Below are 117,819 nucleotides of genomic sequence, written 5' to 3' on the forward strand. Positions count from 1 at the left end.
CACAGCTGGCAAGTGCCATTGAGAGTATCAAGATGAAAAGGAATCCAAGATTTTCCTCACAGGCAGAAAATCTCGTGTATAACTCCGCTTGTTTGTCCTCTTAGCCCCATTTACAACTTCACCAGGAACATCAGGGTGGATGATGATAGGGGTGGGAGACAGCACATGCTTGCAGGGGCTCTGAAAGCCCAAACCCATAGCCTGTGCAGAAGTCAGTTGAGAGAAGAGACTGAATCATCTCAGCAGGTGCGGCTCAGCACCATGTGCCAGAAGGGCCTCTGTGGTCCAGCTGGGAGCTCCAGGGGCTTCAGGGAGGCTTTCCCCCCACTTCCTGTTTCCTGTGCCATAGCCATGGTTTTTATTTTTCCCTACATATGGAAATCCCCCCACAAGAGCCAGTTACTTGGATATCTTGTTTAATTAAAAAGTGGGGAAAGGATAAGCTTACAAAGCACCACGGCAAACCAGAAGTCATTGTTGTAACAGTTTTATTCAAGTCTGTGTGTGCTCTGGTGGTGGGACCAGGCTGAATCGGCATTACACTGTAATACGATAAGAGGTTTAGCCATTGAACCAAGCCTGCTTGGCATCCCTAGTTAACAATTTACAGTACCTTGAAAAAAAAAAAAAAGCCAAAGAAAAGAACCTGGTAAGTTTCCTTCAGGACTTTTCTATTTTTAAATATTGTTGACAAATTACAATAACTTAAATCCCAAAGCAAAATGGGAATTCAAGGACACAGGGTTAGGACATATGAACAAGACACTGAAACAGGGAAGGCCTAGGGATGAAAACTAGTAGCTAATTACAGAGAAACAAAACGAACACATATGTGAACTTTCACTTTACCTAGACTCAAAGGCTCTAACAGGAAGGAAAATCCCAAAGAAAGCTTTTCTGCGAACTAAGTAAAACCCATCTCCAACTTCTTTCCTTAATCCTCTAGAAGATAGTCTAAATCTGTATGTGAGCATGTGAATATGTGAGTGTGTGAATGTGTGCGCGTGTGTGTTTAGGATGGATAGTGAGGAAAATCAGAGGAGAAAGTTGACAAGTTCATCTCCCTTCTTTGCTACAGCTGGGTACCAAGGGCATGTAGCTCAACACAATGGCTCTTCTCAATTTCTAGCTGCAGTCGTGAGCTAACAACCCAAAGCAAGGCTACAGGCGGGGGATGCAGGGAACCACAGGCAGTTAAGAATCAGGAAGACCAGTCCTACTGGCTTCTAGGTTAAGGAAAGAGCCTGACCTTCAGAACAACAAATGACCGGGCTCCCTGAGTTGTCTAGGGAGGCCAGGGTGCTGCCAGTGCCCAAGACCGGAAATGAACAAAGCGGGAGGGCTGTCAATATCTCATCAGGACAAATGGGAAATCGTCAGCAGTCTGAGAAGATGATGAGAGGTTCACCTGACCTGCACAGCCAACCAGAAGCCCAGAGCTGGGTCAGGCTGGCTAGGCACCTAAATCCTATTAATTAGCCATAATTAGCCGGGACTCCGGTTTCTGCCTCCTGCCTTCAAACACCAGTGCCTGAGATGCCAAGGGTCCAGTGGCAAGGCCCGGAAGGTGCCAGGGACCGAGAACTCCCAGAAGCAGCAGTGGGTTCTCCTTTCTGATGTGGATTTTTACTAATTTGAATTCCTGATCTAAGAAAGCAATGATTTGTCTGAAAGAAGAGAGCATTTAGGAATGTGTTCCTAGGACTAAATGTAGCTTGACAAGAAGCCATCCTCAGGCCTGAAGCCAAGGAGAGAGGCAAGTGGCCTAGTAGGCTGAACCACAGGAAATTGCCAATATTCGGCTGGTTTTGACCTACAACCACCCGCCACCCCACCCAACCCCCACACTTTTCTCCACAAAGGGAAATAAACTAGCAAGGTGAGGCTTATCAGTGCTGGACCCTGGGTTCCAGGACCATACATTTTAAAGTTAAAGGGCTTCGTGCTTCAGGTAGGGAAGATAGCATCATCCTCAGTTCGTTGTTGGGCTCACAGGTCCACAGAGGGGAGGAGACACTTGCAACTTCGCACACTGGCATGTGGGCAGCTCAGGTCACCGTGTTCCTGCCGTTCTTGCCACCATGGTCATTTATGATCACAACACACTGCGGTGCGGGCTGCTCTCACCCCTGACCCAGGGCCAGTCTCTGGCAGAGCTTTCAGGAAAGGCCCAGCACTACAGCAAGGGCAAAACCTGCCTCTTCTCCCAAATCCTCCAAGAGGCAATGGAGTGTATCCAACCAGCTTGAAGGCGGGTGGAGGGGGGGGGGGGGCTCACATACCTGAGCCAAAAGCACAGGCTTAATTAAACACATGAAGAAAAGATCAAGGCTCCCTGAAGTGTAACCATTCACAGCCATCCAGCCTTTCAGAACCCGCTGTTCTGTGCTTTTGTTAAAAGCAAGCTTGAAGAGTTAGCAATGCTCAGGAGGGGTCTCCCTCCTTGTGGGGGCCAGAGGGAGGAGGGGGCCTCCAATGTGGGGACTGAGGAATAGGAGTGTTGACAACAAGCCACACCTAGATGCCCTTGGGGTGTCCTGTTGTGTCCCTGAGCAACCCTGGTCTGAGGGGAAAGGGGCCTTGTAAAGAACCTCACACCAGGACATGCGTCCCAAGGGCCGGCAGACCTTATCGCAAAGATTCTTCCAGGAATTAAATTGGCCTCATTCCAGTCTCGAAAAAAACAAGACTCTGGGAATGACTCCTAAAAACTCCAAGACCCCAAACTGTCATTCTGATGCTGACTCCAGCCTCCCGGTCTCCTATTTTCCTCCTTCCTAAGACACTAATGCTGGGAAAGACCAGCCTGACAAGTTAAGTGGGGGGATCAGAAAGGAGGTCTGTAAACACCAGGTGCTGCATAAACGCAGAAGAAGATGTGCCTGACCATGGCCCCCGTTAGTCATTCTAAGCCAGCTCCAAACCACTACTCTTCCAGAAACCAAAGTAAGAAACACTAGGCAAGTCCCTTAGAGGCAAAAGTGGTGAGGACCACACTGTTAAGGTCAGCAATTTGTCCTAATGGCCGGCTGGGAGCTGCATGCTTCGCCGACCTGCTCTGAAACATGTTCTCATTGCCCTTGACCGGGAAACAGGTAATGGTTGCTTTTACAGGAAGGAAATGCGAGAGTGGCTAAAAGGGGAGCCAGACAGCAAAACAGATGGTGGAAGACAGACACCTTGTTCAAGTCCTAGAGCTTGGTGCCCGACTCAGCGACCAGTCCAGGCAGCTTTCAAATTTCCCTTCCCTTGAATTTCTTCCTCTTTAAGCATTTTCTTTTCTCTACCAGCAAGTGTATCAGAAGGAAAATGATGCAATTTTGTAAAGGCCAGGAGGAAAGGTTAGCACTATTCTGAGTTGACAAATAGAAGACATCATCATCATCACCTTCATCATTACTACCAGACCCCTGGGATACTAAAGGATGTGAAGTGAAGAGAGTAACCACCAAGCCTCTTAGAAATACTATGAGGATAATGGAGACATCCACTCAGCCCCTGGCAGGGACCTGGATCCCCAAGGGGGGGGGCGGGTAAACAGAGGATAATCCTGTTTAGAATCAGTGGAAGGAGATGAGGGATCTGAGGAGAAAGGGCAGAGAGCAGTATCTGTTTCCAATCACCATTACTGGTGGCCCCTGATGCTGGGGGCCACTGGATCCCAATCATCCAATCACTTTTGGGTAATGAACACCTGCCAACAACAGAGGGAGAGTGTCTCTGAGGAAAGAAACGGAAAAAGGGATTCCGGCTACTGCCAACGCAGGGGCTTAATCCCAGCTTCAAGGCCTGCTCCTGACCGTGACCATAGAGACAAGGGAGCCTAAGTGGACAACTCAAATTCTATAGGATCCTTATCCCGCCACGCCTCACCCTACAGAGAGAGAATGTGGCAGGCAGGGGCCCATCAGAGACGGGATATGGAGGAGCTGAGAGAACGCCTCCATCTTTGCGCCAGCTCACGAAGCAGCCTCAGACTAATCCTGCTTCTGCCTCCGACAGGTGCAATTCTACCAATAGCAGACCCAGTCTTTGTCTTTCCTCCAGCTGGAGGAGTAAGAAAGGGGTTCAGCCTCTTACTCAATGGCAAGTGGCCACCACTCCATGCCCATTACATCAGTTATACTACCACTTCCCCAAAAGATGGCTGCAACCTAACAAAACAACAAAAAGTAGAAAACGGTCAACTGCCTCACAGCACAGAGCACTGTCCAGAGCCAGCAAGGTGTGGATTATGCTGTGTGCTGCGCCCCGCCAAAGGGCCATTTAGTGGAGCCAAGGGCTTATAGACACATTAGAGACTTAGGAACTGGGGCTATGGAGAGTCCAGGGAAGGGCCCAGAACACACCATCTGTGGCCCCCTCCCCAATCAAGAATGAAGAGGAGTCCCTGGGTTGGCTGGAACTGTTAATAGGATTCACATTCCACAACCCCTCCCCCCCACCCCAGCCAAGGGGTGAGGGGACGGAGGCAAAAAAGAAAAAAAAACACCCTACAGTCTTCACTGCAAAAAGAGGAGACAGATGAGACAACATGGGCAACAAAACTGAGTGCCTCCCACCCAAGATGAGGGGGGGGGGCCCTTGAACCAAAGTGCCAGTGAGCTCATAAAACAGGGAGCCATTCGAAAACCAAGGTCACCCCTTTCCTCATTCCCGGGTTGGGACTTGATCATAGTGACAGAGAGACAGAGCGGTGACCAAACTCATCATCTGTGCCAGCTTCACTGCTTTCCTCCTTCTGGCAGGCGGGCAGCAAATGCAGGGAACCTGCAGGCGGTCCGCCAACGTCTCCAAGGAAATATTCCAATGATAAGAGACAGGGAAGCCACATTTGGAGAGTCTGGAGGGGAGAGGAGCATGACCCAAGGCTCTGCTCCCAATCAAGTTTACGTGTGTGTCCTGCACAAAGGCAACCGCTCACACTTGACACGGGAGGCCCCAGGGGAAGTGGAAATGGTGCAGGCACACAGGAGGAAGCTCCACAAGCAGCTCAACATTCCAGTTAAGGAAACAGATTCCAGAAAAGTCAGGGTTGGCCTCTGCTCTCCTTCCTACCCAGCTCAGGGTCCAGAGCCCAGCATCAGGGGCCACCTGTGCCCAGAGGCATGAGCCCTCGGTCTGCAGTGCCTGGGGCTCAAAGGTTCCTGTATATCAGTAAGGACCCCACGAACATCATCGCCTCACCATATCCGTGTGTGGAAGGTACCACTAATGGCTCCGTTTTACTTCAAGGGCATCCCGTAATGGATGGCGTGGCTGAGAAGAAATCCCCACAGTTCCAGCTCCCAGTGTCCGGGACCCTCCCAACCCCCCCCCCCCCCCCCCCCACCAATATGCTATTTTGGTGCAGTGCAGAGATATCTACCAGCCAAACACATAATCCACTGGCTCCAGGGATTGGAGGAAAGATCCAGAGAAGGGCATAACACATAACGACCAGAACAACATAACGGACCAACACAGGAACTTTGTCTCTGGCTTCAGAACTGGCACCAGTGAGTGAGTCTCCCAAGAAACTATCCCTGGGATGAGCATGTTTGTATCGGAAACTGGTCTGGCCACGTCCAGACCCCGGGTAGGAGATGGATGCCATCAACAGGTGCTGGTTTCTGCCTTTATTTGTGTGTTTCCGAAAGGAACAAGGGCAGACTCTGTTACCCTCTTTGCTGCCACTCGACTCTGTTTTTCCTAATTCCCTCTCCTCCCCCCAGGTCCCCTTACCCCTGTGGGGCTCAAATAAATAAGCGGGGCACCTGGAAGGGCAGGCGGGTAAGTACCAGGTCCCTCAACTCCTACGTCCCACACTGGGGCACCTTGCCTTCAGTCCTCCAGTGGGCACGTAAGGGCTTAGGGCACAGAAAAGCGTGTTATCTCACACCAGATGAGACTCTGATTCATGGGTGCTGGGGAAGAATGTGGAAGAGGAGCAAAATCAATCACAGATCATCCAATACTGGTGTTTGGGAAGGCTGAACTCAGGGCTAACAAGAGGACTCCGGGACAGGCTCCAGGCTTACCCAGGGGGCTGAGGAGAGGGGGCAGCAGACAGATTTGGCTGAGTGACCCTGCAGAGTCACCGTAAAGGCGAGGAAGACTGTGGAGGGTGGGGGACATGCACGCACCCCTCCCTCCCCTACACAGCCAGAGCTGATGGCCACAGCCCCTTCCAGTGGACATGGGTAGAAAGGCCCTACAGGGCAGGGGACCCTCTGAAGTGGCCCTGCTTCCATCCCTTCCACCTTCAAAGTGCATTATCAGTGCAAGAAGTAGGGCTGGATTTCAGGGGGTCCAACTCCGAGAAAGGGCTGTGCCAGCCAGCTCCCCCCATCTCCTCCTGCTTCCCCCTTGCCCGCCCCCAACCCTTTTCGTGTTAAGACCAGAACTCTTGCTGAATCTCATAAGGGGCGGGCCTGTGTGTGTTCAGTTCGGCTCTGCACAGCGGCACGGTGCTGTCCTGACTCTGGCCCTCTGCGTCCAGGTCCAGAAGCGTCCGCTCAGCAGGGGGCAGCGGCCCCGCTTGGAACGGGAGCAGGGCCGGGAGTCCGGGCCGCTCATCCACAGTGCTGCTGCTGCTAGCGAAGCAGGAGTCCAGGTTGCTGGGTGTCTCCGTGCTGGAGCTGTTGGCTGGGGAGGCGCTACGGGCATGGCTGGGGGACACAAACCACCAAGGGTCCAGCCGTTGCCGGTTGGCAGAAGGACGTGGCCGAGGCAGAAACTCCAGGGTCTTGGGTCTCTCCAGGGTAGAATCCTGCTGTGTGTTCCAGCGCCTTGGGGTCGGGGGAAAGACCACATTGGGGTCAGGGAGACGGGGGAATTCACCTGGGTCTCGGCTGGGGCTGGGGGTTTTCAACATTCCTGGGCAAAGAGACAGAGGGAGAGGCATCAGGTGATGGCACACATTTCTAGACCAGATAGACACTGCTCCCTCCCCATACCTGCCACATCCCTATTCACCTGGAATAACACGAGCAACAAATATTTAAGCAGCACCTACTATGTGCAGCGGAGTGTGCTGGGAGGCACTGGGGATACAACAGTGAACGAGAAGGCCATGATCACTGTCTCCGATAATAAAATAAGAAGAGGACATACGGGGGTCACATCTGTAATGAAAAACCTACGATCCATGGGCCACCCTGTGGTCTGCAAAACAAGTTTTATTGTAACACAGCCGCACCTACAGCTTGTTCTCCCACGACAGCAGCAGTGTTGAGTAATTACAACGGAGACCGTACGACCCCAAAAGCTTAAAATATTTATTATCTGGCCTTTAACGAGAAAGTTTGCTGACCCCTGACGTAAGGAAGTGTCTGTTTATTTCCAGTTCATCCATTTAATAAACATGTGAGGCCAGAACAAATCTAGGTCTCAAAAATCTGAAGATGAGTCATAAGGTCTCTTCCCAAAGAGGACACATACCTGAGTACAACAAAAAATCTAAAGCCGAAAGGGAAAATACAATTGTCATTTACACTCAAAATCTCCCTGAAATCCCAGTCGCCATCTCCTCTCCTACTGGGTGAGAGGGGTTGCAAAGTCAGGTTTCGGTCTTCTAGGGAGCAAGTGACAGTGGCAGGAAAAGACAGGGATGTGGACACCCAGGTGGCTCAGCGTCAGACAGGGAAGGCGAGCTCATGCACAGGCACAGGAATGTACCTGGATTCGGAGTCAGGCACAAACAAGGGATGAGCGATACAGGCAGGATGCCTGGGAGGAAGCTTGCCCACGAGTAGGTCTGTACTAAGCTGTAATCACAGGCAAGAGCCCAGCTACGTGGCACAAATACCCCTCCTGTATGAGTGTAGCATTCCTTCTGGTAACTTTTGTCTCCACTTCAGGGAACGAGCACAGCTCGGCTCCTGCCCCTCCGATGCCCTGAAGGCACTACACTGTGCCCTCCAAGACCCAGGACCTGAACATCCTACAGGAGCCCTGGGTCCGATTCTTCCCAGAACCTGCGGTCTGCCTTCACTCTTCAGGGAAGCCCCCTGCCGAGGCACAGGACACAGAGAAATCAGTCGGCCTGGCCATCTCTCCAACCCCAGGGCAGCACGTCCTGGTGGGCCGAATCAGAGGAGGAACTGTCATTCTAATTTTGCCATTCACTCCAATCTTGCCACACCCGGGAGGCCCAAGAGCAGGAAAGAGAAAAGGAGGACGGGACTCACCTGTTCCTGGGCTGGGGCTCAACCCATTGCTGGAGGGGCTCCTGCTGGCTAGGAGAGCCGCTGGCTTGAGGGCCCCGTCAGAAGGAGTCCGCCGGTGACCACTGGGCTGCGTGGGGGCCGTAAGGGTGACATGGGTAGGAGTCAGGGATTGGTTAGGGTCTCGCTTGAAGCGTTCCACTCGGACGTTGACCAGGGGGTTGTGGGTGCAAGGGGTCAGGGGTGGGGCTTCAACCGGACTGATGGGCATCTCGTACACCACGATCTCGTCACTGTCGGAACGCAGCAGGGAGCGGGTGGAGTTGCACTCGGAGATGGAGGAGAGAGAAAGCAGTGTGAGGGAGGCAGAGGGGTCTCCTAGCAACAGCATGGGCTCCTCCTTCTTGAAGAGCTTCCGGGATGGGGGGCTGGTGCTCCGACGAGGACGGCTGGCCCTCTGGAAAAGACCCTCACGCCTCTTCTTCTCCTCGCGGGCTGGTGGCTCAGGCTCCTCTGGGGGAAGCAGCTGGCACTTGCCAGCTTCAAGCAGGTCAAAGCCCAGGCCTGTGGCCGCGAGAACAGCCCCACAGCCAAGCAGAGCCACCTCACAACGGCGGTGGTGGGTGCCACCCCGCTTGAGGCTGTTAGTTGGCGTCAGCTGAGGGGTACTGGTGGCTGAATTGACTGGGGTGGGCTCCTCGTGGACTCCATCACTGGAGGGGCCCTCCCCATCCTCTCCGCGAGGGAACGGGATACAGAGGTAGGACTGGTTGGGTGAATGCTGTAGACGACTCTCCCCACTCCTGGGGCCTTCGCTGTCCTCATCCTCTGGAGATGACAAAAATGGCAGGGTGTGGGGGACAGGAAACGGGAATGAGGCAGCAAGAGTAAGAATCTCATCCTTCTCCCCAACCCTGGGCCTCCTGGGCCTCCTGGATTTTCAGGAGTGCAAGGGTCAAACAGTCTCACAGGCAGGATAAGGACCGGGCATTGAACCCACAGGGCTTTACCCCTCCACACTCAACCGTGGCCAATATGAGGCAATCGCTCTCCATTCCAGAGCCTATTTTCCTGTGTGCAGACAAATCTGCTCATTTCCTACTTCTTGCATTGGGATCCTCAACACAAGAGGTACAGTGTGTGAGTTTCCTAGAATAGTGGGTAGAACAGAAACATCCCTAATGTTTTTGCACCTTAAAACTGGAAGGGACCTTGAATTTCTACAACAATGGCCTAGAGGCCGGTCTCAAGACCAGTGTCCCGCAACAGACTGGAATCCTCTACATGGGTGAAGGCCCATCTATGCTGTAGACTGACCTACTAAGACTTGGAAATCTTCAGAGAGAAGAGGACATCCTATCTGAGAGAGAGGGGGAGCCTGGAGAAGACCTTACCCATTCAGCAATCACAGGCAACTGGAAAGCTTCCTTAGAGAAAGACCACAGTGTCTTCCGCCACCATCTCCTGTCTTGCAGACTCCCCACGTTAAAATACAAAGAGACCCAAGCAGATGGAAGCACCTGATTCAAGTCCTCACCCTCTGCACTGCCCTAAGGAGACTACAACCGGCGCCCTGGGATAGGAGGCCAAGGGCAGGCTCCATGGCAGCAGTGGGAACAAACTGATTTGGGAAGGTTTGATGCAATGGGAGTAGAGCCAATGAAGAGGGAATGGGGTGAGGGCCCAGGAGTTGGGTCAAAGAGGAGACAATCCCCATGAGGTGGTGCTAGGAGTCCTCAAACACTCCCAGAAGCTTGGCCAGAAGTGCCCTGAGGGAACAGGGACAGTCAGGACAAGGGCCATGCTTACCCATCTCCATAAGGCTGGTGAACCCTGGCAGGGCTGGGCTACTCCTCGGGCCCTTCCCCAGGTTGGGGGCACTGGACGACCACTGTTTATATCCATCTACCAGGGACTTGAGGCTAAATAGGAGGAAATGGGGGAACTGTTAGAACTGGTGACTTCCCTTACTCCACCCTCGCCTCCAGGGGCCCATGGAAACGTCTCTTTCTGTGTGCTTAATTCCACCAAAGCCCAGGAGCCTCGGGGTAACGAACATCACTGGGTCCCCTCGTGTCACAAACAGAAGTGCACATGCTCCAGGAAAAGAAAAGCAGGGCCATGAACCCACCCCTTCACATGCTGCTACGGAGCTGTGGAAAGATCTAGCAGGCAGGCCGGCAAGAAGACAGGAAGAATGAGGACTGCCCAGCACTGGCCAGGGTCTTGCCTGAGCCCACCTTAAGGCAGAGACGATCACTCCAGGACACTGTGTCCAGCACACTGCTGACATCAGAGACACTGCAATTCGAAGCCTTGTGATCCCAGGCGAGCCCTGGGCAGATGAGCTAGCAGGGATGGGCCATTTCTCAACTTCTCCTTCCAAGCTCACGGCATGCTTAGGCAACTTTCCAAGCCATCCACTTTTCAAAAACAAAAATCAGCCAACAAAGCTGCACCAAAGCAGTGCACTTTGGGACAGACCTATGTGGGTAGTACATAATGCTGCACTCGAGCCCCGGGTTTGTCTGGGAATGAAGAGGAAAAGGGCAGGAGCTTGCTTTCAAGTCCCTGTGATGAGCTCACACCTGCCAGCCAGTAACTCTGAGGATCCTGACTGGGCACCCCATCAACCCCCTTTACGATGGGGGGGGGGAATCAGAGGCCCAGAAGCACTGGTCTTTTCTCTAATGGACAACGAAGAGAGAAGGCTGAGGACTCCGTGGGTTATGGCTGCCTTGGACATACCAGGATTATAACCAGAGGTGGCTCTCATTTTAGGGCCAGGAAAAGCTGTTCAGCTACAGCCCACTCTTCCCGGTCCATCTCGAGGGAGAGAGAGGGACCAACTTTTCCCCTCACTTCAGATCTCTATTTCAAGTGCTGTCAGAAACACCAGTGAATTCAAGTATATTCCGGCCACCATTGGTTTCAACCAAAATACACAGCCAGGGATAAGCATGCTAACCAAACCCACAGCCTGGGACTTTTAGCTGATGATCTTATAACATCACCTCCAGCTCTGAGTTCAAGGGGAATCCAGATTAGCAAAGTCAAAGCCAGTGCTAAAGTTCAAAGCATAAATAGTCATGTACTGCCCCCTAAAACTAAGGGTGCCAGGAGAATCCCCACAACGGGAGTGGTCAGAGAAGTGAGGAGAGGGAAAGTCAGACCAACACAGGAATTTCCCAGGGTGCACGATGGTACTGCTTTAAAGGAAAAAAATCAGCGTAGCCTTGGCAATAATGAGGTTTGATTCTACCGGATGTGCTGTGAGGACAAGGAAATGGAAGGGGACTATTACGAACACATTTGATGAAAGGGTGAAGATTAGACTCACCCCAGGTGGAAATGTGGAGACTCTGATGGGGTACTTAAACCATTAGCTTTCTCACGTCTCTGAGGGGATCTTCAATGAATAAAGAAAATCAGTAGTAGGCGACAGTGGGTACATCCAATTCAGTATCTCCCACATGGGAGCCCTCAAGGCTTGACTCTAGCTACATTGGTAGCTGCCCTCCTCTGGCCCGGTAAGCAAAGCCCACGTGATGAAGGAATAATCCTAACAAGGAGACCCAGGACCTCCCAATCTGTGGGACAAAGGTCCTTGAGCAGCCACAGCATAACTGCAGAGGCCGTGTGAACCCACAGATACCCAAGCTATCTACAAGCAAGTGCATACGTTTCCTACAGATATGTACTCGTTTTTTAAAGGATGTATATTCACTTAACATTACTGAATTCAATATAGCTTTTTGTTGTTAGGGATTATTTTCTTCCGTTGATAGGGGCTAAAATTAGAAATATTATCACACAGAGGCTCCCAAAATTTCTGACGTTAAAGAAGCCTTTACTCGAGAATGAACAGAATATACTTTATTTCTTCAACAGGAATTGAGAATCATAAAAAATTCAAGTCATATTTTGGGGTGCCTGGGTGGCTCAGTCAGTTAAGCGTCTGACTCTTGATTTTGGCTCAGGTCATGATCTCACAGTTTTTGAGTTCGAGTCCCACACTGGGCTCTATGCTGACAGTGCAGAGCCTGCTTGGGATTCTGTCTCTCCTTCTCTCTGCCCCTCCCCTCCCCCACCTCTATGAACTGCTTCAATAGTTTTGAGGACAAATCTACGCAGGGAGGAAGAAAATTCAAAGTTAATATTTTGAAACATGAACCAAAGTTAATTTCCTAAACAAGACGAAAAACATCTATAAATGAAGCAGAACCAGAGAAGCTACTAAAATGTCAGAAACATCCAGGGATTCAGCGTGACTGACTTTCAGACCCATCCTAACCCTACTCTACCCCAGGGCTCGAAGGAATCCAAACTGAGGGAGATCCTGCCTCTACAGGACCTAGCACAGCAGAGCAATTCACCATTCCTAGAGGACCATCATCGAGCCCTCACAGAGCTCAGGCAGTTCACCCTATGTACCTAAATTTTCTATTCCAAGGTATTTGTGATTTCTAAAGCCTGGCTTTGGAGTCAATCCTTTTTGAATCAAATTGCTATTTTCGTTCTCAGCTCGGATCTGACATGAGAGAACAGATTTTGGACATGAAATCTTCTTAGTATTCGAAGGAATACCAAGGCCACTTACAGGTTCGGACACAAGTTCAGGAAAGTCTCTGAAAAGGGCAAAGGGGATTACTGCCTATTCTCACACTCAGAAAAGTCAAAAAACAGGATTCCAGCCTCTAACACCAAGAATAAGGTAGGAAATAGAAAATGCACCAGGAGCAGGGAAGAACCATCACAGCAGGTATTACAAATGCTTCCTATGAGCCAGCTAATCTTGTATGCGCTTCCCAAAATGGATTTATTTAATCCTCACATCAACCCCGGGAGATGGGTACTGGTATAACCTCCGATTTACAGATGAGGAAACACGAGGCCACACGGTGAGGCATGGCGGAGCCAGGATTCATGCCCAGGCAGCCTGGGGTCAGGGGTTATGCTCGCCACCACTACACCGCTACATGTAGCGACTGGCCTACGAAGAACCGGGACTTCAGGTGTTGGCAAACTACAACGAGGGGGCTAAATCCTGTCCACCACCCACCTTCGTAAAGTTTTACTGAATCAACATAGCCACGCTCATTCATTTACATAGTGCCCATGGTCTATGGCTGCCTTTGCACTACAACACAGGAGGTGAGTAATTGCAAAAGAGAGGATGTGACCCACAAAGCCTAAAATATTTATTATCTGACCCTTTACAGAAAACGTATGCTGAGCCCTGTCCTAGGAGGTTCAGGAAATGAGAACATTGGAAAACTGAAGCTTGTAATTTCTCAGAAAGCAATGAAACACAACAGAGAAGAAGGTATTTCATATCATAGTTTTAAAAGGGTATACCCATCTTTAAGTGGAAAGAATCTCTTACATTCTGGCTCTTACCCTTCGTCTCCCGAGGCAAGCTCCTTCTGACCAAGTGTACTTGGCCCCCACGTCCGTCCTTTCTTCTTGGGGGCCCTCTTCTCCTCCTCCTCCCCTTCTTCTTTGGGGACGACTGAGTTCCGGCCCCAGGTTTTGCTGCTTTCACCTGGTGTCACTGTGAAGAACAAAAGTTGGATGGGATCTGGAAAGAAAGATAGACAGTCCCCCCCCCCCCCCCCCAAACTAGCCTCTACCTCACCAGATAGACACAGACACATGCGCACGTGGACACACACGCATGGAGTTACAGGGAAGAAGTCACACCTCCTCAAAAACTCTGTGCCCAAGTGGAGCCTTCAAGTCCTCAGCCACCAATCACTGAGCACTCGCAAAGTACCAAACATGGAAAAACTGCCCAGATTCTCGTAAGTCCAATGCAAAGCTGGAGCTCAGGCCAGCCAGACGGCAGAGTTCCAAACAGATCTGACTTAAAGAACTTGGTTTTGTTGGGTGGAACTGGGCGGGGAGGGGCAGTGGGTGAGGAGTTAGGAAGGAGAGAAAAAATATAAGGGGGTAAGGAAGACTTGGAAGTGCAGAAAGGAATTGTAGGTAAGAAAGAAAGATAATGAGGAACTCAAGACTATGGAGAAGGAAGTCAGGAGTAGGAGAAGGGGAGGGAACAGGCCTAGAGAAATATACTAGATAAGAGAGGAGGAACATTCTTCTGACATTGCTACCTTATAACAAGGGCTGAAACCCAAATGCTCCAGAGGCTTACATCATAAATGAGTGAATGATTCCAGACACCAAAAAATAGGGAGCTGAGGGGACTGAGGCAAAATACGGTGCATATGGACACTGCCATTGGTTCTAGCCAACTGTGGCCACGTGAAAAAGGGAATCCACTGATACAAATTGATTTTCAAGGATAGCCAGAAATCTAGGGCTTTTAAAAAAGTGAAATCTCTATCTTTAAGTTAGGGGAACTACTTTGTTCATGTACACACACACACACACACACACACACGTGTATGTGTAAATTCTTTTCAGTAAACACGGTGGTGAAAATAAAATCAGTCCCAATTTGGCCTATCACAAAGTCTTTGGTGAGTTTTCTTAGGAACTACACTTTGAAAACACCCTTCCCTGGGAAGCATGAACAAAAGAAAAACAGTGACGCCCCAAACATGGCGGAGAGTGCACAAGGTCCCTAGGCCAGGGTACCAACCAACCCAGGCCAGGTACCAGGGTATCTATATCACACACCAGTTTCCAAATTGCTTTGTAGTTCACTAAGGATCCCGTCGATACCCACAACCCCCTTTGCTGGGATCTAAGAGTAAAAGGTAGAGGAGGCGGTAGTAAAGCTAATGGAGAGAGACAAGAAGGAGGGCTACGGGTTTGCGTACATATGTGCATGTATATACACATTGTCGAGGAGAGGTGGCAGAAGTTATGGATGGAGCAAGCCTGGGCCAGTCGGTGGCTGGACAGAGCAGGGGACGGGTGCCCCCGGTGTGTTCTGGCCCCAGCTAATTTGGGAAACAGTCTCACACTGGATGGCTCGAAGGCGAGGAATGATGGTGGGGCTCGCAGGAGGACTGGAGCGGCTGTTGGTGAGACTCTTCCTTTTATCCATGGTGGGGGAGGCCTGAACCGTGAACTTGTGCTGGAAATCTGCTTGGGGAAACACAGACATGTGTGTGCATTAGCATTTTCCCATACTCTAGTTCCTATGAGAAAAGTGAATGCATCCCCGCTAGACGCATTTTCCCATAATCTAGTTCCTATGAGAAAAGTGACATGTCCTGGGCTTGAGGGACAGGCCCCAGTTTCCCAAGAAGCAACTTGTTCACCTAGGAAATGTTCTCTTTCTCCCCAAAGAAGGCAGGGCAGCAGGACCAACATATGAGGAGAAGGAAAATTCACTGTCTAAGCGGATCTTATATATACAGATTTACAATAGTTGTTTAAGACATGAGACTTGTTGCGTATTCTAGGAAATCTAACTTAAAATTCTTTTTCTTGGGGTGCCCGGGTGGCTCAGTCGATTGTGTCCCATTCTTGATTTCAGCTCAAAATAAATAAAAACAATTCTTTCAAAATTCTCTCTCAAAATAAATAAAAACAATTCTGTTTCTTACAATCTATTAGTACATGCCCCCTTTTCTTAGGGACCAAAGCAGGGAGACTGATGTTTCTCATTAAGTGCAGGCAGGGCAGAGTAATTAGGACTAATCCTTGGTGGGAACCTAGGAAAGTGAGGGCAATGGGGCTAATGGTCCAGACTGTGACGTCTTCCAGAGGCAGTTATGGCAGAGCATGAAGAACGTAAAACTCGCAGCTCTGGATTTCTAAGTTCCAGTGTCCTCATGTATCGAGAAGTGTGAACAGCTGAGTGTTCACACCTAGGTCTCCCCACTAGATGCAGTGTCCCGGAAGGTGGGAGCTACTGTTTTCCTATGAGCCTTCCCCAGCACACGGCAGCAGCGTGGCACCACACGCAACACGTTCGAGAGGAACTCAAAGACTCCCTGTTGCCTGGCCAGAAAAAATGTGCAACATGGACACCAGTAAACATGTCCCACAAACAAAGTCACGGAATTTCACTGAATGGATTCCCTTGTCTGTACTGAAGCCACCAGTGCTTACAATCATTGGCTATTGTTCCTATTCCGCCCTTTTCCCTTGGTTCCTTACACTTCTGTAGGTTTGCTTCCCAGACCTGATAAACTTAGACTACAACGAAGTTTTTTTCATCTACATAAACACACACTCACCTCCCTCCATGGGCACACTACACCCCACAAAGATTCTAATTCACAGATTCCTTTTACTTTGCATTTCCCCAAGCCTGGACGTACTCCAGATGTGCCTTTATTCACCCAATGTGCTTCTGAAAGGTTGTGCATAAATCAAATTCTTACACATTAATCCTGATCTCCACTGCTCGCACACAACTAATTATTTAAAGAAAGCCAGAGATAAGTTATTCTGCAGAGCATGGCGTTCTCTCGTCTCTGGCATACGCATGCCCCGGAATCTGCCCCTGCAGCTCTGGGCCTCCTCACCGGGCTTGCCTCACGTGAGACGTGTCTATGTGAGCCACCACGCGACTGTCAGTCCGGACCGTGCCCGCCTGTCAGGTCCACCAGCCACCAGTCGGTCTTCCTTCACACCCTGTGATCAGTCACCCTCAAAAACTCCCCTGGAGCCGGGTAGCTTTTCCGCAGGCCAGTCTTTCCGGTGAGCGGAACGGGCCACGTCCAACCTGCTCCGTTCTGAGCCCCAGAGCCCCGTCCCTGGCCGCCCCCCGGGGTCCCCTGCAGCAGGCTGCCCTGCTCCCTAACCCCCCAGCCGCCCCCAGCCCGGCCGCTGACCGGAAGGAAGGCTGATGCGGTTCCCATCCTTGAGCTTCAGCCGGCTCTTCCTGAACTTGCCCTTGCGTTTCTTCACCCGGGGCTTCTCCTGGCACAGCTGGTGGATGATGATGTTGAGCTCCCGCTCTAGGATGTCGATCTCCCGCTCGGCCAGCTCCTGCTCGCGGCGCCGCAGCAGCTCCTCCTGTGTCTTCTGCTGGAGCGCGGCCCGCGTCAGCTCCTCCTCCCAGGTCCGGAGCTCCTGCAGCGGCAGACGCAGCGGGGAGAAGACGGGGCGTTCAGTGCAGGGGTGGAGGCCGAGGGCCCCCGAGGGCCAGTGCTTCCCGGAAACCTGGACAGCGCTCCTGTGATGCCCACACCCCCGGTCCCAGGAGGAGATGCAGGCCTCACAGGTAGCTGGCAAACGGACACCTGACCACGCTGGACGCTGGGGACAGGCAGGCTGGGCACGGCCACACTGAGGACACGGCTACCGCAGCCCTGGAGACAGGGGCTGGTAGTTCCCAGGTGCTCCCTGATTACTGATAAAAATTGCCTGTGATTGGAAAAAAATGGGGGGGGGGGGTTGGGTAGAAAATATAATCCTGTCCTTAAATTTTACAGACTTGGGGAGCGCCTGGGTGGCTCCGTCGGTTAAGCGTCCGACTTCGGCTCAGGTCATGATCTCACAGTCGGTGAGTTCGAGCCCCGCGTCAGGCTCTGTGCTGATAGCTTGGAGCCTGCTTCAGATTCTGTGTCTCCCTCTCTCTCTGCCCCTCCCTCCCCTGCTCATGCTCTCTCTCTCTCTGTCTCAAAAATAAATAAAAACATTAAAAAAAAATACACAGACTTGGTTCTATTTTAATTTTTTTCCCCATTATATAAGGGACGTTTCTTAAACCGGAGCCAACTAAATGTGATCTAGCTTAAAACGTGCCCCCCCTAGAAATGAATCACCCTCCAGGCATCACCTAACACTCAAATAAAAATGTATTTCCAGAGTGATTGTTCAAAAAAGGGAGTCTTCTAAACCTCTGTTCAGTTGGTGAGTGACTCTACTGAGGCATGTGGTTTGAACTCTCCCCTTATCTCAAAGGACAACCACTTGCTCTGGAAGGACCACGACAGCACAGCAAAGAGAAGAGAAAACATTTCCGAAAGTCTTTGCCAGGCGCTTGCTCTAGTACCACTGCCCTAGTAGATGGGCAAGCCCTCTTGCCTGCTTCCCCTTTTTCCTTCTGCATGAATTTATGAAGTTCCTGAGATGGGGGGGGGGGGGGAGGGGAGGGGAGGTGGTATTAGGTATTAGGAGAGGAAACAGGAATGAGAACAGAACATGTACATACAATTGTCAAATCTGGCATCTAAACTGTTAGCACTGGTTACCCAGGGCGTAAGACTGAAGTGAGGGGGCATGATGTAGTCAAACCTAAAAAAAAAATGGGCATTTCTTCAATAAAGTAGTCAGAGCAACACTTCTGTGGTCGAAAGCTACAATTTCTCCATGGAATGCTCCACTATAAGAAGTCACTCTGGACTGTAGAAAGGGAGCCTAGAGCTAGGAAAAAAGTCTGTGAACACATATTGGCAAAGCTGAGCAGTGGGTAGAGAACAAAGAGAGAACAGAGACCTGAGGGGAATAAAATATTCTGACATTTAGGAACTTTCACTCAACTTGCCCTCTACTCTCAAGAGAGTATCAAAATTGATAATAAATATTATAGAAAAGGCAGAAGTGAGAAAAGGATTAGCACCTTGAAAACTGTCTTGTACATGATAGGTGCTCAGTGTCAACGCGTGAATGAGAAAGGAGGGGAGACAGAATTCAATTTTATAAATACACGCCTTTACGGGAACCCAGATTCATCCAAAGTGTCTGAGAGATGAGCCTGAACTTTTGGACTTCTCCTTCTTTAATGAAATAAGCAACTGTTGTATGCTTCCCCCAAAACCTTGGCTCTCCTTATCCCAGTACTTTGTTTTCACCATCAGGAGAACACACACACACGGAAGATTGAGAAAAATCATTCCTGGTTGGTTGATTTTGCTGCTAGATGGGAAAGTTAAAAAGTTCAAGCTGGGGGCGCCTGGGTGGCTCAGTCGGTTAAGCGTCCGACTTCGGCTCAGGTCATGATCTCACGGTCCGTGAGTTCAAGCCCCGCGTCGGGCTCTGTGCTGACAGCTCAGGGCCTGGAGCCTGCTTCAGATTCTGTGTCTCCCTCTCTCTCTGACCCTCCCCTGTTCATGCTCTGTCTCTCTCTGTCTCAAAAATAAACATTAAAAAAAAAAAAAAAAAAAAGTTCAAGCTGATTTCAGCTTCCCTAAGTCATCTTCTCCTGTGCCCTCTTGTCTAGGGGATGGTTTGTGTTGTAGCCCCCTCTTTTGTGGGAAGTCAGACCCCAGTCCAGAGACAAATCCATCGTCACTATATGTGGAAGCTGTCAAGTTGAGACACGCTGAGAATGAGCTGAATCATATGGGAAACCAGGACATTTGTGGAGTACTTGCCAATGGCACCATATATCTGGAAGACTCAAACATGTGAGTCTCCTGCTTGTGAAACGCCTATTTGGGGATCAGTCTCCTAGTATGCAAATCACATTATCTGCATACAATGATTTAGTAGGAATCTCTCCAGAGAGAAAGCTCATTATCCATCTCGCCCTCACTTGCCCAACTACAAGCCTTATAATGGACAGGCATCATAGCAAGGGCTCTGGGGGCACCTGAGTGGCTCAGTCGGTTAAGCATCTGACTCTTGACTTGGGCTCCGGTCATGTTCTCACGGTTCTTAAGTTGGAGCCCCGCGTCGGGCTCTGCACTGACAGTGAGGAGCCTACTTGGGATTCTCTCTCCCCCTCTCTCTCTGCCCCTTCCCCACTTGTGGACATGCTCTCTCTCTCTCTCAAAATAAACTTAAAAAAGAAAAAGAAAAAAGAGCAAGGGCTCTGGAACAAACTGGCTGAATAGTGGCCTGGAGTGAATTACCATGGGCATCATATGCAATATGGAATTAACAGCACTGACAGCACATGGTATGTAAGACAATTATTATCTTATTGTGTAAGATTACATAAGAATTCATATTAATTACTTAGAGCATGGCACAGGGAACATGCTCTACGAATGTTAGCTGTTATGAGAATGGGTTTGGCTTTTCCTAGCAACTATTTACTGACAAAATCCAAGTTTCATTCTTCTTAGTGGCTAGTACCCTTATAATTTCATCAATCAAAAGAAAGAAAACCAAGAGTCAAATGATTCAACAGTCTAAAAAGAACCAGCAACTCTAGGTTTCTTCTAGTTGGAATAGCATTAGTAACAGGAACAAACTCGATTAATTACTCTGCTCCAAGGTCAGTGTCGGATTCCCCCCACCCCCCAGGTCACAAAAGATGTCATAGACTCACTCCATTCCCCTGCAGAATCCTCACTGACTTGCCAAATACTACCAGGTTTAGGACTGCTATATGGCATTAAAAAAAAAAAATTAAAAAAAAAAAAAGAGTTTAATTTCTTCACATCAGCTCCAGAAATGATTTTTAAGTCATTTGTTTAGGGAAACAACAATGATATTGGAGAGAAAAAGTTTGGAATCAGAAGATCCAGGTTCAAGATTCTGCCTCTCACTATCCTGGCTGTGTGACTTTAGACAAGTCACTGACCCTCAGCCTTGAGATGAAAAAGATAATACCTGCCCTACATGCCGGGGCAAGGGCCATAACCCCCCCCCCCCCCCAAGATAAAAATGATACAAGGTTCTTTTATCATCAGACATTTCAAGTGAAAGAACTTGAAAGACATACACAATTTTAGCTACTGTCATTATATTAAATTGCTTCCCAAATGCCCATAATGGGGAATGAGAAGGGAAAACAGAAATTAACCGAGACACATGGACGCCGCTTATGCCCGCAGCTATAGCCCTTAGGTCCAGCCTGGCCCCTGTCGTAGAAGCAACATAGGTGCTGGTGTGAAGCTTCACCTCTGTGGATACTGGCTGCTAACCAGGCATGAAGGGCAAAGAGAGGAGCCACATAGGGAATGGACACCAAAACAAAAAGGTAGATCTTTAGTAAGCTAAGAATATCTGAACTCCTCAGTCAGTTTGGGCTTGAGCCCTTTTCATAAAAACACGCAGAATACCAAATAGTTTCAGAACCATAGTATTTTTAGCCCATCGCTATTTCTGATTCTGATACCTGTGCTCAGTGTTGAAGTATCCCTGTAACAAGTTAACCCCCCACCCCCAGAAGTCCACTACAGAACCAAGAAACATTTCTAGAACTTTCTCATACTTTCTGCTGGTACTTACCCAGTGGTGCTCTTCCTCTGGTTTGGACAATGAAATAGATACTCTGTAAGAAGAGCTTTGGATCATGACTCCCCTACTTGTTCCTGCCATATCCCAGAAAGAAAGAAAACGTCTATACTATTTCAGGGCATACCTAAGGCCTGGAGAACTCTCTCCATGTAAAGCCGGGAAGAAAAAAGCTGCTCTGTTACCACAGACCAAGCAGGAAGGTGGTTGTGTCGGAATTTGTCCAGAGGCCCCAGTGGGGAAGGTCCACTGATTCAATGCATGGCTTTTTCTTGTTTTATTTACCTTTTCTTTGGCCCTGAGTTGGTCAAACATCTCCTGAATCTCATGTTTCCAGTCATCCTGCAGGCAGTGGAAGGAGTCCTTGGGCATTTCAAAGAAACCAGACTCCTCTATGGTAGTTAGCTGGTCCAGGATATTTGTGAAAGATGGTCGTGAGTGAGGGTCGGGATTCCAGCAGTCTGCACGGAACACGTGAGCGGACAGAAAGCATGAATGGACAGAGACAAGCGTTAAGACTTAGAATATTACGGGCCCTCACTTACCAGAAATAGTTTTCCCTCCAGAAACTGAAACACTGGGTAGGTAACCACAAATAGGGCTGGGGAAATAAAACAAGCTGCCCACCCTCAATATTATAAAGACTGAATGGGGAAATATAATGCGGCCGCCCCCATCTGACTCTGTTGAGTTAGCATAAGAAAAGCAAGTCCAGAGACTCTGCCTGCGTGAAGTTCAACAGCCATGACTTCTCATGTTCCTACACGATTCCAGTCTTGACAGTGGGTAATGAGACTCGGGGCCTCAATCTCCCACAAATAAATGAGCCAGCCTTGCCCACCTCTATGGGATGATGATAAGGCAAGGATAAAAGGCACCAGGCTGGGCAGCAGGAAAAGTGAACTCTACCTACTCTCAGCTCAGACACTAGCTAATGGAGTGCACCTCGCCTCTCTCAGCTTTGGGTTTCTCACTTAGGGACCAGATGACTTCTAGAGTTCCTTTCTTCTCCGATGTTCTTTGCTTCTATATGTGTAATACGCTCATTTTTTATTAAGTAATAAAATGCTAAAGCCATGGATAGCAGGCTTTAGTTACTGAGCCAAGCTCTACAGTCACTGTAGATGGACAGAAGGGACATCTGTAACATCAGCGAGGCAGGGTGTTGACATATCTTCAAGCAGGTCTTCCAACCACCCACAGGATTCCTCCGTGAGTGACCAATGCTTCACCTCCTCTTTCAGTAACCGACCCTGCAGGATTGTCCGCAACGTACCCAAGGGCTGCCGAAAGGTAAACTTTCTCCAGTTTTGTTCCAGCCAGGGGTCACTTACCTTCCATGAGTTTGGCAAAAGGTTCTGGGCACGTAGAAGGAATGGGAAGAGCGAGCTTGTTCATGGCCACTCCATAAGCTACGGCTAAGCCATCGATTCCTCGGAAGGGCACCTCGCCAGTCAGGAGCTCCCAAAGCAGCACCCCGTAGCTGAGCAGGGGAAGAAGACAGAAGCCACAAGGCAGTCTCACCGACAGGGCTCATGAGATCTTTCTGAGCTGCCCATACTCTTTCTGGGACGGAGGGACACCAACAAAGCAGATGCACCAATGGAATACAGACCGGAAGACCACGAGGCCGACCCACTAAAAGCAAGAGCTCTGGAGTCAGGCACACTTGATTTCGAAGGCTTGTTCCTCAGATTCCTCATCTGTAAAGTGCAAACAACACGGCCAGTCTCACAAGGCTGCCGTGAGATTCACTGAGCCACTCTAAGGGTTTAAATCCGTGCCAGCCAGCCACAGCTATTCTGCTGTTATCCATAACGTAACACTCTAGAAGAAGAGGCAGCCTCCCAAGAATACATTTTTTTGTCTGTTTTAAGAAAACTTCAGCGTTAGCCACAGATCTATTTCTTTGGCTTTAGAAAAGCAGAGACCTGACCACCTAGAACAGATTTTGCTCCTGTAACAGATTTCTTTAAATGCCCATTAGGTTGGATGGATTCCTGCCACTGATCACTTAACAGAGACTCTGTCTAATTCCAAGGGGAAAGTTGCACAAGCGTGGCCGACATGGGGACAACAGAGCAGTGTGTCAGCTGTGAGGACTTCAGTTTCCTCTCCACCTTTCAAAGCCACATGAAGAATTTCTTTTCACATGTCCTGTGAGTCAGAGAATGGGGAGCACAGAATTTAGCGGAATAATTATTCTATGAATTCAGTCAGAAAGAGGCAAAATCATGTAGGGTTCAATCCTTCCAGGAATAACAATCCTTTCAGGACAAGCACCATAAGGCCACGAACAGTAAAGAGTGGCTCTCCTCATATTTTTAACACAAGCCTCAAATTTTTAAAAAATACTCATCGGTAGTTTATAACCAACAAAGTCATGTTATTTTCAAACAAAACATAGCTCAGGTGGGAAAGTGTGTGACTCTTGATCTCGGAGTCGTGAGTTCGAGCCCCACGCTGGGCATAGAGATTAATTGGAAAACAGCCTAATATTTCATCATGGTACTTTGTATGCACAAGATGCTAAGACCTTTATGAACATCATCTTAAATCCTTACCATGAACCTGCAAGATAAATATTATCCCCATTTTGCAGATGAGGAAAGCGAGGTTCAGGTAAGTTTAGCAGCATATATTAAGGGCATATGTGGAATAAGTCATGGTGGGCCCTGGACCAACTCTCAATTTCTTCTCTCTAGAATCTCCTTGTACCATTTCTCTGCTTGGTGAACTATAATCGTCTTTCAAATTCAAATGCTCCACCCTTTATTCATTCGTTTTAAACATCTACTAAAGATTTATTGTGCATCAAGCTCACTGCAGGCCAATGGGATACAAGACACAGATCTTATCTACAAAGAGACTACCGACAGGAACAGAAAAGAGGTCAATTAGCACACAGAGTGGGTCACAACAGACATATTATGAGTGCACAAAGAGACAATGATGGGCCCCTGGCCACCTAAACCAGACCAGAATGGGGTCAGGAGACAGCTAAGCCCGGACTGCTGGGTAAAAGAACACAGGGATCAGCATATACAAAGCCAAGGCTTGCCCTCAAAGAATCCCAGGTGACCTGGCATGGCTCCAAAGGAGAGCAATGTGCCAACCAATGCACCAGGGCATCCCAGAAGATCCCCGCAGACGGTCCTCCAGAGTGGCCTGGCCAGTCTCCTTGGACAACGGCGTTCCCCCAGTGCGCCCTCCAAATACATCACTTTCTTTATGTATCTCAACAACCACGAAAAGCCTGGTAGACAGTTACAGGTCTTGTCTTGACAGGGACTTGGCTTTTAGTCTGAGGTTGATGGCAACAATGGACACTTTAGGAAGCCTTCCCTGATGCTGCCAGTGTTACTTCACCCTTGTGTGGGCTGCCGTGGACTGTGGTTGTTTGTCTGCCAGCCAATGGGCCCTGCGAGAGCAGGGATGGTCGTTTAACCTTTGCTTTCTCAGGGCCTCGTACACAGTAGGCCTCGTCTAGTGAGTGAGCTGGTGGGAAGCACTGTATGGATAGACAGTCCCGCAGGCTGCACTGGGCGCCCTGGAGTAAGCCCTGAATTCCCAGAATAGCACTGTTATTCTTCCTGCCAAATCTTTACTGTGACTCATCCAGACAGCAGTCGTGCTGGGCAGCTGCTACCAAGTGACCTCTAAGAACTGTCCGCACTGCGGACTAGACTCCTAGGCTACGGTGACCCTCAGCTTCAGTTGTCTGTTCCTGGCATCACTGCCAACCTCCACTCTGGGGAACAAAAACCCAAGGTCCCAAAGAACCCCTCTCCTGGTGTCTGAGCCCTAACTACCTGGAAAGACAGTAGAGGATTTCAAAGATCTAAACATGGGTCCTATTTGTGTCCTCACATCTACTCTGTGACGCTTTTAGTGCTGAGTCCTAGGTGACCCATGGAGATGCCTCGGGCCACCTCGAAGAGGGTGGAGCCAGGGACTCCGTCTCTTTCAGTTTCGACGAGGGCAGCCCTGCTCTCACCTGGCTTGTTTCTTTGTTCCACTGCCATTTTGTTCCATGTGAAATGCCCCACAACTAGGAGAAACGGGTCGAATGCTGCCCAAGGAAGATTCAGACAGACTTGAGTCAAATGTGTCTGCTTCACCACTTACAGTGGTGGGGCCGTGGCAAAGGAAGCTTACCTGTCCAAACCTCAGTTTCCTCACTTGTGCAACAAAGACAGCCAATTCCCACCGCACAGAGTAACTGCAAAGAATAAATAACAGTAACTACTGCTTCTCTGGAAGCTACACTCTACAGCTAGTGAACACTGTGTGCTTCCCCTTGGGAAGGTCCTGAAACAAGAAAGCCTCTGGTGGGATTTAGGGAGAGACTGCAGTGTCGGCCAAGAGCCTTGCTGAGGGACGACAGCAATCAGGGAAGAAGCATTCCTGGGGACGACTGAACCAGTTAGTTCTCCTCTGCCAATGTTCCTCTTTATTTCTGTAACAGAAGGTGGTGATGTAAATGAAGACTTGGCATTCCTTTGGCAGGAATAGAGTCCAAGAAAGGAACTAAAGAATGACACATTAGATGTGTCTGAGCCCCCGGGAGAGGTGGGCAGGAGAAGCCCACATGGTTTACCTCAGGTTTGACCCACTCTGATGCCCTCCCAAGGTTGAGAGAAGGTCAACAGGCCCTTTCAAGACCTTGTACAAGCGGCCTGGAGGTACCAGCTCAGCTAAAACTCTGCCTCAGTCCCTCCCCCAACGGGGAGCCACCCATTCCCATAGTGCTGTCAGTGATTTCCCAGGCGTCCTTGCAAACCTTGGGGAATGCACCCTGTGTCAATGATTAACCACCTCCAGAGGTATGGTAATGCCTTCCACCATTTGGTGGGGTCACAGGTCAGGGAGGGGCGCTCTGTGTTCTCAAAGTGAGGAAAAGCATCAGAGTAGATAGCAACCCAACCAAAGGCACAGCAAATCCACACCTGAGCTGGACCAGGACTATTTTTCTTATTAACCTATGTTGTCTCTAAGACACACATCCTGAAAGGAGAGGGTGTCCCTTGAATGGGCTTCTGCACTTGGTAATTGGCTGTGACCCCACATTCCAGAAACCATGCTATTTAATAATTGTTGGTGAAGATAGTTGAACTACCACATATGAAAGCACTCTGTAAATTGTGAAGTAACACAAAACTGTTCTTGTTGTTGTTGTTAACCAGACCTCATTCAAAACGATGATTTATTTGTTACTATATATGTAATATATACATGAATACATAGACATGGTAAATATTTACTAATATGGTAATATGCGCATGCTATATTACATTATTGTTTTTTTTTTTAAGAGAGAGAGAGACAGACAAGCAGGAGAGGGGCAAAGAGAGAGAAGGAGACACAGAATCTGAAGCTGAGCTGTCAGCACAGAGCCCGATGCAGAACTCGAACCCACAAACTGTAAGACCATGACCCGAGCCGAAGTCAGACACCCAACAGAGGTGCCCCTGTATTATATTCAAAAGCAGCTTACAAAACAGAATGATCTCATTTTAAGGGACGAGTAGATGAGCACAGGAACAGAAATAAACGCACCAAAATATTATCAGAAGTTATCTTTAGAAGTGAGTAATGGGTGATTTCTTTTTCCCTTTTTTTTTTCTTTTTGTTTACCCATATTTTCTAATTTTTTTTCCTATGGTGAACACATTTTACTTCTATAATTTTATTTTAATGTTTATTTATTTATTTATTTTGAGAGAGAGCCAGGTAGGGGCAGAGAGAGAGGGAGACAGAGAATTCCAAGCAGGCTCCATGCTGTCAGCACAGAGCCCGACGCAGGGCTCGAAACCACACACGATGAGATCGTGACCTGAGCTGAAACCAAGCATCAGACGCTTAACCCACTGAGCCACCCAGGCGCTCCAAGTTCTATAATTCTGAAAACTTAAAATGCCTCCATTCCATCCCCCCCACACCAGGCAAGAAGTCATTATAGGAGACCACTAACCACTGCACTCTGTGCACACACAACCAAAGGGAAAGGTTTTGTCAATTACTCCTCCTGAGGCGGTCTAATCCAAGCACATCAGGAAACACATTTAGTCGAGGATCTGGGCCGTGATCATCATACCCTCCATCACAGCATGTGGAAGAGACCCAGAGACCTACACTCGAAAAGCAGTAAGACAAACTCAGCTGGCCTTCAGCACACAGCAATAGAAGAGGCCCAGAGGCCCCAGACCTTGAGGAGTTCCAGGAGGGGTGGAGGACGGACACAGGCTCTGCCCAGTACCTGGCACACAGTAAATATTCCACAAACATTTCCTGAATGAGTAAATGAGTTACAAGTCGATTTGTGAACAAACGTTGTCCAAGCTCCTGGGCATGTGTGGGCCCTCTCTGGGATATCCTGCTGAGCCCCAGGCCTAGTGGGCCAATCATCCCAGAGGAAGCTGCCCGAAATGCAGGCACAAGGGTATACAGATGGCAATATGGCTAAACCACAAAGTTTTAAGAGACACATATTTAGTTCCTTTTTTTTTTTTTTTAACTAGGCTTCACATCCAGTGCAGAGCCCAGCATGGGGCTTGAACTCACAACCTTGAGATCAAGAGTTGGACACTTAACTGAGTCACCCAGGCACTGCTCTGATTCTAACCACAGCTTTGTCTCTACCACCTGGATGAACTTAGACAAATGACTTAAACCATCTAAGCCTCGGTTACCTTATCTGTCAAATGGAAATAAATCCTCTACTTTTGGGGATTCTTGTGAGGAATAAAACGAGATAAAATAGAGGTATAGTGGAGTGCCTGGGTGGCTCAGTAGGTTGAATGTCCAGCTTTGGTTCAGGTCATGATCTCATGGTTCGTGAGTTCAAGCCCCATGTCCGGCTCCGTGCTGACAGCTCAGAGCCTGGAGCCTGCTTCGGATTCTGTGTCTCCCCTTCCCTCTGCCCCTCCCCTACTTGCACTCTGTCTTTCTCTCAAAGAAAGAATAAAACATTAAAAGTTTTTTTTAATGGGGTACAGTATTTAGCATAGAGCCTAGCTCATAAGCATTTGTGTGGGTAGCAAATACTGTCACCAGTGTATGCATATTGTACATACAGCAATGGGCACAAGTTTTCCTCGGACAAAGGTTTGAGATCATTTGGAGCCACTTAGGTAAGTAGCCTCAAGGAGTAAAGGCCCATCTAAGGGGTTCCAATACATTGTTCCTTGCAGGGAATACTGCAGTGCGGAAGCTAAGATAGCTGGAGGGAGCACAGTGAATTATGTCTTCAAACCATATTCCTCGACCGAGATGAGTCAGGAAGCTGAAGTCCTGGGAACAACTCTAAACTGAAGACCTAGTGGCAGAGCAGACCACATGACCATTTCCAAGCCACCTCATCCAAAGTGCTACTGATTTGGAGTTTACCTCCAAGCCATTCCCTTCAGAGAGCAGAATAACTTCATCAGATGATTCACCAAAGGCTCCTCAAGCCTGCTTTCAGGATCTGTGGTTGAAAGGCAAGACCTGGAGGTTAGCCTTAGAACAAGGACACTTTGGGTAAAAGATGAATGGTCCTGCCCTGTTCCTTCCATGATGGAAAAACTCCTACAATGGCCTTGCTCTTCCTTGCTGGCCACTTCTGTCACCATGAAAAGACCTTACATTAGATATTGGGGCTTTCGCTTCCCACTAAGAATGTGCCTGCATACCTGCAGCAACTCTGTCCAAATCAGTATAGCGACAGAAACTTTTGGCGTCTGTGGCAATAAAATCTGTACAATTTCAGGGCCAGGCTGGAGAAGAAGCCTAGCAGGAATACAGGAAGTAGAAAACAGTAATGTTACTGAGAAGTCATGGTTTCCTAGGAAGAAAGGTAAGATCAAGTTGAGTGTGGCAAGTAGCTGATTGTCCCCCATATCCACTCTCCCCTTCTTCCATCATAAGAGTTTTAGCTGGACACACAGTTACCCAGCTAGAGCCTACATCTGTCTCCCACTTTTGGAGCCGGGTGCGCGCATATAACAAAAGAGCAGGAGATGTACACAACTTCCGGGTTGTCTCCAAATTAAAGACAACCTGCTTGTCATGGATAAGCTCTCTTTCTCTGTTTCTGCAAAATACAACGTGGAAGCAACAGTCACTTAGATGTAACCATTTAGATAAGAACAATGCACTGAGGGACCCGGAAAGAACCTGGGTTTCTGAAGGCTCTCACGGGGCGCAGCTACCCCACAGCCTGGACTGGCTGAACTACTCTTTGAGTACTACTTTATTTAAGCCACTGCATCTATAGGTCTCTTTGTAATAGTAGCTTAGCCTAATTAATATATTAGCTATTCTCATTTAGCCTATAGTCAAGTAATGAAAGCGTTAGATTGAAGCCTATGAAATTGCTGTTTTTATATGTCAAAAACATTGGAATATCACTACACCGTTCACACTGATGAAATCTGGCCAGATATTTTAAGGGAAGAAAACGCTTTTCTGCATGATAGTCACTTCACCCTATAATTAATGCTTGGGGATATACGATGCAATATACAGAAGCTACAAAACATCACTCAAAGAAATTAGACAAGATCTACGTAAATAGGAATATATCTCATGTTCATGGATTGGAAGACTTAATGTTGTTAAGCTGACAACAGTTCCCAAAGTGACCTACAGGTTTAACACAATTCCCATCAAAATTTCAGCTGCCTTGGGGCGCCTGGGTGGCGCAGTCGGTTAAGCGTCCGACTTCAGCCAGGTCACGATCTCGCGGTCCGTGAGTTCGAGCCCCGCGTCAGGCTCTGGGCTGATGGCTCGGAGCCTGGAGCCTGTTTCCGATTCTGTGTCTCCCTCTCTCTCTGCCCCTCCCCCGTTCATGCTCTGTCTCTCTCTGTCCCAAAAATAAATAAAAAACGTTGAAAAAAAAAATTAAAAAAAAAAAAAAAATCTCAGCTGCCTATTTTGGAGAAATTGATAAAGTGCTCCTAAAATTCATTTGGAAACGCAAGGCACACAGAATGGCCAAAATAATCTTGAAGAACGGCAAAGCTGGAAGACTCACATGTCCTAATTTCAAAACTTAGTACAAAGCTACAGTAATTAAAACAGAATGGTACTGGGGTGCTTGGGTGGCTCAGTTGGTTAAGCATCCAACTTTGGCTCAGGTCATGAAATCATGGTTTGTAAGTTCAAGCCGTTCATTTGTCAGGCTCTGTGCTGACAGCTCAGAGCCTGCCTTGGATTCTGTCTCCTCCCCTGCCTCCCTCTGCTCGTCCCTGCTTATGTTGAAAGAAAGAAAGAAAGAAAGAAAGAAAGAAAGAAAGAAAGGGAGAGAGAAAGGAAGAAAGACTGATTAAAACAAAAGAGTCATACTGGCATAAGGATACGCACATAGACCAATGAAGTATAATTGACAGTCTAGAAATAAACCCTTCCATCTGTGATAAATTACTTTTTGACAAGGGTGACAATTAGGAAAGAACAGCCTTTTCAACAAATGGGGCTGGGTACAGTAGTCCCCCCTTTATCCATGGGAGACATGTTCCAAGACCCCCAGGGGATGCCTGAAATTGCAGGTGGTACAGAACCCTATAGATGTTTATTCCTATACACACATAAATATGATAAAGTTTAATTTATAAACTAAGCATAGTAAGAGATGAACAATAAAATGGAATAATTATAATATATTATAATAAAAGTTATACAAATATGCTCTTTCTTTCAAAATCTTATCATTCTATACTCACCCTTGTGACGATGTGAGATGATAAAAAGCCTATGTGATGAGATGAAGCGAGATGAATGATGTAGGCATTGTGACCCAGCGTTAGGTAATACTGACCTTCTGATGATAGGTCTGACCTTCCAGACTATGGTTGACCATGGGTAAATGAAACCATAAAAAAGCGAAACCACTGATAAGGAGGGACTACTGTAGTCACAGGCAAAAGAATGAAGTTAAACCCCTTACCTCACACCACATACAAAAATTAAGTCAAAATGGAACACAGACCTAAATGTAAAAGCTACGAGTTTTATAACTCTTAGAACATGGGTATAGATATTCATAAAACTTGGGGATGGTTTCTTAACTATGACACCAAAAGCCTAAGCATAAGCACTCAAAGCACAAGCAATCAAATAAAAAAAATAGATAAATTGGACCTCATCAAAATTAAAAATGTTTCTGTTTCAAAGAATACCATCAAGAAAGTAAAAAGAGGGCAGCTGGGTAGCTCAGTCATTAAGCATCTGACTTCAGCTCAGGTCATGATCCCATGGTTTGTCAGTTTGAATCCCACACTGGGTGAGCTCAAGTCCTGCTTCTGGTGAGCACGAGCCCCACTTTGGGTGAGCGTTGCCTCTCTCTCTCTCTACCTCTACTTCTGCCCCTCCTAGGATTCTCTCTCTCTCTTTGCCCCTCACTCAAAAAAAAAAAAAAAATAAGAAAAAGAAAAAGAAAAAAACAAGAAAAAAGAAACCCATAGAATGGGAGAAAATATTTGCAAATCATGTACCTGATAAAGGACTTATATTAAAAATATATAAAGAACTCTTTCAACTTAAAAATAAGACAGATAACCAAACCAGTTTCAAAACTAGTAAAGGATTTGAATAGGCATTTATCCAGAAAAGATATACAAATGGCCAATAAACACACGAAAAGATGCTCAACATCAGGAGTCATTAGAGAATAAAATCCAAATTACAATGAGATACCACTTCATATCTAACTGGATAGCAATAATTAAGAAGACATATAATAACAAGTATTGAGACAATGTAGAGAAATTGGAACCCTCCTACATTGCTAATGGAAATGGAAAATGGTGCAGCTATGGTAAAAAAAAAAATAGTTCGGTCGTTCCTCAAAAAATTAAACACAGAATAACCATATAACTTAGCAAATCCACTTCCAGGTATATACTTAGGGGAACTGAAAATCTATGTTAATCTATATTCACACAAAAGCTTGCACAAAAATGTCCACAACAGTATTATTCACAACTGCCAAAAAGTGGAAACAACTCAAATGTTCATCAACTTATAAATGGATAAATAAATTTCCATAGGATGGAATATTATTCAGGTATAAAGAGGAATGAAGTTCTGACTCATGCATGCTACATGGATGAACCTTGAAAACATGATAAATGAAAGCAGCCAGTCAAAAAGACCACATGTTGTATTGATTCCATATATAAGAAATGCCTGGAATAGGCAAATCCATAGAGACAGAAAGTAAATTAGTAGTTGCTGGGGACAGGGGGAGGCAGGATTGGGGAATGACTACCAACAGGTATTGGGTTTCTTTTTGGGATGAGAAAAATAATTCTGGAAACAGATAGCAGTCGTAGTGGTTTGAATGGTAGCCCTAAAAAGATACATCCATGTCCTAATATCCAAAACCCTTATGTGGAACAGAATCTCCCCCAAAGTCTCAGAGGGGGCATAGCCCTGTTAGTACTGATTTCAGACTTCTGGCCTCCACACTACAAAGGTCTATTGTTTAAAGCTACCAGGCCTGCGGTAGTTTGTTACAGCAGCCTTAGCAAGCTGGTAACAATGCCGATTGGTACAAAGTTGGTAAATTTACCATAAACCATCGACTTCTACATTTTGAAGGGTGAACTTCGTAATACGTGTATATCTCAATAAAGCTGTTTTTTTTTTAAAACACACATTCGTCATATACACACACAAGCTCACTTTACAACTCACCAGGAAGAAACAACTTCATAGACTGAAGTCCGATGATAACCATGGCCCTTTCTTTTGGTGTACCAAGGTGATGCTACTTCTCACAGCCAGGAGGATGCACCCTCTGCACAAGCTCTTCCTCCCATCAGTGGGGATTAGATTTTTAGATCCATGTGCCTATGACCTCTTAGGCTGACATTTACTAGGGGAACGGCTAGTCTAATCTGTGACTCTGCAGTTCTCAGTACAGGCTTGAGACCCATCTTTTCCCATTTCTGTATCAATGTTCAACAGACAGTGCCCTGACTAAAAGGTTAACCATATAACTAGAAAGCATAACTTCCAACCCACCAAAACAACAGAGATAGCACAAAGAATACTCATCAGTGGAAGAGCTTAGAGTGAGAACAAGTCCAGCAATAACAGCCGCGGTTGCTAAGGAAGCCAGGGGGACCCCGTGGAAGGTCAGTCCCCAGGAATGCCTGGGTGCCCTCACCACCCTACAGTCAGAGATGGGAGTACACACTGCCCCTGGGATCTACTGGTCTTTCCTACGGAGCAATCACTAACACATAGAGGCGGTACCTGCCACAGCACTAAAGGAATTTTGGATAGATGAAGGCGTTAGAAACTGTCCCATGGCAACCTGGGAGTTACTACAGATTGCTGTGAAGGGGTCACTTAGACCTACTTGGGGTGTCTGGGAGTCTATGCATCCTCAGTTCTCCAAGTCCTGAAACACGTGTGCAGCCAAAATAGACCAGGGCGGCACTGCCCCTGACCCTTTGGACCTTACCTCCACACATCACTGCCTTTGGAAAACATGGAGGCACGGATGACTTCGGGTGCCATCCAAGCGTATGTCCCTGCTGCACTCATCTTTGTGGTTCGGTGCCATTCTCGAGCCAGGCCAAAATCAGTGATCTTCAGAATCTTGTTGCTCAGGTCTCCATTCTCCACCTTCTGGAGGATCAATACTGGGAAGAAAAGGAACATAGAAGAAACCAGAAAGTCTGCGTTAATCACAGGGAAACCACCACCTACAGAGCCCTCCTGCCAGATTCTTACCCTCTCCTCTAGGCTCCACTGTGCAGCTACCATGGACTGATGGTAGGAGCCATCATTTTTGGGAAGATGTACCTACGATGCATCCATTTTCGTGGCAAGTCCTTTATCGGCATTATCATTAACTCACAACAACCTTATGAGGTAGGTACCATTGCCATATCCTTTTTACAAGATGAGGAAACTGACATAAAAAATCAACTAATAAGCCAGGACTGACACAGGCAGCCTGACTCAAAAGCCTTCCCTCTTAACCTTCACAGCACACAGCCCATTCACGCCCTATGGAGGGACCCGTGATGTCACAGCTGACCCTTCTGAGGAGAGGCTCCTTGGGCTTCCTATCTGGCCAGGCACCCCTGGGCCATAACCACTCTCAAACCACAAGGAATGGGGTGCATTTTGGAGGTGCAAGGAATCGATTTTCAAGGTTCCAGACAGTGCCTGCACAGTTTCCATGAACCTCTCCCAAGTTAAGTTTGTAAGAAAGCTGTCTCTCGGGCATAGAGATTTTCCTTTGATCCAGGAATTCCCTCCCCCACCCCCAGCCACTGAGAACTGCCTGACAAATTGAAGAAGTCAGAGGATACATGTATGTTCACAACCATGAATCTCTGTGTGTATGACCCAGGAGGAAAGAACTAGTTCACTGAATCAGTAATACTCTGGGCCTGTCTCCCAAGTTCTAACACCAAAGCACCACAGTGTGGAGCCATCTGGGCTCTCCTAGGACAGTAGCTGAGGCGGCTGCCTCACCTACATGACAGCTTCAGCTGTCTGCATCCCCTTGCAGGAGTCAATCTTCCTAAAAAGGGCAAACACGCTAAGGGGCACCTGGGTGGCTCAGGTGGGTAAGGGGCTCAGGTCACGATCTCGCGGTTCGTGAGTTCGAGCTCCCCATCGGGCTCTGTGCTGACAGCTGGGAGCCTGGAGCCTGGTTCCAATTCTGTGTGTCTCTCTCTCTGCCCCTCCCTCACTTGCAATTTCTCTCTCTGTCTCTCAAAAATAAATTAAAAAACAAAAAAAGAGCAAACACGCTAAGTGACTGAAGTGCTATATGCCAAGCCGAGAAGCTCTGAGCGGGCAGAGGGTACGTGCGAGCCAGGCCTCCATTTCCACAAGCAGGAAGGTTCTGAAGGCCTCATGAAAGCACAACCTCTCCCGGGCCGGGAGGTTCAGCCGGACGCTGAACACCTGGGATTCAGAGCTTTATACTCAGGACTTCAGAGAAGGTAGGAAGAGTCTCTCCCCATCCCTGCTCTTCAAGTCCAAATGGGAAGGGGAGGGAAAGGAATCCACTGAAGACAGAGTAACAAAAAAGTTGACTCGGTTCCTCCAACCACTCTGTCTAGGTAAACAATGAAAAAAATCAGTTCTGAGCCCTACTGTGCTGGGTCACACCCTCCCAGGGTTGACTTTCCAGTGACCCTCCTGAGGGCCTCTTCAGAAGGCTTTACCTTTACCTCTGAGAGGCAAACTCCTTCAATAAAGGGATGTGTGATGGTGGTACTCTGGGTACCATGGAGGGGTTTAGGGGTGCTTTTTAGGGCACAAGAGCCTTAGGCAGTTCCTTCAAGTCACACAGCTATACTTTTCTCATCCTGCCCCCAGCCTGCAAATGCCCACTGGATTGTTACCTACTGGAAGGATGGTTACCTATTGCTACCTATTGGAAGGACAAAGATCTTTCTGTCCTAAGTGCTTCTCAGAAAATCAGCAGTGAAGAGGGGATTACAAGCAGCTATAGAGCTGGAAGCACAAAAGAAAACAGTGCTGGCCCCTCCCTAGATCTAATGGACTAGGTCTCCTTCCTCCACACCCTCTCCTGGACTCCCCTGACACACCCCTCCCCACTCTGAGCTGAATGGATCCAAGTCTCTAAATGCTTGGACAGATTTTAAAAAAACTTTCTCCATCTCCTCGAATAACAAACATCTTTCCAGATTCTTCTGTGCCCCTCTCCCTGCTGGCAGATAAAACAAATATGCCCTCAAATTGCTGGCCAGTGGCACTAAAGAAACCTACCATTCCCCGATTAGAGGCAGCCACCAGCTGCTGACCCTCTCTCTCTAAGCCACCCTTAAACCAAAGATTCAGAGCGAGCCCATCCCCTTACATAGCCAATGGGATTTAGTCTTATCACCCAAACCCCAGGTGCTGGGACAGGGTGAGTGGGAGGAGGGTAACAGTTTGATGATGCATCTAGAACCAGCTGACCTTCCGCAGATCCTAGGCTGGAAGGGGGAACAAAGAAGTTTAGGTTCTGTTACAGGACATGGGTTTAGAGAGAATGAATGGTACGGCAAAGATGTTTAAATACATTAGCCTGCCAGACGGCTGGAGAGGGATGGCAGAATGATGGAGATGGGGCGAGAATCCACCCAGGGAAGGTCTCCCTGAATACGAATGCCTTTAGACAGTGCAGGTCCAGCCTAGTTCCACCTAATCCCCACCACTCCCTGCTGACTTCTATCCGGCTGGCCTCAGACACAGATCCCCATAGATCGGACCCGTGAAGGCATCAGAGTTAGAAATCGCCGGCCATGGGGTCCTGACCTCAGCAAAGAAGAGACTGTCACCAGAAGCCAGCTAGTGATCCTGGCTACATCTATCTCTGCCTAGATCCAAAATATTTTTCATCACCTCCAAAAGGAAATCCATATTCATCAAGCAATCATTCCCCATTCTCCCCTCCACCCAACTCCTAGCAGCCACCAACCTGTGCTCTCTCTATGCATTTACCTATTGTGGATATGTTACATAAACGGAACCATGCAATATATGACACACTTAGCACAATGTCCTCAAAGTCCATCCATATTATACCTTGTATCTGCACTGTATTCCTTTTTATGGTTGAATAATATTCCACGGTATAGACGCCACCATTTGTTTCTCTCTCCACAACAGACATTTCGGCCGTTTCCACCTTTTGATTATTGTGATTTAGTGCTGCTATACACACATATGTACATAAATATATTCATTTGAGGACTCGTTTTCGGTGGAATAATGGCTATAATGGTAATTCTATGTTTGCTGTTTCCCACGCCAGCTGTGCGTGGGAAATTTTTTTTTTTTTTTTAATTTTTCTTAAATTTTTTATTTTTAATTTTGGGGAGAGAGAGCGTGCATGAGCAGGGGAGAGTGGCAGAGGGATAAAGAAAGAGAATCTGGGGCAGGATCCATGCTCAGCGTGGGGCCTGGTGCGGGGCTCAATCCCATGACCCTGAGATCGTGACCTGGGCCTAAATCAAGAGTCAGACACTCAAACAACTGGGCCACCCAGGTGGCCCTTTCCAAAAAAATGTTTTAGTTGTGCCATTTTACACCCCCACCAGCAGTGTATGAGGGTTCCAATGTCTCCACATCCTCAACGCACTTATTTTCCTTTAATTTTTTTAGATAGCCATCCTAGTGGATGTAAAGTGGCAGCTCATTGTGGTTTTGACTTGCATTTCTCTAACGACTAATGATGCTGAGCATCTATTCACGTGCTTGTTTGCTGTCTGTATATCTTCTTTCAAGAAATGTCTTTTTGGGGCACCTGGGTGGCTCAGCTGGTTAAGTGTCCAACTCTTGATTTCAGCTCAGGCCATGATCTCATGGTTCGTGAGCTCGAGCCCCGTGTTGGGATGTGTGCTGACGGTGCAGAGCCTGCTTGGGATTTTCTCTCTCCCTCTCTCTCTGCCCCTCCCTGCTCATGTGCTCACTCTCTTTCACTCACTCTTATTTAAAATAAATATATTTTTTAAAAGTAATGTCTTTTTGTTTTGAGTTATAAGACTTCTTTCTATATTCTGGATACTAAACCCTTACCAAATATATGATTTGCAAACATTTTCTCCCTTTCTGTAGGCTGTCTTTTTCCTTCCTTGACAATGTCCATGGATGCACAAAAGCTTTTACTTTAGATGAAGTCCACTTTATCTGTTTATTTTGTTGGTCATGCTTCTGGTGTAAGATGAATTCCATGGCCAAATCGAAGTTTATAAAGATTTACTTGTATGTTTTAAGAGTTTTTCAAGTTCAGCTCTTGTATTTAGGTCATTGATCCATTCTCAGTTCATTTTTGTATCTCATATAAGGGTGTCCAACTTCATTTGTTTGCATGTGGATACCCAACTGTCCCGTTTGTTAAAGAAAATGGCTTTACTTTTAAAAACAGAACAGAGTAGCTGTCTCCCAACACACTTTCCCCAGGGAGAAAAAGGTTTAATCACAGCAACTCACTTATCTGTACCGTTGCAGTTAGACCATTCTGAGTTTCTACCACTGACAAACAGCCACAGAACTAACGAATGATTATGCTTTACTTCTTTAAAAACTTAAGAATGGTTTATCAAAATCTAATGAAGTCCATCCAAGCGTGTTGTGTGGCCCTCACCTCTCATGACTAGGGCAGTGGAACAAATCCTGAAATCAATAAGTCCAGGCCTAAGTCAGTGGAGGTGCCGGCCAGGGTAAGGGGAACAGGGGGAAAAGGTGCATCTGAACCAAAAACCTACTGACTAACCAGATACAGAGGCTTGATGGAGAAGGGGGGGGTTTCCCGTCTTTCAGACATGCGGGACAAGTAGAATAGAGGTGTCGCAGACTGAAGTTGAGAGGCACAGCCCTTTCAGGAAGCCAAGTACAGTTTGGGAAACATCATGGGTATACGGTGACAGTAACAAGAGTCAGTGTGGATCAAACAAACTAACAAACCAACACCCAAAAAGCAGACAATTTAAATCCCAGGCTCGACACTCCACATAGGACCCTGCACAAATTTCATAAACTCTGCATTTCTGTTCTCGTTTCTGTAAAATGGGGATAAAGATTAAAGGTGATATAGTAACAAATCACGTGGCAGAGGGTCTGACACATACACAGCCACTCAGGACACTATAGCTATCATGATTACTATCATGATTAAGTGTCTCATGCATAAGTGGAAGCCATGGGACTCGGCGTTAAAGGTACTGAGGACAGGGGCGCCTGGGTGGCTTGGTCGGTTAAGCGTCCGACTTCGGCTCAGGTCACGATCTCACGGTCTGTGAGTTCGAGCCCCGCGTTGGGCTCTGGGCTGATGGCTCAGAGCCTGGAGCCTGCTTCCGATTCTGTGTCTCCCTCTCTCTCTGCCCCTCCCCTGTTCATGCTCTGTCTCTCTGTCTCAAAAATAAATAAAAACGTTAGAAAATTAAAAAAAAAAAAAAAAAAGGTACTGAGGACACTGGTGGGGAGCCTGGGAGTCCCTGACAGATGATAGCCATGCAATAAATTTTCACTGTATAAATAAATGGAATGGTTGATAAATTAATACTGATAGCTACCCATTATTGATCACTTGCTATGTAGAGGCATGATGCTCTTTACATAACGTATGTGAAGAGCTTTACATAAATCACCTTAGTTAATTCTTAAATCAACCCTGTGAGGTAGGTGCAAACATTCTCCCAATTCTACCCATGCTAAAACAGATACAGCAAGGCTAAGTGAGGGATGGAGATGGGACCAAAGCCACATCTCTCTTCATGTGCTGTGCCATTCAGAGGACAGTAAGGAATCCTATGTGTCTTTAAGGCTTATCTCAAGTTCTGCCTGATCCCTAAACTGTCACTGGTTAACTAGTCTTCACTGCTCTCCCTTTTCCTGAATTATTCCTTCGGCACCCAAAATCAGTATCACAATTGAACTTTATATACTTCTTTTAAATCCTTCCCAACTGCTGCACGTAGGTGTGTCTCATCATCCCTGGAATGTGATGGATAGGACTCCTCGAGGACAAAAACCCCATTCTCTTTCTTCTGGAATCCACACCATTCCGTCTCCAGGAACCAGAACAGAGCCAGACTCTGAAAGAACTGACCCTTCACTTATTTCACTGAAGAAGTATCTTGTACATCTTCTCAGGCAGTCCACTTCCCCACCCTATGGGCACCGGGGGTGACACCCTCCAGTGTCATCCGTCCTGAGGCACAAAGGGGAGCCGATAAGGACCAGGCAAAATAACGAGACTGAAGAAAGAGGAATGCTGCAGCCAAGGTTTACTGATGAATAACGCATCCACATCTGGCTGCTTCCAGGTCGGGTGGGGGTTTACAAGGAAAGAGAAGCTAGAGACTCTGCCCTTAAGGGCCTTCTACGTACTGAATGGAAAGATACAAGACAGGGGCACCTGGGTGGTTCCGTCGGTTAAGCATCCAACTCTTGATTTCGGCTCAGGTCATGATCTCATGGTTTGTGGGATCAAGCCCCGCATCGAGCTCTGCACTGACAGCACAGAGCCTGCTTGGGATTCTCTCTCTCCCTCTCTCTGTGCTCCTCCTATGCTTTCTCACATGCATGTGTGCGTACTCTCTAAAAATAAACAAACAACAACAACAACAAAAAGAAAGATACCAGACAAAATTGACTATCAGGTCAAGACAAAGGGAACATCAATAATAAGGGCCTACATTTTGCTACAAGGATAAGCAGGAGAAGCAGTCTTCTGAACCTGAGTAACCCATGGACATTATTCTTGATTATTTCTAGATCAGGATACCACTTATATACCATTAACTTAATAGTTTTCTTTACAGTGACTTTTTAAAAATTACTAAAAGAAATTTTATATTGTTATAAATGAAAAACAAAAATATTCTCCTAATAGCAGTTAACCTGTACAAATAAAACAAACGAAAACAAAAATCACTGTTATTAAGTTTCAGTAGACCCTGTTACAGGTCAAACTCCTTTTTTAAGGCCTTCTATCTCCATTAGAAAGAAGTGATTAGAGGTGTTGGAGAGTGGGGTGCCTGGGTGGCTCAGTCATTTGGGTGTCCGACTCTTGATTTTGGCTCAGGTCATGAACCAGAGTCATGGGATCAAGCCCTACACTGGGCTCCATGCTGTGCATGGAGACTGCTTGGGATTCTCTCTCCCTCTCTCTCTCTCTCTCTCTCTCTCTCTCTCTCTCCCCCCCCCCCGCCCCAACCCCGTTCCTCCCCTGCTTGTGTGTACACTCTCTCTTTTTCTCTAAAATTAAAAACAAACAAACAAACAAAAGGTGTTGGAGAGGAATCAAGAAAGGTAACTATTGCCAAAGTGAATCTTAATCCTCCATGAATATAAAGAGCTTGAGTGACTTTCTATGGAGCTCAGTGGTATTTCAAACTGACCACCTAAAAGGCTAGCTCCGGTCAGGTTATCAGAGGGAGAAATGAGTCAGGCAGGGGAGGCCACAGAGGGCTCGGAGTCTGACCTAATATCCTTTAGCTGGAAGCCAGGCTCTCAAAACTTGGCACAACTGAGGAGACACTCCCATATGTCGTAATGGCAAATTTAGCTTTGGTGGATGATTTATCATTTTGAGATTTCTTATTTATTATTCATCGCCATTAGCACAAGGGGCTCTGACTTGCTAAATGGTCACCTTGGCGCCAAGGCTCCGTCCCCAGGCCTTCATTCGCTACGAATGATTCAGCACCAGATTAAGCAGCTGGTCTAACTCTGTTCTGAGTGTTGTTGTGTTTTGCTTGGTCTAGTCTTTTTTTTTTTCTCAATTTATTGTCAAATGTGTAGACACATAGGAGAGTGTACAGAACACGTATGTAGCTTAAAGAAAATGAGAGGACAACTCCTATATCCCCATCTAATCTCCTAGAAGCTCTGTGTGTCCCTCCTAGTCACATCCCTTTCCTAGCTTCTGTCATTCATTCTCTTACTTTTATTTTTTTAAGATTATTTTTTTTTTAATTTTAAAGAATTTACTTTTTTAAACTTTACTTGTTTTTTTTTTTAAGTTTGTTCATTTTTGAGAGAGAGAGAGAGAGAGTCAAAGCACGAGCAGGGAGGAGCAGAGGGAGGAGACACAGAATCTGAAGCAGGCTCCAGGCTCTGAGCTGTCTGTGCAGAGCCCGATGAGGGGCTTGAACTCACCAGCCATGAGATTATGACCTGAGCTGAAGTTGGACGTTTAACCAACTGAGCCATCCAGGGATCCCTAATTTTTTAAAAAATGTTTATTTATTTTTGAGAGAGAGAGAAAAAGAGCGTGAGTGGGGAAGGGACAGAGAGAGAGAGGGGAGACACAGAACCGGAAGCAGGCTCCAGGCTCCGAGCTGTCAGCACAGAGCTCGACACGGGGCTCGAACTCACAAACCGCGAGATCATGACCTGAGCCGAAATCAAGAGTTGGGCCGCTTAACCGACGGAGCCACCCAGGCGGCCCTCATTCCCCTACTTTTTATAACGTTACCGCCTGTGTATACATCCCTGCAGGAGATGTTTTGCAAAGGCGAGTCGCCGGCACAAATGCAGCTGTGTGCACTAGTTTCCCAGGGCTGCTGTAAAACGGTCACGACAAATTTGGTGGCTTAAAACAGTAGGAATTTTTTCTGAATTCTGGAGGCCAGAATTCAAGTCTAAAACCAAGGTGTCAGCAGGGCTATGCTCCCTCTGAAGACTCCAGGGAAGGAAGAGTGTCTCCCTGCCGCGTCGAGCTTCTGGTGACTGCTAGCAATTGTAGGTGCTCCGTGGCTTTGGGCAGCGGTAACTCCAGTGTCTTCATCTGGCTGTGTGCCCTGTGCGTGTGTCTGTGTCTTCCCACGGCCTTCTCGTCTCTGTGTGTCTCTATCCAAGTTTCCCTCTTCTTACAAAGACACCGGTCGCTGGATTAGAGCCAGACTTCATCCGTGTGGCCTCATCTTAACTTGATCACATCCGCAAAGACTCCACTTCCAAATAAGGTCACAGACACAGGTGTGAACTCCTCTGGGTTTTCTATTTCTAAATTCACTTTGACCTACCTCTGCTTCTCCGGTTGGGCAAAGAAAACACTTGTCTATCCGGTAAGCAGGGCAAGGAGGAGCGCCCAGGAGCTTCATCGACACATGAGCAAGACAGCTGAGTGTAGATAAGACTCTGGACCAGGCTTCCCGCAGGCAGGCAGGCCTCAGGTTAAATCAATGTAACACCAGCAGCAGCCGAGTTGGCGATGACAGTCCCGACTCACACTGCAGGATGTCAACTGCCCAACCTCTAGGTCTGGGGCACAGCCGTTCTCCTGGGCTCTTTCTTCACAGTCTGCGGGGTTTTTCCTGCTGTGTTAATCCCTGGGTCCTGCAGGGACAGGACACTCTCTCTCTCTGCTGGTTTCTTCTCTGGCTTGAGTGGTGTGCATTCTCCAGTAGCTCCTTAGAAAGAATGCACGGAAGGTACTTTGTTGTTGTTGTTTGAAAATGTCTATATTCCATCCCCATACTTGGTATAAAATTGGAGATTTCCGTTCACAATTTTGAAGGCATTATGCACCATTTTCTTGCTTCCAAGACTGTTAAGAAGCCCAGGCCATTGAGCCTCGTGATGCCTGTAAGTGATGGCTTTTTCCTTTGGGAAATTTCTCCTCTCTTCTTCGTCCCCTGTGGTCTGAAATCTTAGAGGGATGTGGCTTGAGGTGGGAACTTAGTACTTTGAAATCTGAGCACTCATGTCTTTCAGTTACAGAGAATTTTCTTGAAGTGTTTTACTGTTAATTTCCTTGCCTGTATTTCTGTTTTCCCACTCTAGAACCTCTATTATTCAGATATCGGGCTTTCTAGACTGGTCCTCCAGTTTCCTTTTCTCCTCTATTTTCCCCATCTGTTTTTTCTTTTTGCTCTTTAGGAAATGTCATCACTTTACCTTCGAACTCTTCTATTGGGTTTTTCATTTCCCTATCATGGTTTTAATTGCTAAAGGAGCTCTTTTTCCTTCTCTGATTTTTTTTTTTTTTTTTTTTTTTTTTTGGTGCTTGGCATCAGGTAGCTGTTTTTTTTTTAATACGGGCACAATATCTTTTCTTCTACCCCCGTGTATCACCAATGGTTCTTTTTTTACTTCTTTGTTTTCTCCAGTGCCTTTTGCCTCAGCTGCTTTTCCTATCTGTGTTTTGGCCTCTAATGCACTTTCACTCAGAGTTATAGCAACTCTTGGTTGTCTGTTTGCGGTTAAGAACCAAACGGTGCTTAGGTTTAAAACAAATTTTTTTTTAATGTTTATTTATTTTTGAGAGAGAGAGAGACAGAGTGCGAGCAGGGGAGGGGCAGAGACAGAAGGAGACACAGCATCCGAAGCAGGCTCCAGGCTCTGAGCTGTCAGCACAGAGCCCGATGTGGGGCTTGAACTCACAAACTGTGAGATCGTGACCTGGGGCAAGGTCAGATGCTTAACCGACTGAGCCACCCAGGCGTCTGTGCTTAGGTTTTAATCCTGGGGCACCTAGCTAGCTCAGTTGGTGGAGCGTGCGACTCTGGATCTTGGGGTTGCGAGTTCCAGCCCCACGTTGGGTGTAAAGATTACTTAACAATAAAATCTTTAAAAATAAATAAAAGTAAAAAGTCCTCATATTTTGAAGGAAGTACTGAAATAGTTATTGAAAATATGAAATGATGCTACAGATTTCCTTCAAAATAATCAAGGCTGGGGAATGAGCGGGGTAACAAAGGAAGATTACCTTCGAGCTGGCCAGTGTTGAAACTGGTGAGTACATGGGTGTTCGTTATGCAATCTCCCTTACTTGTAAGTTTTCCATAGTAAGTAGGCAGGAAAAGGTGTGAGGAACCATAAGCTGACTAGAACCTCTAAGCACATAGGAGGAATCTGTCAACTTTGAGCTTCACTGTGGGGAAATCCAGATAAGCCTAGAAAGGAATATCAGAGGTCACTCCTCTTGAGCTGGTCAGCTCTCAGGGAGCAGTTCTCTTCCAAATGGCTGGGAAAGGAAAGGCCTGGCTACCAAATGTGCTGGGAAGCCAGTCGTGAGGGCCAAGGGGGTCTCAGAATGCACACTGCAGTCTGTAAACGCTTACTTCGTCCCTCCTTTTTTTTAATGTTTATTTATTTTTGAGAGAGAGAGAGAGAAAGAGACAGAGCATGAGCGGAGGAGGGGCAGAGAGAGAGGGAAGCACAGAATCCGAAGCAGGCTCCAGGCTCTGAGCTGTCAGCACAGAGCCTGACATGGGGCTCAAACTCATGGACTGCAAGTTCACGACCTGAGCCGAAGTCGGATGCTTAACCGACTGAGCCACCCAGCTGCCCCATCCCTCCTTTTTTTTTTTTTTTTTTAATTTTTTTTTTTTCAACGTTTTTTATTTATTTTTGGGACAGAGAGAGACAGAGCATGAACGGGGGAGGGGCAGAGAGAGAGGGAGACACAGAATCAGAAACAGGCTCCAGGCTCCAAGCCATCAGCCCAGAGCCTGACGCGGGGCTCGAACTCACGGACCGCGAGATCGTGACCTGGCTGAAGTCGGACGCTTAACCGACTGCGCCACCCAGGCGCCCCTCCTTTTTTTAAATAAAACACCCATACCCTCCACTGTGCTTAGTCCCCCTGTCTAGAAACTGTTAACCTCTTCCAAATGGAAAGGCGGTCGGTGGAGGAGTGGAGGAGAAAGATCCATGGGACTCAAATGCATTGCACAGCACTGCTACCCAATCTTGCTCACTTTAGGACCTCACTTGGCCCCAGCTCCAGAGGCGCCTGGGGCTGCCAGTTGCTAGACTTTTTAGGAGTCTGTGATATAAACTGACTGGTTCTTTGCTTTCCTGTCAGTTTAAAACGATCTTTTTCAAATGTCCTACGTCACCTAGTTACCATTCACCCCCTTGTTTTCCAGTTTCCAAAACTTGGTTGTTGCGGCCTCCTCTCCTGCCGGCCTCGTGAGTTCCTGCAGTTTTAGCTGGGTTTTAAGAGTGAGCACCAGGAGATGCAGTACGTGTACGTGTTCAATCTGCCATCCCAGCCCGGGATCCTGCCTTCAGTTTTGCTTGTTTTCTTGGTGTAGGGAGAAGGAGCTGGTATAGTCTGTACCCAAAGGTACCTGCAGGGGCTTCCCCTTCGCTTGGCTTAGTTCTTCCACCTCTCCAGTTACGGAGGTTCTCCTGCATCTTCCCGCCAAAGCCCAGACCTACGTCACAGCTTCCCCTCTCTCCCACCTTAGCAAAAACAACCTCTGAGCTGCAAAAAGGCAGAAAGAAAAAAAGGAACAGTTGAAGAGCCAGAACGTCTGGGTTCTGGCTCCACCACTGCCGATCTGCAACCAGGCCCCCGTTCCCCCTGCTTCTGACATTCCGAGTCTGTAACTCCCTGAAAGCAGTGTCGGTCTTTCCTGGGGCCAGCCAGGCCCCACCACCCATCCGAGTGGAATAACAGCTAAACCAAAGGGCAAAGAGGAGTCAGGCAAGATGACTCTACCCCAGAGAAAAGTCCCATTCACTAGACGCAGCCAGGCCTTAGGGCACCTGAGTCAGTGCGTGAGACATTTGCTTCCTGCGGCCCGTTGTCTCCAGCGGAGGAAGGAAGAACTCGAGCTCTAGCCCCACCCAGCAGCCCAGAGTGCCAACAGGTCCGTGGCTAACATGGAGCCACCTCCCTGCCAGGCTAACTCAGCAAGAACCACGCGGAAAAGCTTGCCTCACGGACCGCTACCGTGAATGCATCCCCTGGCCTCTCCCGGCCCCTGCTGACCCTCAGCCCACTCTGTCCCTCCAGGCAGGGCCAAGAGAGGCCAAACTCGCTTACTGAGGCAAATGATTCACCACCTAGACTCCCCGACTCTCCGCCTCAGCAGGTGCGGCGCTGCCTGGAGACGGCCAGGAGATGCAGCCTCGGAGGCCCCAGCCAGTTCAGCAAGGTCAGCAGAGCTCCGCTGGGTTCCACTGGCACGACCGGCAAAGCTGTGCTTCCCGGCAACACTCAGCGCGGGCAGCCGAAGGCCCCATCAGAAGTGCAGAGAGGTGAGAGAACCGGGTCCTCGAGAACTTAGGATCCGCCCTCTCTTGGTACAGAAGAGGCAACCGAAGGAAACAGAAGAGGAAGCCCGTGGATGTGTGAAAGCCCTGCTGGAGCAGCCAAAGAGCACTCAGCACAGTGACCTTTGCCTGTCCTAGAGCTACAGCAAAGCTGAACCACGATGGCTCCCTTTCTATGCCTGCAGCGTGAGGAGGCATAATAGGTGCTCAATAAGGACTTTTCTCGGTTGAATCAATAAATGGATACAGGGGCACCTGGGTGGCTCAGTCGGTTAACCATCTGACTCTTGATTTAAGCTCAGGTCACGACCTCCCGGTTTTCTGAGTTTGAGCCCCACGTCCGCTCTGCATGCTGACTGTGCAGAGCCTGCTTGGGATTCTCTCTCTCTCCCTCTCTCTCTGCCCCCCCCCCCCCAATAAATAAATACATTTTAAAAACTTAAATAAATATATAAATACATACATGCAAATCATCCCAAAAGGTTTCTGACTGAATCAGTTTACATGGTGGTCCCCAAACTTGTTTGAGGGCTGGCTACGTCAGAATCACCAAAGAAGCTACAGCAATGGCTCCCAACCTCTTGAAATATGTCCTTTCACCCTTGGAAAAAATGCTATTATGATGACAGATGTACCTTTAATGTTGATTAAGAAGAAAATACGACTCAGAGCTAATGTTCATGGGAGCTTCAGTGTGCCGTGCACTGGGCTAAGTGACTTACATCCATAATCTTACTTCGTTCTCCCAGTAATTCAGGAAGGCACTTTCAGATGTGGAGACTGAAATCCAGAGAGGCTAGTCCACAGGCGATAAGAGGCAGAGCCTGGACCTAACCCAGGTTTGAATGAAATCACATTCAGTGCCCCGACCACCCTGCCATATTAAAATATTCACTGAGAAAAACACTTTTAATCGAATTTGCATTCTATCAACACAACAGTACCTACACACATTTGAAAAACAGACATGAATGTTGACACTCTCTGCAAACACACTTAGATTCAAAAAGGCCTTGCAGTAGCCCCCTCCCCAGAGGGCTACAGCCCATCACTGGGAACCACTGATCTCAATGATGTCACTGGAAGCCCACCACGCACAAAACAGAAGGCTACTGCCCTTGAGGAAAAGATCTACCTGCCAGCCACCAACTCATATCCAAGCAGGTGTCTCAAGGCCTCTGACTCCAGAGGAGGCGATGGGAGAGAAATCTCCAAGGAAGGGTTAAAACAGAAGGACAGAGTCAGCAGCGTTCCATGAGAAACAGAAAACAAACTGAAAACACAGCAGAAAAGAATTGCTACATTAGCAATCCTGGCAACTTATCATGGAAGGACTAACGAGGGATTAATGATAGGAACAGAGCCTGAAAGCTGTGACCCAGACTGCTAGTCGCCCTTCAATGGTTATTCTCCCCTCATCCCATAGTAACAGAACCCTCAAGTGCATGATGGGCACCCAGCCACATATAACATTAACTATGTTTCCCAGTCTCCCAGTTCGAAAGCATAGCCAGGTGGCTCGGAAGTATCATGTGGCTGCCTTCTGTAACTGGTCTTAAAGGTCGTCAGCTCAAGGCCTTTGGCTGTTCTTCATCCCTTCCCACATCGTGCTGCCTGGAACACAGACGTGATACCTGGAGATCTAGCCGCTACCTTGGACTCTGAGGATAAGATTCTGCCTGAAAGTTGGCAGAACTGTGAAATGGAAGGAGTCTAGCGCTTGTGGAACAGACATGTCATGCTAACCGCGGGCCGTCTCCTGCCAGACTTTTACATTTAAGACAAAAAGATTTCTTAGTTCAGCCACTGTTACCTTGGGTGTCTGTCTCGCATCAGCTAACCTAATCTAACAGGTACGAAGTTCAATTCCACTGCTACAAAATCTCTTTTAGCAAATAGACACATTAAAATCGAAAATCTAAACCCAAAGCAACAATTCCAGTCAATAAAATCTCTGTACAATACAGCCAAAGATTTGGAAAACCTCTCCAAGCTTCTATAAAATGAATCCACTTGACACGTTTCAGCTGCATGTTTTTCAAGTAGTATGTCATGTTCTATAATAAGTGTTGACTTAAATTTTTTTTTTAAAGAGCCCCCTGTAGGGAGAGCCCATATGTACTGTGCTAAGTACAATGTGTTCAACTATAAATTAAACTAGTACTTCCTCTCAAGATCACTAGCCAGGGGGAAGATTCAGGGAGTAAGAAAGGCTAGAGCAGGAGATCTTTGTTTCTTATTATTAACCCTGTGATACAATTTAGCTTTTTAATAGATACTGTATATGCACTTTAAAATACATGTAGAAAGGGGCGCTCGGGTGGCTCAGTGGGTTAAGTGTCTGACTTCAGCTCAGGTCACGATCTCATGGCTCATGGGTTTGAGCCCCGCCTCAGGCTCTGTGCTGACAGCTCGGAGCCTGGAGCCTGCTTTGGATTCTGTGTCTCCCTCTCTCTCTCTGCCCCTCCCCAGCTCATGCTCTCTCCTTCTCTCAAAAATAAATAAACATTAAAAAATTTTTTAAATACATACACAAAAAAGATGTAGCAAGCAATAATATATATGACTATACTTTCATAAAACATTAGTATACAAAAATACATGGTTTGATCAGATTTCTTTTTGTTAAGAATATGCTGTCTGGGGGCGCCTGGGTGGCTCAGTCGGTTAAGCGTCCGACTTCGGCTCAGGTCACGATCTCGCGGTCCGTGAGTTCGAGCCCCGCATTGGGCTCTGTGCTGACAGCTCAGAGCCTGGAGCCTGTTTCAGATTCTGTGTCTCCCTCTCTCTCTGACTCTCCCCTGTTCATGCTCTGTCTCTCTCTGTCTCAAAAATAAATAAATGTTAAAAAAAAAAAAAATTAAAAAAAAAGAATATGCTGTCTGTTTACCAGACAGAAAAACACCTGAAGGATATATACCTAAATGTTAACCATAGTTACCTCTGAGTACCGGGTTTTGGGGCAATAAGTTTTTCTTATATTCATCTAAAAATTTTTTTAAATGTTTTATTTATTTTTGAGACAGAGACAGAGCATGAGCAGGGGAGGGGCAGAGAGAGAGGGAGATACAGAATCCAAAGCAGGCTCCAGGCTCTGAGCTGTCAGCACAGGGCCCGATGCGGGGCTCAAACTCACAAACCGCGAGATCATGACCTGAGCCAAAGTTGGACGCTCAACTGACCTCACCACCCAGGCGCCCCTCTTATATTCATCTTTATTATAAAAAATTGTCTACATTAAACGGGTGTTCTTTGTTAATATTTTACAAATTAAGTCGTTAGGGGTGCCTGGGTAGCTCAGTTGGTTAAGCGTCCAACTCTTGATTTCAACTCAGGTCATGATCAGGTCATGGGTATAAGCCCCATGTTGGGCTCTGTGCTGACAGCTCGGAGCCTGGAGCCTGCTTCAGATTCTGTGTCCCCCTCTCTCTCCACCCCTCTCTTGCTTGCACTGGCTCTCTCTCTCTCTCTCAAAAATAAACATTAAAAGCCATTTTTTTTTAATTACAAAAAAAAGAAAAAGAGTGGTTTTCCCATAACACTGTCAAGTTGACGGCTATGTCTTAGTGGTAGGGAGGGACAAGGAGGAAAACCTGCATTTAGAACAGGAGAGAACTGGCAGAGAAGCCACCAAAGTAGGAGTCAAACCTAATTCTACCTGTGTGCACACTGCCCTTTTCACCAGAACTCCGGGGTCTCAGACTAAAGCCAAACCACCTGAGTAGTGCTCTGTATCCTTGTAGGGAAGGGAACCAGCTTTTTATGTTTAAATAAGAGTATATTAGAAATAAAGACTATATTTCCAGGAAGCTCACAGAAACCCACACCAGGATAGCTTTGGCAAGGAGTGGTGGCAAAAGCCTGCTGGTGGGCAACATCTCACCAGGCATTATTTAGGGCAAACGTGTGCTAAAAGCACCACGGCTGAGACAGTACATCAGCTTGGGGGCACGGGGAAAGGTGTTGATGGGGGCAAGACAAGTAACTGTCCTACACCAGGTCTGAAACTGTTTTAGAAGTCGTGAGTCTTGCGGTGAGTGGTGCAGGCTGGACCCTGAAAACTCAGTAGCACTGGTCACCTTCCAGTCACACCCCCCAGATGGTAACTCAGTGAAGCCAGTGGGAGGGCTGACTTCACATTAAATGTTCAAATGTATGAGGATAGGAACTAACAAAGCAGGGGAATCCTGGGACCTTAAGTCCTATTCTCTCCACTGGACCTTCACTCTCAAAATAGATATGTATTTGGTGCTGAGCAGTGGTAGGAAGGTCCAATACAGCTGTTCAGCGACACCCAACACAGAATGTTGTTGTTGTTGTTTTTAATGCTTTATTTATTTATTTTTGAGGGGCAGGGGAGAGAGAGAGGGAGAGAGAGAGGATCCCAAGCAGGCTCCTGGCTGTCAGCACAGAGCCCAATGTGGGCCTCGAACTCACAAACCATGAGATCATGACCTGAGCTGAAGTTGGACACTCAACTGAGCCACCCAGGTGCCCCCCCCCCCCAACACAGGATGTTCTTAACCCAGGATCTCTGCTTTGACTTACAGAATCCTCTCCCACTGACCCTGCAGACACTAGGCCGTAAGAGCTATGAAACACCCTTGACTGACGAGCCTCCAATTTCCCATCCATCACCAGGGTCCTGTTAGTTGGTCCAGTGCCTAGGTCACTATCCCTTTCACAGTGGGACCTTCTGTTCCTGTCCCCACCCATGTCTCTCTTTTCCCTTTTTCTAAAATGTGTGTCTTACCAGGTTAGCATAAAAGGCCTCCAGAGAGGGGGAAAAGAGGTTGAGGTTATATATCAGAAGTGCAAAGAATATGGGTCAACTCCAAAAGCTCTGTACCTCAGCTCCCCTGTTCACCAACAGCCACAATCCACCATGGGAGAAACATTCATTGCTCACTGCTCATTCACCCCAGGAACGAACGACCATTCTCTACATCCCCAAATGGAGAAAGGTTATTTTAGAGAGGAAGATTCTCCTTGCTCCATCACAGTCCAGGGGCCAGAAAGTCTCCCCTGTAAGACTAGCCTGGTGTTATTATAAGTGGGCAAGGTACGGGGCGGAGTTTGGAAGCACAAGGGTCAGCCCTTCACTGGAGGAGCCCAGGCCCCAGCAGGTCAACTCTTAGGGTGCTGGGCGTGGCCCACAGACCATGAGGCCCCACCCTGCCTAAGTGCAGCACCCACCCTCCTCTCTGGGAAGAAGGCACCACACCATGGGTGAAAAGGGATTCGGGGTTAACTAAAGCCTCTACAATACAACCAACATCCAGGATCAGAGAAGCCAGGATGTTACTCAAGAGAGCAAAACTCCTCCCTGGTAACCCTCCTGCCTAAGAATCTGTGGACTTTGGTTAAAGATACTAGCTGTGCTGCTTAGGCCGGCAGTCCCCTACACAGGGGAGAGGGGGAGAGAGGAACGAGGAAGAGTTGGTCCTATAAAGGAAAACAGGAATGGAACCTCCTTCCCCCTCCCATCCCCCCTCCCATTCGTTCTGGCCATAAGTCGCCCCTTATAAGCACGGCCATCAGCGCTGGGAGTATTTATGGAGCGCTAACTACATACCAGTCACCGTGCTAAGCAGCCTACGTGCACTACCTCCATCAATCACCTCAGGAAACGGGTACTGTTTCATTTCTGTTTACAGGTGAAGACGCTGCGGCCGAGCGAAGTGAGCACATTGGTCAGTTACACAGCCAGGACGTGGTAAATCTGGGACGATTGGCTACCACTCCCACGCTCTTGATGATGACCTTAGTGTACCCCACAAGCCCATCTTGCTTTAAGCATCTACTGTGGAGAAACATGGACACGAGAGACGAGAGACGGAAAGAAAGTCCTCGGAAGGAAGTCACAGAACACACAGGTGCCGGGGCTCCTGGGTGGCCCAGTAGGTTAAATGTCTGACTTCGGCTCAGGTCATGATCTCACAGTTCATGAGTTCGAGCTCCGTATCAGGCTTGCTGCTGTCGGCGCAGAGCCCGCTTCAGATCCTCTGTCCCCCTCCCTCTGCTCCTCCCCTGCTCACGCTCTCTCTCTCTCTCTCTCTCTCTCTCTCTCAAAAATAAAATAAACTGAAAAAAATTTTTTAAGAATACACAGCTGCTGAGCTGTGAAGAAAGGACAGGGCTTCATCCAAGGGAAAGAGGCAGGAGGCCACTCTCAGCAAGGGGAATAGTGTGGTTTCAGGCCAAAGGGAAGAAACCCTGACACATGTAGGGAAGAGGAAATAGTCCCCGGTAGCTGGAGCAGGACGCAGCGGCAGCGAAGGGCTGGGGCCGGACCGGAAGACTGCAGGCCACGCAGACACGCTGGGAATCTGTCCGGAGTGACAGGCAGTTTGTGAGCAGGGAAGTGGTGTGGTTGCAGCGAGACAAACAGAACTGAAAGAGCAAGAGACAGGCAGCGAGGACACAACAGTGACCTTTACAGTTACCCAGGGGAGGTGGCGAAGAAGGAACCATGGTACTGGGGATGGAGATGACGGGCCAGTGAGATGGAGCGATTAATCACACGAACAGGGAGAAGGAGCGGCCAGTGAGTCCTGGGAAATCTCTCCGGCTTCACAGCACCCACGTGCTCCGGCTGGGTACCTGTAGGTCATCGATCTTTCGGGAAGGTATGCGCATTCAGCGAGGACGGGGGCTTTGGGAGGTTTCACTGCCCCGACCTCTGTGCCAACACACGCCCACCATCTCACGACTTCCGATAGAGACTGAAGCTTCCCATCCCCTCCCAGCTCTCCATAATCACCTGGGAACACGGTGCCTTCACTTCCAGGCACAGTCACAAACTCACACATTATGAACTGCCACGGTCTGGACCACATGCAGTTCCACGGCCCTGACATGCTGGGACCAGACACTATTTGCCAACGCAGCTCAGTCCCGCGTTCATCTGGGACAACGGGCAAGCCCCAGATACCAGTGCTCTGTGCTTCACGATGTCAGCCAAGGGCAGGCAGCAGAGAGCTCGGAGAATGGCACGGGCTGAGAATGAGGCCAGAATTGATAGATGGGCTTCCCGGGGCTGCCTGTTGAGAGCCAGTCCTCCGGCACCTGGGCCGTAAGCACAGTGTTCAGACAGGATAGTTAAGAGGACTGTGATACTGGGGCCTCGGTTCAAACCTGGAGGGCGTCCAGGGCTCCAGGCCACTCCCAACTCTGGCTGGTTTTCTCGCGAATACGTGCAAGGGGGACAAGGGAAAAGATGTATACGTGTAAGCCAGCACTTGAAAGACAACTCCAAGCACCAGCCTTCCTGACGTGCCCACATCTGTGCCTGCTACATGATTCAACAGCATGAGGGGTGGATTTCTGCTGCTTTGTAGGGCTGGAGGATAGAGGGGACATGAGAGAGAACTCATATATTTATAGACTAACAATGGCTGGTCTCAAGAGACACAGCACAATTCATCAGCCTTTTTCAAGCTATTTTTCAATGACCCCTTTAACCAGCCCCAGCTTTCCATGGGAACTTCACTTTTATCTCTTCTCTCGACGCAGTGGCCCCTTCCCACCTCTCTCACGCTGCCGAGTGAAGGTTCTCTCACAGCCAAGCTTCTTGTGATTAAAACACAAATGGCCGCCGCCACCTTGCTGGCCAAACTTCCCAGCGTGTGTTTGCAGGACACCTTGCCCCCTGCCACATCCTAAAATAGGACTATTTCAACTCGGGCACCTACAGCCATTGCCACCTTGTGCAAATTAAGCTCAGATAACACAGCTGGGACTCTAGCCCTGAGCTCGTCCAGACACAGATGTCACCAGCAGGAAACGGAAAGGCAGAGGCAGAGCTTCTGTGCGCCACTTTCCTTATTAAAGAACATCTCCACAAACACCTGCCAGCTCTGACCATTCCCACCACGCCGTCTCACCCTGACCGTGAAGAGCTGCCAGGTCTCAGTCATGCCTCAGCTACAAACTGGATAAAAATGATCAAGAAAGAGGCAGCACATCAAACCTTTGATGATTCTGTCAACAAAAAGCCATTCTTCTTCCTTGGCATGTGGACATGGGGCGTTGCTCCCAGGCTCCCCACGAACCTGTGTCCCCAGGCTCCGCCACCAGAGTCCCCTTGGCAGGCAGGGCAGGTGGCATTTTCAAAATGGCACAACGTCTCCCACCTTCTATGCTTTTCTCCGATGTGATCTGGACACTCCTCCCGCAGACAGGTGGGTCTCTGTCCCCTCTGAATCGCAGCGGGCCTGAGACTCCCGTTAACCACCAGAACGCAGCGTAAGTGACACTGCATGACTTCTGAGCCAGATCAGGAAAGACGACACAGCTTCTGCCTTGTTCACTGCAACACTTGTGCTTGAAGCCTTGAGCCACCGTGTCAGAAGGCCACCAGCCCCGAGCCAGCCACACTCGGAGGGCTCACACGTGGGCACCATCACCAGCAGCCCCAGCCTTCGAGTCCTCTCAGCCCAGGCACCAGACATGTGTGAACAAACCTTTCTGAAGAGTTCCGCCTCCAGCTGCGGCCTCAACCAGACCCTCCAAATTGTTCCAGTTGAGGTTCCAGACATGGAGAAGCAGGAACAAGCCATTCCTCCTGAGCCCTTTCTAAATTCCCAGCCTGGTTTTCATCAGATAATGAAATGATTCTTGTTTGGGGCGGTTTGTTCTGAAGCAACAGTAATGGAAACAGTTGGTGACACGCTTGTGAGTCTATTGTCATATTGGCTGCTACCAGAGAAGCAGCTGCTCTCAGAGACAGTATTCTTAAAAAAGAATGAAAAGCTCCCTTTTATTGTGCATTTACTTTGTGCCAAGCATTATTCTAAGGGCTTGTGTGCATAATTTCATGTAGCATTACAATGCTATGAGTAAATACTAGGATTATCCTCATTTTACAGAAGAGGAAATGGACTCAGAGGTTGAGGACCTTGCCCAAGCCCGATCTGCCTGACTCAGAGCCTAGAACACTGTATCATACTCTGCTCCCCAGCCGCTTTGAGACAGGAGTGGTTTCTATATGGGAGACTTAAGTACTTGGGGACATGGCTTCCCTGTTCAGTACTCCAGGTGTGGGAATTTACTAAAGAATCTAGTGACAGAGGCACAACATTGACCAACACTTGGCCATGGCTGAACTGGGGCAGCCCCCTCCTCTGGAAAGTCACTGCTGTGGCCCACCATCCTTTTATCAACACCCTCTCCGTCCCCCGAACTGCTTTAAGACCTAACTCCTCCATCAGTGCCTGCCAAAGAGTTCTCCCTTCTGTAGACACCATCTCATGTACCCTTGGCACACTATTCCATCCCGCATCATACTGTTCTGGTTGTCCGGGTGTGTTTATGCCATATGGCTCCTGAGGACGGAAAGAATGTGGTCGAAGTGACGTCTACATCGCATACATAATAAAGGGATGTGTCGTATTTCCTACAGCACCTATGCAATCACAGGCATGTCAGTTTCTCACGAGGACCTGCTGGTTGAGAATCATAACCCACGCAAAATGCAAACACCCCAGGCATCACCCAAGGCATCACAGAGGAGAAAAGATTTTATTGTGGAGGAAGAAACAGCACGACACACCACAGCTGCCCATCACCATCACCATCACCATCACCTTGTAGCCAAGGAAGCCCGACCGCAAAGGCTCAAAACAATGGGAGTCGCCATTTTGAACCACAAATCCTTAATAGTCCTGGAAAGCTAAGAAAACACAGTAAAATTTCCTATGAGTCATTTCCCAACTTCTCATCTAAGAGTAGGGAGAGGCCAACCTCAAGTAACACCTCAGGCTAAGACTAGCTTTGTTCTGACTCACTGTCTTCCTGTCTATGCTACGGATGCCTTTCTGAGTACCCACCTTCCACCTCCATGCCCACTGGGATGGGTGAGATGAGGTTTGTACCTGTACCTTCCTGGCCTATCTCCAAAGATGACTCTTGAAATCCAAGCGATAGAGTTGAGGATCTTACTATGGTTGTGTAAAATCACAACCACACAGGTTCTCAAGGTGGTACATCTCTGTTTCCAGAGGGAGACCAGTCTGTTGCTTCCTTCCCTGATACCTAGAAAGGTGGCCATAATGGGCATACCCTGAAATTGTCAGGAAAATGTTCAAATGTCTTCTTTCCTGCCCTCAGGGAACCTCCTAGTGAGGAAAGGTCATAGAATATGTCCCTTTTCCTGAGCAGGGACATTCTTACTCTTCCTATAAGGTCATTATCAGTGACCTTCTCATTCCCAGCCTCTCCTTCAGTGTACTACATATCAAATCAAACACCAAAAAACTTATGAGGAGCCTAAAATTGGCTGGATTCATGGTCCATATGACCTAGAAAGATGCACACGAAGCCAGCCTTATGGGGCATCTGGGTGGCTCAGTTGGTTAAGCATCTGACTTCAGCTCAGGTCATGATCTCGTGGTTCGTGAGTTTGAGCCCCGCGTCAGGCTCTGTGCTGACAGCTCAGAGCCTGGAGCCTGCTTTGAGTTCTGTGTCTCCCTCTCTCTCTGTCCCTCCCCCACTGGGGCTCTGTCTATCTCTGTCTCTGTGTGTGTCTCTCTCTCTCTGTCCCTCCCCCACTGGAGCTCTGTCTGTCTCTGTCTCTGTGTCTCTCAAAAATAAATAAACATTTAAAGAAAAATTAAAGCCAGCCTTATATGCAGTGATCACGGGTGGAAAGGTGTCCAATGGCAGGGGCGGGTGGGGTGGTGGTGGCAACATCCAAAAGTAAATCAAAATTACATAGACTTTCTACTTATTTTGCCAGGCATTAGAGGATTCATGTGCTCCACAGAAGCACTTCTGCAGATCCCCCTTTTTTCTCCTATTTGTTGTCCTCACATAAAGAAACTCATGAATTTCCTGCTTAAAATTCCTTTTTAAAAAGTGTTTCTAACATGGGGCAGCCTGGGTGGGTTCGTTGGTTAAGTGTCCGATTTTGGCTCACGTCATGCTCTCATGGTTCATGGGTTCGAGCCCCGCATCGGGCTCTCTGCACTGACAGTGCACAGCCTGCTTGGGATTCTGTCTCTCCCCCTCTCTCTCTGCCCTTCCCCCGCTCCAAAATAAATAAACTTAAAAAAAAAAAAAAAGTGTTTCTGTCAGGGTGAATTTGCTGGATTCCAGTCCTTGTCCCCTCTGCCTGCCTTCCATCACCATAGCTTAAAAATACCGGTGGGGGGGGCGCCTGGGTGGCTCAGTCAGTTGAGCGTCTGACTTCGGCTCAGGTCACGATCTCGCGGTCCGTGAGTTCGAGCCCCGCGTCGGGCTCTGTGCTGACGGCTCAGAGCCTGGAGCCTGTTTCGGATTCTGTGTCTCCCTCTCTCTGACCCTCCCCCATTCATGCTCTGTCTCTCTCTGTCTCAAAAATAAATAAACGTTAAAAAAAAAAAATTAAAAAAAAAAAAATACCGGTGGCAACAAACTCAAAATTCTCTTGGTGAGGCAGGAGAAGGGAAGAGCTGGGAGGCTTCACTCATAGTGGTTGGGTGTTATTTCACCAGCAGTCAAGTCAACTCGGAGCATTAAGGAATGAAGGCTGGAAAGCCCAATTTCTCTTTCATGATATTAATCTATGAATGTAAGTCAGCACTACAAAGCCTGCCCACCCGTCCTCCATAGGGAATGGAACTGCCACATGGGCCCAACGCGATCCATCTGGTTACAAACTCAGTTTGCAGGGCGCTTGGGTGGCTCAGTCAGTTGAGCATCCGACTTCAGCTCAGATCATATCTCACAGCTCATGGGTTCAAGCCCTGCATGAGGCTCTGTGCTGACAGCAGGGAGCCTGCTTGATATTCGCAAGAGTCAAATGATGTGGAAGCTTCTGTTATGGTCCAACTTTTGGATAGCTTTATATAAGCATAACTTTGATTCACCCTGAACCCTAACAAGAAGCAAAGCTGAGGCTACAGAATGATGGCTAAGATTCATACTGTGCTCCTGGAGGGGCCCTGGGGAAAGGGCAAAGGAGAAAGTAGCCCTCCGCTCCTATGCATTTTAGGACCACCAGGTCTAGGGCTGTCAGGTCCCTGGGTTAGAACAGTGAAGGATCCCCTCCCTGCAATTCCAGATGTGGGGATGATCTGCCCCACAAGGACCCCAAGACCAGGTTTAAAGCCACAGCTAGCCCCAGCGCACCCAGAGTCTGGTGAGTCACAGGGTCAATCCTACAGAACAAGCTGCTAGTATGGGGTCTCCCACTGCAATCTGCTCCCAGAGGACAGAGAAGAAAGACCACCACACGAGTGCTGGAGGGCCCTGGACTCGAGTTCAGGCCCCACCATTCTCTAGCTATGTGTTCTTGGGCAACGCATTAAACCTCTCTGAGCCTCAGTTTCCTCTACTGCAAAATGGGGTTACCACCACCTCCGCCTTGAGCATCTGAGACAGATACTGCTCCAAATTAAATTCTATAGCACCAAATACAAAATATGATTATTCTTCATCTCATCTCTAGGAATACTGGGGGGCGAAATGGAGGGCATTTATCTCTGTCACCATGAATAATAAGCTAAGGAAAGAAATCAGATAATGTCACTAATAATCTTAAATCATCGGGCTTATGTGGGAAAGGCTTATGAGAGGCTTATGTGGGAAAAATTTAAGTTGCTTTTCTATTACCATCCATGGGACTGGATGGGCCACCCTTCCTTGTCACCAGCTGCCATGCACTTGGAAAGGACAAGCTAATTTATGATGAATTTTATGATTTTGAGGGAGAGGGGAGAACTGACAATTACAGAGAGATTGTTAATGACCCATCATGGGATTCCTATCCCTAAACACAGATAGCTAGGAGCTGACTACTTAAAAATGTTTTTCAATCTGATCAGAACATGGGCGGAGGCCCCTCTTTTCCAAAGAAGACAAACAAATGCCCAACAGATACATGAAAAGATGCTCAACATCACTAATCATCAGGAAGATGCAAATCAAAACCACAATGAGATATCATGTCACATCTGCTAGGATGCCTATTACCAAAAAGCAAGAGATAATAAGTGTTGGGGAGGATGTTTAAAAAAAAAAAAAAGGGAATCAGTGCCTGGGTGGCTCAGTCGGTTAAACGGCCGACTTCGGCTCAGGTCATGATTTCACGGTCCGTGAGTTCGAGCCCCGAGTCGGGCTCTGTGCTGACAGCTCAGAGCCTGGAGCCTGTTTCAGATTCTGTGTCTCCCTCTCTCTGACCCTCCCCCGTTCATGCTCTGTCTCTCTCTGTCTCAAAAATAAATAAACGTTAAAAAAAAAAAATTAAAAAAAAAAAGGGAATCTCTGTGCACTGCTGGTAGAAATGTAAATTGCTGCAGGCACGGTGGGAAACAATATGGATACTCCTCAAAAAATTTAAAAGTAGAACCACCATATGATCCAGCAATTCTACTTCTGGGTATATATCCAAAGGAAATGAAATCATTGTCTCCAAGAGATATCTGCACCCCCATGCTCACTGCAGCATTATAGCCACGGTATAGTAAGAATCAAGTGTCTATCCACAGACGAATGGATAAAGACGACGTGCTGTACATACATATACGATCAAGTATTATTTGGTCCATAAAAAAAGAAAATTCTGCCATTTGTGACAACGCGGATGGACCATGAGAGCATTATGCAAAGTGAAGTAAGTCAGACAGAGAAAGATACGTACTGACTCTAAAAAAGAGGCAAACTCAGAAACAAAGCAGAATGGTGTTTGCTAGGGGTTGAAGGGTAGAGGAAATGGAGACACGCAGGCCAGAGAGCGCAAACTTCCTGTTAGAGGATGAGTAAGTTCTGGGGGTCTAACATACAGCATGGTGACTATAGCTAACAATACCGTATTGGGGCGCCTGGCTGGCTCAGTCGGTAGACCATGCTACTCTTTGTCTCAGGGTTGTGCGCTCAAGCCCCGCGTTGAGTGTAGAGATTACTTAAAAATAAAATCTCTTAAAGAAAAACGCAAAACCTATTATATATTTGAAAATTGCTAAGAAGAGTAAATCTTAAATGTTGTCACCACACCAAAAAATAATTATGTGAGGTGACAGATGTGTTAACTAAGCCTGCTGCGGTAACCATTTCGCAATATATATGCATATCAAAACATCACATTGTACACCTTAAACTTACGCAATGTTACCTGTCAATTATATCTCAATACAGCTGGCAGGGGTGGGGGTGGGGGGGGAGAGGAGAAGTCTACTGTTTTTACTTCCTGAACACTAAAATACATGGCAGAGCTTGAACAGTGGTCTCTTTTATATAACCCAGTGAAGACATGATTGTTAGTGGGCAGGAAAGATGCAGACTTTGCTGCTCAGCTTTAAAAAAAATTTTTTTTTAACGTTTATTTATTTTTGAGACAGAGAGAGACAGAGGATGAATGGGGGAGGGTCAGAGAGAGGGAGACACAGAATCTGAAACAGGCTCCAGGCTCTGAGCTGTCAGCACAGAGCCCGACGCGGGGCTCAAACTCATGGACTGCGGGATCGTGACCTGAGCCGAGGTCGGCCGCTCAACCAACTGAGCCACCCAGGCGCCCCTGCTCAGCTTTGACCTCTGGGGCTATAAGCAAGGCATCCCTGATCCCTTGGATGGTGCAGATGCCTCAGATGCTGTCGCCCACGATACTTGGGACCTATCTGGGAAACATGGCAGAGTGACAGGCCCCACTGTCAGGGGCTGGGAGTGCCTGGAATAAAAGACCTGTCACTGGACCCAGGCAACCCAAAAGCCTGACTTTAGGCAAATTACTCAACGTCTTGTGGTCACAGCTCTAAGATTCCATTAAGCTCTAGTCTAATCCATAAACACAAAAGGGAGTTATGAATGACTGGAAACTGGAGACTATCACTGTTTCCCCCAACTACAGCTTTCACCTTCCTCTTGGATTCTGAAGGTTAACAGAATGCAGAAACAAACAAAAATAAAATGTATCCAGATGGCATGCACTCCACGGAGGGAAGTGGCAGGAGATGAGGTACACAGACAGGAATAGGCAAATCACACAGAAAGAAAACACAGTCGCATCTGCACTGTGCAATCTGGGATACCTCTTTTTCTTTTTTCAAGAATACCTTTTCCTGTTACCTTGCCTTATCGGGCATATCAAGTTGCAAGCAGTCACAAGGATCTGCAGAGAAAGGTCTGAGTTACTAGATCAGTCGCTGCCAGGGCCCCACGATCCACTGTGAAGGCTCAACCCCCAAGGTAGACAGATGGGTAGAGAGTCAGAGCCTCCACGGCTGGGCAATTCCAGAGACAAACATTCTAAGCTTTCTAAGCTCCAAGAAACACCCTCTTCTAGAGTCCTAAGCTCCTGAAAAGTTTATGAAACAGAAATGGACATACAAAAGCAAAGCTTGATGACCTCAATTCAGTTTGTTCAGTAGAGGAGTTTGAGTCCATCCAGAAAGGAACTAGGGGTAGAAAAGGCAAGGCTATATGCAAAGTCCTATACTGGGGGTGATTTGTGGGAAAGGGGAGGTAGGGAGCAGGATAAAATGGAAGAAAGAAAAACATTACCTCTGCCATCAATAATTCTACTGGGATTCCTGTGTTTTCACAGAAAAAAATTATCGAAGGAGACAACAGCAACAACAAACCCCACACATTAATTACATTTGCTTCTAAGAAGTAAACTTAGCGTTTCGGGTAGGAATAAGATGGACTTTTCTTTGTACTTCAGTTTTGAACTATTCTTACCTTCTGTACGTATCACTGTGCCTATAACTATAAATATCTACACTGCAATTGGAGAACAGGACTAAAACACTTAACAGGCAAGTACAAGACAATTTATACTTAAAAGTAGAAGATCACAAATTACGGCTCTAAAGACTGAGGAAATAAACATAGCCTCTGGAATTACAATAATAATGATCGATATGTGGAGCACTTACCGTGTGCCAGACGGTGCTAAGCGCTTCATCTAGATTATTTCACTGAATCCTCACCTCTACCCTATAAAATGAGATGGGTGCAATTATCATTATTCCTATTTAACATTAACAAAAACTAAAGCACAAAGAGTTTATCATTTGTGCAAGGTCCCAGCTATCAAGTAATAGAGCCAAGGCACCAACCACACCTCACCCAGAGCTCACGTGAGCTCATCTCCAATGAAAGAGGGGGTTCACATCCTAAACGCGGACTCTAAAGGAGAGTGGGGGCATTGTTGAGATAATATCCTGGGCTGGAGGGAGACGTTAATGCATGGGAACAGGCACAGTGCTGGAATCTGTGATGACCAAACCCACAAACATTTCCTGAGGACCTACTAAGTGCTGGGCCCAGCCAGATGTGCAATAGCTATAGGCAATAAAGCTGCTGCACAGAGATGGGCAAGGGGCAGTGACGCGCCATCCTCCTACCAAAAGAAGACCGCAGCATTCAAAAGAAAATCTCTTCAGCCCGCCCTGAATATTCCAGTCTTAAAAAAGGCCGTGCAATAATCACGCTAAGTTGACTTGGGGAAGAAGCCAGGAAGAGGTGTGAAAACGGCCTTCCCTTTGACCTTGGCCGTGGACTGGTGCAGCAGAGGAGAGAGAGATATACTGCCTTCCTCCTGGGGCAAAATCATTTTAATTATCAACTGAGAGGCCAGCAGAGCCATAAAACCGGCCAGCTGACCCATTCATTCAGGCCAAAGGCCGTAACAAGACAAGGCAGCATTTCTCAGGGGGGTAAGCACTGTGAGTTAAGATAGGTCTGGAGACAGTGAGAGAGACACCGCCTTCTCTACAAGAAGCCCAGACATGGCTGGAAGCGGCTGGGGGGGGGGGGGGGGGGGTGGGTACCGGTCCCCTTCTGCGGCTTCAGCTGAAATAAATCTGCCTTTTAAAGTAAAACTACCCCTGGCCGACTTGGGAAAAGTCAGCTCAAGGCTGCCTAAAATCCTCAGGCTACTTTTTTGTTTTGTTTTAAGTAGCCTCCATGCTCAACGTGGAGCCCAGCGCAGGGCTTGAACTCACAACACTGAGATCAAGACCTGAGTTGAGATCAAGAGGTGGATGCTTAACCGACTGAACCCCCCAGGCCCCTGTCCTCATGCTACTTTAAAAAGGGAAAGTGAACTATATCCTGTGTACATCTAAAATAACAAGGAATAGAAAGAAGTTTCTCCTACTCCTTGGAAAGAGGAAAAGAGCACAGCTTCGTTACTGAATGTGGTCCCTATGGGGCACATGGCACACAGTTTCATACCACCTCTTTTTTTTTTTTTTTTAAGTTTATTTTGAGAGAGAGAGAGAGAAAGTGAGAGTAGGGGAGGGGTAGAGAGCGATGAAGAGAGAGACAGAATCTGACAGTGCAGAGCCCTATGCGGGGCTCAAATCCATGAACCGCACAATCATGACCTGAGCCAAAGTCGGATGCTTAACCGACTGAGCCACCCAGGCGCCCGTTTCATACCATCTTAAAACAACACTGCTCTCTTCTGTAATGCCTACATTTTGCAGATAAGGATCCTGGCCCCAAGAAGCTACCCAAATGTCCCATGTCAGGGCTCAAGAAGTAGCTTTAATCCAAGTCTCTCTGACTCCCAAGCCAGCGTTCCTTCCATGTGTGGAAGGACCAATGGGATTCCCAAAACCAAGCATAGGGGGAAATGCTTTCTTCTCAGATCAAAACCTCCAAGTTTCCTACAGAGAGCAAAAATCCCGGGGACGAGCAACCCTCAGCTTTAATATGTCTCATTTCTAGACCTCTCTGTCATGCTCCAGCATCTGCATGAGCACAATCTTCCTGCAACTCTGTTGGGGAGGGGGACGGAGGCACACAAACACCTGAGTGGTCTTGAGCCCCATCTGTAAAAGCCTAACGTCAATTCAGAGAAGTGGGGTTGGGAAGCTGAGAGCAAAGTTCTGAGACACCAGGATGCCCCTCATTCAGTCCCAAGGACAGAAATGGCATTTGACGAACTGCGTCCTGCCTCCAGGATGAAGGCTGCCCTTGGTTTATTGTGAATCCCCATCATGATTCATGTGACCGGAGCATCTTCTCTCGGCAAGGCCATCTGTCACGCCCTGGGCAGCAAAGGGGCAGGGAGTTCCTGTGAGCTCCAGTCAACTGTGTTCTCGCTAAACCACTTGGAGAATATTCCCCATCAGGAGCTCTGGCCCCTGCAACAAAAAGCCAGAAAGCAGGGAACCCGGGCCTGTGGCAGACCACGTAATCACCACCTTCTCCCAAACACCCATTCACACTTTAAGTCACACGATGTCAGTCCTGGAAGGGACCTCAGGGACCATCTCGTCCAAACCTTTCATTTCACACTCGTGGAACCTGAGGCTCAAGAGAGCACAAGATGTGCCCAAAGGCAACCCAGCCAATCAGTGCCGAGGGTGGCACGTGGGTCTATGCTCCTCCACTGCACCCATTCATTCTTCCCTTACTCACAGGCCCAGTTTAAGAAGTTCGCTGTAACAGGGGCACATGGGTGGCTCAGTCGGTTAAGTGTTCGACTTCGGCTCAGGTCATGATCTCACGGTTTGTGAGTTCGAGCTCTGCGTCGGGCTCTGTGCTGACAGCTCGGAGCCTGGAGTCTACTTTGGATTCTCTGTCTCTTTCTCTCTCTGCACCCCCCCCCTCAAAAATAAACGTCAAAAAAAAAAAAAAGAATAAGAAATCCTCTCTAACAGTGTTGATTCATAACCTTCTCAGAGTCTTGGATTAGTCAAAGTAGTACACCCCAAATGAACCTATACACAATTCTGCGTAGATTCCAAGAGATTCAAGGGTGCTGTGTTAACAACCTGTCCCTAATAAGAGCAACAAATATGGCTCTACAAGAAGCTGATGGGGGACTGAAGGGGATTCTAAGGTAAAGAGATGGGTGGCCCGGGGAAGAAGCTACATTTGTCTCTCGACTCAACAAGACCACGCGCATCACACCTCGAGTCTCACTTTCCCTATCCATAAGTAACCCTGAGCTACCTCACAGAAATGAGGTAAAACACCGGGTCAGGAATGGAAATTCTTCCAAGAGGCGTGGAGGAAGGTAGAGCCAGGCAGGCTCTGGTCTCCTTAGAGCCCCTGAAGCACAAATCTTGACCCTGAGTGGTGACAGTGCCACAGACCAGCTCCAAAAGGTTCAGGTCACTACTTAGCTGTTACCAGGCTTGCCTGGGGAAAGGTGTAGGGAAGAGAAGACACAGTAATTTGGCTTTCAAGGCAACAGCAGCTCAAATCAGAGGAAACAGAGATAAAAGGGAAAACACTAAGGAATCTGGAAATCAGAGCCCGCACACGACTAGAAGCCCTGCTTGTCCTGCAACTGCACCCTCAGTGAGGCTGTTTCCCCAAGATAACAACTCAGGGTCCAGGATACCTACCAAGATCCTTCGCACAACACCATCTTCTGCTCCGACAGCAACGCAGGCTTTAGAGGTGCCTAAACATTGCCCAGGGCCCCACACTACCTCCTACACCACTGAGTAAGCTGCAGAGAAGCCCCAGAGCCACCAAAGGTGAAGGAAGGCACTCCAGAGCAAGCTTGGGGAAAGGGTGGCAAAGAGACCAGTTTCCCTCCTGATCCTTCTCAGCAGCCCCTCAGCCCCACCATCCACAGGAAAGGACCCAGGGGATGTCAAGGGCACTTGCCTCTTGTGGGGGGTGGGGGGGGGGGGCATGCTCTCACTGGACATTTGTGCCTGCTGGTCTCCTTGCCTGGACCGTCCTGGCCTTACCTACCCTCACTGCTTTGTCTCATGAACTCCTCCCTACTCCCTCGGGAGATTCTCAGGCATGTCCCTTTATTATCATTCTCATGGTACCAACATCTGCCCTGAACAGTATGCCCAGAGTCATGACTTTACATTTTAGGTCTTTCCCCCATGACTCCCCGGGGGGCTCTGTGAGGGCAGGGCAGGTGTCTGTTTTCGTTTACTGTTATATTCTCAACACCAAGCACTCCAGTTGACACACAAAGAAGAAGCGTCTTTGTGCGAAGACAGCCACGCCCAGGGGAAAATGGACAAGCAAGGTTCCCAGGCAAAGTTAAAGAACTGAGGTCTGCAACCCAGACCTTCTGGCCTCACCCGCTTCTTCTGCTGAGTCGTGTTCACCTGGCTGGTTGGTTGCTTCGTCTCAGCCTCATCCACGTATGTCTTCATTTTGACTCACAGAACATGTCTCTGTGTTCATCCAAAATGCTACCCATCAGCTGAACAGAATACTCTGGTACATGCCTGGTGGCTGCTAGCTAACCTTAGCTATTGCCTCCTACAACCAAAATGACCCAATTCATTAAGCACTGATATGCTTTTGCCAGGAAAAAAAATCCTCAAAACATGTCCATCACCCTCCAGTTCCAAAAGAAGGAGCTTGAGGAAAGAACCACAAAGAACAAAAATGGGAAGAAAAATGGAGAGAGAGCCAGCAGCACCCGAGCCAGGTACTGTTGGAAGTATCTCACTGGGGATGCATTCCTGAGGCATAAAAAAAGGCATTTATGCACCTCTTATAAAGGACTGGGAACTGGGCTCTCTAGCCCATACTTTGCTGCCGCCCAGACCCATCCTGGGGATGTTTTATAGTTTATTTTATGCTCTTATAGGAAAAACTGCTGTTATGGCCACTCTTCATCCTTTTCTAGGCAAGTCCTTCCTGCCACATTGCTCTTGGCCAGGATCTCTGTGCCCTACTTGCTTCTTCCATTCCTTCTTTCTTGCGCATAGGAACGCGCTCTATCTCAGTGTACAGGAGGAAGGGCACCAGAGAGTGGAATCCAGTGGGTCAGACCGTTCCACAAGCCTTGCAGCTGGCATGCTGTCAGTCTGGAGAAAACCTCCCCAGGAAACACAGTCGGGGCTGTGGCCAGTGTCCAGTCCAGGTGTAAACCAGGGCTTAGATGTTACAGCCTGCCTGAGGTCAAGGGCAAGACGGAAGCTCTGTCCCCCTGACTCTTCCAAAGAAAGCAAGTCTTCGGCTTCCTTATCTTGTCAACTCCGGAGAGAAGGCTGAAGAAGGGCACCAAGTGCAACTGAGCAGAGACACCAGAGGGAGAGGTGCTACTCAGGCCTTGAGTCGCAAGAGGAGCAGCCAATCAAACTCAACAAAACTAGAACTGAGACTGTAAGGAGCACAAAAGGGGATTCACAAGTTGGGAACACAAGGATCACTGAGGTTGGATGGAACGGACTGGCAGTGGATGCAGGCAGCACAGGGGTGGGGGGAGGGGGGGCGGCCTGCTCCAGCAGTATCCGGCAGCCCGCAACTGGCTGCAGTGGAGACACTGGCCAGTGGATTATTCAGGGCTGGCATCCAGGAAGGGTGCAGGGAAAGAAGAGGGCAGAGGCACTGGAGGACGGCAACAAATACACGGCGAGAATACCACCCTCGGCACCGGAAACGATGGCGAACTCGGACATTAGGAAGGGGGTGAGGGCCTGGAGATCACACGGAGGATGAAAAGCGACATCTGTACCAGGGAGGCAGGAGGGGCGTCCTTTGACAAGAGAAGCGGAAGCTTTACATTTTGAGATCCTGTAAGCAGGCCAGTTCAAGTGATACTGCGCTCGCTCATTTATTCACTCATTCATGTACCTGGGAAGCTAAAGACACAAAATCCGTTTGGAGGCAGAGCGGATGCTCCTGAAATCATCGCCAACATAAAGAGGCCAGGGGATGCAGGCTGGCAGCCGGCTACAGGCCAGCAGTGCTTTGTTCTATTTTTCAACGGCCCGCGCTGGATGGAGCACGCACTCCCTTCATCATTCCCACCAAGCCCTATAGCTTCACACCAGCGGCTTCACAGACGTACTGACCCTGGAAGACATCTGAGCTTGCCACGCTAATATCCTCTACGTGCTCTCAGGTAGCGTGTGTTCAGCACGAGGCGACTACTTAGCAATGACCACAGTGATGGACTGTCGGGAGGAAGCGGCCAGGTTTGCGCTGAGCACAGGAAAATGGGTAAGGTTTGGACCGGCAGAGACACGAGGCAAGGCCACCCCGGGAAGCAAGGTTATTCCCATGGCAAGGGTGTAATGAGGCCTCAGTGGCCCGGAAGCACAGAGTGTATTCCAGGGGAAAGAGGAAACCAGCTTGGCTTAAGGGGAAAGTGCCTTTAGAGGAAGAGAGAGATAAAGGCAGCAAAGACCTCATGAGAAGTTTCGGGTGACATCCAAACCAAAGAAGGCGGGTGTGGTTAGTCCCAACCAAATGCAGTCCACCACTCACCCCTGGTTTTCAGCTATGAAGCTAAGAGTAAATTGATCAGCTCTTAATGAAATGTGGCTGCTATGGCTCTATGAGTAGGACAGCAATAGCATTCCTAATTCTATAAAACCAAAGCACTATAGGGCCACGTGAAGCAATTCAGCGAGACGCCCCAGCCGCCCAAAAGCAGTGTGCCAGCAACGGCGTGGTGACTGGGAACACAAGCTGAGGGGTCAGGCCTGGGTACTAAGTCTGCTCTCAGGACTGGAGGTGAGATCCTAGAGAAATGGATGACTCCTTGGAGTCTCAGTTTCCTCATCTGTAAAATAAAGACATTCATAGTCTTTACTCTGCAGGGTTGCTGTAAGAATTAAAACAGAATCTACATGAAATGCTCAGACAGTGCCTGACCTAAAGAGAGCACTCATTTTATATATATTATATATATATATATATATATATATATATATTTTTTTTTTTTTTTTTTTTTTTTTTTTTTTTGAGAGAGAGAGAGCGAGTGCATGCACTTGTGGGGGAGGGACACAGAGAGACAGAATCCCAAGCACGCTCCACGCTGTCTGCGCAGAACCCGGCAAGGGGCTCAAACTCACAAAACCATGAGATCATGACCTGAACCCAAATCAAGAGTCAGACACTTAACCAACTGAGCCACCCAGGTGCCCCAATCGCATCAGTTGTATTATTATTGTTACTGTTATTATTAAGGGTTTGGTTTAGTTAATATAGCATATCTAAGTAGCAGAAGACTGTGCAACCTTTAAATACCTCGTGGTGGAAGAATATTTATTTACGTAACAAGTCACGACCCGCTGACAAGGAGGGCAGCATGAAAGCATGCTACACGGTTATTAGGATTTCCTGTGTATGATTCTGGGTAAAAAACACACATAAATGCAAAAACTGGAAAAACTGCTTTACCTCTATGTTTTTCTGTCTTTTCTAAGAGGAGAAAAGAACTGATTTAATAATAAAAGTAATAACACAACCTTCACTTTGGGCAAGGCTTTTCAATGTCCAAAGCTTTTTCCTATGATCTCATTTTTACACTAATGTAAGCTTGAATGACCGCTATTAAACTGCTATTCTGCCAAATGCCTGTAAGCCAAAATCCAGAAATCCATCTCCTTACCCCCAAAAGGGCAATCTTTCCACTAAAAGACCATCTTTCACTGACACCTTTGCTAACCATCAAGTCTCTGGTTTTCCCCAGTGGATGGAGCAGAGACACAAATCCAATTATATAGCCAAGGTTTTCTGCAAGTAGTTTAAGAAGGGATGTTTAAGTTAACGATGCAATATGGTAAAGTAGTAAAAACCATTAGTTAAATCGGGGGACTGAGCCACACGTCCCAAGGCCTGGCTAACCTTGTTTGGCTCTATGATGCTTAATATCTGAAGTAATAGTTCTTCCCAATGCATGTCCCACATTAAGATGCCATGGTAAGACCGCCAGCTGCTTCCACCACCGGCCTCCCCTGGCAGCAGACCCTGATTACTAGCTGGGCTCGCTGCCACCCAGATTAAAGCCCTGCCTCTCCCAGCCTCCTCTGCGCCAGCCATGGCTATATGATTACATTCTGGCCAATTAATGCAAGCAGATGTGTCTTGCTGGACTTCTGGGAGGTTCATGGGAGCCAACTCAGTGTCAGGAGCACCTTTTTCTGTGCTTCTGCTTTTTGTCCCCCTTCAGGCCTGTTACTTGGACCAAATAACTGGCATTTCAGCAGCCATCTTAGACCATAAGGCAAGCCTAAGGATGCAACCCACGTACTGGGCTGCTGTGAAAAATAGGAGCCTGGGTCCCTGACGACACTGTGGTGTTCTTAACCCTGCAGACCTCTTTTCAAAGACAAATGAATGTATACTTTGTTTTAGCCACTGATATTTTGGTTTTTAGGTGATGCGCAGCCAACCCTAAACTTATTGAGGATTATGGACCAATATAGGACGCTACACATGTTCCACTGCCAGTTAACAGCACGTGACTTTTAAAAGTAGGTGACTAGGATAATAAAGCATTTTAATAAATCACCTTTTTCCTGAATCTTTTGTAACATATGTTTATCACCAACTACTTTCCTTTTTCCACAAAGACAGCCCCAATATATACATTCTCTTTTCTCTAGTGGTTCTAAGTCAACTAACACGTAGGATTCATAGCATTCTGCCCTCACATGACAGCGACCAAAATCCAACTCTCTGGAACCAAGAAAAAAACAGGCCAGTGTACCCAGGTCTGCAAAAACACTAAGTTCTGACTCTCCAACTGGTGGGTAAAAACTAGCACAACATTATTTTAAATGATTAAAATGATTTTCAAGTCACGCCCACAGAGCAATGGAGTAAAAACAACAACGCCATCAAGGCTCATATTGGATTTATACAGTCCTGGCAAACAGCCACCACAGACAAATTTCAAGAAGCTACCCCAGCTCCCATGAGAGATACACAGCAGACATCAATATCAGCACCAACCACACAGCCCAATGGACTATGCACGTTTCTGGGCATCTGTTACCGTGAGGAGGTCAAGGGTCATACTGCCCCATGTAAGTCCAACTCTCGTCACGGCATAGTACACCTGAGGGCTCCACCTTGGCAATCCTAAAGCCCCCTAAAGACAAAGAAAGACCAGGGTTTTGTCTCTCAGATGACAGAATGGCATTGAGGTCTCTTGCCATCTCCTGCAACAAGTAAACTTTTCCTTCACAAGAACCTAGACTTCCATACATAATCTCACAAAAGGCAAATCCTTGTGTTTAGCTTAAATTACACCCAAGTTTGAAACTTCTTGGAGGAAATGATTGACTTTTACAGTTCCATCATCCTAGCCCAAGTTTTTAAGATTAGAGCACTTTGCCTACTTCTCCCAGCATGATAAGAAAAAATAAAGTTCACTTTCTACATTACATTTTCTACCAACTCATCTGCTTATTCTTACCCCATCATCCAAAGCAAAGTCTAGGCAGAAATGTGAAAAGGGTCACCAAAAGTTTTAGCTTATTTAAACATTTACAGAACAGAATTTGAGAGGAGGGATGAGAATAATCGTATTTTATTTTATGGAACTTAAATCCCTTACATGCATTATATCTAATGTTCCATGCTTTTGCAAGGATGAATTTTTCTATTGTTAAGGGTGAAGAAGGCGCAGGTAGAAGAGATAAGGGTAAGAAAGGCTATCTTAAAGTAAATTAGAAAATATATATTGGGGTGTGTGTGTATTTACTTTAAGGGTAAGAAAGTCTATTTTAAAGTAAATTGGAAAATATATATTTGTGTGTGTGTGTATTTACTTTAAAAACATTTAGAAGGATAGGTCAAATGTAATACTTATGCTTCCTGAAGGAAAACATTATGGGTTACCTTTCTCTCTCTCTCTTTCTTTTTTATCTACACTTACTAACTTTTGTACAACAAAAACATGCATTACTTGTATAATTTTACTTATTATTTTAAAAAATTTAAAAAGTATTTTTAAAAAAAAATTTTTTTAACGTTTATTTATTTTTGAGACAGAGAGAGACAGAGCATGAATGGGGGAGGGGCAGAGAGAGAGGGAGACACAGAATCGGAAGCAGGCTCCAGGCTCTGAGCCATCAGCCCAGAGCCCGATGCGGGGCTCGAACTCACAGACCGCGAGATCGTGACCTGAGCCGAAGTCGGACGTTCAACCGACTGAGCCACCCAGGCGCCCCAAAAAGTATTTTTTAAAGTAAACAGATTCACAATAGTATTAACAGAAAAATAAACCACATCTGGAACAGCTCGGAACAAAGTCTGAAGGATTTCTGGGCTCAATGCTGAAGAAGACAGAGAGCAAAGTTCCAGGGACCCACACCAGTCTCCAAAACCCTAACTCCTTCCTCTCTGGACAGGATGCTCAAAGTGATTTCTATACCATTTAACAAATTTTATCCTCTACACCACACAGTTCAGGCAAGAGAGAGCACGAATCACCACACAAAAGCAGCATAGTCCCAGCACCTGCCGATTCTGCCAAGGAGACTGGTTTCTACCAACTTACCATGTAATTATGTCTAACACTTGCTTTACAATCCAGTTTATGGATTCTGGATGTTTAATAAACAGTTACTACTCAGTTCCCTGCTATTAAACACTAGGTAGTTACAACAATTAATTAATAATACCCGTAGGCTATCAGGAGTCCATAATACTACCAGCTGGTCAAGCTCTCCCGGTTGACATTATCATCTGGATCGGCCTCGCAGCTCAAAGAACATGCTTCTTTTTCCTTATGGCCCCTTCCCTAGTGGGTACCTCAAATTGGGGTGCTCAGGCAGAATGCATGCAGGCAATATATATTTGCATTACCTGCTGTTCCTCCAAAGGGGAAAACCCCTTTTGTAATTACAGACACACTTCCCTCAAGTGGAAAAATAAAGCTATGTACATATGTGGATTTTTGCACAGCATATCAGGATTATACACTGCCAACCTTGCCTGCTAGTATGAGCTCAAAATTATCCCAACCCCCTGAGCTGCCTCATTCTTCTTTTCCTATACCAATTTTTCCTGGCACTCATTGTACCCCTACATCTCAACTCAAGGATGGGATGGTTTTAAGCAAGGAATTTCACTGCCCACTGAGATTCCATTAGGAATCCACTCCCACCAAGCCATGGACTGAGTATAAAAAGTGTTCTTGAGCCCTCCAGCCCCACCTCTTCATACTCACTGTTACTGGACTTAAGGTCGCGGTGGATGATGGGGACAATTGCCTCATCATGTAAGTAGTTCATCCCTCTGGCAATCTGCACAGCCCAGTTCACCAGGATGTCCGGGGGAATCCTTTTCCCAGATAACACTCTATTCAAAGGCCCTCCACGTGCAAACTCCATGACCAAGCAGAGGTTGGGTTCCTTCAGACACACACCCCTAAGGGCAATGATGTTGGGGTGCTTCAGCATGGCAAAGAGCTTGGCCTCCTGGCGAACATTCTCTATGGTTTGGCTGATGTCCTCATCGGGGTCGTGGCGAGCTGCTTTCACGGCAACCTCATCCCCTATCCAGAAAGCACGATAGACCTTCCCAAAGCCCCCGATGCCAATAATCTCTTCCAGGGTTAGCTCCGCAAAATCAATCTCTAACACTGAGAAAGAAAAGAAAAAAAGAAGTCAAAAACATTCTGAAAACACCCTTGAATCACCCATTTACCTGGAGGGTTAACAGCAAGTTGTCTGTTCACTTGGCTTTTTTGTCTCCCCACTGTAAGGAAAACTCCAAAAGGGCAGGAAATGTTAACCTCTTGCATTATTCTTAATGACTAGCACATAGCAGGCATTCAACAAATATTCATGTAATAATTTCTATTTGGGACATCATACAGAATGTCATACCAAGACAAGCCATTTTAACTAAAGGGAACACAGACGGAGATCGTTTTACTGTGTACTAGATGAGGAGAAGCGTACAACCCAGTGACAAGGCAGCCACACAACAACCAAACCACGGTGTGAAAAGAACCTTTAGAACAGTATAATCAGATCAGGAAAAACACCAACTCCCACTGCAGGACAAGGATTAAGAGGGTGAGTGGGAAAGGATTCTCAGGGAAAGCAACATTGGGAATGCACCCTAAAGAATGAGTCTGCTAGAGGGGAGCACCTGGCTGGCTCGGTCAGTAGAACATGCAACTCGTGACCTCGGGGTTATGAGTTTGAGCCCCATACTGGGTGTAGAGATCACTTAAAAATAAAATCTTAGAAAATGAGTGGGAGGGATCCCATCAGGCAGTGAAGATCAGGGGTGGGAGAAGGGCAATCCAAGCAAAGGGAAGGTCACGAGCAAGAACATGGGGCATGAGAGTATATGGCATATTAAGAACTGTAGGGAGTCCAGTATGGCTGCATTAGATGCATTAGGATACAAAATGAGGCTCAAAGTGTTGTTGGGGTCACCTAGGCTGTGAAATGTTTTAAAAGTCATTCTGAGAGGCTTGAACTTCACACTGTGAATGATAGGACTAGTGCATTTTTAAGTAGAGGAGTGCTTTTAGACTGGGACTTAGAAAGGACATCGACTCTGGCAGCCATGGGGACTATAACCTGGCGGATGGGGAGCCTACTGCAAAAAGGTACCACTAAGGAGGCCACTGAAGTAACCCAGGCATGCAAACACCAAGGTCTGAATAGCAGCAACAGTGAAGACAGAGAGTGTGCAGTAAACTGGGAGGATATTTTCAAAACGCGGTTCTACCAGGACCTGGTGACTAGGATATGTGGGAAAGGAGCCTCCCAGGAGACATCTTACTCCAGAAGTCACCTGCTCCACAGCTCTATCCTGATTCTCCCAGTACCACACCCAACCACTCATCTTCTTTCCAATGCAGAGTTTGAATCTAGGGTACCTGATTATATCTTCTGCTCTGTTTGGAAAGGCTTCCATGGATAGATAATAATAGCTATCAGTGATTATAAATCTTGAGCTAGATAAGGTGTTGCTATATGAGTAAAGTGCTATTTTATGTTTCTCTCATGAAAACCCTGTGCTGTGTCTTCTCAGTTTGTCTTTACCTGGCTGACTCCTATTCAACCCTCAGGTCTCAGCTTAAACAAAATCTCCTAAGGGAACTTTTCCTAACCCTTGTCTCAATGAGGTCAGGCCCCCATCAAACATATCCATAACAGTCTCTGTTTGGCAAGACTCAGCAAGGTTTAATTACTTGTTCAGTGCCTGCTGTCCTGCTAGATTGTGAGATTCACAAGGGCAGATTCTGTCTGCTTTACTCACCACTGTACTCATCCTGCTGAACACTCGGCAGGTAAGTGATAGTCAAGTAAAATGGGGGCAAAATCTAACTCAGTAGGGACTAAACCAAACTCAGACAGACCTGAAAAGTTAAAAAAAAAAAAAAATGCATTGGACCTCCTGAAACAGATAGAGACAATAAGGTTGCTAAAAAACAAAACAAAAAAAAAAAAGAAGAAAACAAAGATACATTTCTGAACTTTTGGCAAGATCAGAAGAGGAAATGCCCACTGCTGTTCTCTTCCTTCCTCAGCCAGCTCCAGGATGCCCCCATCTTCCACTCAGATGTTGGCAGTCCTCAAACCTCTATTCTCCCTGAATTAGAGTATTCCTAGCCTATCTAGGGCTAACATTCATTTGTAGTTTACAATGCAACTGGCAGTCTGCACAAAGGAATACAAAAAGTTATACAGAAGGTATAGCCCATCTTGACCCAAAAGTTTCAGCTGTTCGAGCTTTTCATCTCAATCTGGCACTCTTCTTGAAGAATCAATGGTGTGGCTGGTCCTGCAGACAAACAATCAACATCTGTTCTACAATTCTCTACATGATCTTTCAGAGGCCCGAAAGTTAAGAACTACATTTCCCAGACTCCCTTACCGCTACTGTTCTGCTTCTGCCAATTAGATGCACAAGATAAGGAAGGTAGAAGTGAGATGGACACCATATTCTTGCTTTTCTCCTGACAAGCATGGCTGTGGAGAAGGAGGATTTTCCTGCATGTCAGCCATTAGCTCTGGGCAGATGGAGAAAGGAATGTCGTAAGGTCAAGTGGTTGCCTAATCTCTGGACAGTAACTACAAGAGGGCGTTCCTAAGATTGACAGCTTCAATGTCACCCCCTGATTCTGTACGTTTCTAATTAGAGAAGTGGTGGCTTGCCGGGTGGGCCAGGTCTGCAATGTTCTGAGAGTTGTTCCCACAGATCCAGCTAAGAGCCCCTTCTCCCTGCCCTCCCAACATTTCTGTAAGCACTCATTTTCCTGTGCTAACTCACTTTCTGCTTAAAATAGCTTAAATGTTGCTGGGTCCTAAAATGAATCCTGATTACTAATTCTTGTCTTATCTCATTTATATGAATGAGAAAAACATGGGTATATTAAGGGGCTGTTAGAAACTCTCTTGGAAAGGAGCGCCTGGGTGGCTCTGTGGGTCCGACTCTTGATTTCGGCTCAGGTCACGATCCTAGGGTCATGGGATTGAGCTCTGCACAGAGTTCTATGCTGAGCGTGGAGCCTGCTTAAGATTCTTTCCCCACCCCACCCCCGTGCACCTCTCCCTGACTTGTGTTCTCACTCATACACACACTCTCTTTCTCTCTCCATCTCAAATAAAAGAAAAAAAGAAAAAAGAAAAAGGAAACCCTCTTGGAGAAATATGTAAGTTATGTCAGGACTCTCCTTGGTCATGGAGGGAAGGAACATTCACTTTTCTTTTCTTTTTTTTTTTTTTTTAAGATTTTATTCTTAAGTAATCTCTACGCCCAATGTGGGGCTTGAATTCATGACCCTGAGATTGAGTCGCAGGCTCTAATGAGCCAGCCAGGTACCTCAAACATTCACTTTTTCTAACAGCTTCTACACTGATGAAAAGATAGGTCTCTGCAACAAGTTGGCATTTACACATCTTATTTCCTCAACTGAATATCTGAATTTTCCTTAAGGGAATAAACTGTTCAGTATTTTGTTTTATACCCTCCCTTCTTTCCTCTGTTCTGAGGCATAGTTGTAAACACACAGGACGTGTTAAGTACTTATTTAAACGTACAAGGATTTAAAAGAAGGGATTCTGAATCAGGGTGCTGAAAGGACAGCTCCTCAAATGGCATTTCACAGAAGACGGAAAACCTCTGTGGGGAAGGGAAAGTGATAATGTCTCTCTGGTAGAACATAAACTCTCAGGTTCTTGCTAACTAGCTAAGGAAATAGTATGACCAGCCTTCAAGAAAAGTATAGAGCACAGCTTGCAAGCAGATAGAAGACAGAACAGTGAGGACTGGGGGGAGGGTACTTTCTTTTCTCCTCCCTGTGAAGATTCCTTTGGGTAGGAACTAGACCTTCACTGCAGCTGAGAGAATGTGGGGCTCTCCTTTCCCCCTCCAGTCAAGACCTGGTTTTAAGTAAAAATCAGGTCAAGTCACATTCAGTACATTTTTCAGTTTCTGTGGATGGATATTTTCAGGAATATCAAGAACAAAACCTTATTTCTTTCGTTTTTGCAGTCAAGATGTTATTCTCTCTCAATTGTATTCTTGGAAACTAAATGTATAGGCACATTCTGGTGGGTTTGGGCGAGTGAATGGTACACACGTGACTCATTTAAAAATCCCAAGTATGCCTGAAAATACGTTCTTATGTTTCTAGTAGATGTAAGAAAAAAATGTAAATTAGTAATAACCTTAATTTATACCCTGCTTGAAAACAGACACAATCCTCCTATAAAGAAACTGTTTTTTTTTTTTTAAATAACCTAGGGCTATTTATCTCTCATGATGATAAATTTGGAACTGTACATTTTTCCTCTTTCGCTAAAAAAAAAAAAAGATGAATGAGTTCCTAGGTTATTTGTATTTGTCAGCTCCATGGAAAGCTAAACTTTCATATCTACATTGGTGGGGATAACTGCACTATGAAAATATTAGATGATTTCTAGTATCACTATTTTTTTAAAATTTGTCACAAGGTTTGGTAACTTCCCCTCTTTTGTTTTGAATGAAGTTTGAAACAAAATTTTCAGTTTGAAAAGCAATATTTGAAACTAAAACTGAACATTATTACTTAACTGAGTGTCTGCTGTTCTTAATCTAATGTCACAATTCATGCCTCAAAGGAGAAATTCAAAAGGGTAACTGGGGAAAAGCTGTCAGTGGCTCAATTTTATTCCAAGTCTTTGGAGACAAGGTTGCCAATCACCTTTATTTTCTGAGTGACACTAACTGAACTGGTGGACGCAGGAGACCCATCAGAGCACCTGTTAGCAACTTCCCATGTTCACTTTACCAAAGCACTGCACTGAAATGATGTATTTACATCACCAATCTCCCTCAGGCATGACTTACAAGCACCTCCTTATCTTATTATTTCTTTATCTCTTGGTATTTAACACAGTATCCATCTTTCACAAGGCACTCTAATTGGTTTTTGGATGAAATTAAACTTTCTGAATTATCAAGAATTAATCCCATTCAAGTTCAGAACTCGTGGTGAGACTAAATAAGTTACCAGGACCTTCAAAAATCATGTTCTTCAAGTCAGTTCTTTTAAGAAGCACAAAGTACTCCCTACTTTCTCATCATCTGAATTCTACATACAGGAATCTAGTCTACCCAAGGTAACTTTTGTTACATTAAAGATTAAGTCCTGGCTCTGTGCTGTCAGTTCAGAGCCTGGAGCTTGCTTAGGATTCTGTCTCTCTCTCTCTCTCTCTCTCTCTGCCCCTCCCCCACTCACGCTCTGTCTCTATCAAAAAATGAAGAAAGGATAAAAAAAATTTTTTTTAAGATTAAGTCCTGGGCACCTAATGGAGGAGCTGCTAATGTAGCACACTGTGGACACATCTGGTGTTCTGCAGATGAGTTCTTCCAGCCCAAGTCATATTCACTCTTGACTGCTCGACAGCTGGAAGTACAGACATTAAAGAAACGGAGTCCCTGCTCAGGAGCCTCACATAGCTCTCCTACTCTGACATTAGCTGTAAAAAAAAAAAAAAAAAAAAATCACAAGAAGTCACCCACAAAGAAACTCACAATTTGACTTCTGTTTAAAACTACACTGTGTCTAATATGCCAGGCCATTCTTCCAATATCTCTTCCAATATGTGACCATGTTCACCTTCAACACTATTTCAGACCCGTATGCTAGGACCCTTAGCCTACACCTTCCCAGTACTACAGGCAAAAAGATTTAACAGTCAGAAACAATTTAAAGTCATTTGTCCCCTCCAGGCTTTCTATAGATCAAATTGTAGAAACACGAAGTTTTAAATTGAATGAGAGGGAGATAAAAACAAAGGGAACTAAGGATTTGAACATCAATTTGATAGTCAAAACACCAATAAAAAAGGAGAACAGAAAAATAAGGAAAGAGGTTGTGACTTTCATATTAAGTGATGTTATTTTATAAACATCTTAAATAAAGTAACACAATTCTTCAGGTGAAAATAAGTTATAGCACCAGAAAGATAAATGGTTTGTTTGTTTCAGAAAGATAAATGTTACGAATGAAATTTAAAAATTCGATGCCTGAAGTTGGCCCTTGGAATGATTTTTTTAATTGACTAAAATGCAAAGTATACAAAATCTGGAATAAACAATAATAAATATGTGTTAACAAAACCTGTATTAGCAAGAAAGAAATTATGAGAACCCTCAAATATAAAACAGTGTAAACTGCACAGAAGATATTTACATCTTTCTTCTAAAACCACCTAGCAGAACTGATTAAGGGATTCTAATGGCAATTTAAGTCCTTTAAAACAAAACAAAACAAAACAAAACAAAACAGGGAATTTTATTGCAGGGTGTGGAACAGGGGGCTCCTGGGAAACTGATGAAAACCAGGACACTGGAAGAAAGGCCCTGGGAGGGACCCGTGGGCATGGTCCGCTTGAGATTTGGCAAATACCAAATATAGGCAAGGATCTAGGATGAGAAGAAAGGAGAAACGTATTATGTGAACAGCCTGGGTGTCAAGAGACTGGGATTTAGCCACTCTCACGGGGGAAGATCTTTTTCCCTCTCTAATCATTTCTCACCCCATCACCTGCTTCTCCACACACTAGACCCTTCTCAGTGAGACTCCTAAAGGTACAACTTCTGAGATTCATGATTGCGATCCAAGAAATAGGCAAGACGTTTCAAAGACACTTCCGACCCGAGTTCACACAGGCTTCCGGGACTTGAGAGCCGGCCCAGCCAGCCCTGCGGGAGACACCCCCATCTGCTCCCTAGCAAATGCCTTGAAGGGGCGGGGACAGGCGGCAGAAGAGGTCAGGAAGGTCCCTGATTTGGGGACTAAGGTTAGGACAGAAACTACCAGCTGGCCTGAAATCCTTCCACAGTTGCGGGGACCGGGGAGTGGGAAATGGGGAGATTCTCACGCTGGGGCTTCAGGATGTGGAAAGCAGACGCTGCCGCTGAGGTGGTCAGATGAAGGTTAAGGAACCCGAGCGCCTGAGGTTCCAGGCAAGGCCTGCGGCATCTCTACCTTACCCATCGCACCCACCAAAGCCCCTACAGCGCGAGCGCGCGCGCACACACCCACCCGCGGGTCAATCATTCCCCACCCGTTACGAGACCACCCCTAGGCCTCCAGCCCCCCCTCCCCGCCCGGCCCCGCGGCCCCGCCTTCGCCTTACACTGAATGGGCGGGTAGCAACTGGGGTCCTCGCCGCCGTGCTGGCAACGACTGGAGAAGGCGCTGCGCGGGGTCACGTAGTTGCTGGGGAAGATGCCCACCCGCTGGTTCAGCTGCCCGGTCCACCAGCCCTCGTCGCCGGACACCTGCGAGTCCTTGGACAGCACCTCCACCACGTCGCCCAGCCGCAGGGTCAGCTCGTCCTCGCCTGCAGCCTCGTACTCGAACACCGCCGTCCAGTAGGGCAGCGGTGCTTCGGGACCCAGCTCCCCGGGGGCCGCCGCCGCCTCCTCCTCCTCTTCCTCCTCCTCCTCGGCCGCGGCCCCCGCTCCATCCTCCCCCGGCGGGGCGGCAGCGGCGGCGCTCGCCAGGCAGCCGAGAAGCGCTCTGGAGGGCTCCATGGAGCGGCCGATCCATAGGGTGCGGGGCTGCCGCCGCCCGCAGGAACCGCCGCCGCCTATTGTTCATGCGGCTCCGCAGAGCTGGGGGGACCCCCCTCCCCCGACGGCGGCCGCAGGTAGGGCCCGGGCTGGCGGGGCGGGGAGAGCCGGCTCGCTGGGGCTGGCGCGGAGCGGCGACAAGTGCGCCGAGCGCGAGTGCTCACCGCGGCATGGGGGCGCGGCGGGCCCGAGCCCCCGCCTTCGCGCTCGCCCCCCCGGGGCGGCCTGGCCACCTCCGCCGCGGGTACCTGCTCGCGCAGCCGGTGCCCGCAGCCGCCCGCTGGCCGCCGCTCCCCTTTCCGCGCCGCGCCCCGCCCCCAGCGCCGCCCGCACGCCCGGGACCACCTGACGCGGACCTGGCTCCGCCCCAGCCCTGCGGACCCGAAGGGGCGGGGCCGCCCGGCACCGGGCCCACCCCCCCCACGCCAGCCCGCCCTCCCATTGGCCGCGGCCGACCGTCCGCAGGTTCCTCCCGCCTGCCACCCGCCCGCCCCTCTCCACCCCCGGCGCCTACGTGTCCCTCCCCCGAGGCCCCGCCCCCTTTTGCGGGCTCTCATTCTCAACCCCAGGTCGACCCATTTCCCTCTCCCATTGGCCCGCGGCGGCTCCAACCATTGGTCCGCGCTACCTGTCCATTTCTTGCGAGAGTTCAACACCTCCTGGCTGGAGGAGGCTGCGGCCTCATTGGGTGCATGCGGAGGGATGGGTGGACCCAGAAAGGTAAGGCCGAGCCTCCATTCAGACCAAAAAGGCTGTAGGAGGCTGCGCCCTTTGTTTGCTGGCGTAGGGCAGGGGCCCCGTTGGCCAGCACCTGTGCTCTTGATCCTAAAGTGAGCTTTTGAGAGGGGGCAGAGGAAGAGAGCTGGGTTGTACCTCCCCGCCCAGAGCCCTTTCTTCTCTAGCTCCCTCCTGCAGTTGGGTTCTCCCCGCTCTTGGATGTGCGTCTGCCCCTGTCCAACCAGGTGGATCAGCTTCCGCTCCCAGCCCCACTCCCACCCAGGAAACCTTTAATCTCTATAAGGCCTTTAGGCCCATTGGAACGTTCTTTAGAAGCACTCTTAAAACTACAGTTCCCGCCCTTTTCACACAGTTCCCGCCTTTGTAAGAGATTCCAATCTTTTTAGAATTGGCACTTTTTAGAATTCAGAGAGAATGAATGAGAGACCACCTTACTGGGGCTTCAAACCGAGGCCGGAAAGCTCAGTTTGAAAACTATCCGTGAAGAGAGGGCTTGGCCTCTCTGAAGAGACTCGGTTTTTCTACTTTTGCTCGAATGAATTGCACCTCAGATCATGCTGATCTCTAGAAATCAGATTAAGAACCAAAGTAGAATATACACACGGGCCAATGCTACAGTTCATGATCAAGGACCAACCTTTTCCTACATGTTTTTATTATCCTCCATTTCTCAAACATTAGGAAAGTGAGGTAAGTGGCCCCGAATACTTCCTCTTTGTTGTAATCCTATCATAGTAATGTAGATTTCCAAGGAGAAAGTTTTCTGACATTTCAAAACAAGTCAGCGCTAAAAGGTCCAGCTCAATCTCTACCAAACCGTGAACCCCTTTTCCCTGATCAGTGGCACGAGTAAATACAATTTGCTTGGCAAGAGTTGGTGCTTCACTGCGTATTTTCCGTTTAGTTTTAGCTGGAGGTTGATTGTTAGACGAGCTGGAGACAGTGGAACAATCTGTAAAGGTAATCAGGGCCGGCATCTTCAGCCCTGTCCCAACTAGCTGCATGATCGTGGGCAAGTACTTAACACTGTAGTTCAGCCTGCTCATCCTTTAAGTGAGGGGGACCAACTTGAAGATCTGTGTTCTTGTAGGCCCCACATTCTGTGGTTTTCATAAAAGTATGGCTACACTGTATACCTAGGCATCCCACACATTGGAAGTCTTGGAACTTCTGAAGAGCATCCAGGGTAGGTCTTGAGGAAGGACTTCTGAGGAAACACCATAAAACAATGTTCAGCTTCTTATCTGAACATCGGACTGGAAAAGATATGGATGAGTCCTTGAGTAAATTTGCTGGGTTTTGTTCAACCTCAAACAAACTATTCCACCTTCAAGCAGAAGAGCAGGAAAGTGGGGGCGGGGGGGGGGGTAGATGTATTCGGTTTTAAAAAAAAAAGACCATAAGAAAAAAGATTTTTCTTGATAATCTTGGAGGGAAAATAAATTTTTCCTAGACACACACACAGAGAAATAGAAACAGAAACAACTAGGAAGATAGAAAGCTGTCAGTGGTAGATCTCTTTCAAGTAGTAGGATTTTTTTTTAATTTTTTTTTTAATGTTTATTCATTTTAGAGACAGAGAGAGACAGAGCATGAATGGGGGAAGGTCAGAGAGAGAGGGAGACACAGAATCCGAAACAGGCTCCAGGCTCCGAGCTGTCAGCACAGAGCCCGACGCGGGGCTCGACCGCGAGATCATGACCTGAGCCGAAGTCAGTCGCCCAACTGACTGAGCCACCCAGGTGCCCCTCAAGTAGTAGGATTTTTGACGTGGTTTTAGAGTGGTGGGCATCCAGAGCTGACGGCCAAGAAAGAATTCTTGAGACATCTTTGGTGCAAAAAGGTGATTTCATTAAAGCACGGGGACAGGACCCGTGGGCAGAAAGAGCTGCACTGGGGTTCTGATGGGTGACTGGTTATATATCTTCAGGCTGGGAGGGGGTTAGGGATAGTGAAAGTCTAAGGAATTTTGGATGCAAGGTTTCCAGGACTTTGAGGGGGCTAGCTGTTGTTAGGAAAATGTTATTTATCATTGTCTAATAAAACTTTAGTCATGAGACCCTTAAGATATATATCAGTGAGGCATATGCTTGGAGGATGATTGCCAACATATATCTTGAGGGCGGCAGTAAAGATAAAGGAAGTTTCCAAAGGAATTTTTATATGTCAAAGTAGACTTACAGGATTCTGGGGGATCAGGATCACGTTAAGCTAAGATTCCCTTTTGCCTTTAGCAAAGTGTCATCATCGAGGCAGCTGAGCTCCTAGAGAGAGATCACTCTGCCTGTCTCAAGGACTTGTCAATGGGCTGTAGGCCGTAAGGGAATTTAATTTTTCATTTGCCTGTTTCCTACATCATTATGAGTGATTGGGAAATTTTTATTGTCATTTTGTTGATTGGTAATTTTATATGTTTTACTGTAGCTTTTTTGATCTCCACTCTTCTCCCCCACCCCCACCCAGAGAAGAGGAAAAAAAAAAGATCCTTGATCCCTCTCAGTAGGAAGAGTCTAACTCCTTATATAATTTAAATCTTTAATACGTAGCATGTGTTTAGGACTTCATGAAGAGTCATTCATCAAACATTTCAAGAAGTCATTCAGTAAATATTTGTCCAATGGATAAGTGCTAGAAATTCAAATGAGGGAAGATCCTTTGGGTTAAAGTTGTGGAGCAGGGTTTCAAGGAAGACGTGGAACTAAAGCCAGTCCTGGAGGGGTAGAGGGTGGAGCAGGGAAGAACCCACACCCAGGAAAAACAGGAGAGTAAGGGCACAGCCACAGAGGCGGGAATGGAATGAGTAGGCTCGTCTGAATGGAATAAAGGATGAGAAGGAACTGAAAATAGGTTGAGACCAGATTCTAGAGAACCTTGTAATTGCTTGAATCATACTAATAATTATTTAGTTGATTATTTGTAATTATTTAATGTCCAGTTTGTTCACCATCAGGATAGAAACCCGTCTGTCTGGTTCTCTACAGTTCGCCCAGCACCTCAAGAGTGCCTAGCACATAACTGGCTCTCAGTACCTATTTGTGACTGAATGGCTACCTTGAATACCAAGCTAAGAAGCCTGGCTTCTGTTTAGCAATTAAAAGGCTATCACTGAAAGCTTTTGCACAGAGCTGTGAGGTGATGAAATGTCTCTGTCACCTAGGACCAAGAGATGAGGAATGCGTAAGGAGGTGCTTAAGGTGGGCACTGAAGGATGTATGCAGCTTGATAACGGAGACTAGAAAGTGTGGACGAGGAAATCAATGTAATAGACAGCAGTGGCACAAAATACCAGCCTGCAAAGAGGAGAGAGTGCAGAAAGGGAGTTGTGGGAAGTGAAATTGACCAACTAAAAAACGGGCAGATGGCAAAAGACTTTGAAAGCCGGGTGGAATTACCAAGATTTTACCATTGTTAAGTTCTTGAGGAGAGGTTGACAAATATCACCCAGAAAAGGACCATTTGCTCCACCATACTGAAAAGTATAGCATAAAGCGGGGAGAGAATAATAGCGATCAGCGATGCAAGTTGGCACCAGACTTCTGTCAGATCATGATTTATCCTGGCTCTGTTCATTAAAAACTGTGCGACTTTGCGCAAGGTGCCTGTCTGAGCCTCAGTTTCCTCATTGTTAAATAGGTATAACAATAGAAACTCCTTTTTCTAGAAGCTTATAGGATTAAATGAGACCAGTCATACAAAAGCTCTCAGCATGCTGCTTAGCGCCCACTAAATATTCAGCACGTTTACTTCCTTCTTTGCTCCACTCATCACCCTCAGAAACAGCCTTTCATCACACCCAAGGAAACTGCAGAGGCTTCCTGACTGGGAGTTCAACTATGGTTTTTCTGTCTAAAAAAGAGAAGGGAGGCAAAAGGAAGGAGAAGAGAGAAGGGAGGAAGGATGGGAGAAAAGAAGGAAGGGAGGACAGATGGAGGTAGGGAGTAAACAGAAGGGGAAAAAAAGCAGACTGATGGTTAAGTCTGGGGCCTTGGACTCTGACAGAATCGGAATCCATACTCACTGTTTGCCATTAGGCAAGTTAATCTCCCAGTGTTGCAGATCCCTCTTTAGGAAAGTGGGGATGATAATACTTCTCTCGGGGCACCTGGGTGGCTCTATACATTGAGCGTCTGACTCTTGATTTCAGCTCAGGTCATGATTTCACAGTTTGTGGGACTGAGCCCCACAATCTGTGCTGTCTGTGGTGACAGCGCAGAGCCTGCTTGGGATTCTCTCTCTTCCTCTCTCTTTCTGCCCCTCCACCCGCACTCTCTTCTCTCTCAAAAAAAAAAAAAAAAAAAAAAAAAAAAAAAAAAAAATTAAAAAATGTAAGATGTACTTATTTGCTGATCAAAGAAGTATGCTATTATAAATGATTATGAAAACATTTAATGATGTGGAAATGTGCTTAATATAATGATAAATGAAAAATGAGTGAAAAAAAAACCCTTTATACTGTTAAAAACATGACAGCAGACCCCAAATGGAGTCACTTATGCTAAGCCCTGTGTCACCAAGTTGAGACTTATTTACAGTTTCGGTCTCTCCCAGAAATGGAGTCTTAATCTGGTCAATGCGAATCACCCAGTCAGCACTCGTGAGGTCTTCTGCCTGATAGACACTGGCCATGCCCTAAAGGAAAGTGATTTTGCTATAACCAATCCACTTGTTGTCCAATTAACTTCCTTGTTCCTGCTTCTTCCACCTGTAAAAGTCTTCCATTTTGCGCAGCTCCCGAGAGCTCCTTTCTGTCTGCGAGGTGGGATGCTACCCAATTCATGAATCATTGGATAAAGCCAATAAGATCTGTAAAACCTACTCGGGTTGAATTTTGTTTTTTAACAATACAGCGTGATCACAAATGTGTGTGTGCACGTGCATTTGCATAGTATCAACATCTTTAGTTATTTCTGAGCTGCGTGGTGGGATGTGGGTAACTTGTATTGCCTTCACTTTGCTTTTCTTTATTTTCCAGGCAGCCAAAATAACCATGTAACACTTTTGTAATTAGAATAAAGACCCACAAAATTTTTTTTTTTTTTTTTTTTGTAATCTGAAGTAAATTTTAAGCCAAAAGCACTATTGTTAGTTGGAGAGAGGGTAGAGGAGGGAAGAAACTAGAACCCAAGGATGACTGTAATAATGATGTTAATAACAACAGTGACAATGGCTACTATGAATTTAGGGCTGTGTGCCATGCACTGTTCACAATCTGTTTTATTTGTCAGAGTCTTTAACGGCTGTTTCAAGCAAACAAAAAGGTCCTAGAATATAAACAGTCCAGTACTTCCCTAGCCTTCCTACCTCCTGGAGGGAACATTCTTGGTTATGTGCAGACAGGTACGTGGCTACTTACTTTTAGAACTAATTTAGGATAGCTATGGCCTCACCTAACACTGGCATAGACTTCTTTTGTTTTACAGCTTTTCAGCTTGTTCTTTAAATCACACTGGTGACAAAGATTTAGCTGAAATTTCCACTCTCCGCTTTGCTTTTGAGATTTATGCCGTCTTATCTAAAAAAAAAAATCCATTTAATGATTTCTGTTATTTGTTATTGAAACAAACCAGAGAGACGTGATGAATGAGCAGCTCTCACAATTGTCCATGAAAAATGTATTTTACGACAGGCGGGCTATTTAGTCACAGGCTTGGCACAGCAACACCCTCTTAGAGACGGTGGTAGACAACTGTGCCACCGTGTGGTATTGAGGGGTATGGAGGCAAATTTTTTCTTTTTCTTTTTTTTAATGACTTTAATACTTTTACACTTTAAGTGCGGAAAGTAACCTTACTGGCCACTGGGTGGAGCTCTCTCTATTTGTTGTGGAAACTAAGACCCAGACAAGTGTTCTCCACCTGGGCTTGAAGGCTTGAACCCAAATCTTCAGACCCTTTGTTGCCAAACAGCTACTTCCAGCTCTAGATGTTCACCCAAGGATGTCTTCATGTCAACTTCGGGGAAGTTCAGAGCCATCTAGTGCCGACTCAGTCTTACATCCAAGGAAACCAAAGCCTAGAGAGGCTAAATGACTTGCTAAAGGATCCACAGCTAATGTTGTGTCCCTTGTTTATTATTCCATTCGCTCATTTACTCACCAAATATTTAGACATGTGCCTACTATGTGTCAGGTGCTGTTCAAGGCACTGGAGATACAATAGTGAGCAAAATAGACAAAAATCCCTTCATACATCTTATCTTCTAACGGGGGAAACAGACAAACAAGATAAACAATCAAAATAATATGTAGTATTAAAGAGGAATCAATGCTAAGAAGAAGAAAAGGTGGGGTGGGGAGTGGGGGGAGAGGGGTCACATTTCAGAGTGACCAGACTAGGTCGCTTTCACAAGGTGCCTTTTGAAATAAAGATCTGAAGGAACTGAGAAAAACAGCCATACTGATATGGGAGGAGAACATTCAGGCAGAGGAAACAACCTAGCAGGAGGGAGAATTTCAGGCTAGGAGGAGGTAGGAGATAGAGGTCATGGGGGAGCCAGATCATGTGGGACTTTCAGGTCAAAGAAGGACCTGGGCTTTTACTTTGAGTGACATGGGAGCCACTTGGGGGTTTTCAGCAGAGGAGTGGTGTGGTCTGACTCAGGACAGAAGCACCAGGGCTTCCAGGCTCACAGTGGGCTGCAGAAAACAAGGGCAGAGACAGACAAGGAGGCTCTTCAGTGATCCTGGCAAGTGATTACGGCAGGTTGGGACAAGGGAGGTGACAGTGGTATGGTAAAAGGTGGCCCCACACTAACCAAAGAGGCAGCGTCCCCAACCCCTGACCCTCTCCTTTTCCTGCCACACGAGATTATTTTATTAAAAAGCTCAAAGGAGGGGTGCCTGGGTGGCTCAGTCGATTAAGCGTCCAACTTCGGCTCAGGTCATGATCTCGCAGTTTGTGAGTTCAAGCCCCATGTCAGGCTCTGTGCTGACAGCTCGGACAGAGCCTGGAGCCTGCTTTTGATTCTGTGTCTCCCCCTCTCTCTGCCCTGCCCCAGCTCATTCTCTGTCTCTCTCTGTCTCTCAAAAATGAATAAATGTGGAAAAATTTAAAAAAAAAACCTCAAAGGAAATAAAAAAGAAGGTGGCCCCAATTTTAAAATCAATCTAGCTTTGCTGATGGGTCAGAACGGGTATGAAAGAGGAATCAAGGATGACACCAAGGGGTCTTTGGCCTGAGCAGATAGGAGCATAGCATTGTCATTACTGGAGATTGGGAGCAGCACCTCAGCAGTGTGCTGTTAGACCTACCGAGTGTGAGGTCACTCCTCCATACCCCAGGGGATAGGTCAGGTGGGCAGTCCATTACATATGTCTGGAGTTCAGCCAAGGATCATTAAATGGTAACAGTCACTCAATAAAAACATCACTTCCATAAGGTGACTAGGGAAAAAAAAACAAAAAACGGGGTGCCTGGGTGGCTCAGTCGGTTAAATGTCTAACTCTTGATTTTGACTCATGTCATGATCTCAGGGTCTTGGGATCGAGCCCTATGTCAGGGCTCTGCACTGAGAATGCAGCCTGCTTGAGATTCTCTCTCCCTGTCTTTCTGCCCCTCTCCCTTGCATGCTAAATAAAATAGAATAGAATAGAATAAAATAATAAAACAAAACAAAATAAGTGTACCATAATGACTAGAAAACCTCCAGGCCCAAATTATACAATACTTCCTATTTTAGCATTGGGCTTTCCAGATCTCTACCCAAAGAAACTTCTTAAAATGGCTCTGCTTTGCGTAGTTGACAGCTGTTAACCTTTTGCTCACAGACATGAGACACGAGTCTCCTGACACCTGTTAGGCCTTTAGGAGGATGGTTGCGTGTTTCCTGGGTTAAGGGATGAAGCCTGCGTGAGGTCAGCAGGAGCCCCAGAGGGTGGCCCCGCCAGGCCTGTGAAACATGAGGAAAGCTATCCTGTGCTTCCTGTTTTACTAAAGGTAGAGGAGATCCCAGTGTCAGGACTTCCCTTCCTTTGCTTCCTTGGGTTTCATTGTGCACCGGTCAGGTGCGGTTGCTTGCAGCTGTGTGGTCTGTTTCTTTGCTATTGTATTACCTGCCCTTGACACGCCCACAATAGCTCTGTACAAGGGAGGACTGACATTCCTTATTTTGCGTCGTCTCCTCTCTTGGAGACAAGGGCAAGGGTGGCAGAGTGACTGAGCGCTTCTTGAGTACCAGGCAGTAGTTTAGGAGCTGATCCATATGCCCTCACTTAGTATACAAAGACCAGATGTGCCACTGATTGTGATAACAACTGACCTTCAAACAGTGGTTTGCAGTTCCAAAGACACTTCTATGGAGGCACCTGGGTGGCTCAGTCGGTGAGCATCGGTCATGAGCTCATGGTTTGTGAGTTCGAGCCCCGCGTCAGGCTCTGTGCTGACAGCTCAGAGCCTGGAGACTCCTTCGGGTTTTGTCTCTCTCTCTGCCCTTCCCCCGCTTGTGCTCTGTCTGAATCCCACTTCTGCTATGACTTGCTGTGTGGTCTGGGACAATTTACTTAAATTCTCTGTTAAGCCTCTTTCTTCAACTGCAAAATGGGGATAAAAAAATCATACCTATTTCCTAAAGTGGTTTTTTTTTTAAAGTTTATTTATTTTGAGGGGAGGAGGGGCAGAGAGAGGGAGAGAAAGAATCTGAAGCAGGCTTTGCACTGTGAGCACAGAGCCTGACGTGGGGCTCGATTCCACAAACTGTGAGATCATAACCTGAGCCGAGATATAGGGTCGGATGCTTAACCAACTGAGCCACCCAGGTGCCCCCTTAAAGTGTTTTCTTAAGAGCTTCGCTGAGGTATAATCAATACAAAAAGAACTACACACATTCAATGTGTACAGTTTAAAAAAATTTTTTTAATGTTTATTCATTTTTTGAGAGGCAGAGAGAGAGACAAAGCATGAGTGGGGGAGGAACAGAGACAGAGAGAGACACAGAATCCGAAGCAGGCTCCAGGCTCTGAACTGAGAGCACAGAGCCCGACGGGGGACTCGAACTCACAAACCGTGAGATCATGACCTGAGCCGAAGTCGGACGCTCCACCGACTGAGCCACCCAGGTGCCCCTCAATGTATACAGTTTTATGATTTCAGATACATGCAAACATCCGAGGCCTAAAGTGGTTTCAAGGATTAAGTGAGGTGATACACGGGTAGCACTAAAAACAATGCCTGGAACATAATGATCCCTCAATTAAGGCGGAAATGATTACATTACCTCTTTGGGCCCTCAAAAACTTCCTGTCAGTTGGAAAGTCTTTTTAGCCAAGGCTCAAGAGGCTCAGAGAGGCTATTCAATGTGATAATGCGGTAGTAAGGAGCAGCACTGGACCCCCTTCGATTCCCAGGCTTTTTCCCCACTCGGAATCGATTCCTCCAAGAGTGTTGGTTCTGTGTTACACAAACCAAACTTTCCCACCACATCTCCTGGTGTCCACCGGCTTTGTCCTTGTGAAAGGACACACGGGGGTTGCAGGGGGGTGATGGCAAAATGAACTCACCTTCTCAGGCCCATCAGCCTGTCAGGCCTGTGCCAAGCACTTCTTGGGCATTTTCCGCTTCATCTTCACCAAAAAAACCATACCCTGCGTACTTTCAATAACCCCTTTGTATAAAAAGTGGGCCCCACAGCCATTAAGTGACAGGAGCGGTACCAGTTGGAGCAGAACCCAAGATCTGCCCAGGTTTACCCACAGGAAGCCTTCCATCAGGAGTTTATCTCCGTGCAAAATTCACTGCACTGGAGAGACTCCCTTTTAGGACTCAGAAGGGACTGGGGTGGGGAGGCAGATGGGACGTGCCCAACGTTGACCCCTGGGGCAGCCCACTCAGCCTTCATCGCTGCTTCTCTTTCTTCCTCCCAAACACAGAGGGCTGGGGCCAGGTTGACCACCTCCCCCCTCCACTTCAGAGGCAACGTAGCCTCTCCCTCAGAGAATTCCCAGTTCTGACCCAGTGTGGACTTAATCCCATGCCCTGTTACCATTTCTGACGGGGCACTTGCAGCCCTCTCTCCGGCCCCCCAGCCGCCTGCCTAAGGGTTAGGCGTCTGCAGTTACCTCTTGCCTCTTGACACGGAAGTTCCCATGCTCCACTTCTGGGCCTCTGGCATGTTATGAGTAGAAGTTTTCTCTCATGCTGAAATGGAACCATTTCCCCATTCATATGCAGGCTGGATGTGGAAGAATAGAAAACCTCTGAAGAGGACACCGGGGTGGTTCAGTCGGCGTCCCACTTGATCTCACGGTTGGTGAGTTTGAGCCCCGCATCGGGCTCTCTGCTGTCAGCACGAAGCCAGCTTCAGATCCTCTGTCCCCCTCTGTGTGCCCCTCCCCTGCTTGCACTTTCTCAAAAGACAACCTCTGAGGGCTTGGCCTGAGCTTTGGTTTTGACGTGAGGAGCCTGGTGTCTTTTTTTCCCTCCCTTTCTCCAGCCTCCCTTCCTTCCAACGTACTTACATTCCTCCCTCTCTCCCCTCCGTCCCCTCTTCCTTCCCTCTTCCCCGGCTCCCTCCCTTCCTCCCTTTAAAGAGAATGGTGCTCTCCATGCTGGGCTGCAGGTGCGCCAGGGGCAGAATTGCAACAGACAGCTTGAGCAAGCACTGAAGATCTTGCTACTCCTACCTGAAGCAGCCTCCTTGCTAAACTGGGCGAGCTAGGTTCCCAAAGAGCACTTTGCACACTTCAGGTGTCTTTGGTTTAGGGCGTGGATTTGGCTAGGTGTGACTGGTCTGCTCCTAATTTAAGCCGCTGGTTGTAAATATAGGTCTTAGTGCCTATTAATAACCCACAGTCAGCACACTTGTCTCCTGTTACTCCAATTACTGCAACCATGACCCCCTGTCTTCCCTGCCTCCCCCCTGCCCCACAGCTCAACATGCACAGGCTGAGCCATCCGGGTACCTCGTGAGCTGTAGCTGGGCCTGCCGTGTGGCCGGCCGTTCAGTATATCTCCCTTTCTCTCTTCGGAGCCATGACACTAAGTCACTAATAGGGGTAGGTGAGAAGGAAAGAGGAAAATAAAATAATATCGATTTATTCCAATAAATCTTGAAACCCTTAAACTTATACCCCTGGGCTCCTTCCCATCATTAGCTAGGACAACAGTGGTCCTGGTTCTCAGAGCTCCCAAGGTCTGTGGTTTGGATAAGGAGCCTTTCCACTGGGTAGGATTGCCACAGGTGCTGAATCCACTAAAAGCCACGGAAGTTTCTCTTTTTGTCTGTGAAGTCTCCAGCGCCCCCATTCTGTTTGCTCCCTCCTGTCGGCTTCTCTCCTTTTTATAACTTGTTGCCAAAAAAGAACTTGAAACTTGAGGTATAAATAAATAGTTCCACAAGTATTACCTGAAATGGGGATTTGAAACTTAAGAGGAACCAAAAGAAGCATCTTGATAGAGGAAAACAAGAACTCTAGGAGAGGGGCACCTGGGTGGCTCAGTCAGTTGAGTGTCCAGCTCTTGATTTCAGCTCAGGTCATGATCCCAGGGTTGTGGGATCGAGCCTTGCGTCGGGATCTGCGCTGCGCATGGAGCTTGCTTAAGATCCCCTCTCTTTCTCCCTCTGCCCTTTGCACTTGCCCTCTCTCCCAAAAAATAAAAATAAAAAAGAACTCTAGGAGAAACTGTCCTGTGTTCTATATCCTTAGTTACCAACTGGCCCTCTCTTGCCCACAGCTTCCTCTTCCATAAAACGGGGATGCCAATCCATACCTACCTTGGTGTAGAGGACGACACCAGATTGTTTCTCAAGATCTCTTCCAGCTCGGGAGAAACAGAGCTTAACAGATGAATGGCTGCTACCAGCAAGCTGGGGAAAAGGAATCCAGAGCCTGTGATTTCCAAGAGCCTTTGTGGTTGGTGCCCCTGAAACCAGACTGCCAAGTGTGGCCTGTGCAGCATGAATATGAGGCCCTGACAGTATCTGACAATACTAATATCATCCTCAGGCCCTTTTGTAATTCAATCACCTCATAATTAACCTGTTATAATTCCACTGCTTCCTGTAGACATCGCTTCCTCTGCCTAGAGAATTCCTTTAAGACCTAGCTCCAAAGCTCTGCACGCTGGGAACCCTTTCCTGACTATCCTAAAGACACACAGGTGGCTTCCTCTCTGGGAAGGACTGACCCGTAGGACTGACCCACACTCAGAGCCCCCAGCACTTTGCACTACCATCTGCTCCCCATCCTGGATCATCAGGCCTTTGAGAGAAAGGACTTGGCCTCTTCATCTTTGTGGGCACAGTTCTTATATGTCTTCCTTGAAGGGAGAGAGATAATAGTGCTTATATAACTATCTCCTATCTATAAAGAGGTGGGACGATGGGCACAAAGGGGTGAAGTGACTTGCCCAGGTCAGTTGGATAATTGGCGTAACAGGAAGATCCAACCCAGTTCGGAGACCATAAAACCCTCGTAGGTATCCCTTACTGCTTCCTGTCATGTAGTAGAAAGCTTCCCAACATGGTACTGTCCTCCTCAGCTTCTTTCTCCTTTTTCTCCCATCAAGTTCAAGTTCAAATGTCAGACAGCTAAAATAGCTGAGTCAAGGGGCACCTGGGTGGCTCAGTCAGGTAAGCGACAGACTCTTGGTTTCCACTCAAATCATGATCTCATAGTTCATGAGATCAAGCCCCACACTGGGCTCTGCGTAGTGCGGAGCCTGCTTGGGATTCTCTCTCTCTCCCTCTCTCTCTCTCTGCCCTTCTCGTGTTCTTTCTCTCTCTTTCAAAATAAAGAAATAAACTTTAAAAATAAAATACAATAGCCGAGTCAAGTCCCAAGGAAATGATAGTTTTAATAACCTTCCTTCTTTTCTTGTTTGTCTACCTCCTCTGACAAAGACCCTTTCTGGAGAGCTGAGGCTGTTCTGGAGGCCTCTAACGTCAGAGTCTTGGCCCTTTGCCTTAAGGTATGATCTTTCTAAGCTGCTACATGACCCTCTTGCCCAGTTGGCAACCTAGTGTAAGCCACAGCATAACTGGGGACTCTTGAGGGCTCATCTGCATTATAATACTCTGCACCTCAATTTTCTTATCTGTAAAAATAGACATTCAACTGGTTGAGCATCAATTAGATGCCACCATGTATGGAGCCCAGAGCTAGGCATTACAGATATAGATGCAAAGATAAAGAGGATATGGTCTCTGCCTTCAATAAATATAAAGTCAAGTGGGAAAGGCAAGAATTGAAAAACAGATACCATGGCAGAGTCAAAAAAAGTAGATATGAAAGAAATACTCTTACCTGATTATGCCTACCTCATACAGTTAGGCGAAGAATTAAGTATTCTTCAAGTATTCTTAAAGCGCTCTAGAAATAATAAGCAAATATTACACTATTTGGCTTCTGTACGAGACACCAGTTGGGTTGTCTGCTCACATCCCCCTTCCTTTCCAAGAACTGCTCTCATAGCCAAATTCATCATGTAATGGTACTCCCTCCCCCCACCCCACCTCCACCAAGAATCATTGGCCATCTTGGTTGATTGAGTCAGGGGCAGACCCCTGGCCCAATCTGGGCCACGTAGAGTCAGTCCCTGCTCTGGGTTTGGAATGGAAATGAAAGTCACGTTTCTGTCACCCTGGGCTTTGAGAGGAAAAGATACAAATCCTGGAGGCATGGAGAGCTATTTACTGGCAAGGTAGACTGAAAATTAAAGAATGCCAAACTTCTGGAAGAGTGGAGCAGAGGCTTAGAGAGGAGGGAAGACAGGGCTGGAGGCTTCCTGATATTCAGGACTAGGTTCATCTCTGACCCTGCCTGCCTGAAATGATACCCCAGCAAGGACCATCTTTTGCTGAAGATAACTCTGATGGGCTTTAGTCACTTGCAATGGAAAGATACATAATTAAGCAGTTTCTAAACGAATTCAACTCAGCTAATGTTGAATAGAAGTCCCCCCTTAGCCTGTGTAAGAGTTGTATCATTCATTTATTCAGTCAGTTAATGAATATGATTGAATGTCAACTATAACAAGCCTCATAATGAGAAGAAAGAGGGGCACCTGGGTGGCCCAGTTGGTTAAATGTCTGACTTCTGATTTCTGCTCAAGTCATGATCTCACAGTTTGTTGAGTTCAAGCCCCACATCAGGCTCTGTGCTGACAATGTGGAGCCTGCTTTGGATTCTCTTTCGTTCCCTCTCTGCCCCTCCCCTGCTCTCTGTCTCTGTCTCTCTCTCTTTTTCTCTCAAAATAAATAAACTTTAACGAAGGAGAAGGAAGGGGGAGGGGGAGGAGGAGGAGAAGAGGAGGAAGAAGAAAGAGTTGGGTGTATCCTCTATGATATAAACTACCACTGGGTGTCAGCCAGCCCTCAGAGCTCCTGAAATTATCCAGTTGTGCCCTGGGAACATGTAGTGTTGCCTGAACTTGCTGTCACTTGCAGATATCCCTGAGTTTTGGAGCCTTGGACACTATGATGTTTGTCTGCCCCTCCCCTTCCCCTTCTGGTAGCATCCACTAGACCCCACTCCTACCACACACATACACACACTTTTGAGGGACTTTTCCACCCCTGTCCATGCTCTTCTGGTGCAGTTGTTAATCACAGGACCCGTCCCTTGATCATAGGGTAGACATAGGACCAAAGCTGGGCAATCAGAATCCCTTCCCGGGAAATCTGAATTTTGAGCTGGGACAAATCCAGAGGGTCATTCACAGTGGTATTCCATAGAAAAGATCCCCAGGTGCCTTGCTGAGCTCAGGAAGCTCACTCCCTGAACTCAGTTGTTCAGTGTGTTCCTTTAAAGCTCTAGCCACTCCAGTATCCTTCACTCAGAACATATCTTTTGAACTAAATTAGCCAATCAGTTATTTATAACCAGAGTCTTGGCACATTTCCTTTTAAGATAAAAGCTCATGGATGAGTGAAGAAAAGACAAGGAAAGGGAAGGTGAGAGAGGAATGTTGCATTGTATCCCATACCCAAGGCTACAGCCCAAGCTTAGATCCTATTTTTAAGACCGTTTAATGAATCTATATTTACCATGAGGTTTTTTTTTTATTTATGGAAATCTACACATGTCATTTGGCTGAAGGCTCAAGCTTATTTCAGGAAAGCAAGTCTGTCATTTCTCCAAAACCCCTGTTAGCTCCTTCCACACCTGTTTTCCATTCTGCCAAGCCTCCTAGTGCTCATTTCCAAAGCAAAGAATAAGGATTAGGACCCAGATTCCAGAGCAGGTTACCAGTGATGCTTGAAGAAACAGGCCTGTGTTTTTTGTCATAAATGTTCTGTTTTTTTTTTTTTTTTAAGTTTGTTTATTTAGTTAATAATCTCCACACCCAATGTGAGGCTTGAATTCACGACCCCCAGATCAAGAGTCGCATGCTCTTTCCACTGAGCAAGCCAGGTGCCCTGTCGTAAATGTTCTTATTGGACATTCTGTATTCTCGTTAGTCAACATAGATCCCTCATGAAAATGCATTCCTTATCTCACAAAAGTTGTCTTCCAAAGTAAGACTCATAGAATCCCTAATTGACCATTAACCCAACTCCTTTATTTTACAGACTGGGAAACTCAGAAACAGGGAAAGTAAATGGCATGCTCCAATAACATGGTGCTAACCAACAGCAGATCTAAGAAAGAACTCAGGTCTTACAGAGTGGTACAGATCCTTTTCACTACTTGATGCCTCCTTCCATGGTACAATTCCTTTTCTTTAAGAATAAGTATTTTCTTAATCTCTCTATATAAATGTTTCATTGGGCAATAAATAATTAACAAAGAATCTGGATACAGAAACCCTGAAGTGTTCGCCTCCACTACTATGTGAGACCTATAAATTATGCAGATTATGTCACTAAGGATATAGAATCCAAACAGCACGATCTGAACACGTCCAACTCTTAAATATAATGTAAACAAAGTAAGTTACCTGGTATGTACGTATGTATGTATTTTAACTCCTCCAAGTGACTTAATTACACGGTAGACTTAGAACCAAGGACAGAGGGGGCACCTAGGTGGCTCAGTCGGTTAAGCATCTGACTTAGTCTCAGGTCATGACCTCATGGCTCATGAGTTCTAGCCCCGCATCAGGCTCTCAGCTGTCAGCGCAGAGCCTGCTTTAGATCCTCTGTCCCCCCCTCTCTCTCCCCCTTCCCTGCTCATTCACTCTCTCTCTCAAAAATAAATAAATAAATAAATAAATAAATAAATAATTTTTAAAGAGAAAGAACTAAGGAAAGAAAACTACAAGTTTGATTTGGCCAGGAGGTGTTTGGGGGGACTGCTCAGAGGTGGTGAGTTCCCCATCACAAGAGGTCAAGCAGGGTCTGGGCAAACAACCGTTGGTCAGGGATAGAGCATCCCGACTATTTCATAAGCAATAGAACCTCCCCAGGGGGTTCTCAAAACAGACCTTGCTGGGCCCCACCGCAGAGTTTCCGATTCAGGAAGTCTGGGAGGGGGCTTGAAGCTTTGCATTTCTAACCGGTACCCGGTTACTGCCAATCCCGCTCATCCAGGACCACGCTTTGAGACCCACTGTGGGAAATGGGAATTCAAAAGTCACTGACATGAGCCACTTCGCTCCATTTAAGCTTCACAAAGCAAGGTCACATTTCTCTTGAATGTCCTATCAGACAGCTTGAGTCCGGTTTTGCCATGTGAGACTGGGGCTACCTTTGGTGATAGCCCTAAATCCTACGCAGGCTTCTCTGCGCTCACCTTGAAGCTGGGACATAGCTGCAGAGCACCTCAAGTACCCCTAGTTCTTTAGGATCAGCTGCCAGAGATGCGGCATCAGACTCACGCCTGGGACACGATATCCAATGGGACAAGCTACGATAGTCTCAAGACAAAGCACCAGTTCTCACTCATTCCGAGTGCCTCAGGAGGGAAAGCCAGACAACCTGCCATGGCTGCCTACGTGACCACGATTGAAAAGGGACATCTTGCACAGCCCTGTGCCATCCTTGTCTCCACCTGTGAATGCACATAACCAACATTTATTGACCTTTCACCCTGTGTCAAGTATTGTTCGAAGCAAGTTACATGCATCTTCTGCGTAATCCTTGTAAGGACCCTCTAGGTAATATTGGTAGGACTGGGGCTTGAACCTGGAGACTTGAGCTCTGCACCCCACACTCTTCATCAGAGAGACAATAGTTGTCAGAGTATAAGGGATAGAGGAAGAGGTTGTCTCTTCTCGCACCGGTACACTAGGCCAGAGCTTTAACCTCTGGCTGTTGGCACGGTCTTGCCACACCTCTAAGGGCCCAGCCTCCTGAAGTTTCATCTGTGTGTTTCACACGTACTCACAGTTATTGTTTCCAAAGCTCAGAGTGCCAGGTGACTGGTTCAGGAAAGGTTTCCAGGCTTACACACATTCTGCCCACCACCAGCCTTTCCAACATTACAATCTCAGTGCCGGTGTTGAGCCCAAATTACCATTCCAGATTCCCCTCACTATTGACTTAAGTTGCCCTTTGGGGAGCGTTGGTATCCCTTCCTGCCCATTGACCTTAGCTGGAACCATCTGAGGAATCAGAAGCGTTGACTAATACTAAACCCCGAAGAAATGTAGTCTTTCATTCAAGTAGGGTCCCTGGCCTCTAATGCATATTTCTCCAACTTTTCCCCAATAGTCGTCCACATACAAGGGATTAGACCAAGCCCTAACTGGGAAGCTAACTCTATTTGCTTCCTTCCTCGAGGACAATGGGTCACCACTGACTTCGTCTTAGGAAGCCAAAAAGCCAACTCAGACTATTCTTGCAAAACAGGGTCTGCCCCAAGGTCCTTTGTTGTACCCATCCTAGACCTGGATTTCAGCAGGTGCCTCTTTTATTTTTGTTTTTTATTTATTTTGAGAAAGAAGGAGCAAGTAGGGGAGGGGCAGAGAGAGGGGGAGAGAATCCTAGGCAGGCTCTGTGCTGAGGGCTCAAACTCACAACCCTGAGATCATGACCTGATCCAAGATCAAGAGTCAGATGCTTAACTAACTGAGCCACCCAGGCGTCCTTTAGCAGGTGCCTCTTTTATTTTTATTTGTTTACTTTTTTTTAGTGTTTATTTATTTTTGAGAGAGAAAGAAAGAGCATGAGTGGGGAAGAGGCACAGAGAGACGGAGACAGAATATGAAGCAGGCTCCAGGCTCTGAGCCATCAGCACAGAGTCTGACACAGGGCTCGAGCCCACGAACCGTGAGATCATGACCTGAGTGTAACGAAGTCAGATGCTTAACCGACTGAGCCACCCAAGTGCCCCAGCAGGTGCCTCTTTTAAAAGGCAGCTTCCCTCTATAATGAAATAATAAAGTTTTTACCTTCCTTGGGCCTTTCTACCCAAGCACTGGCAGTTTAATAGTGTTTTCATTCAACATATATTGAATGAAACCATTGAACACCCATTACATGAAGGGCACTGTGCTAGGATTAAGAAGTAGAAATAAGATACAGTCTGTCCTAAATGAGAAGGATAAAAGGCAACATCCATCCCAGGTCTCCTGCCCCAAAGATGACAAAGAAGGACATGGCATGGGGAGAAGGGGAGCGGGGGTAGACGAGAAGGAAGAGGTAGTAATCAGTAGTCTGAAACTGTCTGCTAGTGAAAAAAAAAACAAACAAACCAGAACAGCCTAACATCAAGACTATTTAAGGACAGACTCAACCGAGAAATCGTATTAGCCAAAGCTATCAAAATAGACCCCACTTTCTAAATATGTAGCTAAACTTTTTACTCTCTAACAACTACATATAGAAATGTCCTGCAAGAATAATTTTTCTCAACCCTCTGTAATACATAATGATGTTCCTGTTTGAAGAGCAAAACAATTGAGGTGCAGATGGTAGGTGACTTGCCCGCTGTTATGACACAAGACAGTAAAAACATGACACAGTCGTTCTCAGGGGCTTGAGAACTGCCTTAGATTTCACACGGGGCTGGCCCTTAGGTGAGCATTACAGGTATCTTATTACTGTATAGCAAGCCACCCGAAAACGTAACCACTTATGACAGCCATCTGTTTGCTCATGATTCTGCAGCTGGGGCCAGGCTGACCCAGTCTCACCTGGGGTCACTCACGAGCTTGCAATCTTCTGGTAGGTTGACTGAAGCAGGATGATCTAAGATGACCTCACTTATGGGACTGGAGCCTTGATGCAAGCTGTCAGCTGCTCCTGTCCAGCTGATGTCATTCAGTAGTCTAATGCAAGCTTACATGGCTGCAGGGGTGTGCCAGGAGGGCCACCAGGGAGCTGCAAGACCTCTTAGGCCTACGTTCTGGAACTTGTGCAATGTCACTTTTGCCATATCCCATCAGTTAAAGCAGGTCACAAGACCAACCCAAAGTCAAGGAGCAGGGAAAAGACTCCACCTCCTGATGGCAGGAGCTGCAAAGTATTGTGACCATGCTTTTCACAACGAGAGATGGCTGGGCTTCATTTTTACCAGTCCACGCACACATTCTGGCTCTTATTGTCACTTATAGGACCTGGCCAGCATCTACCAGCCCCTGCTGCCTATGGGGGGATAGTAGCAAGAAACATTCACATTGGAGCTTGGGAGCTTGGGGACTTAGCTGTAGCCCTTGGATGATACCCAAGCTCCTGAGATATTATCACAAATACACGCTGAAATGATCAATGAAATTGCAGACTATCAATCATCATGTAGGCATACTCGTGGTAGTTGCTGCCTATGCATCAATACACAGGTGCCCAGATCAGACATCATACATTCCTGGGCACGTGGTTTCTCAGGTGATATCCTGGCATCCCCAGGCATGGCCCATCATTTCTCCAAAGACCAGTTAATACTGTGATAAGTAAAACCATATTAAATGTGTTTAGTAATTTTTTTTTTCAGATTTCAAAATATGCTTTAGAAGAAAATACTTTGCTCCCCTTGATCATTGTTTGTCTTTATAAACAGACCTCTTACTACTTGGTAGAGCACAAGAAAATCCTGGCTCAGACAAGGCGGCCAGAGAGTGAAAGGAGAGCCAGAAATAGCTCTGTACAGGATATGTAAGAGGGGTCAGCATTGCTACAAAAGAATTAAATCTGCCCAAGTGAGGGCTTATGAAATGTAAATTGTTTTACAGCTTCAGTGAGGTATGACCGAAATGGTTAGCCGCACAGATTTCAAGCAGACAAGATGATAACTGAAACCATTATCTATGAACTCATCAGTACAATCAGGGTAATGAACATACAGCTCCCTAAATGCTCTTGTGCCACTTTTTAATCCCTCCCTCCTGTTCCTCTCGCCTTTCCTCCTCCCCAGATCATCACTAATCTGCTTTCTGTTACTTTGATAACTTTGCATTTCTAAGGTTTTATACAAACGGGATCACCTTGTATATATCCTCTTTTTTGGTCTGGCTTCTTTCACTCTGCATGATGATCTTAAATTTTATCTGTAGTGTTGAGGACATCAATAGTTCATTCCTTTGAGGGCACCGGGGTGGCTCAGTCGGTTGAGTGTCGGACTTAGGCTCGGGTCACGATCTTGCAGTTTGCGAGTTCGAGCCCCACATCAGGCTTGCCTGCTGTCAGCGCACAGCCTGCTTTGGATCCTCTGTCCCCCTCTCTCTGCCCCTGCCCCACTTGTGTGCTCTCTCTCTCTCTCAAAAATAAATATTTTTTAAAAAGTTTATTTCTTTCAATTGCTGAATAGTATACCATTGTATGGATATACCATCACTACTTTATCCATTCTTCTGTTGATAGATACTTGGGTTGTGCTATGTACTGACATGTATCTCCCCCTTCTCCCAATTAATATGTTGAGGCCCTAACCCCCAGTGTGACTGTATTTGGAAATAGATCCTTTAGGAAGTAATCAAGGTAAAATGAAGTCATAAGGGTGGGGACCTGATTGGATAGGATTAGTGTCCTTAGAAGAAGAAATGCCAGAAAGCTTGCTCGCTTTCGCTCTCTCTCTCTCTCTCTCCAAGCGCCCTCAGAGGAAAAGCCATATGAGGACAAAGCGGCCATCCATAAGCTAGGAAGAGAGCCCTCGCCAGAACCCAAACTCTATCGGAACCTTGATCTTGGACTTTCCAGCCTCCAGAACTGTGAGAAAATGAATTTCTGTTGTTAAAGCCGTGCAGTCTGTGGTATTTTGTTGTGGCAGGTGGATTAGACTAATATAGGTGGTTTACAGTTTGGGGCAATTGTAAATGAAGCTGCTGTGAATGTTTGTGTATGTCAGTGTGTGGACATCTGCCTTCATTTCTCTTGGGTAAATGCCCAGAAGGGGAACGTCTGGGTCACATGGTATGTGTACCTTTACTCTTTTAAGAAACTGTCAGCACGGTTTTCCACAGTGACCATACCATTTTGCATACCCACCAGCAGCGTATGGGACTTCCGATTGCTCTGTTCTTGCCAATACTTAGTGTGTTTAATTGCTTTAATTTTTAAAAATCTAACTTTTTTGACGGCGATTTAATTTGCCATTGTGGACAATGTGTGGTGTTAGCTCACTGCACGTTTAATTGGCATCCCCCTCATGGCCAATGATGTAGCTCATCTTTTCGTGTACTTACTTGCCATCGTTGTATCTTCTTTAGTGAAGTATCTGTTCAAATCTTTCACCCTCTTAATCATTGATTGAGAGCTAATGAAACACACATTTGAATAAGCATAAGCATAGAACATCAGATTGTGGATCTTACCGACTATCCAGGTTGGCAGTCTGGGAAAGGAGACCAGAACATCCTGAAAGAGCACGTGGCATTGAAACTTGGCAGAGGCTGGTGAGAGCTGAGGATCAATTCTGCCAGCTTCCCAGTTGTTTCTAAGTTTGGCCTTGTGACCTTCCTAACAGTTTTCTCACCATTCGCCCCCGGGGCTTCTGAGAACCCCAATTTCATGAAATTTCTGTGGGAGTCTCTTGTCACAGGAGTGCACCATCTGTGACTTTTGCCTCAAGAAGTTTGCCAAGATTGTAGGCAGAGACAGAGACACCCACAGAAGTACCTAGATAAGATCTGGTCTGGAGTTGAGAACAAAGTAGTGTCTAAAACACATTCCACTAGAGTGAAGTCCTTGGAAAGGAGGAATGAGGAGAAAGGACCATGGGATGATAGGAACGAGAACAGACGATAATAGTTGGAGCCGTGATCAAGGACACCGTGTTCCGTCATGGCCAACTCCATGCCTGGAAAAGATAAGCGGGGGAGAATCCAGGGAAGAGCAGAAAACATGATTAAAGAATGAAGACTCTGATTTATGAGGCCGACTTCATAGAGCTCACTGAAGCTAGTTCATTTAACGAAATGTAACTGAAGCTAATTTTCCATCAGAGCCTGAAAGGCAATGGAAATGCTCATATAAAAGATTAGGAAAATTGCAAATGTAGGAATCAGATTGTCTAGCAAACCCATTAAGTAAAATGAAAATAACTTCTGCATTAAGCAGACCAGTTCGTGATCTAAACTTGTCTTCTCTGTGTCCTGACAAGTCCCTCGTTCACATTCTCTCGTTCTCTTCCATCTTTCTCTTTATTCCCTCCCTCTTTGTTTTTTTCTGGGGAAATGTCATAACAGTATACAAAACCCCAGCTCCGCAAGTGCTTTTTTTTTTTTAAGTTTATTTATTTATTTTGAAAGAGAGAGAGAGCATGAGCAGCATAGGGGCAGAGAGAGAGGAAGAGAGAGAATTGTAAGCAGGCTCCACACTGTCAGTGCAGAGACAGATGCGGGGGCTCGATCCTATAAACCATGAGACCATGACCTCAGGTGAGATTAAGAGTCAGACACTTAACTGACTGAGCCACCCAGGTGCCCCTGCAAGTGCTTATTTCTTCACCTTTAGGGGAATCCTCCTGGTTGGCTCCTGTCCATGGGTCCATCTATTCATGGACATATCTGTATTCTTTCGGCTTCATCCAGCTGACCTAGGTTGAGGTTTACCCCCATCCCTTCTCTTATATCTCAATTGCTCCTTGAATCAGGCCTTTCTTCAAGCCAGGAGCTCAAATGACCCTTAATTCCATCATCCTGTTAAAAAGAAATAACAGACCCCAGGGCGCCTGGGTTGCTCAGTTGGTTAAGTATAAGACTTTGGCTCAGGTCACTATCTCACCATTCCTGAGTTTGAGCTGATCATTGGCCTCTGTGCTGACAGCTCAAAGCCTGGAGCCTGTTTCAGATTCTATGTCTCCCCCTACTCACTGCCCCTCCCCAGCTTGCGCTCTGTCTCTCTGCCTCAAAAATAAATAAATAAATAAATAAATAAATAAATAAATAAATAAAATTTAAAGAAAGAAAGAAACAACAGGTCCCAAATGGAGTCAAAAACCCCACCAAGACTTAATAACTAACCTAACTACAATTTCAGTAATTCCCAAGAATGGAATTTTAACCCAATAAGTCTGAAATTTCCTGATTAGCACTAGTGAGGTCACCTGCATGTTAAGACCCTCTCTTGTTCCCCCAAGGAAAGGTGACCTTGCCTGAAACAATCCTTTCTTTCTTTTTGCTAATAACCTTGTCTTGCCCCATTTCTGCCTATAAAATATTTCCACTTTTTTCCCCCAAGTCTTTATCTAAATTCCAGTTAGTTAACATACCATGTAATATTAGTTTCAGGTGTAGAATTTAGTGATTCAACATTTCCACACAGCAGTGTGGAACCAGTGTTCATCAAAGCAAGTGCCCTCCTTAGTACCCATCACCCATGTAACACATCCCCCCACCCTGCCCCGAATCTTTCCACTTAGTACAGCTACTGGGAGCTCCCTCCTATTTGCTAGATGAGATGCTGTCCGATTCATTAGCTGTTGAATAAAGCCAATTACATCTTTAAATTTACTGAGTTGTATTTTTGTTCTTCAACAGTTCTAACACAGTTGCTTGTAGGATTTTGCTGTGTTGGCATCCAGAGAGCAAAAAAGCAAAAGGATTGATGCCCCCTTGTTAGAAGGACACTTGGAGACTGGCAGCTGAGAGCACTGAGTAAGAACCAGAGAGGTGTGGAGAGGTTAGTGGAGCCTCCCATCCCCCACCTTCTAGGAAGGGCAGCACCGGGGCAGGAAGTAGGGGCCCAGGAGAAGCTGAAGGGGAATGGTGAAGAGGTCCTTCCTACTCTGTGCCTCTCACCATTCACAACTTCACCTGGCTCAGGAGCTCCAACAGCTTCCCCAGAGCTTTATATTCTTATAAGAGAAGCCACCAGATGTAGGTGACATTGTCCTTGACCTTCTCCAAAAGTTCCCCCGTAGTTACCTCCTTTCATATATAAGGTGTGATTTGTTTTCTTAAAAAAATTTTTTTAATGTTTATTTTTAAGAGAGAGAGAGAGAGAGTGTGTGTGTGTGTGTTGGGGGGGGGCGGGTGGGAACAGAGAGAGAGGGAGACACAGAATCTGAAGCAGGCTCCAGGCTCTGAGCTCTCAGCCCAGAGCTCAACATGGGGCTTGAACTCACAGACTGCGAGATCATGACCTGAGCCGAAGTTGGATGCTTAACTGACTGAGCCACCCAGGCGCCCCTATGGTGTCATTGGATGTGCAATGCACTAACAATCTCTTCAAGCTTATGTAGCTTTTTAAATGATGAGTCATTGAACATTGAGTGAAATCCATTGACACTGAGAGTCACAGAATAAACGTTTCTACTCCACGTTAATAATGCCAAAGTCTTATTTCAACTGTTAAAGTCTAAGAGCGTCTATATTAGAAGATAAGGATGTCATTTCACCGTTGTCTTGAGCCAGTAGTGGAAGCCTGATGTGATTTATTCAAATCAAACCAGTTATAGCAATGGGTAGAGAAGGATGTGGACATTTAGAGCTCTATCCCTGACTGGCTGTGTGACTCCTAAGCCATTTTACTTTGTCAGCTTCAGTTACTTCGTTGAAGAAATTAAAGGATTGTGCCAGAAGATTTCATCAAACCTAACCTGTATTGATTTCCCTGGGCCGCCATCACAAAGCATCATAAAAGTGGGTGGCTAAAACACAGTTCTGGAGGTTAGAAGCCTGAAATCAGGTGTTGACAGGGTTGGGGCTGTGAGGGAGAATCTCTTCTGGCTCCTGGTAGCTACAGGCATTCTTTGGCTTGTTCATGGCTATCTTCTCCCTGTATCTTCATTTTGTCTTCCCTTTATATCTGTGTCTCTATCCAAATTTGCCCTTTTCATGAGGACATGAGACACATTGGACTCCCTCATCTTAACTTGATCATCTGCCAAGATCCTATTTCCAATAAGATCATAACCATAGGTACTTAGGGTTAGGTCTTCCGTATATTTTTAGGGTGACACAGTCAATCCATGCTAATGGATTAGTTAACTAATCCATAACTAACTAATCCATAGTTAGTTTACACTAACTATGTAAAAAATCAATAAGGGGGAATATATGTGAACCCAAAAGTGTACTGAAATATCTACCAAGAGAAGCTGGAATGAATGCTGGGTGGGTCTCCACAGCTGTCCTCCTAGCCTGATCTTTGCCTAACTTCAAAGGTTTTCACAGGCTCCTTCCATAGAGATTACAGGATCTATAGCAGGGATGGTATCCAGGAGGAAAATACAGTTCCAGAGGCTTCCTCAAACGTACCAGAAATGCCTGCATATGAGTGCAAAGGTATATATGGATTTATTTGCCCTATGTATCTTTAGGGCCAGTAATACTCAAGCATATAAATCTAGCCTTTAACACTTGATGAGAAGCCAGTATGAGTCTCTTATGTGAATATCATTTGAAAATTTGCCACTGGACTGTTTTGATTCACTTGTTCATCAACTAGATCCACCTGCCTATATAAACCCCATCTTTATCTTGCCTATGGGGTAAAAATGGAAGTCTCATTGGCTCACTCCAGTCCTCAAATTCTGAGAAATAAATGGTGACCCTTTCACAAGCCACACATTCAGGCCAGAGCCTAGAGAATGGTTTGTACACTGACCAAAGGTCAGTTTTTTTTTTTGTTTTTTTTTTTTTTTTTTTTTTTTTTTGCCTCTGTCTTCTTTGCTCCCATCACACGTCATACGTGGATTTCTCTTTCCTTACCCTTGCCACACACTCTCTGTCGAAAGATGCAAAATCTTTGTTGAGTAGCAACCTCTGTAACAATGAGAAAATTCCTCCCCAGATGACTTGGGACAGATTGGAGCCAAACCATTTCCTTCAGTCCCCGAGCACATTGTTTCCCTCCAGTGACTTCTGCAATCCAGAAACAGCTGCAAATTCCAGTAAAACAACATTCTGATCCAATCCCTCAAGCTATCCTTACCCTTTTGTTTTTCTCTCTGGAGGGAGGAAAGAGAAAAATCCTTGAAAAGCTGCCATGGTGCATTATTTCCAAGCATCTGTTAATGGAGGTATGAGCCAGGCAGCTTTTTTATTGGAGGAAAGGAGAGACCAAAAATGTGAGAAAGAAAGAGTTTTTAAATGATGGAGGAAAATCTGAGTAAATGAAATAAGCTTGCACAATGGAAAAAAAAAAACTGAGTAAACAGTGATTTATGCAACGCAATTGAAATGTGCTCATTCAGGGTTGTCTTGGTGGCTCAGTTAGTTGAGCATCTGACTCTTGATTTTGGCTCAGGTCATGATCCCAGGTGCATGGGATTGAGCCCCATGTTGGACTCTATGCTGAGCAGCAAGGAGCCTGCTTAAGATTCTCTCTCCCTTTGCCCCCTCCCCTGCTTGTGCTCTCTCTCAAAAGGAAGGAAGGAAGGAAGAAAGGAAGGAAGGAAGGAAGGAAGGGAGGAAGGAAGGAAGGAAGGAAGGAAAGAAAGAAGTATTCTCATTCAGAAAGCTTAGACTCTTTCATTTTGGGTGAGCCAGGAAGCCAGTTTAGTTCAATATTTAACTTGGGCCATTCTTACTTGAAACTAACCTAATAAGAGAACAACAGGATATATAAAAATGGTACATAAAGGTGTATAAAGAGTACATTACTTCATCAAATAATTTATAGTAATAGCCCTGTAAGTAGCAACCTCTGTAAAACACTTAAATGGTATGCCAATTTATAAAATTATCTTTCATTTGCCCTTTCAGATTTGCTCTTTACCCTTTTTCACTCCTTGCTGTGCCTGAGAGACGTGTCTTTATGAATAAAATCAATTCCTTCCCTCTAGCTTGTGGTTGGGGTTGGCTAATGGGAAGCATTACCAGGATCCTGAAGAGTAGAAAGAATGAGGTTGAGATATTTATTACTGTGGCCCCCTCCCTGGTGGATTCCCACGGATTGGCTGCTACTCTCTACTGGAGGTCACAGCTCCTGGGAGAGGAGAGTATCCCTTCCTCCTCATGCAGCTATGCTCTGCTCCTTCCCCTTGCCCTTGGATGTGTAGGGCGTGGGTAACAGAATCCCACTGCTGCTGGTCCCAGGGTATTTCATGTTTCTTTTCTGATTCCCTAAACCTCACCCACACCTTCATAAATATATTAGTTCCTTAAGCTCTCCTTAATTGTACAGTTTGAATGTGTTTTCTGTTTTCAGGAAGTGCCCTGACTCTTACAGTGCATAATTTTTCCCTTCAGCTAGACTGTCTCTTGAATGCAGCCTTATGGGATGTTCTGTGCCTCCTTCAAAACATCTAGCATGCTCCCGTGCCCCAAGTAAACATTGGTCACTCATGACATTGATGATCTCAGGAAAGTCCTTCACTTATCTGGCCCCTCTTTCACACTGCCAGGTCCATTTAGTGAATCATACAAGATTCTATCTGTTCACACAGAGTCTGCCCATCGTTGCTGCCAAAAGCTTGCATTTAATGGCATTTTGCTGCGTCTGAGAAGTAGTGTGGTATAATGGGAACACTAGGTTTTGGGGAGCCTTACTGACTCAGGTTCAATTTCCAGCTCTGCTACTTACTAGTTAAGTAACCTAGGGAAAGCTACTCAAAGTCCCCAAGAACCACTGTCATCATCTATAAATGTGAGATGCGGAATCACCACATCTCTGCCTCCTCCCCTTGCTCCTTCCTCATTTTCACCAGTGTGGCTATGTAGATTTCCTTGTCCCCAATTTGAACACAATGTCTGGTGGTAGGACGAAGCCAGGTTCCTGAGAAAGAAGGGATAGAAAGGAAAGGAAGAGAAAATGATAGAAATTTTAGGCATATTGACAACACAGACTATACTTATGATCAGTATGTTTTGGGAAGATGTAGAGGAAACTGTGATATCTAAAGAAGCTAAGGAAAAAACATAAAAGGAGGTATAAAAAATGAACAAGGTGGAATATTCTGGTGCTGCCTGTCTGAAGCAATAGTGCTATAGTAGCAGTCTTTTCATTGAGGGCAGAATGAAGAAAAAATGCATCCGATGTAGAAAATAGGACACTGAGTAGAGAACATGTTCAAAAGAGGAACGTAGGAAGTGACCATAATTTTTCCACCCATTAAATGAGTTGGTGTATAGGTAACTGATACGTTCCGATCAACATGGAATTTTTTTCTTTTCCAACCCTACCAAGAAAGTGAGGACCATAAAACAGAACTCTTGGAACAAGTTGATTTACTCTTACCACTTTTTTTTTAAAATAAATAATACCCCAGTTACTTTTATGATGTGGGGGAAGAGGTATCTAAGTACCTCTACAAGGCAGACTTGGTGTGGATTGAACAACAACTCAAGAGAAAAGGACACGCGTGTTTGCATCATATCCTGGGCTTAGAGCGTCTCCCTCATTGGCTACAGCTAAATGTGTTCTTTTGGGCAACGGGCCAAGCCTGCATGCCTGCCTGGCTGTTGTGAAGAATCATAGCGGGGCCACAGGGATTATAATACCTCCTTCAAAAGGTTGCTATGACGCAGTTCAGTGAGAACTACGTAAAGAACCTAGCGCCCAGCGCACAGGAGGAACTTCATACGTGCTCTTTATTATGTTTTGTGGGACAATTTAGATAAAAGACTTTTTTTCGTTTTCTTTTGGAAAATCACGGTGGTTGACATTCTCTTACTGGTCATGCCAACTACGGCGATGCCTCCAAAAGGTTATTTCCAACCTCCTTTACGCCTGTCTCCACGAAAAACAATAGAGAGCATCTGACAACACTGAAGACCAAATGGCACAATGGAGTTTCTTACACAAGCAAACAAGTTGCCCGAAGTCAACTATATGTTCAATAAAAGAAAATGATACAGATGAATATGTACATATATGTCATTCCCCGCCCCCAACAATATGGCCCTTAAATTCACGCCAACTATTTCATCTGGTGCTTAACCAAAGAAACAGCCATGGCCATCTGTTCCAACTCTGGGGAAAAACTGGCTGTGTTGAACTTACTGAGAGATGGTGCAGAATGCATAGAGCACTCTAATCTATACCGCATGGCTGATTTAAGAGATTTTTAATGGCAATTTTTCCATATATGATTTTAGAACCCAAACCCCAAGCATGGGGCAGCACCACTCATTTCAAGTCGTTGGACCCTAAGTGTATATGAAAAGTGACTCCTAACAATACCCAGTATCACTCCTAGGTTAATCTGGAGACTGTTTAGGCAGTCTCATAGCTGTGAAGACATCTGCGTGACCATGTTCCCTCCTATACGTTCCTTCTGTCAGTACTGTCATCATTGGTATTTTCAATTATTTATTTTAAAAACACTTACTGAGTACCACCTGCTAGGCCCTGTGATCAGCTCTAGGAATTCAGGAGAGAAAAAACTAAGCTTGGTCTCTGGTCTCATGGAGCTCACATTCTAGGAGAGGAATCAGACACACTGATCAATTGGTCAGTCACACAAATTCATTCGTCGTTCATTCAACAAATATTAAGAGCCACGTATGTGCCAGGCATTATACTGGGCACTGGGGATAATATAGATCAACAAAACAGACCCAAATCTCCTTCAGAGCATTTATGTTCTTTAGGGAAGGTAGAAGATAAATCAGATAACTATATGAACTATTTGGTGTAGTAGATACTTACTTATAAAGCCCAAGGAGAAAAAAAAAAATAAAGTAGGGAAGGGGGTTTTTAATGTTGGAGGAGTGGTAAATTTCAGATAGAAAGGCTAGACGGCCTCCCTAAGAAGGTGACTTTTGAGTTAAGCCCTAAAAGAAGCGATGTTTCTAGCCCTATGGGTATCCAGAGGAAGAATGTTCCAGGCAGAGGAAACGGTCAGTGGAGAAACATTTGTGGCTGGTGTGGAGAGGAAATGCTAACAGTCTACAGCAGTCTAGTCTAGAGGGATAGATGACAATTCTCCAAATGGTCTCTGGGCAGAGCTGGGGCACTGAAGGCACGGGACACAGGAGTAATCTTTTCTGTGGGCTGTCAACTGCTGTAGAGTCTATGGTTCAAACTGATTGGTCTTCTATGACCTCTACAATGATGACGGCCTGTGTTCTCCTCGTGTGCAACCATCACACTAAGCTGCCACTGTGGTAGCACGTGCTTTCAGTTGTGGTTGTGTTACTTTGTGCCGAGATGATAGATCCGCACTGTTTTATCAGACTCTTCCGAGGATCATCTTCTGAACAATGGATGTATTTACAGATGGCCGGCCAGAGTCAGGAGAGCAGTCTGCGGCCATAAAATAGATAAAGCAGGGTCACCACATTCTCGAAGAAAAGCCACAATCTTGGTTTCATCAGAAAGTGCTCTCCCCAGGTGAGCAAACTAGGCCTAGACGAAGCAGAAATGGTCAGCTGGGAGATTCTTACGCAGACTAGAACAGTCGTCTTCTCCTGCTCGCGTATGTAGCACATATGTGTTCTTTTCAACTGGTGTCGCACTTTTCATCTTTGCCTTAATTATATGCACATAGCACTCTTTAAATACCCTGATTATAATGAGGAGAAGAGACGGAAATGCAATGGTTCCATTCTACTCCTCCCCAGAAAGTGGATTCCGTAACTCTAACCAACTCTATTTCTGAACCATCTATTGCTCTGGGATATAACAGGGAAGAAGAGGATACAAAAATGTGGCACAATCAAAAGAGAACTAATGAACAAGAAAATGAAAATAGTTGATCTTTATTCCCATTTTTATGTGTATCATCCGAGGAGGTATAATCATTAGGCATGATTTACCAACGAAACACGGAAGCTTAGAGCAATGATGTAAATAGCTAGAAAGTCACAGCTCAGGCTCAAAGTCAGTGTGCCCACCCAGGAAGCCTAACTCCAGATTCTACAGTCTTTTTTTTTTTTTTTTTAAATGTTTACTTATTTTTGAGACAGAGAGAGACAGAGCATGAATGGGGGAGGGTCAGAGAGAGGGAGACACAGAATCTGAAGCAGGCCCCAGGCTCTGAGCTGTCAGCACAGAGCCTGATGCGGGGCTCGAACTCACAGACCATGAGATCATGACCTGAGCCGGAGTCGGACGCTTGACCGACTGAGCCACCCAGGTGCCCCCAGATTCTACACTCTTAATCTCTGCTATAGTGCTTTCCTGAAATTAGCAAAGAATTAGAGGAGAAAAGGAGTGACAAGAAAAGGGAGAGTTAAATGAGAGAGGAAAAAGAAAGGAGGAAGGGGCTTCAGTAATTTCTGTGTTCCAGAAGATAAATGAGGAGAATTAATGCTGCTCTTGAGAGAAGACTGCTTCCTGGGGCGCCTGAGTGGCTCAGTCGGTTAAGTGACTGGACTCTTGATTTCTGCTCAGGTCACGATCTCACGGTTTGTGGCTTTGAGCCCCCCAAGTCCGGCTCTGTGCTGACAGTGTGGAGGCTGCTTGGGATTCCCTCTGTCTCCCTACCTCTCTGCCCGCCCCTTCTCACTCTCTCTCTCTCAAAAATAAATAAACGTAAGCATTAGCTGTTCTTACTTCTAAAAGAACAACTTCCTCAGCCCTCATTCTACGTTTTTAAAAAGTCATTGCACTGTCTTCTTTTCTTTTTCTAACTTTGCACAGTGCTTAGAATGACACCATCCAGACAGCACGTGTCCAGTGAGCCCTACCGAGTAACGATGGATTTGCACAAGAAGGCCAGCAGGCACACTCTACGATCTGAGGCAGTAAGATCTTCTAGAGGACACATTGTCCGTCGTTTACTGCTTGTCTAAAGCGATAAGGTCGCAAGAACCAACCTTCAATGGGAGTGGCACCCATGAAACTGCTGTGTGATGGGACTCTCCATTATGGGTCCCACCACAGCTGCAGGGTGGTGGGCCCTCAGTGGTCTGAGCCCCACCCACATCCCCACTACCAGGGAATGGGCCCGGCCTAGGCCGGCCTAGGCCCATTTGGGCCAATGAGTCACCAAATGAGGTTTCTAGGCACTTCTGAAGAACATGCTTTCTTACCCTTACCTCACCCTTCTTTACCCTTCCTTACCCTGCTAACTAGCAGAATATAAAAAGGGAGGCGATCAGCCCAATAACTACTAGAAGACTACCAAAAACCAGGGAAGTTACTTTAAGATAAAGTTTAGGGTGAGGACAGGAGAGTGGAGAAATGGAGAGAGGCTTTGAAGCCACCAATCCTGATCCCTCCCCTCATCTCTGACTTCCTTTATTCGTTCCAATACATTTACTTACCATGGAAACTAGGGTGAAGTAGAGGTGGGTTTTCTGTTACTCGTATTTTAAATTATCCTACCGGTACAGCCTGGTAAAGATAAAAACAGTGAACGTGCATGGTCTGATGTTACCCCCAGCATGGTTCATCAGTTCGAGTTATTCTTCCTTTTGCATCACTGTGATGGCCCGCTCCCCTGACAGATACAGCCTTTTTCCTGTCATGACAGCCCAGTGAAAAACCCCAGCCAGAGCCCCAATCCCTGTAATCTCCCATCCGTCCATCCATCCATCCATCCATCCATCCACCATCCAGCTGATGGGTCAATAGATTTACAGCAAGCACCCATCAAGGCATTTTGCTAGGCATCGTAAGGCTACCAAAAAGAAAAAATTCAGGCGCTCACTGTTCTCAGAGACCCAATAGTCTAAAAGGGGAGAAAAATTATGTGTATACCTGCCTACGGTGAAATGTATGAAATTATTGTGTCACCAGAGAAGTGCAAATAAAGCCCCACAGCAGATCAACAAGAGGAAGGGATTGTTTGCAGCTGAGGGGATTAGAGCCATGTTTGTGCTAAAGATGGACTTTGAGCTAGATCTTGGACAATACAGAAATGGCGCAAAAGAAAAAGAGCATTCCTGGCAGAGAGGAGCAGGAGCAGAGGCCCAGTAGAAAATAACAGAGAATGCACAGGGAACAGTTGTCTGGAATAGTGTTGGTACTTGGAAGGATCATTGAGGCCAGACTGTGAAGGGATATGATTCCAGATCAAGGAGTTATTCTGGGAGCAGTTGGGTAGATGTTGAATCAGGTGTGAACTGGGTAACAGAATGTGGTTTTGAAAGAAAGAAAAGAATATTCAAGCCGGAGCAGAAAGGGAGCAGAAAGCAGAACATCAGTGGAGTGGTTTCCCTGTGTTAAATGGTAAACGGAGGGGCGCCTGGGTGGCTCAGTCGGTTAAGCCTCCAACTCTTGCTTTGGGCTCAGGTCATGATCCCGTGGCAGGATCGAGCCCCTGCGTCAGGCTCTGTGCTGATGGCATGGAGCCTGCTTGGGATTCTCTCCCTCTGTCTCCGCCCCTCCCCAACTTGCGTGCATGCACTCTTTCTCTCTCAAAATAAATAAACTTTTAAAAAGGTAAACTGAGGCATATTAAATTTTTTTTTTTCCAAGGGTTTATTTCAAACTGGAAACCAAACCAACGACGGTAAGGAGAACTCCACTGACAGAAGCTAGGGGAAAGGGTTTTATAGAGAGGATGAAGAAGCAAAACGAGGATCTTACTTGATTGACTATAGCTTAAGCAGTCGCCTTATTTGGGAGAGTCTGATCGGCTGCTCTCAAGTTTCATTCCCTCAGATTTGAGTGCTTCGACTCTGGCTTCGACTTTGGTTTCCTTACACAGGCTGCCAAGGCATTAGAGCCACCTCAGTCTAATGGCCTCCTTATATAATTGCTTTACCACCTGGAACATCCCGGGGGCACTCTTCTGTAACCATGAGCCGGGCTGGAGGATATAGAAGACATCGCTTGTGAGGGGGGGTCTAGGGGGAGGGACAGTTATCCAGAGTCTAGGAATGTCACCCCAGTCCCTCACGGGGCAAGCCCAGCCAGCACACCTGTGAGCAGCAGGATGCGGAACCCCGTAGATAAGAACTACGTGGACAAGAAGAAATGGGTATGTGCCGTGTCTCTCCAGGGGCCGGACAGGTGAGCATCTGGGCAGGATCGAGAAGAGGTGCATACCTGGGAAGGACAGGAGAAAGGCAATTCAGGAGCTGACTGGGCAGTAGCATCAAAGCCCCAAGGATGGGGTTCAGGCAAAGGGTCAAGAGCCTGTTCAAGGAGCCGGGGCAACAGCTATGTTGTGGAGACCAAGTGAAGAGAGCGCAGAGTCCAGCAGACCCAGGTTTGAATCCAAGGGCAACTATGTATCTGCTGGGTAAACTTAGGCAAGCCATTTAACCTCTCTGAGCCGCTGTTTCCTTGACGGAAAAGAAACATAATAATGTCTTCTTCACAGAGTTGTTATAAAGAGTATGAATAATTCATGAGAAGTGCTTGGCACTGGGTGCACTCAATAAATGAGAGCTATTATTGTTATCAATACCATCCTCAATATTTATATTGAACCGCAGAGATTTCTTCAGCTCAGGCTCAGAAGACAAAGCAAGGGGAGAGGAGCGTTTGCCAAGAGCAGAGAAACCAGGAGGGGGAGCCGGACCTCTCGGAGCAGATCACAGATGACTTCTCTTCCGTGCTGGCCATTTGTAACTGTTGGTCTGCTCATTTGTCCTTACGCTCGGGGCTGCTGTCATTGTCACCATTTCCTACAGCAGAAATGAAAAGAACCTTAGATTTCTGTCCAACCAGCCCTGTGGCTCGTGCTCGGCTGCTGGCCTAGCCATTCATCTTTTTTGTGGCGTGAGCTGTCATCGATACCCAGGGACACCACCTGCTCGGAGGTTTCGGACAACTGTCTCCATGGTTTCTGGCCAGATCTCATTAGCTAAGTGAGGTGGAGCCCAGTGGGGTTCATAGGTTAACGCTGGTGGGGGAGACCTCGGCGGCGGGGGCTAGGAGACACAGGTGGTTACATGAGATAGTGCTTGTGATAGGAGAGTGTGACTCAGCCAGCTTGGGGCCGGAGGATGCTTACTGGGATAGAAAAGCAAGGTCACGACCTTCTGCAGCCTCCGAGGGGTCTGTGACAACATATTTCATCAGAGGAAGACGTTCACCACAGTGATCCCGCATGTTTCCAGTCGATGCGGTTTGCCCCCTTTATATTCGACTCACTACCTTCTTGGTGCCCAATCCAATGATGGCCGACATTTCTTAAGCCATAACTGTGTGCCAGGAGGTACTGGGCTAATACATTTTACATACTGTCCCATTTAATTCTCACCACGACCCTATGAAGTTGGTACTATTGTTTGCTCAATTTTATAGATAAATAGAGGCTCAGAGAGGTTAAGCAACTTGTCGAAGGCCGCACAGCCAGTAAAACTGTGGAGCCAGTTTGAGAATCCAGCTTTTGCCGATTTCAGATTTCCAGCCCTGAATTAGGATGCTAACCCGTGCCTCTCACACTTTAATATGCATATGAGTCACAGAGGATTTGTTAAAATGAAGATTTTGAGTCAGAAAATCTGGATGGGGTCTGAGATGCTGCATTTCTAACCAGCTCCCAGGCTATGTGTATGTTGTTGGTCCATGGATCACACCTTGAGTAGCAAGGGACTTGCCTGATGGATTTGGTTCACAATGGTTGATAGGTTTCTCCCCAAAGGAGGTTGTATTT

At 46.7% G+C, this 117,819-nt stretch overlaps 1 protein-coding gene and 1 long non-coding RNA gene across 2 annotated transcripts; one reads left to right on the forward strand and one right to left on the reverse strand.

Annotated features, from left to right (window-relative positions):
• Positions 1 to 471: 471 nt before the first annotated feature.
• On the reverse strand, positions 472 to 81,725 carry MAP3K9 (mitogen-activated protein kinase kinase kinase 9). The gene is made up of 12 exons (XM_060620190.3): positions 80,948 to 81,725; positions 73,522 to 73,935; positions 33,661 to 33,841; positions 22,541 to 22,689; positions 21,492 to 21,667; positions 16,907 to 17,147; positions 15,081 to 15,203; positions 13,548 to 13,701; positions 11,488 to 11,556; positions 9,957 to 10,069; positions 8,172 to 8,975; positions 472 to 6,858 (listed from the first exon to the last, which is right to left on the reverse strand). Exons 1-12 carry the CDS (start codon positions 81,345 to 81,347, stop codon positions 6,374 to 6,376), a joined length of 3,309 nt encoding a protein of 1,102 aa, XP_060476173.1. The 5' UTR covers positions 81,348 to 81,725; the 3' UTR covers positions 472 to 6,373.
• Positions 81,726 to 81,970: 245 nt separating this feature from the next.
• On the forward strand, positions 81,971 to 94,879 carry LOC132670061 (uncharacterized). The gene is made up of 4 exons (XR_009606405.1): positions 81,971 to 82,106; positions 83,029 to 83,084; positions 92,288 to 92,366; positions 93,791 to 94,879. It is a non-coding gene; the product is annotated as an uncharacterized LOC132670061 (long non-coding RNA).
• The last annotated feature ends 22,940 nt before the right edge of the window (positions 94,880 to 117,819 follow it).

Source organism: Panthera onca, chromosome B3, assembly GCF_046562875.1.
Source record: "Panthera onca isolate mPanOnc1 chromosome B3, mPanOnc1 haplotype 2, whole genome shotgun sequence".
NCBI classification, from domain to species: domain Eukaryota; kingdom Metazoa; phylum Chordata; class Mammalia; order Carnivora; family Felidae; genus Panthera; species Panthera onca.

What these genes read in the sequence shown, in the direction of transcription:
- MAP3K9 (XM_060620190.3), bottom strand. Translation starts at nt 81,347, where the DNA reads ATGGAGCCCTCCAGAGCGCTTCTCGGCTGCCTGGCGAGCGCCGCCGCT. An exon ending in AACTCAGGGCCAAAGAAAAG is followed by an intron (nt 17,148 to 21,491) that starts GTAAATAAAACA and finishes CTGCCGCTGCAG; the next exon opens with GAGCTCCGGACCTGGGAGGA. An exon ending in TCGCCTTCGAGCCATCCAGT is followed by an intron (nt 13,702 to 15,080) that starts GTGAGACTGTTT and finishes TGTTCTTCACAG; the next exon opens with TGACACCAGGTGAAAGCAGC.